Consider the following 143,562-nt stretch of genomic DNA (forward strand, 5'->3'; position numbering starts at 1 on the left):
TCTAACATGTTTTTTTTTTTTTCTTTTTTTTTAACTGACATCTGTGTACTAGCTTGGCTATCATCCACACACTGCTGACAAGCATGGCTGGGCAAACTTTTAAAAACCTTTCAAGCAGGCCTGCTATCAAACCAGAGCGCTCTTCAAAACACTGTGAGTGTTGCAACTCCCCAGCAAGTCAACTGGCTGCAGATTTTATCTTGGGGAACTATGTTTTCAATCTTGGTCTTTCCGATCCAGTGCGCATTTCAGACAGATGAGCAGTTTGAAAAAAAAAAATTGGCTGGCGTTAAAAAAAAAACACAAAAAACTTTCTTTTGAACATCACTAAAAATAACAAGCGTGTTTCACCACAGGGGTTTACAGCTCAGAGTGGCTGTTGCTGTGCTTTCATTACAGGACATTAGAGGGCAGTGGCTTTACATAAAGCACCAAAGCTGCTTCCAGATCAACCAGAACCCTTTAAAACACATTGGAGAGATAGACAGCACACAGTAGTTAGTGTTAACTCTCTGTGCAGCCTGCTGTGTGTTTCACCTTCATGCTGCTTTGACCTTATTTGCTGCATAATTTTCACTTCTCAACATATGCTCACTTGCTGCGGAAGCTTTCAGGAACATGGAAAAGACAAATAGTCCTCTGGTGCACTGGGAGTGAAAGAGAAAAGGCAAGATGGACAAATTGTCTGTGCCTGTGCTGACTGTTCAAAGTCAAGTTGAGTAAAACATTTCCTGTCAGAGAATTTAGGACAGAGGGGAAGACAAGAGAGGGGGAGGAAACGGAGTGTGTAAACCCAAATAGAGGTGTAGGAATGTCAGCAGTGGACGACAGATCGTGTTTGGGTGTTAAGACAAATATTGCTTGAAACAGTACAACGTCCGCTCATAGAAAACACCGCACAAAGGTGACCGCATTAGCCAATGGTGTTGTTCACAAAGTACAGTAGGTAGTCACGCAGTCCACACTCAAATACCACAGTATTAAATGAAGGAATAATAGTGACTCTGTGTGAGACAAAAAAAAAAAAAAAAAACTGACTTGGGAATCTGTCTAGACACGCCTCACATTTTGATCAGTGACTCCTTTCAGTCAAACGGATTCTAAGTATCAGGATTAGGATGAATCCCACTGTTGCGCCTGCATTGTTATGCGCCCACACAATGCCGTGCCCAGGTTCTTGCTGAAACATGTGGCGGGATGACAGAACAAATATAAAAGCTACAAAAGAACATGAGCTGTGATGAAATCAATTCATTGCTACCACGAACAAAGCATATTTTGAATGCAGGGAAGTGGGAAGTTTCAAAAACAGTACTCTCATTGTTGTAACTGAACAGATTTTTCATATACTTTGATACTTTTAGCTTATCCTAAAATCAGTGATACGTGAAAAGGCAAGCATAATACTGTAGCCAACAGTTACTGTGCTGTTATGTCCAAATCTTTTGCCTGTCCTCTTGATTTTATACCCTTTCCTTTTAAGGTAATTTATAAAGCGGTTTCTTACAAGGCAATGGCACCCCAAAAGGGGACCATGGCCACCCTGATAGAATTGCTGGCCCCACCACTGGCCCCCGTGGCAAAAATGTATTGTCCCATCAATGTACCTTCAAATAAAAGCTGTATATTTGTCTTTTTAAGAAACAGGACAACCAGCCAATTTGAAGAACAATACATCTCATATCCTGTCGAGATACATAACAGATCAAAGAGGGTTTTTGTGCAACTTAGAATGTAACCAGTACTGATATTAGTCTATGCCAGGGGTATGGAACCAGGGGCTCTGGAGCCACTTAAGAGCCCTTAAGACCCTCTCCATTGGCTCCCTGTGGCTTTGGCATAAAATTATATGGAAATGAATAACGGTTATTTTTTAACATTCAGATTTTACATCGCCTATACATCGACTTAAAAAATGTCTTAACGTTTCATCAACTAAAATGTTCACCTTTTCCTCTAAATATTGCTGAACTTCAATAGTGGTGGCTAACCTGGAGTCTCCCTTGTAAGGATAGCTATAAACCTATTTGTTATGATAATGGGCTAATTTAGACTTAATAGCATGTTACCTTTATTCCAATCTGGAAATCCATCGTTAAAAAATAAATAAATAAATAAATAAAAATTTTGTTTTTTCTTCCTTTACCTCTGGAGGCCATGCCCAGTAGTTTTTCGTCTAACGGAAGTGCAGGGGCCTAGGGGATTGATCACCCCCTTCACTTCCGGCAGTGCCCCCAGTGTTACACTCCTACCTGCAACTCGAACCAAACGGCGGTAAAAACATTGCAGCTAATACCCTTTTTTTCCTGTTGTGAGGAGTGGAAGGTGTGCTGGTGGATGCACAACGCTTGTAAGTTGTGCTGTTGTCCATGTTTTTCACATTGATGAGACAACGTTTTGGGTGGAACGGTCGCCATGGTCGCCAGCTTGCTGTTTCTGTAGGTACACATTTCCTGGGGACACCTGCATGTCTCGGCCCCGCCCTGTCCATTGTGATTGGCTAAAGCGCAGCATCGTTTAACCTCAAAGCCCCGCCCTCCCCCCCAGTTGTCTTTCACACTACAATGTAAATTGCAGAATCTTGAGAGATTACCTTTATTCTAATATGTTATTTCCTTTTTTCGGTCAGTGTTGGCTCTTTTAATAGTAAAGGTTGTCAACTAGTCTACTGTATACACTATAACAGCATCCAATCCTACAAATTTAGCTACGGCTTTCTGTTTTGATGTGCCATCCCAAGATTGTCAGTGACCCTATCTGACCACCACTATTAAAATTTCCTAGAGGTGCCACTGGCAGAAGGTAAACACAGTGAACACTGTTGACAGCATTGCTGAACTGGAAAGACATTGGTGGACGTTCATAGTGAAATGGCAACAGTCAGAATGTCTTATTGATGGCTTATAACTAAACTATAGAGCACTATCCAGTGATTTATTAACCATCAATTAATTAATTTCTCACAATCTGTCAATGCTTTACAGTGGATGCATTATGAAAAAGTGGTATTGCTACTCTTTGACACAAGCAGTCTTTAATGAGTCAATGAATTCAGTACTACTTGATCAGATTAGTGTTCTCCACTGTTTGTAGAGCATTTCCACAGACACTGAGATGAGGGTTAAGTCACTAACAGACACACACCAACCTGTGTCATGTCATTGTGTACCAAGACAAACTGTACAGTGATGGGACAGACAGTGTAGTGGTTTATCAGTCTTTGAGAGCCTGGCACAAAAATGCCAGGGGGTGAGAGAACACACTCAGGAGAAGGCATGCTAAGTGGCTTTGACAGATGAGAGCTATCAGAGAGCATTCCTAGTTCAGATCATTTCAGACTGGCGTACACATACAAAAAGACAAACACAAAAACACACAAGAGGATACACACACTGATAAACAAACAATCAAACAAGCACTGATTTGTGAAATAATGCATGCGTAGTTGTTTAAAGGGCTCTGCTGATGACAACTAAGAGCCAGAGAGCTATTCAGCAAGTATGGCAGAGCCGGATAAATGCAACTTGAAACGACAAATTATTCATTGCAGAGCAGTCTTGTCCCTGGCACCGTGTGTAACCCTAAGCACATACTGTACTAGACTCTCAAAACTGGTAGAACTCAGTACAGGACAAATTATCACTCTGAGTCTGAGATCAGAGATCAAAGAATCAACTTGACCGGCTTGACCTCCAGCTGTCAGCATGTGAGGGTCTTTGGAGGGGCAGTGGTATGTGTGTTAAGAGTGTGTGAAAGTGAGAAATGGAGCAAACAAGGACACACACTATTATTGATGTGAAGCACCTGCCCATCCCATTTCATCCAACTACAGAGCGGCAATGTCAGAGCTGCATGTTCGGACCTGAAATTCCAAACGCAGGACATTTTGAAATTTGAAACAAAATGGCTTTAAAGTTGCATTAATTGGGTTTTTGGCCACTTACCGTCAGCAGAACAACATGGGATTGTTATTATGTTGTTACGACTTATGTGTAGCCGGTCCATGTTGCGATGCCATTGAGTTTTTAGTTTAGCCACTGCCCTACCCACTAACATAGAGGGGGCGGGGTTTATGACCTAAACTGAAGCCGGCCACCAAGGGGAGATCGAGTATTTGCCTTCACTGTTGGGGAGTTGTCATTTTGTCTATATTTATACACAGTCTATGGCACAGAGCAATGTTAGCATTCATTTGGAGTCATTTCTCTGGTCACCTGAAGTGCAACTGTTTTCATCTTCATCAGCGTCTGAAAAAAATCTGGCTTTTTAGCTGCTAAGTGCTTTACTATGTTTACCTGTTAGTTGCTAAGCTTGTCTATCTACTGTTTGGTGCTGGGCAGGTAGCACACACAGGATTTATCAGAGCTTTCTAGCAGGATTTTCTTATAAACAATGAATAGACTCATACAAAAGTAATCCCTTGACTCAGTAGAGGTGTGTGATGGTGTATTTATCTGCAGAGACTCTGCCCTCTGCCTGTATTTTCTTATTTTTCATTTCATTTTCTGTGTCTGGGACGTTTATGGAAGTGTACTCGCACAGTGTGCAGTTGAGGTCTGGATGAGGCAATGAGGTGCCAGACCATAAGCAGCAGACATTCTGTTTAATATTCTTTTAAAACAGCTGCACAGTGAGGCTTGGGATCAGGTTGATGAGAGTGCCGAGAGTGAACCACAAGACTAACGGCCATAGCACTAAAACAGTAAACTGTAAGATGCTAAAACTAAAACTAGAGTTGAGTGGATGATAATTCTCTGTGGTGACTCCTTTGACATTTTGTCCATTCATTGTTGAAAAAAATGGGTGGAATAAAATGTCCATATTCTGGATTAAACAGCAAAGTATGCATAATCTGGGTGCATACACATTACATGTGTAAGTAAATAAATCTATTGTTCTCAGCATCAGAGTGAATACAACATGTGCTGGCATGCATAAGATAAAAGGACTGTTAGGACAAACAAAGAGATATTTCAACAGAAGTGTGTGTGACACAGCACAATGATAATGATAAGGGCACTGCACTACCACTCATTTATGTGTTTAGTAAGTCTCAAAATATTTCCACCAGAATTTTTCTCAAAGTAGTATCATGCTTATTTTAAAGATATGCGTTTATTTGATCTACACAGGAGGCTCTTGAAACAGACCAGTCACTTGTCATTCCTTTCCACTTCGGCAGATTCCTAAAGATACCTACTCACTGTGGCAAAGCAAGTGCGGGCAAGTGAAGAGGATGGCGACTGATCAAAGGAAATGTCTCTTCAATTGTGCCTTTGTTCGTGACAGGTACTAAACTGATAATCATAAAAGCAATGATGCAGGTGAACACACGGGAAGATGCAGAGAAAAGAAAAAGAGATGTTTGTCCCACTTATGCATTTCAAACAAAATTGGAAAAACCTTGAGAGCATCATCACGAATAAAATCTCTGCATAAATAATATATACTAGGAAAGAATGTTTTCATGTACTTAGCACATTGTGGGGACCACAAGCAGCACAGTCACAATACAGGGACTCATCTCCCATGCTGGGGACAAAAAGCTTGTCCCCATGAGATTAACCATAAAATATAATGGTTAAACTTGTTTTTTCGTCAGGGTAATGGCTCTGAATAGACATGTGGTGGTTACTGGTCATGTAAATCCCCAGAGAATGAGGTAAATACAGTGTCCATGTAATATAACCACCTTTGTGTGTGCTCATGTCTGAACAGAGACCTTGTGATCATCCAGCCTTGCTTCAATTCTGCGAGTGCTTCCCATGTGTACCCTCAGCTAATGTTTTATCACACATTGTATTTCATACTCAGTCACATAAGTCACAGAAGTGAGTGCAAAGGACAGTACTACCAGTATCATGCAGTTGTGAAGAACAACAAAATAACATTTTTATCATAGTGGAATTATTTTCTCGGACACACTCAAAACATTATTTTCCTCCGTCCAATTCCTCAAAGATAACAAAAGCAAAAAAACCCCAAAAAACTCCCGAGCTGTCTGTGCCACTCTGGAAATATTGGGTAAGTTGGCACTTTTAACCATTTTCCTCTTCTTATCTCGCTGTCCGTCTTCCATGTTCCTCTTCTTGCTGCCTCATGACCAGCACAAGCCTACGTCTGAAAGCCCCTCTCTCTGAGTGACAGCAGTGGGCTTATTAATGTGTGTGTAGTCTATGTGAGTCCTTGCCTGGGTGGGTGTGTTTTCTGTGCTTCTGTACTTTGGAGTCAGATTGTGCGTGTATGTGTGTGTGTGTGTGTGTGTGTGTGTGTGTGTGTGTGTGTGTTTATGTGCACTGACAGCAGACTTTGAGCGGAACTGGACAGCCCGTCTGTTGCTGATAGGAGAGTTACTCCCCTGACAGTTCCTTGAGGAGAGGGTGCTGATAGAACAAGCCATCTGAGTGACCTTGATCCAACCAAAGAACCTGATGAAAAATAACTTCTTAGACTTGTGACAAACTTTCTGGTCTGTGTGATTCACAAGCATATGTAGACCAAATGCAGAACTGCTTATTAGTCATGCTGTATGCCTCCTTGAAAGACTGGTTCTCTGGCACACATGATTCATGTTCTGAAAGGTTCATATTAATTGATAGCAAAACCACAAGGACATCACCCAAAACTCTGATGTTGCATCATATCTAACAAACCACGCAGATGTTGGTTCTTCCTATTAACAATTAAAATAACACTGATGGCGTCAGAGAGGCATGGTCTGCATGTAAATGATACTGACCCAATGTGCATGTTGCTACTTGATATGTGTGTGTCAGTTGTGTTTGGCACTGGTTGGTTTCATTGAGAAAAACTAAAGAGTATTAGAGAGTGCATGTGAGTCCTTGTATCTGTTGGACACGTGCGCCTATTATTTTTTTTCAACAAAAGACTGTTTAATACCTGTGTCACCCTGGGCACAGTGCAATTAAAATCCAATACTCTCCAGGAGTCCATAACATGCTGGGTTTACTGACAGCGAACTGAGCTCAAATGGCCAACAGAGAAGCGGCGAGGGGTGTTATTTGAAGAGCATAGCAACAAAATGATGGAAAATATGATCACAGGGGTTGCGTTGCCTGCAAATGTGAACATCTTTTAGATCCACTGACAGGCAGCTGCTGTGAAAACTGCTGTCAGTTCAGCTTCGCAGATATTCAAAAGATATACACACAGATGGAAATTCCTCAGAGGGGAATCATGCTGTTCTTTATCAGAAGCAATAAAACATGGATGGGATGATGAGGTGACACTTAAATAGACTTGCATAAGCATTTATCTTTTAAGTTTAGGGTAGGTAATTGATAATGTTGCTGTAATGAGAGCCTATGAAGAGATGACGTCTGGGGGCCACGTGAAACGGTTTGGGGGTAATTAAAGATTAGAAAAATTACAGTTTCCCAATCATGTCAGTATTTTCCAATCATTAACTGTCATTAAAAATGTATTAGGAAACGAGCACTCCACCTCACTTGAAACAAAACTGTATGTATAAATTAAAACACTTGAGTTGCGAGGTGAAGCGAAACAAGAGCTCAACAACAGGCATCCTTATGAAGCAAGACCCAACTAACTCAGCAACATGAGGTAATGTCCGATGATGCTGTGTCACTCTTATTCATAGGAAACACAGTTATGTCATTAAGATACATTTCACAACTTCAGTTGTTACAAATGGCACATCAGCAAGAACACTGACTGCATGACTGTGATCAGCCATATGATGACTGGTGACTCATCTGGTGAATTTCCTAGCTTTCACTGAAAGCAGCTCATTTATTCTCTGCAGTGATGTGGTCTTTGCCGCCTTCTCACTTTAATGCTAACTTTAACTTTTGGACCCAACATCCCCATGTGTTTGCAGAGCTAATTGCTCTTACTGAAGTGACCCTTTGATGAACTTTGGTATTTAACACTGGAGCAGGAGACCATATGTAACTCAGCAGCAACTAAACACAGTGAATAGGTCAGAGTAAAAGTTTTTTTAAGGTGCTGGACAGCGAGCCATGTCACCATACTGTAAAAACATGTATAGGTTCAGGAACCACTCATGGTGTAGAGTTCAAAGATCACAGAGTAAGAAAGTAATAGAATCAAATATAATATATGGTGCTGGTGAGAGGTTTAATCTCTCAGCACGGAAGCACAATGGCAATTGTCTTGGTTCAACCTTTGTTGTAAATGACAGCATTCAGTAAATGTTCATAATTTAGACACTGCTTCGATAAATGTGCTGAAGCTAGCTGCTTTTGTGATTGACATGTTGCTGTGATAGGACGTTTGTGATCTGCAGTAGAGGAACCAAAAAGCATTGAGATTTGCCTGTCAGAAAACTGCATGTGTAAGGTCTGTAGGTTAAAACTAAGCTAAATTTGAAGCTTTCTGTTTCTGTTCAACAGATTTCAGGGTGAACCAGGTCCTGCCAATGTGTCGAAATGTTATTTGTTACCCACTCTGCACCATTACTACAAGCATTCTGTGAAATTCAACTCACATATTGGGGAAAGGGTTGTATTTAACACCACCAAGTGCAGCCTTTATTAATATTTTGTATAACCTTGTTTAGCCTCTCCAATCATGGTTACATTGGGATGAGTAGAGCTGCCCCCAGAATGATGAATATTCTAATCATCATGTGGAGGCCCCTCAGTCAACTGAGATGATTCAAGTCAAGCAGGTTTTTTTTTTTTTTTTTTTTCCCGTCAGTCAGCACACAGTGTACTTCTGGGGACGTTGAGGCTCCACATGTAGCTGCAGCCTGAGCGCTCCTCTCTTTTACGCTGCTCTGTGGTACAGGCAGCTGCACACCCAGACCCAGAGTGAGCTTGTGTGGAACAGAGGCAGCTGCCTGGAGAAGAGAGGCTCCGAGATAACTTCTGTTTTTGCTTAGAAGTTGTGATTTACTTATTTTTTTTAAATTCACAGTTCAAAGCAATGTCACACGATACAGTCTCTGGCTTTCGTTTGATATTCAGTGTCAGCAAAAAAAATACTGTTGCACATTTCCGATCAGCCTTTAGCATATTAGCCCACCTTAGCTCAAAGGACTAACTTGACTTATTTACCATGTTACACGAGTGTTGCTGTCACCCTGAACGTCCAACACATTCTCACTCCAACCTCGTCACATATTGATGTTTGGGGTGCGTTGGTTGTCGACACTCTGGGACGCCATGTCAAGTTCTGCCTGTTACATGAACTGTCTTCTTTCAGAATCAACTTCTGTTTTCACAAGAAATTTAACGTTAACATACAGTATCTTTCAAAATAAACTACACTGCTACAACACCCCGAATTGATTCTTGTTTTTTCTTCAACAACAAACACACGTGGTTGGGTTTAGGAAAAAAAAAGAACAGGGGTTGCCTCTAGAATCTTACGGGAGGCAAACACCGCTCTCTTGTGGGAAAGTTGGTGATTGTTGGATCCATCTGCCACCCCTTCCACTTTCTCTGTCGGGCTTTTGCCACCTTAACCTTTGTTCTTGTCCCGCTGCGTTTCCCCCTGATGGTGCCAAATGTCATTGAACTATAACGGCAACCGGCCATTGCTTTCTGATGCCGCAAGTCACTGCCCAAGCACCAGATTTCGATGACTTCTGAGTGAGACCGGGCTTGAATGTCTCCTTAGACCCTGTTCAAATTCTCAAACTCTATATGGAAAAAAATAATGTTTTGTCAAATATTCTTATTGAACAGCCGAATCTGATTTACTGACATAATTCTCACAGCCCGGAAATGACAGCATGCAGCACAGTTGGACCTGACAGTCAAATAAATGCTTTGGTCCAGGGTTTAAATTGTTTGGTTTTATGTGACAGGAGTGGTTCCTAAAGTGGGGTCTAGGGAGACTCAGGCGATCCCTCCCCTATCTTGCATTGTGTGGACATGAACATGACTGAGTACCTGATTATACTTCAAAATGCTGTTTCAGATACTATTTATTATTCTATATGACTGGAGCCAGTAATTAAAGCAGTTGGTCACTATTAATTCAGCACGGTGATTCTCAGTGATTACAGCAGGGATTTTGTTGTATGGACCCTCTCACCATGAAGTGCTTTGGATCAAAAGGCAGCCCTGCGTGTAAGTACATGAGAATATACAAGTCATCACTTCATCACACTCTTCACCTGAACCTGCGCCCGGGAGCTATTTAGGGTGCCACTGGCAGCACGTGCCGCTGACAGGGTCACTTCTGAACGCCGCCCTGACGGAGGAGGAAACAGACAGGGAACTTCAGAGGGCTGCCTCACTGCCTCACTATATGTCATAGGCTGTATAAATATGGGATCCCCGTGGATCACACACTTGACCAATTGCGCCGCGAGTCTGATGGGTCATTTGAATTCAGCGATCCTCTGTGGGTAGATGTGGTACAGTACAGTGGGTAGTTGGACTGAAGGGTCTGTGCGTGAGTGTGCGCGCGTGTGTGTGTTTGTGTGAATGTGCACTCCTAGAATAGAAAGCCAAAGGAAGAAGAAGAAGAAGGAGAAGAGAGGCGGGATCGGTGTGTGCCTTGTTGAAATCCAGGGTGAAGCCAATAGATAGCCTGTAACAGATCGATCAGCACTTTGCGCTCCCTTTGTGGATTTGATGGATGTTTGATCAGTGGATGTGATGCCCATATATATCATCGACCGAAAATTTCCCGACACATCTGGTAAGTCGTTCACGCACCCCGAGCGCTTCTTATAACGCGGTGCCATTTGTGTGCGTCTCCATCTCTGTGTGTGTGTGAGTGTGTGTGTGTGTGTGTGTGTGTGCGCGCGCGCCATTGAGTGCATTATTTTTTAATTTTTTTTTTTTTTTTTGCGTGTGCCGGCTGGGTGACACGGGGCAGCGTGCACCAGTTGATCATGCCACCCCCCTTGGAATTCCCGACGTGCAACAGGAGATGAGGATCTGGCACGCATTTAACTGCGTCTTGCTCACCGTGTGTGCTGCAGCTGAATATTTTTATCACAGGAGTTTTAACACCTAGTTGCATTTGCTCGTTGGAGAAAACACTTTGATCCACTGTCATAGCATTAAAGCTGGGTATCCTAACCTCACTTTGTGCTTGTAGTTCACTGTATACGAGTTGCAAGGGCGCTGGTGATGTTTTAAGTTTGGTGTTATATCCCTTTAAAAGTTATTTCCCCTATTTCATTCATTCAGCTACCAGATATAAACATCAGGAAAGCAATTTAAGAGGTGGACTTCATTTCAGCTACATCATAGCACCTTTGGGCATCAAGTCACCTCCTCCAAAAAATGATTTTAAAGTGATTTTACTCTTCAGTGTGCAGCTACAGGCCCAGTGCTGAGAATCCTATCCCAGAGAAGGTGTTATTTTAAGTTAAAGTAGGCCACATTCCTGCACTTATTCAAACTCAATTAGGTACATGACATGTTCATGACTCTCATGGATGGAGGTTGTAAAAAAAAGTGACTTTGTGCAAGTAGTCTTGTGTATACCTGTGTGTATGTGTGTGTGCAGACGCATGGGTGTTTTCAGGCGTCTCAGTGAATGATGGGTTTAATTTTGAGTGAGTTTGTGAGGTCTCGCAAGACATGGGGACTGTTTATGTTTCAGATATATCATGACGGGCAAAAAGAGAGAGAGAGAGAGAGAGAGAGAGAGAGAGAGAGAGATTTGACACATACCATCCAAAACACACTCAAGAAAAAAAGAATGATGAAAAGTAAAACCAGTAACTGCGTCCTAAAACAGGAGCAGCCACACCAGCAACAGAAATGACAGCTTACAAATAACTCACACGCATATTAGACCTTCCTCCCTCACAAAGAAAACATCCTTTAAGGCATCAGCGTCATGCATGTACCGTGCCAACAGTTAATCCACCCACAAGCAATGTTGGGAGGGAAGGAGAATTACCTGGATTTTATACATGCACAATATCTACTTCCTCTGGAGTCATGTAGGGAAACACAACAGTAAGCATTGTGTGTGAAGTAAGTGCATGAGACAGACATACAGTAAGTGCTCCTTAAGATCCATATCTAACATGCTTCAGCACAATGAGAGGAAATCACTTAAACATGATTTAGGGCCTCTCAGGGTCCAGAGTCCCTCCTTGTTTTTTCACTCTCGTGCTGCACATCACACATTCCTTCACCCCATCTTTATGTCCCTTTTCCTTTTTAATACATTTCACTGGCGATTTTTTTTCTTGGCATGCACAGTGTCAGGATTAGAGTAGAGTATTAGAGTAAATGAATATAATAGATAGCCTCTTCAAGCCTGACGTGCACACATGGTGTTATTGGAGCTGTGGGACTGCTGTCACGATGATGTGTTTGCTTGCACAAAAGGGAGAAAAAAAGTTGATGCAAAGTTTCTACCCCCTCCTGCAGCCAGCCAGAGGGAGGTTGACAGGAAGCTCTTATTAACACATCAACTCATGTCATTTAACTGTCTCGTCCCCTGTTTTTAGGCCTTCAGTCACTCATTTTCGGCCCATGTTTTCAGCTGCCATCGTGCCCATCGTAGAATCACATCCTTCAAACACAAACACTGCAAAAGGAAAGATATCCATTACATGCAGGGCCACGACTGTCCTGTAATAAATCTCATGACCCGTGGTGAAGTCATGCATGCTGCAGTGCCGGCGTGGGAGTTGTGGTTAGTATGTACAGTAATGGCCAATTACCAGCCTGGATAATGACGGTAACCGGGGGAGTTTACTTTACGTTGGACTATTGTTTAGTCATGAAGAAGAATGATGGGGGCTTTGACATTCACTAAGACTGCGGTTATGTGTGAGAGTGATGCATGTGGATGTTTCTGTGGCTGCACACTCGTTCAAAGAGACTTTGTCCTTTGGTCGGGCGGTGCTCTCATCTCAGCTAGCACGCAGAGAGACCCACCCATCTGCACAGACGCCTCATGACACCAGCTTGTAAAAGTGTGTGTGAGAGCGTGGCTGGGGACGTGTGTGTGTATGTGTGTGCATGCTCATGTTTCATGATTTCATGAGTGTGTGTGTGTGCGTGCCTTTCGGTGAGGGATTAAGGATTAATTGCCTTCAGAGATAGACTTAACTGCTTGTTACATGAACTTTGTAAAGTTCTCACTTGGCCCCGGAGAAGAAAACAACACAGTGTAGTGAGGAGCAGAGGAAAGGTCCCTCTTGTTTTCTGTTCTTCTGAAGTGTGTGTTTCTTGATTTTTTCTTCTGTTTTTTTTTTTTTTTTTTTGGTCTGGAGTGTACTGCCACTAGAGGGTAAGAACTTCCATTGTTCTCACCTTTTGCTTGAGGACTGGTTAAAAAAAATATTGTTTGTCTTTTTTTCTCATTTGCTTTCTTATCACTGTCAGGTGTCTTTTATCTCCCTTTCACTCCTTTTCTTTCTTCAGCATGTGTCCAAAAAGAGATTTCACAAAAATGTTCGCTTTATTAATATCAAAATGTATATATTGTGACTGAAATTGTATGTTGCCAAAGTGACAAAATAATCAAGTACAAGCATTTGAGAGGCTGCAGTCAGCAAGTGTTTAGCCTGATGACTTCAAAGATGAACTGATTACAAGGATTGGAATTTTAACTGACGCTGACATGATGAAATGCATGTGGTCATGACAGATTTGTTAGACCATTTGAACAGATTTATTCCAATCAATGTATAAGGTAATACCTCAATTAATCCATGAAGTAATAAGTAAAATATCAGGAAATTTCGGTGACATCTAACCATTACTTGTGTTGTCTGACCTTTAGTCCAAAATAATATAAAACCAGAGAAAAGTAGCACATTCTCATATTTAAAAAGCTGCACCCAGTAAACGTTTGGCATGTTTGCCTGCTAAGTGACGATTAATTGATAATCTGAAGTGTTGCTGATTGATTTCCTGTCTTTGTCCTAATAGTTACTGATCTACCTTTGTGGTTCTCTGTCTTTCCTCAGGTGAGTTGATACAGCCGGCAGCTGAAGGAGGAGAGCTGAGAATGACAGAGACCAACCCCCCCAAGTCGGCTAAGAAGCCCCGTTGGACCTCCCTGGAGGTCGGCCTCATTACTATTGTCTCCTTGCTTTTCATCGTCATCGTTGCCCTCATCATCCTCTTTGCCACACAGAAGACTGGTGAGTGCTGAAGAACCCAGACAGCAAACAGAATGAGAGTGAGAAATGTATAAAAACTTGAGTGACTCACAGAAAAATTGAAAATTTGGTAAACCTTAATATAAAACCAGAGTGATAAAAAAGTGCATTATGTAATTAAAAAGTTTTTTCGGGGAGCCATTCTTCTCAGAGGACATTTGTTGTTTTCGTTCTGGTAACCGTGACATTAATGGAGCTTTTAGGAACTTTTAAAGCTTGCCTCCATTAAACTGTGTTCATGCACTGACCGTCACTTCCAGCTGAGTTCTTCGTTAATGGCAAGCATGAAGGAGCACGCTAAAGAGCAGCATTTTGCTCAGGTGAACAGAAGACACTTGAGCTGTGTGGTTTTAAAGCATAGTGCAAAAGTACAACCACTGAGCCAGAAAGAAGAATGCAATGTGCAAAGGTCCTTTTTTCGAGTTTCCTTTGCATTCTCAGGGATTTTTACACAACACTCTGCACCTCCAAACATTGTGCTATTTCACACTTCAGACTGTGAATTATGAAGAATTGTGTATCTTATATCTAGCTCTAAATGTCATCAGTTCACAGCATGAGAAATAGATCATTTAAAATGGACACAGTGAAATCGAACAGACACCGCCACCCCCCCCGTCCTCACCATGGGAACCCAATCAAAACTGCTTCACTCAGATCAATGTCACAATATGAGTGTGACATGGGTTTTTTAATCATTAATATCCTGACGTTGTTTGCTTTTTGTACTTGGATATCACATTTATTAAACTGATACTGACACAAAGTCCTTGTTACATGACATGCTGATTTATTAATCACAAGGAAGTCCAAGGATGACGGATCACTGCGATGTGGTACAAGCTATCTAAAAGTATGACATTAACATGGGTAATAAACAGCTTAACACATGAACTGATTAATTATTGACAAATGGAGCAACTTTAAAGTCCAGCAGGTCAAGAACACACAAAAACCTAATGAAAAAAGCCAATCTACTGCTGGTGCATTTAAAAAAATGTTGTGTGTGTTTTGGGCTATTATTATCTTCTGCAATCTGCAGTGAGAACGTTTAATTACTTTGTCGATGTTTGTATCTATGTGAGCACTCGAGTGTGTGCACATCCTGTGCATTCACACATTACACGTGAAGCAGTGTATTTATGGTCAAATGACAGCTCACTGGTGTGTGTGCGCCAGTATATGTCAGACTGAATTTGATTAACAGTTTAGCACCAAAATTATTCCTGACAGAGTGAAAGCAACACTTCTAAATAGTTTAGGGTTATTGAGACAGCTATGGAAATAGATAAAGGAAAATAGGCGAAGGGGAAGGAGAGACTGAGCATTTGACATAATGACTGATGACTGAAAAAAAAAAAATCAGACTGAATAATGTTTTGTTTTGCATTTTCTTATAGATGAAATCTGCACCACAGCTGACTGCACGCAGTCAGGTAAGCATTGTTTGTTTGTTTGTGCGCTCTTTTATTATCTCATTCTGAACGCTTTGATTTTTCTCAGAGGAGGACACAATGTGAAAAGTGAGACTGCTGCAGAAGCCCGGGGATTTCAGATATACTTAGAGAAAATGGCCACTTCAACTGTGAATATGTTGCCTCTAAGTCAAAACAATGATCAAACAAACAGAAACTGTCCTGATCAGCAGAGACATGCTGCAAAGAGTTATTGTTTTCAGATCACCCCTAAACAGCTGTACAAGAGAGGGTGAGAAACTGGTAATGGGTGTGAGCATGTATTTACAGCTTAAACATATCCATCAGGATATATATGCACAACATATTTCTGAGATGGACGTGTTTCAACATATCCAGGTTTGTTGTTCAGCTTTTGACTGTAAATGCTCATTGACTACATGCCTGCAGGAATGCTGCTAAGACATTTTGTACCACACAATCCCATTTACATATAGTCTCTTACTAACTCCTACTAACAAACATTGCAGCATAGACGGATGCCCTAACGTTTTTTTTATTCATCTTTTATGCAAGTACACCCCCCAAAGCCCCTTAAATATAACATTATACATTATGATTTATCTTCTTACTTTTGTAAAAAAAAAAAAAATTGTTCATAAGAGAACAGTTTATTCTTCTTGAAAAACACTGCCATAGTAAATTAAAGATTTATAGCTCTTCCTCTACTTTCCAGTAACAGACTGCCATTCATTTCCAATGCATTTTTGGGGAACCAATGTCCCAATTCAGTCAGATTTGACGGACAGCCTTGTCACAAGAGATCTCTCAGCTGCCTCATGTAATTTAATTGCAGCTCAAAAAAGTTCACACGTTTCCAGGACTGGTGCCGAACTTCACCTAATTAGTGCCATTACTGCTATTACTGTTTTATTTTAGCAGCGGAGGCATATTAAGTTTTTTTTTCCTCCACTGGTCTATGTGTATTTTAATGAAGTTAATTATCTTTTTAAATGTGTTTTTCAGTACAGTATGCTATGCCCTGCTGCCAGGCAAGCATGAAATGTTTTTGCAAGCATCCAAGGCTCAAGGTGGTCCATTATCTCAACTGGCCTTGCTAATAGTTAGATAAGAAGATCAATTCCACTCTTATATCAAAGGTTACCATATTGTAACCCTAGTTCTATTAGCATAGGTGGAGCCCTGGATTCTCTGGGTAATACTCTCCTCCAGTCATAAGCATACATTTGCCCACTGAAGGAATAAACGTGGCTTGCCAATCAGGACATTCCTGAATTGGTTGAAGACAAGGCCCCTAGGTAGAGGGCTCAACCTGTGCTGAAAGAACTAAGGTTTTCAGGTTTTAAGGTATTGTAACCTTTGCTCTATCTGACACAGGCTCCACCCTCTACTGGACTCTTTGGGTACAATGGGTGGAGCCCAATGACTGAACTCCCTTTCACAACATAACACCCACCCAGCCACACTGATCCTACTTGCTAAAGCCTGCCTACATCTTTATAACCTAGGCCACAGCAGCTGACAAATAGGGGGGCATAGCCAACCCGGGTGGTGAGCAACTTTGGCCTTACCTTGCAGGGGTCAAAAGATAATTAAAAGGCACTCTGCAAACCACATTTCAGGTCATCGAGGAGCACAGAAACATTTTAGTATATCATGCCCAGAGGGGAGTCAGGTGCAACACTATTTACACACATTCAACCCTTCTCACCAGTCCTGTGTCATTCCAGCGAACAAAGACCGTGAAAAAAGCCCAACATGTCCAAGAGATAGAACAGTATGAGCGGACAGGGTGCAGACCACAGTGCTGCTGTATGTATGTCCTCGACCCTCAACTCACTGAACAAGGCCGCCAACACTGTCAAACTGCATGTAGAGTGTCGTGGATAGGTACTACAAGACAGTTTCAAATAGATGTTGCAAATGAACAAATGTGGGCCTGAACATAAAAATGGAAGACAAAAACTGACACACTGTGGTTTTACAGAGGTTGTGTGCCGGAGTATTTTTAGGCTAGATGCAATGACGTTCTTGAGTCTCTGGTGATTGTCAAAGTGATGATTGCACTACTCCTGGCCAAGAAAAACTTCAGCAAATAGCCTCCTCTAATGCCACATCTAATATCAAAACTTCATTTTTCACATGCATAATGCCAAGGCTTTTGATAAAATTTGTGTTGGTAGATTTCATACCACAGACCTTTATCCTGCAGCATGTTGTGTCTTAAGGTGAGCTTTACCCTCAGGTCTCAGAGATTGTTTCCTCTCTGTCCATGCAGCATCTCGCCTAATTGAAAACATGGATGCCAGCGTTGACCCTTGTGACAACTTCTACCAGTATGCCTGTGGAGGCTGGCTAAAAAAGAACATCATCCCTGAGACCAGCTCCAGATACAGCACCTTCGACATCTTACGAGACGAACTGGAGGTCATTCTCAAAGGTCAGACACCTACACACACATCCACACAAAAAAAGATCTACAGTCTGAGAGACAGAAACAGACGGGCCGGGGTAACTAATTTGTCAAATATAGAAATAGAGTAATAATGCTGAATTTATCCATGATTAAAAGTTGCTACCGAGAATAGTAAGTCTTTTTCAGTACACTTGCTTTGTAAGAGGACAGAACAGCTTGATTCAGTTGCTTGAGAATACAAGCTAAAGAGGACTGTCCTTCGGGGACTGCAGCTCTATAGATATCACAGATGCCATGGGAGTTTGGCTTCTGTAATACCATGTGAGCAGAGTTTGTCAACAGAGTTGGCATTATCAGTGTGTGTATGTGTGTTTGGACATTGGTTTCAGGCTGTTTTCTAAGGATGTCAACACACAGTAGTGACAAAAAATCTTAAATGCAAGTTTGTATGTGCGTGCTTGTCTCAGGTGTTTTCCCAGCTTTTAGCAGGCATTGCAGTCTTGTATCCTTGTAGCATGGTGGATACGGAAAGGGTCAAGTTACACTGCGTATGTGTGAGCGCTTGTGGATTTGTGTGCATGTGTGTGGGTCCATACTTCACCTCATGTTGTCTGTAAGAAGGCCAGTCGAGTCCTGAGCAGTGGGTGCTAAATCTTCAAGGGGCACAAACTTTCCGCGGACAACCGAAACTCTTCATCTACCATAAATTTACAATTTATATGCCGGTTCCTTCCACTATAATAACGACAGAGCAGATTGGCTGGAGGAGAAACAGAGTGATTCAGAAGGGGGAGAAAGATTGATCCTCAGTGGAAAAGGAAAACCAGGGTTTAAAGTGCAGCCTGTCTTGTGGACTCAGATAATTTGCACCAGCCTCTGGTACTTTATCTGTCCAATCTTGATGGAAAAACACAGTCTCTTGTCTTGGGACGCCTTTTTTTCTTTTGCTCTCTGCCCTTGTGATGACATGCAGGTTATTTTTCATAAAAATAAACCTGAATATGGGTGGTAATAGTTTTTTATTCAATCCAATATAAAATAAGTTCTTTAGGATATTCTGAGCGCATCTATGATTCAGAGGTTGTCTGCACATGGCTCTCAACATGAAGGTGGCTAAGCCGACAGCTAGCAGCTAACGGTGCCAACAGTGCTAAAAGGAGTAACAGTGCTGACAGAGTGATTGGTTTTACCTGAGGGGACCTGGAGAGTGGGCACTACGCCTCCATGACAACGCTATCCCAATATCAGCGGTAACCACTGTATGAGCACAGTGCAAACGGCAGTGATAAGCTCACACTCAAAAGGACAAAAGCCCTGTTTCTACCGAGCAGTACAGTACAGTTCAGTCCAGTTCGGTACACCTTTTTTTCCGTTTCCACAGTGAAAAGTTGTGTATTGTACCACTGGCACTGTTCTGTACCGTTCCCATTTTTGATCACCCCTCTGTTGGGGTACCTAGCACACAGATCTGGTGTTAAAAGGTGGAGCTGTGAACACTGCAGTCTGTTGATTGGTCAATAGTGGATGGTTACACTGCTCAGGGCTGAGTTGTGGCCAGTTTCGAGGCTCATGTGACTACTGTTCATACTGTGGAGAGTTTTATTAGTAGACTCTAACTATAAAAATAAAGGTGGTAACTTTTAAGGTGGAACGTCAACTTGTAATGTTACTCAGTGCATGAGCTGGTGACGATCTGTGTCACTGCTAATGAGGAAATACAGTGAGTGCTAGACGGAGCAGTGAGTGACAACAACCTTGCCCACATTTAAGACTACTGTTTGCGTTGGAAAGGCTAGGGTCTAGGTACCATGTCTAAAGGGTTACTTTTGGTTCCAAAGGTACCATACTGAAAGTGTTTGGTGAAAATGGGGCTTTACATACACTAACATGCACAGGCAGCCGAAAAGTCTATCACAACAACGAAGAGAGATGCTCAGATCACAACTGACAGAGTTAGCTAAATTTCATTCTCTGCTCAGAACACTATGACTCCGCTACATCTTTACATAGCAAATAGTTGTTTGCCATTATAATAATGCTGTGAATATTGTATTGAGCTCCTTTAAATATGCATGACGTTTAGACTTTAACAATAATTGCTCATAACGCATTGTTTGAAAGGACATTGAACCTATGAGAGGTCTTTAGCTAACAAAATGGTAACTTTTTTCTTAAACCTTAGACATGACATTTGCTTCATGTACTGTCAGCTCTCGCTGTCCTCACTTTCCTTTTATTTTTTTGATTAAACACCCTTTTTCAGATCAATATAACTTTCATTAGGGCTCAGAGATTGCTTGTAATGTAGTCAGCATTCATTACTTTCTTTGCTCGTAGTTGTAAAAGTGCATCTTCATTCACACTGTGCAGTGTAATTATAAAACTGTGTTATTGAAATTCAAGCTCTTCTACCTTCATAATGATTTTCTTGAACATTAGGCTCTGTTTGATTCAGAGATTTATACTTAAATTTCTGACAAACAGGACATGTTGATATGAAAAAAATGGATGCAGGCATCTGTAGGAATTGTCAGAAAAATGATGCATGTCAACTTCTTGTTGCATTCTACATTGCAAAGAACTTATGGCCCATCTGTTCTGTTCTGCTTTCTTCCCCTCTCTTCTCCATGGGTTAACCCATAAAAATCACACACAGGGGGGAAAAAGGAAAATAAACATTGCTAAACAAGGGCTCATGGACATTTTGTTACTGCTTACGTATATAGCATGTCTGTGTGTAAGTGTGTGCCGTCACTTTACAATTTGCTGTATTTTTACTGCGGCTGAGCAGATTTATCAGAGATCTCACGGTGATATTTGCTGCCTGTCTGCAAGCAGAGATAGAAGAAAAATACACGTCTGCAACTGACGAAGAAATACTAGGCTAAAGTGCAAAGGTTGATGTTTTAGAATTGCTGGCTTAAGTGCTCTAAATGCTGCATTTATTGCATGAAGGAATGGAGCAGCCAAAGAAGTGGTCTTAATCGTTCAACAGCTTTAATCCCCACCAACTGTCAGTGTTATGCTCATTCCTTCAGGGTGTCAGGCTTACCAGTCAGAGTTGGAATGCCTCCGACTGTACTGTATACACACATCTTCAGGTTTACTTTGTGTGTGCACGTATGTGTGTTTTAGAAAGAGAAATAAAACAAGAATGCTGTGTATTTAAGATGATAGTTGATAGTCCAAACCAAGGCATGTGTGCATTCTGCTTTGGCAAACATTTGCAGTAGGAGCTAAGACCTACCAGCACACAGAATTTATTTCCTAATGACTTACGGCTCAGCGGTGTAAGGCCTCAGCAGAGGTGTGACCTCCACTGTGGAGTTGACATCAAACATGTGACCTCTGATGTTGGGACTGGCTGCTGCCACCTGCTTGGATACCGTCGCCTGCTGATGGACAGATCCTTTTTCCTGTCAACAGCTGCAGGGGCCTGGAAACACCTGGACACTGCAGCGCTCTAGGCTGCATGACAGCAATAAAACAGGCGATGTGCATGTGTATGTGTGTGAGTAGCTGTTTAGGTTTGTGGTTGCTTGTAAATACCTTGGATTATTCTCTGCTGCTGTAAAAGGCCATAAATGATTCATAATGAGGATCTGTACTCTGATTGTGACTGCAGCTTTATGTGTACAGACATGTACGCGTCTGTGTTAGTTTCTTCCTCCACCTCCCCCTGCTCAGGTGCGGCATACTGTGCAATAATTTGCTCAATTGACCGTGAGCATTTTAATTACTAACTAGTTTGTGTCAGTAAGAGGAAAGGGGAGAGGTACAACACACAGAAAATGATGAAAGAAAGGCTTTTCATGCAAACTAAACAAAAAAGTGAGTGCTGAAGGGCAACAGGAGAGCGATACAGGAAACGATAGGTGAGATACACATGAACTGGGGGCTTTGAGCTGAACTGAGGAAGAGCTCTGTAGCCAGAGGACGATGGTATAATGAGAGGAGCTTTGAGGATAGGTCAGGAAATGTGAACCAGCATGTGGTACTCATCTCCAAGCTGAGCTCTATGTGCGCACATCCATCTGTGCTTGAGCACGTGCGTGTGAGCACGCTGCTGCTCTCTGTATTACACAAGGTGCTTCTTGCATGTCTAAAGTCCTATAGATAAAGTGAGGGAATAGAAACACTAAGTTTCTTTTTTAGGATGTTTTTTTATTCATTCATATTTTTAAGAGGGACTATTGACAAGAATCACTAAGTACCTTTGACAAGAAATGCAAAGTTAATAACAGTGACTTCATGCAGAGGCTGTGGTTTAGGGGCCCCCTGAGCCCTTGGGCCCCTAGGCCTGGGCCCGGTAGGCCCGTCCAGTCTATGAGATAGCTGTGACGTGTTGAGATGTGAGGTGTTTGTCAGGCATGCTGCTAACAGTCAGAGACTGCATGTCTGTATTTTTCTTGCGATAACAATAACTGAAACAGAACTTATGTCAAACAATACTGACTGCAGTGAGACTTTTGAGATAAACGATTTGTTCACATGACCTCCGTGATATCAAAATTCCACTCAGAACCATTGCACAACACCATAAATACTGTGTTTCCCGTAAACATATCAAATAAAGATAGCAGACCAGAGGTTTGTGGCCAAGTAAAATAATATGAATATTAATGCAGTAATTCTCGGCCAACAAAAATATATTGAATAGAAGATCCTGAATCAAATATGTTTTTGCCAACTAGGATGCTTGTGAATAACAGGAAAGAGTTTAGACCTCCACCAAGGTAAGAATCTGCCCTGTTAGCTGTTTCACAGCCAACGCTGTGCTGGGTACATGACAGAACTTTAAGACTTGCCAAGGGGCATTACTTTGACTGACAGCATGGTACTGAGTCAATGACAGAATTGGTATATGTTATAAAAGGCCTGGCTTGACGGCAGGGTGAGTGGAAAAGTTAGGAGTTCACCAAAGTCAGTGGTTTCATACTTACTGTACATTTGTACATTAAAAGACAGTTTTTAGCTGGATAACTGATTTCAGCGACCACTGCAATGAATTTAGCTGATACCATAGGTATAGGATGTGGGATGAGCCACTGGTTGTGGAAGTATTTTCCTCAACAGCATTTGTCTCTAAGAAATTTGACAAATCATGTTTTTTTCCTGGCAGTTTGGTATGGCAGATGGCTCTAAGATACCCATGGGCCGTCAATGCTATGAAGCAGAAACCAGTCAAAGGTGCGGATAAGTACTGTGGCAAATTCAGATGGTCTGTCACTGCCATCGGGAACGATCCTCCATGACACAGTGGCCAAGTTCATCGAAAGTTAAACAGATTCTTACAATGGTAAAGGTATGGTTGCGTTTATGCACAAAGTAAAGTGTAGATTTTGGTTGCCTTTAGCGGCACCAGCATTAAAGTTCAAAATACAATGACTGGATGTTTCGTATCAAAATTAACCTTGATAGGTGCAGATTACTTCTCTCCTTTCATTTTTATGTAGACAGATCTTGGCTGACACCAAGACACCGTAACAGTTCCTTTAATTTCACAACTCCAATACATGGTGCATGTTCATACAATGGTCCATATGACATCATACAAATTAGCATCCCATGAATGATGTTATGTATTTAACATAAAGTCACATACTTAATGTAAAAGGTTTCGGCAAGTAAAGTTACTATGGTTAGGTTTAGGGAGAGACACATGGTGACGTTGTACCTTAAAATGACTCAAAGTTCACTCAAAGTTCACACCGGTCGAACGCCAGTCCCCTGAGGAAAGTCCTGTGTTTTGTGACCCGTCCATCACCCCAACCTGCATCCTTCTTTAGTCGCATCAGCACATTGATCACGTGATCGCAGCCTCTCTAAATACTTGGTTTAAACTTGAATTACTGGCTCATGAAGAATGCATGAGGACAGCCTGCAAAACAGCACCAAGACACACAATGACCTCAAAATACAGCAAAAGTCAACACCTGTGTTGCAAACGAAAAATGTGACAAAACTCAATATTAGAATCCATAAGTACCTTAATGAAGCTGTAAATTATTTACAGCTTCATTAAGATCGTTAAGGGAGTTTCTAATGGGCTGATGTACTGGTTTGAAGAGAATTTTAAACACGTTCTAAATTTTCCGTCAAATGTGTTTCCTTACAATGGGATTATTGCCACAGAGTAATGACTGTCGAGAAAAAGAAAGTCTTTTGTGTCTCTGCTCCTCGCCCAGAACAGTAAACACTTCTATTGTTGCTGATTGAGACTCTTCACTCTGATAAAGTGTCAGCTCAGTTCAGTTTCACCTTCATTTAGAGCTTCTGTGTGTAATATACCCTAAACATATCCTTCATAATGATGAATTGGAAGCAGAGTTCTAACTGAAAACACTGCAAGTGAAATGCCATGTGGAACAAGAGGCAGTTGAGGATAAAATGGCAATGCAGAGAGAAGAAACTCAAAATTCGGATTCTGTATCATGCTGAGTGGTTTGGCTCAAATTGACGTGATGTCTCAAACAAACATCAGGTGGCACAAAATCCATTCTCAAATAAATCCAAACACGCACACACATGGGGAGTGTGTGTGTGTGTGTGTGTGAGTGTGATATAGAGAGGGTAAGCCTTTGCTGTGGTTAAACATTAGCACCAGGCAGTCAGTAATCCAATCACACACACATGATCTGTGCCCTTTTGCAGGAAGCGCCCTGTGAAGGGTTCCTATCTCAGGACTTCATTAAGATTAAATGAGCACATAAATAGTGCACACATGCTAATGAGAAAATGGGAGGATTAGAAAAATGAAAGGGTAGAAAGAGGCTCAAGTGAAAGGCAGTCGCGCAAGGGGTAAAACAAGTAGAAATGAGGCAAAGAAATGACTCAAAGCACTGAGCAAATGAAAATAATTGCATAAGATTATGATTTAATGTTGAATTAAATTAAGAATATTAAGTCGCTGCTTAGTTAAATGAGAGTGGATTTTCCATAAATTATGCACTCAAAGAAGAGGCGTATTGAAGACACTGATCTGATGTGACATTAAATTAAATTGGAGATTAACGAAAGGATAAACCTTGTTTTAAATATGCTTTACGTGCTGTCTTTATTGTGATTGGCCCTGTTGGTAAGTCCCAAAAATTACGAAGCACAGAAAAAAAAAAAAAAATCTAATTTTCTTCATCTTCATCTTTTGATCCCAACTCACAGTGACATGAGTGATGGACTCTGGGGGGAGTTTCCTGTCAGTTGGCTGTGTAACTCAAGATCCATCCTCTTTCCTGTATTGATCTTGGCGTTGCATTGAGATATGCAGTATGTTGGTGTGTATCTGTTTATCCCGATGCAACATTTATAAGAGATAACTTTATGATTGACAATACTGAAGCCGTGATTTGATTTGTGTGATGGTTTGTCAAAGTCAAAAGTTTGTCCTGCTTGGATGATACCCTTTTAGAGGGGCTCCTTTTTATTTGGTAATGATATTTAAAGTTAAGCATTCTCTGAAATACTCTTTTCACGTTCTTGCCAAGGGTAAGACGAGGAGATTGATGATACAGAAACATTTGCCCACAAGCACCTCTAAAGCTCTGTAATTAATATGTTTCATCTAAACAATTAGATCTGGTCTCCGTCTTATGGGGGTTACGTGCTGGACTATTTCTTGGCTGGGAACAGTAATTTCTTGGAGTTTCTGCTGGTTGCCAAGAAATAGTCCAGCACATAACCCTTCAAAGTGGCAAATTGCCATTTTTAACATGTGGGTTAAATTAGATACAGTGTTAATAAATGAGCTTTAGAGGTGCTGGGAAGTGGAATTTGTTATCGTTAGACAGAGCCAGGTTTGCTGCTTCCTGTCTTTGTGCTAAGCTAAGCTAAGCTAAGCTAACCAGCTGCATACATATTGTATGTACAAACATGAGAGTGGTATCAATCTTCAACATGCTCTCTCACTCCCAGCTCATCAAGTTTGGTCAGTGGCTGTACACTTAAAGCTATGACACTCTAGGTACCTGTCTAGCATCAGTTTTGGATCTCAGGGACGGTGCTTCAATTTCAGCCTGAAACATTCATAGTGTCTTCTAAAATAAACTTCTCAGTTCGCAGAAAACCTAGGTCTCTTCAGGTTTAGGCAACAAAACTAGGCTACCTGGCGAGGTTTAGAAAACAGATCATAGTTTGGGTTAAATAAGTACATTTGTTACATAACATTACTTTGTAAGGTAGTTAAAAAGTGTTGATGTATGTAATGTTTGTCATGTGACATCCATGACAAGTGACATATGTGATGTACTCAACGTATTTAAAAAAAAAACTTGTGAAAGTCTTGTTCATTTGACCCATCCAACCCCCCTCCCTGCCACCCTACGTGGGCTTTCTCACTCTTCATGCCAGTGGTTCTCAACTGGTGGGTCACAGGTCCATTCTGAATGGACCACAAGTGACTTGTGAATGTATCAAGTTTGTAAAAAAACACACTTTACTTAAGAGTGAAGTGAATGTCAGGCACAGCTTTCATTTTAAAGTGCCATTTCCTGCTGTAAAGTGACTGACTAAAGGACAGCTACTTAACAGAGACAGTCAACTAGCTCAATGACATGGCCAAACGCAAGTATGAGGCAGAACAGATTACACTGTGTGGACCTTCAACCAATGGCTAAGGAAAAATCTGGACCTCATGGGTGGGAACTACTGCTTTATACTACATTTTTTTTTGCTGTGAATGAGTTTACACTGGGGTTGAAAGTGTGTCCCCTGTGCGTCAGAATCAGGCTCCAACAGCTGTTGACCAAGCTGCTGTATTTGAAGTTCTGGGAATGAGAAGAGGCTGCAATCTCCTTATTTTAGATAGAAAGCCAATGAGCCTGTTGCCTAATTCTCATTGGATTACTTTCATTTTGAAATTTAGTTTCAATGATGTGAACTGGGGCATGATTTATTTAAGCACACTATATTGCTATATATGTATATGTACATATATAAATTCTTTAAAGAATAAGGGTGCTTGAGCAGTTGATGCAGTCATCATGACTGATGTATGCATTATACTGAAGTACACGTGTGCACATCTTGACTTGGCTAGCGAACTTTGTGGATTTCAACAAGTGGCAGGTCTTTAAATGCACAAAAGAAGCACTATGCTAAACTAGATTTATCACATTTTCGAACTTGCATGAACCGGAAGTTCATCACACGTGCTTAGACTTAAAAGAGATTAGCATCATTCATTATCTATTATGCAGTCCTTATAACCCAGATAGACCCACCATAAAACCCATGTACACAACATAATAAGCCACATGCTTCTGGAAAATCAGTTGTAACATAACCTACATTTTCAGATAGAGAAAATTGTTGAACTCAGAAGCAGAAAAAATGACAAAACAATTGCCCAGAGCCAAGAAGAAACTGTCTTAGTGTGTACACATTGTTTTATTTGTCAGTTCAGTGTAGCCAAGTAGTGCTGTGCCACTTAACCATGACCGCGTGTTTCGGATGTCAAGGGATTTCATCAAAACCTCACTAAATCTCTGTGTATTCCCTGATGAGTAGCTGTTAGGTTTCTTTGTTTCCATGTTCAAAGGGCACAACATTTCTTACACTATCATAACAAACACTTTCATTCACCATGGTGGTTTTTAGTAAACACCAAAATTGCCACGTGGGTGTTAGGTTGAGTCTTGATGATTCCTCACTCTCATGTTAGATGCTGCTGAGAAGCGACAGCGCATCCTGAAGGAATGGTTAAACTTTAAAGCAACAATGTGCAACTTTGTGCCTTGAGGCAACACAGGAAAAGTGTATTGTTGGTCCCATTCTCCTCCCCCTCAGTTGAGCAAGTTTACACACCAACACTTATCACTCATTTTGATTAGCTGTCTACCTAGAAATGCTATCTAGCCTGAGGCTGAGCTAACTGGCGTCCATATGCCCACAACAGGTGTTGAAGAGGCAATGAACGCAGGCAATAAAACAAGCAATGGTGTTCACTCTTGTTTTCAAATGGCCTTTCACTGCCACACCTTCAGCTTTGCTGCTCCTTGATTTCTTTCCACCTTTTTTTTTGCTATGACTTCGCTGCTCTGAGGTCACTAGCCCTGCCTTGATTACCACCGCCATGCTGAAAATTCAATTTATAGCAACCAGAGATTAAAATATGCATTGCATTAATTTGTGGTCTGTATGACAGCGTTGACCTCTACAACAAATGACCCAAATAATCTTAATCACTTAAATGAAAAGATTAATTGCACTGCAACTAATAAACAGTTCATGTTTAATTATTCATTCAATCCTTCAAAGCAAAGTTTTACCATGCACAACAGGGGAACATTTTAGAATTATGTACTGGGGTACTAGCTATTGTTATGCATTCCTGGATCCTGATCTATTGATTAATCAATGCAACGTTCCAGTGCATCCAATGAGTAAACCTTTGATCTTTTCAAAGTTGTAGACTTGATTTTTCAGAATTACCAGAAGAGTGAAAACTGATTTAGGTCTGTTCAGTAGGGGAAAGTTTTTTTGTTCTCACTAGAATATTCCATTTAAATAATGCCCAGTGTTGACAATATGAACGAACTTTGTTTTTCAGGTAACTACTGTGCATATTGTGTAAAAATAGAAAACTGAGCATAGAGTTTTGATTGATGGATGGAAGTCAGCTGATAGATCACATGATTCCTTTCCATTGCAACCAATTGATGAATCTCATTCAGGGCACCCTATTGCTTATATATGCTGCTACTCTCCCTGCCGTAGGCTTTCCATGAAGACGCATGGAAGGGCAGGGAGGTTTGCTCTCTCTGCTTCAGGCTGTCCTCATTTGCACGTAGAAGGGCAGAGACGTGTGCTCTCTCTGCCTTAAGGCATTCTATGTAAACGTGTGGAAAGGTGGAGAGGTGTGTTGTCTCCGCCTTAGGCTTTGCATGTAGGTGCGTGGAAGAGGCTTTCTGTGTAGGTCCGAGGAAAGGCAGAGAGGCCCCAGAACAGGGCATATAATACTATAATATAATAATATAACACAGAACAAATAATACTGCCAATGGAAATAAAGTTTCTTTGACTGAAATGCTTGTTTTACGTTAGTTCCATTGCATTTCTTTGTGTATGATATATTGGTAGAAATGGTATATAATATTCAGAACTGTTCTCATTAGTGTATAATCACCTGAAAATAAGAATTGTTGTGTGTTTTTGTGACCTATAATAAGCCACTTATATCTACATATGAAACAGATCCTCTTCCATGGAGTCCAGCCTAGAATGAATGAACCAAACACTGGCTCCAGATAGGGCAATTTGCATTTTTGAGTCAGCCTCTGTAGTTCTCCTACACGCTTGACACACGAGAGAAGTTTCAGCTGGTTGCAATGTGCAACCTCACTACTGGATGACACTAAATCCTACACACTAGACCTTTAAATTCATTCATAACATGTCCCCCCATGGAATAATGTCATATTGTCTGCTTTTTCAGTGGTTGTTCCATTTTGCTACAGTTTGAAGTAATGACTGACTAATGACTATTTTTGTTGGCACTGTCCGACACAGGGACAGAAAGAATGCCTCAGTTAAAATGATTAAATACATCTGGGTGACAGCTGTATTCTATTTTGAATCCACAAAGATTAAAAAACAAATCTATATAGTACCGGAGGTTATTTACATCCCTCTCTCGTCTTTCCTTCTCTCTGTTCACATGAACGCTCATTCCTCCTTAATCTTTTTGTCTTTGTCTTTATGTCTTTCCTTCATGCTCGCTCTGTCTCTGCTCTATTTGTAGGTGTCCTTGAAAAAACAGTGGAGGGGGAAGCCACTGCACTCACCAAGGCTAAGACCCTTTACAAATCCTGTACCAATGAGAGTGAGTCAGCAGGCATCAGAGACTATTAATTTTTGTGTCTTCTATTTTCCTAAAATGGGTCTTTTTCTTGCAGTCATCAAAGGTTCTGTCTCTCATTCAGTTTATTGTATTGTCAAGCTACCATTAAAAAATGTATTAACAGTTGTTATCAATAATTATTTTTAAAAATAAGAATTACTGTCTTTCAGCTTTACATCATTTTGTGATGCAAATTAAAGGTTTCTTCAAAAGCATTTTGGCTTAGAAGTAACATCAATAAATTCCTCATAATGCCCTCAAATTTGCATAGATTAATTATGCTTGATAAGAAGTACAATATATGAAGAACAACAAGCTTTATTTTCTTTTTCTTTTCTGAATTTTGATTGACATATACTTAATTGCATTGTATTGTCAGAAACAGAGGTTTGCTTGTTTGTATCTACGCTTGATTTAAGGTTTAATTGAGCTCAGGGGAGGGACTCCTTTGCTGGACATGCTTCCTGATGTGTTTGACTGGCCCATAGCTGTGGACGACTGGGACATCAACTATGGTACAGTATTCTTTTCTATCGTCATGCACAGCAGAAGTCATGTACAGGCAATTTCTTCTTCCTCAGTTTTCCTCCCTTCTCTGTTATTTAGGTAAAACGTGGAGGTTGGAGCATGTCATCGCCAAGCTGAATGAGAAATATGGAACTCAACTCTTGGTTAACTTTTTTGTCGGCACTGATGACAGGGACTCCAATTCACACATCATTCATGTAGGTGTGCGACTGTAGCCAGAAAGCCCTGGTCTTTCTCTCTCTGTTTCACAGACCCATGTTTATACAGACACTCACACATTGTATCCATCCAGCTGGAAAATAACCACCCACCAATGTCATCAAATTTGTTTTCTTTGGCTAATACGAATAAATAAGTGTTTTCCTGTCCTGCTCTTTGCCAGTTTGACCAGCAGACAAACCTCGGCCTCTTGTCCAGAGATTACTACGCCTGCACTGGACCCTACGCAGAGGTAGGTCTAAAGTGTAAAGATAATACACATGCACGCACACTCATAACATAATTAAAGCTTTAAAGTGATGCACAATGAAAAGAGCTCCATGTGTTCATTTGGGCGAGTGCCACTGAGTCTGGGTTCTATGTCCCCAGGAGTTTGTTCTGGGAAACATGACGCCTGACAAATGATGAGGGCATCAGCTGAAATATCAGCAACTCAATTGACTGTGCTTATTTTTTGCTTACGTGCATTAACAAGCGTGTGCGTATGTGATAGATAAAACTGTGCTCCGAGGCGGTAAGTGATGATTAGAATCAAAGAGGCAAAACAGAACAGATTTGGTTGTGTCTCAATCCAGACCAGATGTGTGTGATTAGAGCAAACATCCTCTGCTCTGGTTTTACTTTACAGTTTACATGGACTTTTGATTGATATGCAGAAAGCAGCACTTAACTGCACTTAGCTTGAGGCACGCCAAATGTAAGTGTAGGTGTGTACTGTATGTGTGTGTCTGTATGTGTGTGTATCTGTGTGTGATTGTCAAAGTGACTTCAAGATACGAATATCATAAATAAGTGTGTGTCTGACAGGCATGTCGGGCCTACGAGCAGTTCATGATTGACCTGGCTAAGCTGATCCGCACTGACCGAGGACTGACCATCAATGAAACCCACATCAGAGAGGATGTGACACGTGTTATGGACCTGGAGAGGGACATCGCCAATGTAAGCATGCATTCACAATTATTACCACAGAAGCCAACCTGTCCTCACTCCCAACTTGTCAAATATCAATGCTTGGTCTTTGGCCCTCGATGTCAATTACAAACCAACATAATGGACATACCTACCATGCTGTGACCCATTGGTTTGTGGGCTGCCATTTGAAAGCCTTGAGTTCAGCATTCCAGCCATCTTGTATTTTTGAGCCAGAAGTGACCATATCTGGATGAGAGGGTAGAGCTATGGATGAGTGAGCAGTGGATCTGACTCATAGACTGTGCAAACACCTTGCAGACAGCCTGTCACTCAAAGCGGTGCCACCCTTAGATATGCGTAACTTCAAGCCTTAACAAAATGTAAACGGAAGAGTTACATAGAAATTCACACCCTGTACAGTTTTCATGAATGTTGAAATAAGCTAGAAAGACCAAAACTGTTTTGTTTTTTTTGTTAGTTTATTTTTTGCACCAGGCAGTAAACATGTTTATTTATACTGTTAAGTCGGGCATTTTAACATGGGGGTCTATTGTGATTGACTCGCTTCTGGAACCAACCCTCAGGTGGTCATTAGAGGAATTACAGTATCTGATACTTGCACGTTGGCTTCATTTTTCAGCTCAAGAAGTTGCCACTTGTTAACGACGCACCCTTTAGTATCTAAGTGCCACTCATCGGCCCATGCCATTATCTGACACTCTGAGCAACTGTCTAAGTCCGAGCAGAGCAGGTGGATTGGTCAAACAAATGTAGGACTTTCACCCTGGATGCTGCTGTTCAGGTCCTCTGTGAAACAAAAAATCAAGAGAGAGTTATTTCAACAATGTAGCATAGGACATATGTCATGTGACATACATGACATTACATTACGTCAGTAATATGAAACCATGATCACTTTTCTAAACCTAACCATGTACATTTGTTGCCTAAACCTTATGAAGTAAACCTATGTTGGAAGTTTACTCCAAAACAAGACTGTACTTAAGGAGTGTGAACTGTACATGTCATGTGAACACAGAAGTTGTTTTTTTTTTTTTTTGAAAAGACACAATGCATTTAATGAGCTGGGACTGATAAGCCACCCCTAAATGTTCAAAAGTAATAGAGAGGTGCCTACAGAGTCATAGTTTGATGTGTGGGGCCACTCACCAAGCTTGGGTATTTGAAGAGTTGGGATTTAGACGCTGTTGCAGACACTAAATAGTTCATCAGATCTGAGAATTTCCTCTAGAGTTATACAAGAGTGTTTTTTTTGTCTGGCAGCAATACATACCTTGTCTTCGATCTCAGCTTCACACAACAGGAGGATTTTGTGAGCAAACAAATTCTGACAGGATGACCTTCCTCGTTTCCATTTGTAGCCCACACCTCTCGCCTCTGCGTGTGTTTGTGGCTCCAGTCTGGAGCAGCTGCTGCGTTGAACAAGCCGTTAACCAGCCTGATCCTTACACAACAACGTTTCTCAGATATCAACAGGTTTCCACAGTCCACGTTTGTCATTTTGTGCTGGTTCTGTGCTTTCCTCACTGCCACGCTTCACTTCCCCTCCACTCGGCTGCTGGCTTTTACAAGGCAGTCACACCGTTCAAGCTCTGACATTTACAGACCTAAAGCCTCCTGGGAGTCCAAAGATGTTTGTTGCTGCTGGACCGGCACTGAAATTGTACGCATGTGTCAGGAAACAGGAGGGTTATGTTGTGACAGCATTCTTGATTTTCTACCTCTCTGTCTTACTCACTCCAAGGCTACTGATACTCCAGAGGATCGTAACAACCCAGTGTTGCTTTACAACAAGATGGAACTGGGTGATCTGAACGCCAACTTCACCCTTGAGGTTGAATCACAGGTAAAAATAGACTCTTTCTCTGTCAGAATTTGCTGTTTCTTTTTCACCTCTTGCTCTTTCTAATGTTTTTCTCCTCTTTGTCTGTGCTTTCGCATTTAAAGGTATTTGACTGGAGTTACTTCACAGCTAAGATAATGGATACAGTCAACATCAGTGTTCCTGACACAGAAAAGGTCATTAACTACTCCCCCAACTATTACAGAAGACTCAACCTCATCTTGGCCAAATACAACAAGAGGTGTGTGTGTGTTTGTATGAGTCTGTAATGGTGCTGAGTGTTTGTGTATGATAGCCTGTTTGTGGGGGCGGGAGTGAACTGCAGTGAAAACAGCTGCTAACCCATCGTAGCTTTGTGTATGTAAGACCGTTTCTTTCAACGCCCCTTGTCTCCTCACAGGGATCTACAGAACTATATGGTGTGGCGTTTTGCTATGAACATGGTGGTGGGCCTGAGCAGAAATTACAGGGACACCAGGAAAGCCTTCCGCAAGGTACACTGTCAAGACCTTGACACTAAACCTGTCAAACACAACTGACACTGAACTATAGAGTTGGATGTCAGTATTGAAATTTGAGTGTTAAAAAGAAAATGGACTGAACAAAATGCTAATGTTAGCACTGCAACATACAGTATGTATAGTGACAATGCTTACATACTGACGATTAGCAGGTTTGTTTACTGTGGTCACCATCTTATCGTAATGTGACATATTAGCATTTGCTAACTAGCACTAAACACAAAGTATGCCTGTGGCATACTTTGTGTTTAGTGCTAGTTAAACACAAAGTATGCCTGAGGCTAATGAGACCATCATTGCATTTGCAGGTACTATATTTTGTCATGAATCACAGAGCCAGTTGGCATTGGATGTCAATATGACATTAGAAAAATGTTGGACTCTTATGTTAGACAGATGTTAAATTTTGGTTGAAAGTGCATATCTTCCCACACAATGTTGTTACGTCATGATGTAGTTTGCAGGTGACATTTGGAAGACGTTGAATTTGGGTCACCTGACATCACAACCTAAATGTAACCAAACATCAATATCTAAGGATGATGGTGGCCAGCTGGGTAGTGATCAAGTCAAACTTTGTTTAGAATATAAAAGTAACACCCACCAAAAACTATAATGAGTTGCTGATCACCAGTAATAGACATGATTGTATAGAGCAGGTGTTGCACACTCTGCCTCCATATGCATTTCTTTTATTAAGATGACTTTTCAGCCTTTGGGCCTTCTTCAGGATCAAGAAGCAACAATAAGCTTGTTGATCTTTAAAGCTGCAGTAGGTAGAAAGCCTGAAAACGGTTGATTTTTGAGTCTCATCTGAGTTAGGTTTCGTTCGTCTCCGCCCTGAGCCCCTCCTACCAGATGAGCATGCGAGTATTTTATCCTACTTGGTTCTATTTCTCCCTCTCTGGGAGCCTTGGCTCTCCCTCACTGCGCAGCAGCCCGCCCCATCCCTCCCTCGCGGACCCACACATAATCCAGAGGCTCGGCTCTCGCTCTCCGCAGAGAGCCCTCAGCTCCGCTCCCACGGCCGACCCTTGCGCCCTCTGGCCAGGCCCGGCCCCACCTCGCCCTTCCCCTCCCCTCCCCCCGGGGCTCAGGGGAACCAAGTTCTGTCTTCCTTTTTTAGGGTTTAGCCATGTAGGCAGTTGTAGCCAATGCTGGAATAGTATTTTACCTGGTGCACTGTTCGCCATTGCCGCTTGCTCTCCCCTTCTGCCGGCTGCACGGGAACGCGCATATGCAGTAGAACAGCCAATAGGAATGCAGTGGTCTGAGCTGACCTTTGATTGGTTGATGCACATCGGTACAATACTGATTCTTTAGAGGCTGAACACAGAGCCATGATGAGGTGCAGAAACCTATTGTTTGTCTCAGACCACTTGCTTTACATTATGCTTAGAGGATATTATAAAATTTTTACTCAGTTATACCAAAACAATGTTGCCTACTGGAGCTTTAAGAAGGCCCAAAGGCTGAAACATCATCTATCTTTGCTTTCTACCATCAAGTCAAACTTTGACCTGCCGGTGCCACCTGATGAAAAGTCAACTTCACCAAATAACAAAAGTCACTACAATTAATTAGAGGTGGACATGAATGTCTTCACTGTAGCACTGGATGAAAAGTCAAGATATTGCCAAAGTGCAAGGATTCCTCTACTGTGGACCATGAAAGTCTATGCAAAACTATATGGTAATCCATCCATAAATCAAGATATTTCAATCTGGATCAAATGTGTACTATAAAGCCATGCTGCAAGAAAACTTGTTAGACTGTTTCTAAATAATCCTATACTGCCATTTCTTGCAACTTGCAATATCAGCTGACATTTACACCGATACTGAGGTATCACATGGGCAATAAATATACACTAGATGTCTACACTCAGCTCCATTCATATTCTTCTTCAGCATTTAGAAGTCTTCATCCTAGCCCTCTTTGTAATCTAAGCATTTCCCTTCTGCCCTATTTCTTATCTTCCTAAGTGTAACAGTGATGCATAATGGAGGCGCAAATAAAGAATCACCATGAGTCTCTTTAACTAACATGCTGACGGGTTTATCCTGAATCTCTAATTGATCGGTGCCTCATTACTTTCCCTACAGGCTCTGTCTGGCACTACATCAGAGGCAGCGGTGTGGCGACAGTGTGCACTCTATGTCAACAACAACATGGACAATGCTGTGGGACGACTGTATGTGCAGGAGGCCTTCTCTGAAAAGAGCAAAGAACTGGTCAGTGGGTGATTGGATTGAATGAAGGATAAAAAGCTCAAGCATTTCTTTAGTAGACAGAGTATTCATCTTCTAACCGCTTCATCATCTGTCTAAAACAAAATTGAAGGTTTTCTTGTTTAAATGAAGAAGGAGACATACTTTATTAATCCCTGAGGGGATACTGAATTTTTTCACTCTGTTGTTATTTACACATGCACATTAACTGACACTTGGAGCTGCTACCAAACACACACATTAATCTGCAAGGTATGAATTTTTACAAATACAGTGTAAGCGTTTGTTTATTTATTTATGTATTCATACATACAGTCTGAGTACATGTGTTTCAGGCCCATCCCTGCTGGGAGTATTTTTCTCTGACTCTTTTGTCACCATTGCATCATGTGTCTCTATCACAGTATTGTATTTTCTGCTTGCACCCATTCAAAGCAGCTGAATAAGGTGTCCTTGTTATCATGTCCACACCAGGCACACTGTAAACCTCAACTCGTTGGCTGCACGTGTGTGTATGAGTGTCACATTGTGAGTCAGATTGTGTGTATAACCATGTACATCTTTCGCAACACTGTGTGTCTCACACACCATAAAGATCTGTTATTTTCGGAACCTGTACCCACTCTAGCATGTGGGTTTCAGATTGCATCCTCGGTAAATGTGTTTGTGTGTGTGACAAGTCACACACAACTCGATAGACAGTATCAAGACCACTTTCCTTGAATACATATGCCGTGTGTAAGATTGCTGAGCTGAGCTGCAGCTGGCACGCTGCACCCTGCACGCTGCACTGCTCACATACCAACCTTCTCTCAGCCACAGATATTTCAGATATGATCATCAGTGGAATGTAACTAAGTACTTTTACACAAGTACTTTTAGAGTTTCTTACTTGAGGCGAGACACCCCAGGCGAAATGTATGCAAAACATGCAAAATTAATAATCATTTGCATATTTAAGCATAACACTTTGGAAAACTTGTATCACACATATTTATTAGTTAAAGATTTTAAGCTGTTTACCTGTATTGTCTGATTTTTTGCCTTAAAAAAGTATGCCATTTTACAAACACATAACTTTAAAGGCCGTTTTGCTCAAAATGCAATACATTCTTATTCCAACCTCGTCAGTATCAATGTTTGGTCATGGACTTTCCATGTCCAGATACGACATGAAAGGTACCCTGTTGACATTCTGGGACAAGTTCTGCCTCTTACACATCTTGCCTGCAGAACATTAAATACACTTCCGTTTGTACAGGAAATTTAACATTTACATACAGTCCCTCTCAAAATAAACACACTGTCAGTACAACAACGCAGATTTACTTTTTTGTTTCCTCTAGCAACTAACACACATGGTTGGGGTTATGCAACAAAAGCACGTGATTGGGTTTAGAAAAAAAGAAAGGGGTTTGGTTATAGAATTGTATGGGACGCGGACACCGCGGTGTTTGTTGGTCAAAGTCTGTGTTTGATGGACCCATCCACCATCCCTCACAACCACCCTACTCTGGCTTTCGCTGCCTTAAAGGATAACTTTGGTATTTTTCAACCTGGGCCCTATTTCCCCATGTGTATGTGTGCGTATGATTCATAGGTACAACTCGTTTTAAAATTGGTTGAGTATTGAGGGAGGTGGATGCAGCCGGGAGCCACGAAATGAGCTAAAATGGTAACGGGGCAAATACGTCCCATATAAGTTTGTGCATTAGAAGTGCTTTTTTTTGCCACTGACCGGTTCAGATCGCCAGTGTTATCTCTGTAAATAGCATACTAAGCTTTTCCCTTACCTCTGGGCTGTGTGTGACGTCATCTCGCGAAAGCTTTGCTCCACTGTGTCTGTAGCTCTCTCTACTCGTGGGACAGCCGTTTTCTCGAGGAAGAGGTGTTTTGGGATTGGATGTCTTCTCTTCTTCAGCTGACAGTAGTCATCTTGGGAGAAGTGAGCACTGCAGACCTGATGGTCTGCAAGGCGCAGTGTCTGGACAGGAGTGTTAGCATCCATTTGTAGCACAACTAGCCACACCTTCAGCATCTCGTCGTCCAACAAAGGCGGCCTATGAAAGCTGTACGGGGTGTTACGCGACATCCTGTTCTTGCAATTTGGATAAGCATGAACACAAACCATTGTTTTCAATCGATGCAGTAAAACTCTCAACTGTACTCCGGGACAACCAGCACCACTCTGAGCAGCGCACAGCATGGCTCCTCTGTTTTCTTCCGGCAACAAGCAAAGCTCTTGCGAGATGACATCACACAGCCCAGAGGTAAGGGAAAAGCTTAGTATGCTATTTACAGAGATAACACTGGCGATCTGAACCGGTCAGTGGCGAAAAAAAAGCACTTTTAATGCGCAAACTTATACGGGACACATTTGACCCCGTTACTGTTTTAGCTTGTTTCGCGGCTGCTGGCTGCATCCGCCTCCCTCAATACTCAACCAATTTTAGAAAGAGTTGTACCTATGAATCATACACACACATACACATGGGGAAATAGGGCCCAGGTTGAAAAATACCGAAGTTATCCATTAACTTTTGTTCATGTCCCTACACGTTTCCCTTCCGATGCCAAAGAGTGCTGTTAAACTATCACAGTGATCAGCCAGGTATCATGCTGGTGTTAAAGGGGCGGCTTTTTTCATCAGTGTCTGAGCCTCCAAGTCACTTTCCCAGCACTGGATTTCAACGACTTCAGATTGAAACAGTTTGCAAAATGAGTTTTTTTTTTACCCTCATACATCATACTTCAGTAGCACTTACACCAAACTTTCCAGTTTTATTCCTATGTATATTCTGAAGCCTTTTATGGAAGGGTTTGTGCATATATCTTTTATAGCCTGATTTAGATACTCTTCTTCTTCTTCTTCTTGTTTAATTTTTTTTTACAAGTGTTGAAAGAAGTGGGTTGATAAAAATAACATATATTCAAAATCCCCTCCCTCTGTAAAAACCTTTGACTCTAATATGTAAAGAAACTGAAGCAGGAATTTTGATCCTGACTTTATCCAATGTTCAGATTTTCTCTCTGGAAATATATGCAAATAAGTGCATATTTAATTTGATAAACCTCATTTGCATATTTAAAACAGTTTCAAAAAACGTGCATACAAAAATGACTGTCTTCATGTAAGTAATCAGCTGAAGAGGTTCCATGGTGATAGCTATATGTTAAAAAAATGTACCCTATTCACTAGCATTTATACTATTTATATGACCTTTTTCTGATTTAGAGCAAACATTCTTTCCCATTGCATTTATTTGCCTGCTATAGTTACTGGTTACTTTTCTGGTAAGTATTTCAAAAACAAATGTGATCAGCTTTTAAATGTGTTTTTCTTATAGATTAAACTACCATGACCAACTACAACAGTAAAATGCTAATTAAACTAATCAATAAAACTCAAATAATCTTCCAAAATATAATGTATATTGATCTAAATCTTTTTTTTCTGGATAATTAGTTTTTTGCTTTTGATTCTTACAGTATGATACGATTATACTAATTCTCTACATTGTCTGGATGATTCTGTATGCATGACTTACTCTTGGAGGCAGAGTGAATTAAATCAAATTGAATAGCAGTGGACTAGTGCCTATAATGGGGAATCATTACCTTTGAAAATACCACGATACATACAGATTTACTGGGATTACCACTGTATATGAACCCTGCTTTTGACCCATGTAGATTATGTAAAAGCATTTCACACGCAAACAGACATGCATGCATGTAACCACAAACATCTATTCATGCACCCAACACAAACTCACGTGCACACATAGGCGTGCGCTGTATGCTAAAAGGTTTTCAGAAAAGCCTCACCAGTATTGTCCCTGGTGATTTGTGGCGAACCACAGCGTGTTGTCCGAGCAATCATGGAGTGCGTTAGCGAGGGGTCTGCTGATGTGATGAGACACAGGAATGCGTCTGTTAGCTTGCTGCGGTCTCAGAGAACAACTGTGGTTTGAGGGATCTGGAAAGATGACCTTTGCTGTCACTGCAGTTTTTAATTTTTCCTCTTCCTATTTTGCTTTCATTCTTTTAGTGTTTCAGGTACTTTTTGTGGGACTGCTGTAGTTTGCTGTTGTAGAATTGGCTTTTACTGTCTGATGACCATGGTATACAGTACATGGTTTGCACAGCATTATACCATCATGGTGGCGTCAGTCAGTCTGTCTCTCTGTGTGCAGGCACATTCTTGTAAATACTGCAACTCAGGAGTAATACATTATAGAAACATTAAATGTACACCACAGGTTCCCACTGAAAGCTCAGTGTTGGATGTGGACTGTGGAGCATCTTACTGTGTGAATTTTATAAAAATCGAAAATATAATTATCTTGAGACCTGGGCAGTTATGCAAATATGTTGTGTGATGACAAGTTTGCTGACATGGAAGTATTTGTTCAGTCACACACATTTATTTGCTAATTAAGAATAGCATTTTAGGTTTAGCGTTAAACATTAAGCTCTAGTACATCATAGAATTATAAAGCTTGATTGAAATTGCTGGAGTCATCTTCAAGGAAATGTAAATATTTAAAGGCTTGAGATGCATTATGTAAATTGGTAGAATTATCAAATGCAAGGGCACTCAGAGAGTACAGACCTCCACTATCTCTCAATATTAACTAAAGTGAAAGATAAACCACTTTAATTGTTACTAAACATGTTGTAATTCTGACAGCCACTGCCTCACCTCTTTCTTCATACGTAATAAGTATTTCTTTTACTATTATTCCATCCGTCATATTAGTCTCAAAATAGATTATTACAGTACTTGTAATGTTATGCAGAGCTACCATGCTTCTGCACAAAGGGAGTGTTAGTGAGTGCTTCTGCATTGATATGTGACAGTGTAATAATGATGCCTGATTCAGGGAAGTGTATTTTTATGACTGTGTTGCGCAATATGTTGCAATTCTTCTTTTTTTTTTTCTGTGTGTGCGTGTGTTTGTGTGAGTGTGTACTTTCCACTAAACCCTCTCTGCAGACCTTATGAAAAAAACTCCCACACTATTCACAATTTGCACTGACTGACAGCTAATGTTTTTTCATGGTATACATTTGATTATGAAATATCACTGACATATTTGTGACTGTTGTCTCTTTCTCTTTGTATGTGCATATGTCTGTGTGTGTGTGTGTGTGTGTGTGTGTGGGCATCAGATGGAGGAGATGATTAAAGACATTCGGGAAGTGTTCATCAGTAACCTTGATGACCTGACTTGGATGGATGCGGAGACCAAGAAAGCAGCTGAGGAGAAGGTATTGGTTATAACGTACCATCTGTTGTACTGCATTGTATTCAGTTCTTTAGGATCTGTGACATTTATATTGTTTGTTTGTCAAATTGTCTTCTTTAATGTTCTGCAGGCCCGAGCTATTCGGGAACGGATTGGCTATTCTGACAACATCATGGATGACCAATACCTTAACAATGAGTACAAAGATGTGAGTGTTTGAAAGATGTGATCATGAATGTTTTTCATCTTTCACCGAATCAGAGTAACAGAACACAGACATGGTTCAGCGTAGCTCCGTATCAGTTCTGTGAAAACATCTCAGTGAATTCTTGGCTTTTATGAGTTTTTGCTGGAGAATATAGGACCAAGTGTTGATAGCTCTCATCAGGGCTAATCCTCCTGTTTCTCTGGCTGTGTGTTGGTGTTAGCTGGCCTACAGTGCAGAGGAGTACTTTGAAAACATCCTACAGAACCTGGAGTATGTGCAGAAGAAACGCCTGCGGAAACTCAGAGTCAAAGTCAACAAAGAAGAGTAAGATTTAATCGATGGAGTTCTCGGGCAGTACTAGATCTTTGCTCTGCAAACAGGCTTATCCCAGATGTGCAATAATTTTAAGTTACAATGTTAAGTGTTTACTGTAAATCACTAATAATAAATTTGCTTATGGTGCTTTTGGTGTGACACACCATCTTGCATTTAGCACAGTGCATTCACATTCTCCCACACGTACGCCCACTCACACATACAGTTCAGCCTTCCACTAAGCACAGCAGGAATGCTAATATTAGCTTGCTGTTATTAATCACAGGTTAATTTTAATATCTTTCATCAAGTCTGAATTGTGCTGCACTGTAGTGCTCCTTACTGTATAATTCTCCACTCTCCTTGTCTTCTGCAGGTGGGTAACTGGAGCTGCTGTTGTCAACGCCTTCTACTCATCCAGCAAAAACCAAATAGGTATTTTCACATGAGCACATGCAAAGACACGTGTGCGACTATTCAACATTAATTCTGTAAAGTTTTGTAAAAACAAACCTTTGTTTTGTTTATTTGTTTGTTTTGTTTTTCTGTGGTGTCAGTATTTCCTGCAGGTATCCTCCAGCCGCCTTTCTTCAGCAAAGGCCAGGCTAAATCTCTCAACTATGGTGGCATCGGCATGGTCATCGGTCATGAGATCACACATGGCTTTGATGACAATGGTATGATTTTCCACACTGCTGCTCTGTGTTTCTCCAAGAGGCTGTTTTGGTAGACTGAAATACTATTTTGAGAGAAATATTTCCCTTTTTGTTTCTGGCACCACCTCAGAAAAAAGGTCTTTTGAAATGCTTCTTCTTTGTGCCGCCTCTGATCATTTTTCACCACATTAATTCTCATTGGATTATGTGAAGTTGTTGTGTTCAATGTCATGATTCTTTTACACTGCTATCCACAACTGTGAGCCACTTAAAAACACAAGAGATTTCTTTTCAAATGCAGTGAAAATGTGTAATTAACATCACTCGCAGAATCTCAGAGAACTGTCAACAATCCAACAATTTTTTGTCTTGCTGATCTAATCCAACCGGCTAACCTTTCATGCCTCTGTTTTTTAGGTCGTAACTATGACAAGGATGGAGACCTGAAAGACTGGTGGACTCCGGACTCCACTCAAAGGTTCCTTGATCTGTCAAAGTGCATAGTCAATCAATATGGCAACTTTTCCTGGGACCTGGCCAATGGACTTCATGTAAGTCCTGGCAGAAAATCTGTTTATTTCATCATTTTCCCTCAAAGTTTTTATAGAATCTACATTTCATCAAATATTATCCCAAACATTTCTTATTTTCTCATGTATTTGCTTTGCTGTTACCTTTGCAAGCCTATCCATTTCCATCTTCCCCTCAGTTTTGCAGGCTCATCTCTTCTCTGCTTCAGGTGGCTTTAATATCTCGTGTTGACATATCAATCCCTATCCCTGTCTTTGTCTCTCCTCCTCTGTCCTGTTGCTTTGAACAATGCTTCTTTTATCCCCCTGGGAAAATTATTTCTTGTATCCCAAAAGTGTTATCTGTGATTTGCTGAAATACAGAGCGAAAATTACCATCTCCCTATGTCTTTTTTTCCTGCCAATCTTTATGTTTTCTCTCCTTATGTCCCCTCTCTAGTTAAATGGTAACAACACCCTCGGGGAGAACATTGCTGACAATGGAGGGATACGGCAGGCGTATCAGGTAATGAGCCTGAAAACAAAGGAGGAAACTCGGTTTAAGAATCCTGGTTTAAAGATGACAGAGGATGGGACTGAGAGTGTGGTTTGATATAGACAGAGTGCAATTATGTCTGGCCTATACTGGAGGGGAAAACAATTCATTGTTGTCCATTGACTTTGTATCGCATAAAGATGCCTCCTTGTCACTTCTGTCTGATGGTAAACAACCGACAAATGCCCATAACCTGTGTGAGATGTGATGCACTACCAACAGGGTAAAGGCTCAAAGTTTTTTGAGCCTGCAGTAGCAAAAATCTGAGCCCATGGATAAAGCACTTGAGGCATCAGCAGGAAAAATAGGAAAACTGTGGCATCCTGACACACAGTATGCCGTGAGAAGCAATACATTTTTCTACTTTTGCCAGATAAACTGCTGAGTTTGAGGCTACCTAAGCTATGCAAGACCTGCTTTTGATCTTTGTTAGGTAAAATGATCTTACCTGTTGATTCTATCGAATCGTTGTAAATATGAAAGCATAAGTAAGATAAGGAGAAGGGGCACTGAGATAGACTGACAATATCGAGCTCCTCTTGGTAGACATGGGGTGCAAGGATAATCCTTTGACACGCTAAAAACTAATATTTTAAGCTAGCTACAGACATTGTGTTAGTGTTTCAGCACTTGCATATTGCATTTAAAGTGCTGCAGGAAGAAGTCCTTAAATCTGGAAATGAGCATTTTATTACTCCTGCTTCCATCGTTTTAAAATCATTCGGTTTTTTGAATGGGTTTTGGTTAAACGTCTGAAATAAGGTCTGTAGTTAACGCAAGCTTAAGAGCTTTTGTTCTGTGACATAAAATACCTCTAAGCAAATACAACACTTGCACATTTTTAAGCTTTTACATGTCTTAAAAAAGATGGCTGCCAACAAGTGGCTAAATGAGACTAAAGAACGTCATCTTGCCAAACCTGTCTTTACAACCTTGTTGTGGTGGTTGACGTCATGTGACCATGGTGTCATTTGTTTAGGCTTTAGCCTAACATTAACTTTTAACTTACGTCAATGTCCGTGACTTTTTGTGGAGGCAACCAAGGTGACGTTGACTTCTGGGTTGGCCTACGCATAGAAGTCATTCTTGCATCACTCTGATGTGGTGCTGATTGTATTCCCCTCTGATGGGTGTGGTTTTAAGAGTATGGCATGTTGCACTCTGTCTTTATCATTGTTTGCTTGCTAACATTAATAGACGTGTCATTTTGTCAGGACATTAAAATGCTCATTAGCTTTTGTAAACAATGAAGGACATGATGTTGCTGCTGATTTTGTCAGTTTTTACCAGAGGTGAACACAGACTGGACATTAACAGATTTAAATTCAATACAAGATAATGCACAGTGCACATTGCTTGTATATCTGTTCTCAAACGTTGTCCATTTTGTTGCTCTTCTTATGCAAAGTGTCAATTTGATTGCCTTGATGAGTAACAACATCTCAGACAACATGCCTGTGTACTGTTGTTGAAGTGTCATGCTGAACAGGAAAGGTGACAGCAAAAATCAGAAAATGTATTTTTTTCTGTGACATGAATTAACATTAAAAGTACAATTTAAAATCTGAAAATACAGTTTAGATTAGCTGCTACAGCAGCTTATAATTTGTAGCAATAAATTAGTGAATTTAAAGCTGACCAGACTGTTTGCAGAATACATTTGTATTTTTTAGCATTCACATGATTCACCAGGCATGTGACACTACAGTGTAAGAAGGTTAAAGGCAGTGTTCTCAGAAATTATACTTTTATTTGAATAGGAAGCAGTAACAATTAGGTCATTCTGAGACATTTTAGATATGTCAGTGGTGAGATAAGATGAGAACATGTGTCCTATATTAAATTGCAGGCCTATAAGAACTATGTGGCAGAACATGGAGAGGAACCACCACTGCCGGGCATCTACCTTTCCCACGACCAACTCTTCTTCTTAAACTTTGCTCAGGTAGTTAATTGATTGATTGGTTGATTAATGGATGGATGGATGGATGGATGGATGGAAAGAAAGACTGGGTGAACACAAACATGTTTGATTCCATGGATGGATGAATAAGTTGGAAAGAGTGCAGTCTACTGTATACTATACTGGTTTAATGCGGTACATCATAATCTCTTCTCTTCTTCTTCAGGTGTGGTGTGGAACACACCGACCGGAGCAAGCTGTTAATTCCATTAAAGTAGATGTACACAGTCCAGGGAAATTCAGGTAAATTTACCATGGAGTTTTTCTTTTACAGTAATCAGCCACATGAGTCAAAGGGCAGGGAACACATCACAGTATTAGCTAACATTTTAAAGCCTTGATAAAATGACGTTTCAATTTCAAGTAACCTTCTAACACAGCAGCTTTGACCCCAACCAACAATCTCCTCTTTATACGTTACAGGGTACTGGGCTCCCTTCAGAATTTCCCAGAATTTGCCAAAGCATTCAACTGCAACAAGAGCAGCAACATGGTCCCTGACAACATCTGCCGTGTGTGGTGATCCACAGACCTCTGGGATGGGGACTGTTCTGAAGTGGGTCGTCCCTGTCTCCTTGCAGTACCTCTCCCCTCTGACTGTTGGAGCACTCGTGGGGGGCTACAGGGAAGTGGAAACTCCCCTTAGCTCTTTACTGGATGGACCAGGGCTGGTGGACTGACACTGCAGTATCCACTTCCTCCGAGGAAAACAGTGGACTGTACCCTCGCGGACAGACGGAGCACTGTCTCTCCAACTCTGATACTGTAGTTCATTCAATCAGCCAGATTATTCTGCTATTCACTGGATACAATCACTCCTAGTGTTTTTATTTTTTCCTCTCAATTTTCATCCTGTTTTACTCATCAGTTGTGAGTCTGCCAATGTATGTGTATGTGTGAGTGCGTGTGTGTTTGAGTGTGAGAGAGAAAGTGTGGTTCAGTCAAAATACTGTACAAGTTGTTGGCAAGAGAGGGGCAGACAGACAAATGTGCAAATCCACTGGCATATGAATACACCACCCACTCACACTCATACACATGTAACAGGGCTGAACCACTGTACTGTATGTGGGACTGAGCTGTATGCCTCTCATAAAACCTCAGCTGGTTTCAGCCTCCATCTACAGTATGTACTGATACACTCTACAATGTATTCATAATGTACTCTTTGTTAATACGTAGAAATTGATTAGGTAAATTATTACAGAAAATCAGAATTTATTTTGCTGAATAGACCAGTAAGTATTAAACTGTAATCACATATTACACAATACAGTTCTATCTTTAATAATAAAGACTTAACTGCAGTTGACAGGCAGCTGCCGCTCATTAGCAGTATGTCAAATAAACCAAAATATATATATTTTTTTGCCTTTAAGACGACAGCTGGTCATGAGTCATTGAGCTGACAATCGAGTCACCAGATCCTTTTTATACATTCACCGAGCCTCCTGTGTGTTTCTGCAAAGATGTTTGTCACTATGTGTTTTCCAGTCTTTTTAAAGGGAAACTTTGACTATTTTAAACCAGCTCTGTGTCATCACAGTGTGTGCAGATGAGTCCAGAGCACTATGCTGGTCAAAGCTGGTTGAACTTCAGCAAATTTCCCCTGATCGCTGCCTACTCTTTGTCAAGCAAATTAGTATGCCTTACATGATCTGTTGTGCTGCTGTGTCTGAGAGGATGATGTGTATTTGCAGGAGAACAAAGGATCAGAAAATGCATCATTAAAGCGATAGTCTGACTTTTTCAAAAATCACTTAATTACTTTCTTGCGGTGAGTTAGGTGAAAAGATCAATACCACTCTCTTGTCTTTATACAGCTGGCAGCAGGCTAGCTTAGCTTGGCATAAAGACTGGAAACAGCCAGCCTGGCTCTGTCCAAAGGTAAAAGAAAAAGTGCCTGCAAACATCTCTAAAGTTCACTAGTAACTTTGTTACTTCTCGTTTGTTTCATCAGTGCAAAAAACGAAGTGGAGGACATGTCTACCTGAATACATGTGGAGCCCACGGTATATAATGAGGCATTATGACACTGTCAGACATCCTACAAACTCTTGTGCAAGTGGCATAGGAGCAACAGGGCTCCTATGTAGGGGGCTCCACCTGTATTAAATAAAGAAGTGTTACAATACTGTAACCTTCACTCTGTCTCACACATCTCACATGTTGGGTACAGTGGGTGGAGCCCAATAAATGAACACCCTGCCGCGATATAACATCTGCCTAGCCACACTGATCCTAACCTGCTAAAGGTTAGTGGGCAAAAGGATGTCTGATGGCGTCACATGCCTCCTTATATGTGTATGCATGCTTATGATTGGAGGAGAGTACTGCTCATAGAGTACAGTAGATGGCGTGTGAGATACAATAACAAGCTGTGTTTCTGCATGGTGTTATGTGCCAGACGATTTCTTGGCTTGGAGCAGTAACTTTGTGGAGTCTCCGCCAGCTGCCTGGTAACCTAATTATGACAAGTCTTCAGGACTTGAAGTCTTTCCCCTTTCATTTCACTGTTGATTAAACAAACATATAACAGATTAATTAGTTAGCTTTAAATGTGCTGGTCGGCAGATTTTGTCTTTCCTTTGGACAAAGCCTGCCAGCCTGTTACCCCTGTTTCCTGTTTCTGTATACTAAGCCAAGTTGTATTCATAATTAACACACTGGTATGAGTGGAACCAATATTCTCAACAAACTCCCGGCAAGAAAGTGAATATTTAAGAAATTTAAGAATCTATTTAAGAAAGGTGCAGCGATTTCTCCATTTGATCTTGGTTTCGTCACATGAAGTGTGCCATATTACCCATCTTTTTTTTCTTTCTTTTTTTAATAACTTTTACACATTGAAGTCAGTTGACAGACAATATAACTGAGCTTTCGAAGGATTTTTCTATTTTAGACTGTGAGTCTTTGCTGGAACTTTTGAACTTTTCAACATTGCATGCATTTATCTGAATGCAGGGGGTATCACGTCAGTGGATAAAAGTATAATTTTCCTGGTTTTGAATGACTTTATTTTCTACTACAAAGTTTAGCTGAAGCTGTAACACAAGGTTGTTAATTGTGGAAATTTTGCCTTTGCCTATGCCAATGAATGACACGCCATGATCATGGAGACTACTTCTTCAGACAGTTCACAACACCCTCCATGTCCAGTCCACATTGCTGTTTCCCTGTACTCTGTTCTTCGCATTGTTTGTGCAAGTTTCCTGTCCCTCTGTCACTGTCGCTCACTCCCTCAGGCTTTCTTTCTCTCTGCCTCTCTCTCACACTCCACCTGTAGAAAGACAGATATACCTCAGTTGCCTGTATTTAGATACTTTATTATAATGACTGATAATCATCTTGAGGAGCATTTTTTCTTTCAAAATAAATCTTTAAATAACATGCTGAGCCTGCAGGTGACTTGTCCTACAAGGTTTGTTTGTGCATGTGTTGTGTTAGCATCTAAATCTGGTTCCTATTTCAATACAAGCTCTTAAATCTGACACAAAGACAAATAACACTACACCTTAAGCATTGGTGCTTATTTGTGGCTTATTTTTCCAAATGTGAAATGTTCTTTTAATGTCGGAGTTAAGCTATGCACTGCATAGCAAAGTGTACAGAACATCTTGGTACTGCTGACTTGACTTAATGCTTTTTCTTCTTTTTCTCTGGACCTCAGAGGCTTTACATATAGAAATCTCATACATCAAAGCAGAAATTCTGCAACATTTTTCCTTTAGTCCTTTACCTCAAGTGCTGTCTGCAATGTTCTTAAAGAAGGTTAAGCTATAGAGAGATATTTCCACATTCTGCTTCACTCATACAGTAGCAACTGACTTAAGGAGACTATTAGGAATATGGGGGTTTAGTTTTATTTTGTAATTTCCACAGAGACAGGAAAAAGAAGAGAGAAAAAAAAACCTAAAAGTTAATTTAAATGCAGCATTAGTGCAAACTCTTTCCCCACTAATTGGAGCTCTATGCATTAGGGGAGCAGGGGCTAATGTATGAAGTTAGTCAAAGCCACGATGCAAACAAATGAATGTGCAATATCTTTATGGCTGCTCCCAAGCTGCCTACTGGTAAATATACCCTGTACTGCAATGAACCAGCTAGCACATTTCCTGGCGCAGGAAAAGCTTGTACCTAAGGCTGAAACTGGAGAGGCAGTCAGGGATGTGCAGGGAATAAGAAAAAATACACATCAAGAAGTTCAGAGGTTACAGTGAGAGCCAAAGAGAATTATAACATATGGGATGCGTCCACCATATTCCTAGCCCCCATGATACCTTGCGTGAATTATGGGCATGACTTCTGGCGCTGCACCAAAACCTGTTTTCCAGTGGTAATGGTACCTAACGGTATGTCAATCCTCTTCTTCTCGAGCAACTGGGTAATAAAAGGTGAAACACACTATCTATCACACATCAGACAGGATAACATGATATTACCTCTGTCATCTCTGACAGCCATCTCAGAGCATTGGTTGTTTTCCTTTTTTAATAAACATGTTAGCAATTAGCTTGCCTTCCTATGTTCGCATATTGTTAAATTTACAGAGCCCCAGCTAGCTTATGCTAAACATCTACTCTTAAAAGATGACTTATGATTTCTTACCACTAAGAAACAGACATTAACACATTCGGCAAATATTTAACATAATTCTGTATTCATTTTAGCTCCATGTAAAGTACATAAAAGTGATGTTTACCAGCTAATACTCCGCTTGTCTCCTTAACAGCGGTGTGGTAAGATAAATAACTTTAGGCACCTATTTTATATGAAATGAAAGAGGTACAGTAAATTGATAACACATTTAGCGTAGATGACTAAACACATAATTTAAGGCAGTGGTTCTGAACTGGTCCAGCCACGGGGTCCATATTTCACCTTAGTCATAAGTTCAAGTTCCACAGAGAATGAACGAGTGAATAAAATCTGTACCATATCGTTGAGCTACTTTGCTGTCTCCGTTAAGTAGCTGTCTGTTATTCACTCACTCTACAGCAGGGAGCAACACTTCAAAATAAAAACTCTGTGCTGGAAAATTCACTGTACTTCAAAATGAAGTGTGTCTTTTACAAACGTGACACATTGGCGAATCACTTGCGGTCCATTCACTATGAAGCTGTGACCCACTTTTGGACTGCGACCCACCAGTTGGGAACCACTGATTTAAGGTATGCTTTTTAGTTTATTGTATAGTGTATTGTATTTCTAATTTAGGTTGAGAATGCAGTCAGACAGGGAGGGGTAGATGTCATGCACAGACATTGAGTGAGAGACCTGTCATAGTGTCATTCTCTTCTACAATTTCTGATTTAATTGTCCTCATTTCCCATACTGATTCAGTGTGGAATGGTGCACTTCATTTTTTTCATACGGGACAATCCGGTATTAACATTGTATAGTATGGGTGGCATCCAGAGAAATTTTTTGTGATCAATTTTTTTTTCCTTTATTCAAGAAATCTTTATACAAAAAGGAGAAGAGAAAATGAGAACAAACATGTCATAAAATTAAAAGCAGATACACTGGCAAGTAGCACATAAAATAATCAGCAAGATCAAATAAACAGAAAATAATAATGAAATCCTTGAAAATAATCAACAACTTAAACTAAATCTGAAATCATATAAATAAACCCTCCCACCCACCCACCCCCTACCTCAGGGACCTGGACGGCATCCAGAGAAATTTCAAAACAAGAACATTATTAGAAAAATTAAATATGTACTAATAAAAAAATCCCCTAGCTTTTTTTCTCCTGTTTTTTTTTAATAATAATTTTGTAAATCTATTGTTGTTGGGTTTGGTTTTTTTTTTGCAATTTTTGGGATATTCTTTCCAAGTTGCTCATTGCATTTTTTCCCATGTTTTTGAAAGAAGTCGCACCATTTTGGTCAAGATTCAAAAATGTACATACTTGAGAACTGTGTCTGAAGGCAGCACAAGAAAAATGATGTCGCTTCAAGTTTGAAAAAAAAAAAAATTGAAGGCAAATTCATTTAGAAAAGAACCACTGTTAGTCAACAAGATTAGCCACTGAGACTAACTACAGATAGTCAATGCAACAACTTCTAATTTCTCACCACAAGTTTTACCTTGAATAAGATGGATAGGGCAGGGGTGCTAAGTAGGAGCACCAGAAATATGGCCAAGCTTTGGCCAAAATATGGGCAACACATTCAAATTCACAAAATTAAATTCAAATTTATTCTTGTCTTCATTTTTAATACATTATGAAAACAATATAGAAATTCAAAACAATTTGGCTTATGCAATATAGTAAAAAAAAAAAAAAAGAGAAATGTAAATCCTCTAGCTTTGATTGTTGGAGCAGACCGAAAGCATTTTTTAGGTTTTACTCCACATTCCACAAAATGTCACCAACATGGCACGGGAAAGACTGGCTTTAAAATTAATCATCTGCAAACTGGCTTTCTCAAAACTTTCCCAAATGTTCATTTGGTCACTTATTCTGTATACTTTATTTCAAGTACTATAAGTATAAAAACAATCCAGTGTGACTGCATGTGAATGCATGTCTGCCTCTGAGACTCATTCAAGTATTGACTTCAGCTGAATATCAGTTTCAATTGCTTATTTATTTCCTGGCTTCCCCTTTTGCTTTTGGTGACTGGTAGCACTTAGATAACTGAAGTTTCACACCACCCACTTTCCTCGTGCTCTCACCCTCCCTGTCATTAGCAGCTAAGCTCGCTATCATCACAGCTAACATTACAACACCTCAGCATGTTCCTGGGAGGCCGAACAGAGTGTTTTGCACTTTGTACACTATAGACAGCTGGGGTTTTAACCTGAAGTAACATAGAGCAAAGGAGATGTTTGGATCTTTTAAACGCTAGAAGAATGATAAACACGACTTGACTGAAAAGATATTTGCCAGTGGAAAAAACTTAATTAACACCTTTGCACTTTGAGCCTTCAATCTCGAAGGCAGCTTTTAGAAAGTCACTCATGTCAGACCTTCTTTTGTTTTTGCTCTCAATACAATGTTCTGCTCCCCTCTGTTGCCCTCTGGTCATAAAACGACTCAGTTTTCCTTCATGTGCCCTTTGGGCGACCCTAACAGTGGGTCCAGTGGTATGTGTGTGTGTGTATGTGTGGGGGCGGGCATTCAGCCTCTGGAATGCTTGTCAGTGTGTGTGTGGCAGTGCTTGGGGCAGTGTGTGGTGTCTGAGGTGTATGAAAGGGGAGTACGACACAGTTATATGCCTATGTGTGAACGCGCACCACATGCACGACTTAGAGAACAAAAGTAAACATGTGCTAACACACTCAGACACGAGCAAATAACGTATTAGGATCATAAGTGAGATAGTGACAAGGTAGGTAATTAGAGTGGGCACCGTGCGATCACACACTTGATTTGAAAAGAGCTCTTATTGTGAAGTGCACTCTCACTGTGCTGTCTTTGTTAAAGGCCACTGATATCCAACCATTCTGATTTTAGAGAGGCTGAATTTGCTGTGAAATGTTTTAATTGCCTTAGTACCAGCACACTTTCAGGCACTATTATGAAAGAAAAAGAACTGTTCTGCCCGAAGTCCATTTGAATATCTCACTATGTTTGGCACTCTTGATTTAATGCATAAATTTAGTAACATCTTCCATTTAAAAGCAAGTTGCTTTTACTTAGTGAGTGCACAGGCAGAAAAAGAAAACAGTGGCCTACACTCCTTAATGCGTCTTTGTTGAGCTGTTTCAAGAATTCATGTATCTGAAATAAGTGACATACTGTGCATTAAAATGTTGATATAACCTCAAGCACCACAGTGATCCTCAAATAATCAATATTTACAGTAAAAATGATGGAAATTGACAGTGAAACATCGGCTGATTCAAAATATAAATATTACAGTCATGACTAATGATGAATGACATCTAAAAATAACAAGTTACATTTGATCTTTCTCAGATTTTCTCAGATTACATAGCAAATATCTCCTGCTTGAGCCGTCACAAGGGTATATGCGCTCACTCCATAATTAATGTAAAACAGTGACATCCTGTGGTTGTTGAACATATCCTCGCATCCAGCTGAATCTGTGGTGATTAACTTAAGAGAAGAACAAAAGTTTACTTACATCAAAAAGACAGCATCCAATTTATTTCAAGTATCGCAGAATAATGTGTGTGTTCAAATAGCAAACAAATACCATCTGTTCATTTCTGCACTGACTCTAATTTCTTCTTACCAGGTCAAGCTGCATGCTGGCTTTCTACTGCACATTTCAAGACGCAGGTACAGACAGCTCACTGACACCATTAATAATTTAGCAACCTGGAGAAAGCCATTCATGCTTTTTCTTCTCCTCACGTTTTGACCAGGCTGCAGCAGTGCACTTACCTTTTCCTTTCCAACTTCTCCAACCCCCACAACAAAGAAACATTAATTCCTCAAACCCCAATAATTCAAGCTTTTATCTAAGAGTTTTATACGTTGTTAAGTAGCTTTAATGAATCAAAACATTTGTGTAGAAACCCAATCATGATTGAGGGTATTGTACAGTTACTGAGCCTGCTGCCACTGAAGTAACCATTGATCCTCTGTTAGCAGCAGACAGGTGAAAGATCAGTTTCATTACTTTTACATCTTAAAGCAGTCAGTGACACTGTAGACTATGCAATTCTAATTAACTGCTTCAAGTTCAGGACTGGCATGAAGGTCACAGCACTTAATTGGTTCGGCCGATTTAAGGCTTTTTTTTTTCTGTCACAATGGGAAATGCCACTTCGTCTTTGACATGCAGTACTCTGCAGAGCTACTTTGGGTTACAGGCTTATTTTTGCTCTCCATTTTGATGCTCTTGTTAGACCAAATAATCCATAAGCTCAACATCGGCAGCATCTTGCATCATTACACCCTGGTGATACACAGATACAGCTGGCTGAAATCATGACTCACTCTTAAAGCATATCATAGGGGCATAAACTGCCAGATGTTTGGGGTAAAAAAAAAAGTCTTCTTAAGACAGAGACAGGCAATCTTTCCTCTCCAGTTTTTAATGATCGGGGAAAAAAAAGCCTTTGGGACTTTAATCTCCTGACCTCTTCACTAGCTCACGTAGCCTTTTTGTGGTTACACAACAAATCACATCACTCAAATTGTGGCTTTTGGTATCTGGATTTATTTTAAGGTTTTATTGATTTCTTTTAAAGCGCAGTTGGATCTGGCCTTGAGCTACTGTTATAACCAACTTGAGAACTCCCTGTGAGTCAGGAAAGAGCATCACATTCACATGTGAGGCCCTTTTTGTGGTTCCGACAAGTTTAAGACCAAAGAAGGTCTCTCTTTACCCTCAACCCCCCTGGGATTTGAATCGACCTGCCGTAGGCCAAGTGGTTGCAATGCCAAGTCTACACCACTGGTATAGCTAATACAGGTACTGTTACCAAAATTATTTTAAAGGCAAATTATGCATTGTCAGTTACTATTTGTGAACATGCATGCTTTCCAGCAACAGTGAAAGTAAAAGCCAACCCCAGATTCACTCTTGTTTGGCATTTTGCCTCGCTATTTTTGCGTTTCTTTTATTTTATTTTTTTTCTTCTGCGCTGTGTCGGACGCCTGCTGCTTATGGTCTGGCACCTGGCTGCTACCTTTTTATAAAGAGGGGGGGATTAGATGGGTCTAACAAACACTAACCTTCACCTGGGAAGCAATTTTCGCATTCTGTAAGACTCTAAAGCCAAATTCTGGTCTTTTTTGTAAACCTAACCACGTGCTTTTGTTGCCTAAACCCAACCATGTGTTTGTTGTTGAAGGAAAAGAAAATGTCAAATGGCGTTGCTGTACCGATGTGCACACACAGTGTATTTTGAAAGAAGACAATGCATGTAACAAGCAGAACCTGACAACCAACGCACCCAAGGTATCTTTCACGTTGTATCTGGATGTGGAAGGTCCATGACTACACGTCGGTATGTGACAAGGTCGGAGTGAAAATGTAAAAATAAAAAATAAGAGAATACTGGAAGAGAGCAGAGTCTCTGCAGAGAGATATACAGCCACACACTTCTACTGGGTCATAAGTGACAACTGAGAGGGATTACTTCTGTGCGTTGTTTTAGAGGAAAATCCTGCTGATTACATCTTTAAACTTTCATGACTAAAACAGTTTAACGAGCAGTAATTGTGCACACATTCCATGTATAATTATTCATTAATTGTGTGGTTGTTTAGCACATAGTCTCATCTTAGTATAGAACATCTGTCACCTTTGGGTCCTAATCACATGTTTTCCATTACACCATTTCATTGTGTGAGCAGTTCGGATATAAACGTGACATTTAAATAGTAGACACAAAGTGTTAATGTACCACACCTGGAAGACATCTTATTCATCAGCATGTGGTGTGCCTGCATAATGATCTGTTCTGAGGACAGTAATGCCAGTTTGAGGCTGGGAGCGCGGGAGCTGGGAGGGGTGTGTGTCTTGACGAGTGGCAGCGAGAGAAACTGTTTTGCTGTTGTTGAAGTAAACAGATTGGGCATGTTAACAGCCCAAACACATAATTATTCTGCCAGTTACAAACAACCTGATGCTTCTGAATTACTAGTGTGTGTGGTTGTTTCATACAAGCTTTAGTGTGCATGTGTATGAGTGAGAGTGACTGTATCTGTTAACATGTTTGCCTGCATAGACATGAGTATGCAAGTGTTCTTCACATGTGTTTCTCCTAACCATGGCATTGCTGTGGTACAGAAAGTTTCCATCTCAACCTCATTACACTGTCGAACTGATGTTTGCATGTGGTGCACATGTTCAACATGACACCAAGTATACAGCATTATTTGGCCCGTGCAGCCTCATAAGGCTGACACCTCCGGCTTACTGGAAAGTGGATGTGGCTCAACCTGCAGTAACAACCAGACAATCTAATTCCCTGTTATTAAATGCAGACTTGAAAATGCTCTTTAAAGCTGACAACGCTACTATTTCAGATTTGGAGGCTCAGTTGTAATGGCAAGTTATGAGCTGATATGTCAGGCAAGCATTAGTTTGCTTTGAGCTGGAATCCAAGTACTGAAATGTTTGAGGCTGAGCTTAATTCGGCTTCAATCTTGAGTTCCTTAATGTGCCAAAAGTAAAACAGTTCATCAAGGGCTTACATTTGATAAAACAAATTATGAGCAAAAAGTCCCCCTGGGCCGTCTCTGCACATAACAATTAAAAGTGTTTAAGAAAGTGCAGCTCCCCACCTAATTTTCTTTCCATTGTTTTTCTCTTCACATCCTATGAGAGTGAGGGACTACTCCAAATAAAAAAAAGACAGACTTGTGGTAGCCATGGCAACGACATTGCCAGTCCTAACACCCAATATTTTTGATGCCCAGCAGTGTGACATGAATACACAGAGGACACAAATATGCAAACACACAGACACACACACACACTCAGGTAGAGCCATCCCTCATTGTACTACCCAGTAGTTACAAAACACTGTCGGCTTTTTCTACTTTATCTCTGAAAGGCTCTGCTGAGTGAAGTGCAGCAGTCTGAACACACAAAAACTGGAATGTATCACATCTGACATTGTTCATAGAAAACTGTGGGTGTTGTCACTATGACATCTATTTGAGGGTACAGTTAATGGATTTCAATCTGTGAGGTCTAAAAGAGTTATAAATGACAGTATGATGCATTAATTCAAAGGGGAGAAAACCACAGAAATGTGTTTATTTGATTAATCCATAACATGACAGACAATTATTCATATCAAAGGAAACTTCACCGCTAGATATCATTATCACTGGACCATGGCAGATATCCATTGCAATCCATTGCTCACTTTTATAACAGTATTCCCGCGTCTGTCAAAACAGCTGCCAGAATGTATCTTAAAGAAAATTAATATCAAAATATAGAGATGAACTTTTCGTCCCTGTGTCCCCTGGAAGAACTTAATTCAGTGGTGAATTCAATTTCTTCCTCGCGCTCCTTTTTTCTGCCAAAAAAAAACAAAATTAAAAATCATTAGTAAAACAAACACAAAGGCTGAAGCTGCAGTTAATTTAAAAAAATTAGCAGTTTCAGCATGCTAACATGCTCAAAAAGAGCTAACATGCTGACGTTTAGTAAGTACAATATTTACCATTTTCACCATCATAGTTTAGCCTGTTAGCATGCATTGCTGAGTAGCGCTAAACATAAAGTAAAGCTATGGCTAATGGGAATGTCATTTTGACTCGATGCTAAATGAAAAAGTAAGGGATTATCAAAGGTATTACAATTCATCCTGAGGGAGACGTAAATGCCTGTACCAATTTCATGGCAATCCATCCAGTTGTCAAAAAATTTACTCAGAACCACAACTATCAACCTTGTAGTAGCGCTAGAGGAAAAGTCAGGGGATTACCGAGAATCGGAGGAACATAAATGTCTATACTAATTTTCATGTCAATCCATCCATCTCTCCCTATTGTTAAAATATTTCAGTCTGGATCAATGTGGTGGACCAGCAGACAGTCTGACAGGCTGACATTGCCATCGCCAGAGCCACATGTAAAGGACACACCTATTGGTAAACTGATACATACATGCATATGATACTTTAAAGACAGAATCATGTACCCAAACAAAAATGAAGACAAAGTAGACAACTGCTGTGCAGCCAATGATCCATCCTACCATCAGCAGGACAGGGAAAAGTTTGTGGGACGAAGCTGAGAGACAAATATAGAAACAATAACAAGTTGTTGGTAGGGTATGGAAAGATATATTGAATTAAACTCTGCATCAGTTTTTGCCTCATATTGTGTGTGGAATATGCATTTCTTACCTCTCTTGGACATGGCACTTCTCTCTGCTCTAATCTCTTTGTTGTGATAGGTGCAACGCCAGGCTCCATGCTGTGAAGAGTTGACGTCGGCATCCGGCAGGGAAGGGTGGAACAAATCTGGGGGACTTGGATTTAAATCCATCTTTAGCCCTTCCTTGGTCCCATCTAACTCTAGCCTGTTCGCCTCTCCTCAAAATTCACAAAAAGCGTATTTTACTGACAGACACATTTTGCCCCTCATCTTTTGGAGGTGAGGCCATTCCCATCACATCCTCTGTGGACCTGGTCCCAGCTGTGCTGGGCCCTGTGCTCCTCTTCCTGTATCCCCCTGGAGGAGCTGCTGCAGCTGGGGCTAACAACTTTGTGTCCCGAGGGTAAACACTTCTTCAGATAGGTGAATACTATGGGTCAATATCAGGAGCTACAGCAAAAAACAAAGCCAAACAAAAATCTCCAACACATTAATGAACAGCATCTGCTCAAAATTCAGTTTTAAGAGGGCAATGCTTGTGTGAATTTTGACTTGGTTGTATTTATGAAAGCCCCTGTCCAGCTCTGTACTTACTGCAGTGGAAACTATGCACATGCTTTAAAGAAATAATTATTTGCTCATTTTTGCTAAGAGTTTGATAAGATCGATTACACTCTCATGTGTGTAGGATACAGCGAGATAGCTTAGCATAAAGACAGGGGGAAAACCAACACTTCTAAATTAATATGTTGCTGTATATCTTGTATAATACGTATTAAAAACAGTGCAAGTGTAAAAATGTCAACGGCTTTATTGGTTCTGGGCTGAGAGCTTTGACCTCTTGTCTTCTTTCCTTCCACTTTCTGCTGATTGCCTGGAAACTTGTTCATTCATTCATTTTCAGCAATCACTTATCCTGTTGGGGGTCGCAGGGTGCTGGATTCTATCCCAGCTGACATTGGGTGAGAGGCAGGGTACACCCTGGACAGGTCACCAGACTATCACAGGGCTGACACATAGAGACAGACAACCATTCACACTCACATTCACACCTACGGCAATGTTAGGGACATCAATTTACCTGAACGTCTTTGCATTGTGGGAGGAAGCTGGAGTACCCGGAGAAAACCCACGTTGACACCACGAGAACACGCAAACTCTGCAGAGAAGGTCTCCCCCACCCTGGGGTGAGGCGAATATGATAACCACTGCCCCACCATGCCACCCTGGAAACTTGTAATAGAGCTAAAACTTTGTTTTTTGTGCAGATTAAACAAATGAGATATGACATGTTAGTCAGTGAGGTTTAACAGTACTGGGAAAAGGATGTTGGTGCCTTAGAAAAGAGACAGGGTAGTTGTTTCCCCCTTTTAGGTTTTGTGCTAAGATGCATGTAAGATAAGCTGAATAGCTGTGAGCTGCAGCTTTAAAATTTCCAAAATGTCAAACTATTTCTTTAAAGGTGCAACATGTAATGCCTGGCCATTGTGTTATCACTAACGTCACTGAAGGTACATTCCGCTAAAAGGCCAATTTTACATGTTACCAGTCTAAAAGAAATGTTGCGAGTTCAGCATCAAACCTCATCTCTTTACTCGTCAAAAGCTGTGTCTAGGAAAGCCGCATCAATGTTTAATCTTGTTTTGCTTCTGTTTTTCTTTGCTGCTGGACGTGGTTTCCGACCAGAGTGGGTGGCTGAGATGGCGATAAAGGTCGCTTGGCAAGTGCTTCAGCTATCTTTGCGTTTACTGTGCTACTAACCAGGGGCAGTACCTTCAACCTATCAATGTGATTGACGAGCCCTTGGGGTAGCTCTAGTTCTTTGTTTTCTTATGTTGGACTGAGGGCAGACTGGATGCTACAGTGACTCACGCTCACCTCTCGGGGTACAAGTAATATCATATGTAAGGCTGATGCTAGCTAGTTAGGATGCTCATTTCAGTAAATATATCTGCAACACAATTCATAGATTCATTCATTCATTTCTGTAACTGCTTATCCTGGTAGGGGTTGCTGGTGAGCTAGAGACTATCTCAGCTGACGCTGGGCGAGAGGCAGGGTACACCCTAGACAGTTCACCAGACTGTCACAGGGCTGACAAGTAGAGACAGACAACCATTCACACTCACATTCACACTAGTGATGTGATGTTCGTGAACGAGCCGAATCTTTGAACTGGCTCTTTGAAGTGACTGAGTGAACCGGCTCTTTAGAGTGAACGAGCCAGTTCCTAATTTATTTGTTTTTTTTTGCTTTAATTTACTCTGTTTCCATTAATTTCAAATTATTTGATCCAGAACAAATTGAGAGAGAGACTAGTTTGTGAGGGAGAAAGACAGTGCAGCCGCTCACTCGTTTACGTCAAAGAGCCGATTCAAAGACTCGGCTCTTTCGCGAAAGTCACATCACTAGTCCAGGGTGACAGTTAAAAGACAAACATTAAACGGACTAGTACCAAACTTTATATCTGCGAAGTCTATTGTGGGTCCAAGTTACAATATCCAAATCATGTGATGCGATAAATCAGTAATGCGATTCATCGTTAAACCCACTAACACCCTCCGCCCCACACACACAGCAAAAAAAAAAACATAAAACAAACAAAAAAAAAACCGAACGAACAAACCGCATCTTTGAACTGGCTCTTCAAAGTGAATGATAGCCAAATAACCGGCTCTCACAAGTGAACGAGAAATCCCATCATTAATTCATACCTATTTAGACTCACCAATTAACCTGCATGTCTTTGGACTGTGGGAGGAAGCCGGAGTACCTGGAGAAAACCCACACTGACACGAGGAGAACATGCAAACTCCACATAGAAGGACTCCCACACCCTGGAGGTCAAACCAGGAACCCTCTTGCTGTGAGGCAACAATGCTAACCACTCCACTACTGTGCCACAATACTTTTTCAAAAATTTCTTCTTCACATTTTGTTGATAACGGCCATTTTTCAAATAAATATCTGGCCATATCTTACAAATTGAACTTTTAAAGGCAAAGGGGGGCATAGGAGAGGAGAGGAGAGGAGAGGAGAGGAGAGGAGAGGAGTGGAGCAATAATTACTGGAGACATTTTAAGAAGCAACAAAATCTGAAGGAGGAGAGCAGAGGAAGAGAGAGATCAGATGGTCTAGAGAATGCAGGAAGAATGAGAGGACAGGAAGAAAGAGAGAAGGGAGAAGAGAGGGCACTCATGGTGTAATTGGATGAACACTTGTCACTGACAGGGCCTACTCCTGAAAATGACAGCTCTCTCCCTCTAACCCCTCTCATCTTTTATAGACCACTCTAATCTATTCCTCCTGCTAATTGAACATCACACAAGCATACTCATATATAGCACCTCATTAGTATGGGGAAATTCAAGAAGATATGGGTGAAATTTATTACATGATCCCATGGAATTGCCCAACCTCTGCTATAACTGGAGCGTGCGGTTTTTGATCACCATCAAATATTCAACATTTACTCAGGTGGTTTGTATGATCTTCCAAGAATAATGACATTAATGAGGAAAAAGCTGTAGCTTATACCAAAAGCTACAGTATCTCACGTTACCAAATCCCATACCTTGCAATGTTAACAAAAGAGAAAAATAATTCATGTATTCACTCTGTGATTTGGATCTGCTCCAAAATTAAATGGGTTTTTCTTTGGCCTATGTCTCGCCTTTCAACAAGTTTCACGAAAATCAGGGGTTTTTTTCTGCTGTCCTTCTGACAAACACACAAACAAACAGAATTGAAAACATAACCTTCTTGGCGGACGTAATAAGGGAAAGTACAATTGCATCATCTATTTTGAAACTGTTATCCTGGGCAATCTGAATGAACACACCAGGGTTTTGCTCCATTACTGTGTTAGCTCCAAATTACTGTACCCTCTATTCTCTCCCTACAATAACAAACTAATTTTCTCCTACTGCTAAGACACAATCTGATCCACCTCCCATGTGGCGATGATTTCAGTATATCAAATGCATTGTCCTCCTCTTTCTTCCTTTGGTGTGGCAACAAATAACTTGTGAACACTGCTGCTCAAGTAAGCATCCATGCCTGTTACAGAGTTCTGGTTTGGTATTTTGAGGAGAAACTAGAATAAGACACTGAATTTGTTGTATGACTTTTAGACTGACCTCTGTTCCATCAACATCAGAAAGAATATTTGATATAAAGGTCACAAATTCTCTCCACAGGATGTCATGTTTTTTTGGCTCTCGATACACTCATCACTTTTCTCTGGCTGTATTAATATGCTGTGTCTCTTGTGTTAACTAATAAATGCTATTCATATTTATGTCCTTCATTTGGATTTCCCTTGCTGCTCTGCTATCTTCCAAGTGATGCATATCTGTGCGCTGCTCCTCTGCTGCCTCGTTGGGATTATCCATGGGGTTTATGGAGGGGAGCCCTGCCAGCTGATGGTAAAGTCTATTCTAGGTAGCGTTTATCAGGCAGGAGATGTAGTGATTGGGGGTCTGTTCCCTGTTCATGTGAAGGCACCGCAGCCTGAGCTGGATTTTCGAAGTGAGAAGGTTAATGCTTCCTGTGAAATGTAAGGTTCTGACAAATGAAATATTTTCTTTTCATGAAAAGCTGAACTAAGTCTGTGTTTAATACACTCTGTCATCATATCTCCCGATTTCTGATTTTCATCTTTCCTGCTGTTATTTTCCTGTGTCTCACCTGCTGCAGTTTTAACCAGCGAGCTTATCGCTGGCTTCAGGCTATGATTTTTGCTGTGGAGGAAATTAACAGTAACCCAGACCTCCTGCCGAACTTCACCCTCGGCTATCTGGCAGCTGATACTTGCCTTGCAGAGAGAACCACTCTGTTAGCAGCCATGGCTATGATAACTGGACAGGAAGTTCATTTGGCAAACTCAGAATGTGGATCTGTGCCTACAGTGCCAGTTATTGTTGGCGATGCACGCTCTTCAGCCTCGATTGTTGTGGCAAACACCCTTGGGGTGTTTGATGTACCCATGGTGAGGATAACTGATGTTCTGCAAACATAATGATGATTCATGTGCTTGTTGGTTCTGTTGCAAAGTATTTCTCATCCTGATTACAGTACCATATGTCTCTGTTCTTGTCTTGTATGTTTGTGTTTGGGCTGCACAGTGTTACACTGCTGCCTCACAGGCAAAACCTCATGAGTTCAAACCCCAATAGGTCTAACGTCAGCCCTCTGTGTTCAGTTTGCTAGTCCTCTCTGTGTTCACATGGGCTTCTTATGGTTGCTTCTGTTGTCTTCCAGATTGAAAACATGCATGTTAGGTATTAGATATGCTTCCACAATTCCCTTTGACAAAAGCACAGCCTTCAAAAATTGAAGCTGATTCATTATTCTTGCACAGTAGCTCCTAACTGCTCCTAAATAGTTAAGATGGGGTCAAATGCAGAGGATAATGTTCCTCTCTGGTACAACTTGAATATAACTCCACTCTTGTGCCTATTTCTTTCCTGTTTTTTTTTTTATATCTTTGTCCATCTGTTTGTTAAAATAACCACTCTTATTCTTCACAGGTGAGCTACTTAGCCTCCTGTGTGTGTTTGAGTGATAACAGAAGGTACCCGCTGTTCTTCCGCACAATGCCCAGCGATGCTGCACAAGCTTGGGCCATGGCTGAACTGCTGCACCTAATGGGGTGGACTTGGGTGGGGCTGGTGTCTGCGGATGATGATTATGGCAGATTTGGGATGCAAATGTTAATGGATGCACTCAGGGGAACTGAGGTGTGTGTTGCTTACCATGAAGTGATTCCAAAGGTACTGTAGTGCCTCATATTGAAAGTGTCAGTATACACCCCCCTCCTTTCTTTCTCATTCTCTGCCTTGCAGTAATGTCTCTTTCTTACCACCTGCAGCTCTTTGATACTTAATGTATCTCTTTTTCATTCCAAGGACTATCCAAAGATGACAATGCAGAGGATTGTTGAAACCATCCAGAAATCCACTGCCAGAGCCGTGGTAACATTTCTCATAGACCAGGATGCCAAGGTATTTTATTCACTAAAGATCAAACCTTTTATGTTCATAGTATTTAGACAGACAAATATTATGGAGACTAGATGCATCCACCTAGGTATGTGACACACCTTTGCTTCCTATCTCTTTGTCAGGCTTTGTTTGAGGAAGTAGTCCACCAGAATGTGACGGATAAGCAGTGGATTGCTAATGAGGCTTGGGTTACGTATAGCACTGTCTCCATCCCTCGCAACATTCCTTCATTGGCTGGGACCATAGGATTTGCTCTGCGAAAGGCCGATATCCCTGGAGTGGGAGCCTTTCTGGCTCGCTTAAATCCCAGCCTGAGTTCACCTGAGTCTGACCCTTTTATGAAGGAGCTCTGGGAAACACTGTTTGGATGCTCTCTTAGTGCTGGCCTGGGAGAGACTTTATGTTCAGGCTCAGAGGTCATAGGTGAACACATAATTTGATGGATGGAAACAAAGGGGAAGATCTTTTTAATCGCTGGAAACTGAATTCTTGAAAAACTTCAATAGCTTTGTTTAATTACATTTGCAATGTCAGTGACATTATTGTTGATTTATTGACTTATCTATTCTCTGTCATGAGTCACTTATAGGCATTGGGGAGAGCTTGTACACAGATGTGTCCCAGCTACGAATCACATATAATGTCTACAAGGCTGTGTACGCTATTGCTCACGCAATAAAAAATATGCTGGCCTGTGAACCTGGAGGAGGTCCCTTCCTGCAAGGCCAGTGTCCTGACATCCGGAGGCTGCAGCCTGTACAAGTAGATAAAATTCTACTATCTCTAGATGCCAAAAATGTTACCATTATCAGCGATCATGTGAAACATCCCTTTTTTTCTCTCTCAGATAGCCCACTACCTACGAGAAGTGAACTTCACAACACCTTTGAAAGAATGGATGAACTTTGACGAGAACGGGGACCCACCTGCCTCATATGACATTATCAACTGGCATGTGACACCTCAGGGAACAATAGAGTTCGTCACTGTTGGCCATTTTGTGTCAACCCAAGGATCAGATGGTCAGTTTCACATTGACATGGACAAATTAATGTGGGGAGGACACAGCAGACATAAGGTGTCTGTTTTTGCTGCTCTTTCTTTTATGATAATCTCTGTTTTAATCACTCAAAAACCATCTCTGTGGCTGAATTCTCAGAATATGATGAAATATTATTATTGATTGCCTGATTCTAGGTTCCTGTGTCTGTGTGCAGCAATCCGTGTCTTCCTGGTACAAGAAAAGCTGTGCAGAAAGGGAAACCTGTGTGCTGCTTTGACTGTCTGCCATGTGCTGAGGGAGAAATCAGCAACCAGACAGGTCATTTTCAGGGTTCATTTTATAATGTATTTGTTTGTAAAAAAAAAAAAAATAACAAAAAAATCAATGAACATATTAGTTACTGAATAAATGACTTTTCCCAGTGCATGTAAGCAATCAGGGAGGTTGCCTATTAATGACCCAAGCTTATTTAACTCTTAACTCTTAAATAAAAGCTATGACTCAACTTAAATGTACTATTCAGGATTAATTAAAGATAATGGCAATACCTTCAGATCACAGATGGATTACTGAATGGGTATATGGGGCACAGGCCCAGGGGCCCAAGGGCCCAAGGTCTCAGAGGAATCCTGAACCAGAGCCTCTGTTTGAAGTGATTTTAACATTTTTTTTTGTTGGTAAGACAATCAAATGACTACAAAGCAATACAAAATGACAGCAAGGAGACAAGAGTTGCAAAGAGACACAAACAGTTACAGAGTTGCATAATGCACAAAGCGATGTTAGAAACTACAAAGTAATGCAAACAAGAACTAAGACACTCAAAACAACTACAAAATGATGCTAAACACACCCAAGGACATTCAAAATGACCACAAGGAGACACAAAACAACTACAAAGAGACACATAATAACTAGAAAGAGACACAAACTGGCTAAAGAGAGAAACAAAATTACAACAAAGAGACTCAAAACACCTACAAAGAGACACAAAATGACGATGAAATGAGGCTACAAAGATGCAAAACAAATATGAATAGGCTCAAAATGGCGACCACCAAGAGGGCTGTGGGGCTTTTACATGTCTGTGCTCTGGGGCTCATTGTGTCATAGTTCGTCTATGCATCAGATTTATCTGTGGAAAACAATTATAACACATCTGCTTTCTCTCTCTGTCTGTCTTAGGATCACTGGAGTGTATTAGGTGTCCTGATCGCTTTTGGTCCAACTCAAACCACACAGTGTGCATTCCCCAGCAGGTGGATTTCCTTTCGTACAATGACACCATGGGAATCGTCCTCTCCGTCATCTCAGCCGTCGGGGCAACACTGACAGCTGCCACATTTGCCACCTTCCTTTACTACCGACACACACCTTTGGTAAAGTATTGCACTGTCCCACATGATGCCGAATTGCATTTTAAGAGTATTACATTGTAGTTTCATCATACTGTGAGAATAATGCAGTAATGATATTGCAGCCTCCTGATCCATTAACATCAAAATAAAAAAAAGGCCATATCCAATACCATGGTGTAATTTATCCCTATGTCTCCTTACTTTAAAATCCCTCTCCTGCTTTAAGGTGCGAGCCAACAACTCAGAGGTGAGCTTCATGCTCCTGCTATCACTCAAGTTGTGCTTTTTATGTTCCCTGGCTTTCATTGGACGACCAGTGGCTTGGTCCTGCATGCTAAGACATACACTGTTTGGAATCAGCTTTGTTTTGTGTGTCTCCTGTCTGCTGAGCCGCACCGTGGTGGTCCTGGTGGCCTTTCGTTCCACGTTGCCGGGGGAGAACCTGATGCGTTATGTGGGTCCTGCTCAACAGCGGTTGGGCATCTCCATCTGCACCCTGGTACAGGTGATTCTGTGTTTAACTGATAACAGTTTTGTGAGTGGCTGCGGCTTAGGAGGTAAATTGGTTTGTCCACTAAATGGAAGATTGGGGTTTCGATCCCTAGCTCCTCCTAGTTCAGCAAGATATTGCAAGATCCCCAATTTGCCATCAGTGTTTGAGTGCGAGTGAATGGTTAACTGAGTACAAAGTAGCAGGTGGAACCTTGTACTGTAGCCCTGACCACCAGTGTGTAAATGGGTGCTTAGAGTGGTGGTTGGAAGACTGGAGAGGCACTTTACAAGTGAAAGTCAACTTTCCATGTTATTCACTGGGGAATTATGTGTGCCGCATACACATACATATATTTCTCACATATCATACCTCTCCGTATGAGGACAAGGTCAGTTATACAAATAGAGATTCAGTGTCCTGCAGGTTACAAACTGCTCTTTCCTAATACGATGTCTGCTTTAGTTTTCATTGTCTTTGCATTCTAAACAAATCTCCCTCTTCATTTCCCACCGAACCTCATTCTCCTAGGTGCTGATCTGTGTGCTGTGGCTGACCCTGGCTCCTCCTCAGCCTGCAGAAAGAGACATCATGGACCACTGGGGACCCAAGATCATTCTTGAATGTGCGATTGGCTCTGTGGTGGGCTTCTCATTGGTTCTGGGCTACATTGGCCTGCTGGCCTGTCTCAGCCTCCTCTTGGCCTTTCTAGCAAGAAAACTCCCAGACAACTTTAATGAGGCCAAATTGATCACCTTCAGCATGCTGATCTTCTGTACTGTCTGGGTGGCCTTTGTGCCCGCCTACATTAGCTCTCCTGGGAAGTACACTGTCGCAGTGGAGATTTTTGCCATCCTGGCTTCAAGTTATGGCCTTCTGTTCTGTATCTTTGCCCCAAAGTGTTTTATTATTCTTCTGAGGCCTGAGAGAAACACTAAAAAACAAGTGATGGCCAGATAGTACCAACGCCTCAGGGTCAAGAGATGTAGGCATAAAAGAAAAATGAAAATAAAAACAGAATTGGCATCAATTTTTGAAAACTGTATGGCATCTATTATGACTCATGCAACAACAACAACAAAAAGAAAGAAGCAATGAATAAATAAATATTCTTGAAATTAATAATCTTCATTGTTATTAATATTTAAATATTGTCTCTTTTTCTGTAGCCTACATAATTTAATCTAAGCTTTTAAACACTGCAGCTGGATGTTGTTGCAAAATATCTGCATTTGTATTTCTGCATAAACAGAAAGAAACATTTCATCATGCTATCATCTCATGACAGCCCATCAGAGGCATTAACTCATCAGACAGTGACTGTGTGAGTGTTTGTGTTGCACACTGTGATAATTGTTTGCTCTCACAGATACTATTCCTTGTGTGAAACTCTGCAGCGCTGTCTCGCGATTGCATTCTGTCAACACATTTCTTATCTGTCCTCCCATTTTAGAACACCCAAACATGGATCTGGCGCCTAATTAGATTAGCATAGTGACTCATACTATATCAAAAAGAAGCCATCATCACTCTGGCTACTTCAATTTCAGAGGAATTTTAAGACCTTCACATCATTTGTTGCCCTATATAATGTAGACAGCCACATGGACCCTGGTGAATGGTGCTATTGTGGCAGAGACCATTAGTTTTGGCTGCAGTTTCTATGGTGCCCATCTCCTCTGTGATACTGGCTCTCACTGCATAATAGGTAAAAGAAAACAGGAGAAAAAGCTATCTGAAAGAGTACGTTTAAAGAATGAAAAATTACTGAAACCTCAAATTCTGTTAAAAGACACGGCATCATAATGAAAGGACATTTTAGGTCGAGGTATAAATCTGTGCAAGACATGATTCATTCACTCAATTTTGCACCCTTACATAATGATTATGCAAAGTCACCTTACTCCTTCAAAACCATTTTCTGCCCTGCTGTGTCTATGCAGTCACTGGTGCATTTATATAAAGTAGAGAAGGTAGCAGAAATACTATGCCTCGTTATAAAATGCAATAGCCCTACATCTGCACTAAATGGCTCCAAATCAACTTTTTTGCAGGCAATTTGAGCTATTGATTCAACTGTATGGTAAGTTTTGAAGTCGTTTGAAGGGTTCACACAGATATTCAGTTATTTGTATGTTGCCTTAGTGGCCATTTTAAAATACCCAAGGCCACTTAGTCTGCAAAGTGTCCAAGTTTTGACTCGTGTTTCAGCTCCTGTATGTGAAGACCAGAAATAATCATGAGGCAAGAAAAACTTGAATATGGTTTATTTAAATTAGAGAAACGGTGGGTGAAGTCCTTCCAAGTTAACTCTTGTCCAGCCCACTATCAACTTGATGCCTTATTCCTATATGCTCTCACTTAAAACACAGAACTACAGACACTGCTAACACAGAAATAATAGTAACTATAAACATATCCATGGCATAGTCCACTACTATACACTATTCAAATACAAGGAGAATGTTGTGTAAACTTAGATAACATCAAATCCAATATAATATGTCATAATATATTATGATGATAATGTCATATGCCTAATATTGGTATTGGTCTAGCTGTGCATATGTTTCTCTTTTGCTGATAAGTTTCCATTTTATTTTGCATGTCTTGTCATACTTTTAAGACCTTTCCTCTTGTCATAATGAATCTTTTTTCAGTGTTAATGACTGTGATGAATCAGCAATCTATGCAAGAGACATCTTTATACGTTGCCTTGAAAAGTTATAAAAATGGTGCTTGTCAAACTGAAACTAAATGCTGCAATTGTAATTTACCCCCTGGATTTCTGGTGTTAGGTGCAAACACTTAAAAACTAGGTGGGAGGAAAAAAGTCTCAAGTAGTTGTCAAGTAGAAGTCAAGTGGATTGTCAATAGAGCTATTTGAAAGACACTCAACAGAATATTTGCTTGACAACTCTACAAACTACTTTCTCAATACTGAGTGTTAACTTAAGTAACACTTTTCACCCCGGGATATCATTACTTAATGTTCATGACACAGTGTTAAGTATTACTTCTCTAATCTCTGTCTTGGATGAGGTAAACCCCCATGTGTCCACACATATGGTCAGCATTTGCCCTAGTATAAAAACTCAGTAATGACAAGACTGAGTAGAAGGCTGCATGTAAGTACTGTAGAAGTTATGCTGTTATTACATCTTTCAACTTCCCTGCTGTGTTTACCTCTACGCTGTCAACAAATCTATGTTATCATGTGTCAAGTTATCTTTTTTCCAGTATTTCAAGGAATGGATTTCTATGAATTCTGGACTTCCTCCGCACTCACTCACATTTTTAATACATTTTTTCACAGCCGGGCACACTTCATTTTACGTCTGTGTGCCTGTAATTTGAAGGCGCAGTCATTTTATTGAAGAAATGATCACACAGTATTTTCTCATTCAGATGATCTAACCCCTGAATGGCAGTGATCTATTCTGGTTTCCTTAATTAAATCAGGCAAATCGTGCTCCGATCTGAAGGATTACTGTTTGAAATGAAACAAAGACAGACTGTGCACTACGAGCAGAAATCAATCCGCTGTCTTATAGGCATTGAAATTTATGATGCAGAAGAGAGCACATATGAGAGTTAAAAATGCAAAGGCTAAGAAGAATGAAGGTTGGAAATAAATGTAAATCGAGGAATACAGTGTCAATAAAGCACTGCTTTCCATCTGCCCCTCCCTACACCTTTTCCTCATGTCTGTCCCTGATGGACGTTGGAGACCCGATGTCTCTCCATCTTCCAATTTATTCCTCTGCCTTGGGAGGAACAACAGATCAATCAGTGGTGGATAATCAATGTTAGCCTGAGAGCAGATGTGGAGAGCTGGAAAAAATGTCTGACGTTTTTAGTTTGTTATTGCAGGGAACAGCCAGGCGTGATGTTTATATGTAAAGGCCTCTGGAGTATGAGGGTTTAATTAACCAATGACAGCTGGGATTTCCACAGAGCATACCTCAGAGACCCTGGGCCTCATCACTCTATCTCGGGTCAAATCAGCATGGACACTGCTGCCAAATCCCATTCAGTGCTAGCAATGAGCTGTCCTTCACATTCCTACTGAGCATGTCAAAGGAGTGTCATAAAACTGGAGAAATAAAATCATTTGATTTGAGAATGCTTTTTTGTAAATGGTTGACTGTTTTTTCTTGAGGTCTTGAAACTGACTATAGAGGGTTTACAGGATAACATCACTTCTTAATGATGATGCACTGCTTTTTGTATTGTTTCTGTGATTGTACTGCCTACTTTTTTCTACACCACTGAGCAAAATAAAGTAAAAGATCTTTAACTAAACCATAGGTGAGAAAATAGAAGTGAAAAGAATGTACAGGGCAAGTTACGAAAACATTATGGAAAGTTCTTGGTTATGAAAATGGTGTGTGGTGGTGCATTTTCTGATGGGCCATGATGAATGACAGAAGGCAGCATTAACAGCACACTTCTACCATCTAGTGGTGAAATGTGAGTGTTGATATTCAAGGACAGGAGGTCTATAAACACTGTCTCTACCACCACTGTCATACTTTTTCCCCACAAAATCACACATTTCGAAGTAATGTTATTTTATTTATTGTATTAATCCCGGAAAAGCCAGAGATATAAGTCCATATGTGCCTGAAATAAAGATGATGTTCTAGAATTTGTCAGTGGCAGCTTTCGACATCAGGTGTTTCCATGTGTTCTTTTCTGGCCTTAGTAGGATAATGTAGCACTTTGGTGCAAAGATGCAGGCCAGTAGTCCATAACTGGAGGCCAGTATAGCAAACACCTCTGTGGCTGTGGAGTACTTCCCTGGAGAACTAATGTAGGCAGGAACAAAGGCTATCCACACTGCACAAAAAATGAGCATGCTGAAAGTGATGAGCCTTGCCTCGTTGAAGTTATCTGGCAGCTTCCTTGCCAGGAAGGCCAAGAGAAGGCAGAGGCAGGCCAGCAGGCCGATGTAGCCCAGGACGAGAGCGAATGCTACAGGTGAACCTTCATCACACAAGAGAATGACAATAACGCTTTCGCGTGGGATCAGTCGGTGTGGAGTGGGAGGAGCAACAACCAGCCACACTGTACAGATTATTACCTGCATAAGAAGAAATAAACCTCAACATTTGAAAGAACAAAACTGCTCCCCTAACTATTCAAAGGAAATGAAAGGTCAGCTGCCCTTACCTGGACCAGTGTACAAACGGTAATGATTGCCTTTTGCTGTGCAGGCCCAAACCATTTCATTACATTACTGCCTGGAAGTGTAGCCTTGAAGGCCATTAGCACCACTATAGTTTTCCCCAGAATACAAGACATGCAAAGGACAAAGGTGATGCCAAATGCCGTGTGTCGCAGCATGCAGGACCACTCAGAGGGCCGGCCGATGAAGGTCAGAGAACACAGGAAACACAGAGTCAAGGAGAAGAGCAGCAGGAAGCTCAGCTCAGAGTTGTTGGCCCTGACAATCGGGGTGGTTCTGTGACAAGAGAATATGACGACCACAACACAGGTGCAGAAGGAGCCAAGGAGAGAAATAGCCATCAGGGTGATGCCCATGGTGTCGCTAAAGGAGAGGAACTCCACCTGTTTGGGGATACAGGCTGTCCTTCCATCATTGGACCAGAACTCTGTCAGGCAGCGCACACACTCTATGGCATCTAATGGAAAGACAAGAAGGCTTTAGCTGCTATACTGTGGCTTTACAGCTGCAACTGTGGGTCAGACATAATGTAGGAGAGTAACCTTTTCTCACCAGTCTGATTGCTAATCTCCCCAGCTGTGCAAACCACACAATCATGGCAGCAGATAGGGAAGTTAGGTCTGATTGCCTTCCGGGTACCTGGGGGACAAATGCTGCTGCATACTGACAAGGGAATCTAAGCAAAAGAGGAAATGCATACTACACTGGTCACAAAACAGCCACATAGTGGAGATGTTATTGGACAAAATGCATTTCACAAAACATGATTTATTCTATTGAGATTCATACTTCGGTTTGATTGCCATTCCATACAATCATATCTTCCTCGATCTGGAGTTTTTGCTTTCCTACTGAGGTCGTCTCATCAAATTTGCCAATTGTGACAAACTCCATTTCTCCTTTGGGACTTAGCTGCCAGTTCACAAGGTCATACATGGCTGCAGGATCACCATTTTCATCAAACTTGGTTTCATCACCAAATGAGTTCAAGTATTCCACCTGCTTTATGTAATGAAGTAGCTAAGGGAAGAAAGTGCTTATCATCATCTTGTAATATTACCAGATTCTATCACTTATGTTCTAGCATCACTATAACTTTTATCTAAATTACCGAACATATGGAATGGTACCTGCCATGGCTGTATATTGTCTGTATCTGGGCAGGCCTGCAGATGAAATGGCCCTTTTCCTTTCACACAGCTTCTCATAGCCTTGAGTGCATGGACGATGGCATACACGGCCTTATAGACATTGTAGGAAATCCTTAGCTGTGACACATCTGAATAGATATTCTTTACACTCCTCAGGTCTTCTGCTCCAGAGCATGGAGGTTTACCCTCGTCATTATGTTCTTGACCTTCATCCTGCACACCCAGGCTGCACTGAAACACCTCTTCCCAGAAGGGTTTCAGGAAGGGATCTGCAAGGGCATCTGGGCTCGAGGGGTGCAAGCGAAGCAGAAAGTCCTGTAGTCTGGGGATGTGTGCTCGCCGAATGGCAAATCCCATAGAACCCTGGAGGATGTGGTGGTACTTTTTGGGGGTGGAGAGGACAGCTGCTGTGCTCCAGGCCTCACTGGCCAGCCACTGTATCCCAGTCAGCCCCTCTCTAAATTAAAGAGATATAGATTGCATTTTTGCAATGTTAAACATATCATAAATTTAAACTCAGTAAATCCACATCAACAAAAAACTAACAAAGTTAATTTTATCATATTATAAATACTATTGTGTTGTGGAAGATTCCAAACATAAGTGTCATGCCTGAGAGCTTCATCAAACAATGCGGCTGCATCTTGTTCCACAGCAAACACTAGAATCACCCGAGCCCCAGAGGAACGGATCTTTGATATGATAGACGAAATGGTGGTCTGTGCTCGGTTTTTAGGGATGACTTCATGAAGGGCAATGCAAGCACCCAGTTTTCTAACCTAAGAGAGCAACAGGGGGATACATGACAACTTATGTTCAATAAGTTACGCACTGAGAGTTACAAAATGTCATTTTATTATAATTAAATTGTTTATCTTTGTGTGTTACCCACCTCGTTGACAAAGATGTTTGCCCCACCACGGCCATAGGCATCATCTCCTGCTATGACACCCACCCAAGTCCAGCCAAAATGCTTGACAAGTTGTACTAGTGCATCTACCTAGAGAAAGAAAGGGGAAGAGCGAGATAATGAGAGAGTTTCTATTGCTTCTGAAGTGAAAATGTAGACATGTTTCTGTTTGTGTCTGGAAGTAATGCCACATCAGGTGTGTCTGCTGCCTCTAACCTGGAAAAAGTCACTGGGCATGGTCCTTAAAAAGGCAGGAAACTCATTTTTGTCACTGAGACAGGCACAGCTGGAGAAATAACTAACCTGAATGGAAGAAAACACCCATGATAATTTCATTTTACAATGTCCAACATTAAAACACCATGAAATCAGTAGGCTGGACTTAACTCACAGTTGCTAAAAGATTAAAGTCATGAATTATAATTAGGAATTTGAGACTGCTAACTGCTGACCCTCTCCAGTAGTAGTAACAACAGAAAAACACGGTGGCAAAAAGCAAAGTACGCCGCTGTCTCTCATACAGTACTGTCACACAGTTGTTGAGCAGCTATGACTGACTTACCTGTGGCACATGGAAGACTCCCAGGAAACGGGCCACAACAAGAGACTGAGTAGAGCCTCCATCTCCTATCACTGCTGGTACGGTCCCACGACAGGTGCCTTTACTTTGTGTTTCTTCTTCAATCTCTGAATCCTTGTCACTCCCCACTAACTCCATGGCAGCCTTCAGAGCCTGATGGGGTGTACTGCATGAATCATAGATCTTATAGCCCAGTGTGATGTTGGGAAGGAGCTTGCCATCTCTGTTGATCTCCTCAATGGCAAAGATCATAGTTTGCATCCAACGGAAAGTCCGAAAGTTAAATCTGGGAGAAGAGAGAAGATGTCTTGAGGCAAAGCTTGAAATTTTAATGTTCAACACAGTTATGAATGTAAAGCCCTGTTGAAAAAAATGTGTCAAATGCAGCCATGGTAGCAGAGATAACAGTTGCTTAATCAAAAGTTTGTGGCCACAGCAATTTAAGGATCAGCTTAAGACAGCTTACCTGGTGCACTGTGCTGGAAGAGGCTTAGAAGTAAAGGACAGACTGGGCTCCACCACCATGTCATGAAGGGAGAAGAGTCCCCCGAAGATGATGTCCCCCTTTTTCTCCAGCACAGGAAGGGACATGGACCCTGGTATTATTTGGCATTGTTGGTTGTGGTCTTGGTGGGAGTTGTAGGGAAAAGTCAAACACCATAGGAGACTCAAAAACACAACCCTGGTCCTTCTGCTTGAAAGACTGGGCTCTATGGATCTCATCCAAAAATGACTCATCCTCTCTTAAAGCTAAGTCACCCTTGACAGCCAGTGCATGTTTATTCCAGTTCAAGTAATATATATTTGGGTAATTGATATAAACATTGAATAGTGAGCCAAATAAGCACCCTGTAAGCTAACAAAGCACCAAATAATTTGTCAGTGGTTATTAAAAAGCAACCCCATTCAGATGACACAGTGTCTACACAAATTTAGAAATTTTAAATTTCTAGCAAAATCAGAAAACCATTATTAACTCAAATGTACTTGTTAAAAAATAACATCAACCTAGCTTGCTGTATTGCATTAATGCTGCACAGAGAAGATTTCCAGTCTCGTGCATCAAGTGGGAGATGCTGCCTCGTAGCCTATATATGCTACCTGCCTCATATCACAAATGTCAAATTAACCTCATTTCCCCTGGGCCTTCAATCAATGGAAAAGAGCCCCCTGTTTTGTTAGTAACAGCAATAACAAAACACTGGGATGAGCACTTGACCATAATGGAGAAGGACATGAGGTGTGTCATGTCACAGTGTCATGCCTGAATAGACCCTGCACTCATCCTTCAGTGATATGAAGAGGCAGGCAGAGGACCCATGTCACAAGAGGCTGCTAAACTAGTTACATACCTTTCAAACAAACACACACATACGTGTTTTCCTCCCTTGAGAGGTCCACATATTTTTTGAGCATTTGTGGGGTCCACTCACACACATGCGCGTACACACAAACCAATTTGAAACACAACAAACTACAGAGTGAGAAGAGACTATTAAAACCTTAAAAGCATTGTTAACAGTAATAAACCAAAAGCCATGCATTAGAAGCACTGTTTTATTGTTTAAAAAGCACATTTAATGTAAGGTTATTATATTATCTGACATACAGTTTAACTTTTAAGTAGTTACAGTATTATCTGCATGGTAACATCACCATCCATGATTTATATTTTTTTTTTTTACAAAATGTGTAACTACTTTTACGAATTTTCTGTCCTTTTTTTCACGACTTTTCTTACCCCTCTGTGGGGTTACACATGTTTAATACAGTGAAATCAATGAGTCATTAGCTTGTTGTGCGTATCATTATCAGGACAAACCCTGCAGGCTACAAAACAAAGCAGCAGAGTGTAGCAAAGAGAATTTTACATGCTCTATGTTTTGTTGCCTGAGGACATATATGTTTCCTTATTCACCTAATATGTCCCTGTGTGACGCTCAAAAGAGGAAGGACAGTGTTGCCCTAAGACAGAATGCTCAGTATTATGATACAGTTAATTCCTTTCCTTGTAAGTTAGCCTTAACAAGATTTCAGACTCAAAGGACTTCATGTACTCAGGGGAAATGGGGTCAACCTTATTGTTTCTGAAAACAAGCTGATTAGAAGTGAACAATAAAGAGACTGCAATTGTATCACAGTTGTCCTCACAGGGTGATTCAAGATAATTAAAGCCCCTGAGTATTGTATGTTTCACTGTATTCTATTATGCCCTTGAATGTGCAAAACAAGACAGAAATACAAACAGAAAGAAGAAAAAAAGCCAGACAGTAACTTTGATAGAATGGTGAGAACAAAACTGTCTAACAGAGAGATCAAAATAGTTGTGAGCAAGTCAAAAACAGATATGATGAGATGATGAGTTACAGCATATACTGATTAGCAGGGGGAGAGACAAAGATTGGGGAGAAATAAAGACACACAGTCAGCTGGACACAAGGGTGTTAAGTTTTGTTTCAACAGACACTTGAAGCAGGGGATTGGGGGTCCTACCCCAGACAATTTTGAATGTCCTAATTTCCTGTATTCTGGTGAATGTTTCTGCATCAATTTAAAGTACAAAAAGTGTTTAATTTTGTTAAATTCAAAGACCTCTTCTACTTTTTTTATGGGGTGTAATCAGTAAATATCAAGATGGGACGTGTTGACATGTCAATTCAAAACTATAAATAAAAGAAAGAAAGAAAGACATAAAAGGGTGTACCCTGCGTCCCCTCTGAAATCTATGCCTCTAATCAGACAGACAGAAGAGAGCATAAAGGAGGAAGAAAGAAACAAAAGGATGGTCCAAAAAATGGAGCTCAAAGACAGAATAAGGATTCATTTTAGTTAAAAACTTGGTGAATTTGAATGTTTAAGGTGTTATTTCTGAAAGAATTTATTGTTAAGTGTGCTCGACTTTGATTCCCCCATGTGTACACATGTACAAGTTATAAGCAAGTCTCATGTCATAACCTTCAAGTCTCAAGCAAGTCCCAAGTCACTGTGGTGAAAATCAAGCAAGTCGAGTCCTTGCTATAAGTCAAGCAAGCCGAGTCAAGTCAGTGGTCAGGTCAAGCAAGTCACAGTCAAGTCATACTCACAAACTCATCAAGATAATATAACAGAAACTTTACCCAGTGGTGGAATGTAACTAAATACATCTACTCAGGTGCTGGAAGTACAAATCTGAGTCTGTTCTTCTTATACCACTGTCCACCTCTACTACACGACATTTATCTGACAGATTTAGTTTCCAGTTACTTTACAAATTAGATTTTTCACTCAAGACGTACAATGGCATGGTGGTAGAGTGGTTAGTAGGGTGACCAGACGTCCCGCATTGCATGGGACTGCACAGCATTTCTGTCTCTTTTCACGCGTCACCCAAATTGAGACCATGTCCCGCATGATTGGTTGTCACCCGTGCTTGCATTTGCCCCCCGGCCAATTAGAAGAAGCTGCATGCAGCGGCCGGTCCATGTGGCTCTGTGCATTTAAGCGCTAGGGCTCGCCCCACTCGCCCCATATAGCAACTATTTCAACCTCCTTGAAAGCAACAGGTGACACTCGTTAGCTAATGACACTCGCGCCGGCTCGTTAGAGTTGAACTGCGCCTTGCCTGCAAAGTAGACGAGATGAGGTGGTCGCAGCGAAGGGGAGTGACAAAAAGCTGCGGTGAAGTCGAACAGTTTCCTGACAGTTTCCAGCAGCCTTCAATCCTTACAGGAAGTCACAGAAACACTCACATCCTGTCAGATATGATGATGATTTATTAAAATATAATCAGACTCATCTATCAGTTTGTTTTTAGTCTCCAGTTGTTTTAATTATGATAGATCGATTTATTAAAATGCTTTACAGGTGATCTGTAGTTTATGTTCATGGTTTATCCTCCATTTATATGAGTTCTCCTGTAAATCAACTGAACTGACCACAAGTCTCTGTGTTGCTAAATACTTCATTAATTAAAACAGTCCAGTGTTAATATACAGTAGACTCTGTATAGTTTATGATGAATGTCTTTAGTCTCTGATGACTAAACTTCACGCTGGGGGCGAGTGTCCCACATTGTCCCTCACAAACCTACTCCTTGTCCCACATTTGGTTTACTGGGACCTGGTCACCCTAGTGGTTAGCATTGTCACCTCAAAGCAAGAGAGTTCCTTCAGACATGCAAACATGGAGGTTACGTTAATTTTGCACATTAGTGTGAATGTGAGTGTGAATGGTTGTCTGTCTCTATGTATTAGCCCTGTGAAAGTCTGGGTACCTGTCCATGGTGTGCCCCACCTCTCGCCCAATGTCAGCTGTGGTAGGCTTTTGCTGTTTTTGCTTTTTATTATTTAATATTTCTTATGTTGAGGTTTGAACCTGGTTTGAACCTTGGTTGGACCAAACAAACACTGTGTAGGTGTCACATTGGGCTCTTCGTAAGTGTGACGCTATCTCTCACTATTTCCAGAATTCTTAGAAACCAAACCAATTAGTCGATTAATGGAGAAAATAATCAGCAGATAATCCCATAATGAAAATAATCATTAATTAATAGTTCAATGAGCTCATCCTCAACCAACTAACCCTGCTTTTACATGAATGCATGAGTCAGAGTCATCTAATAAGATCATATATAGCAGTAGACTACAACAGTAACAGGGGGCATTTTTACAGTACTTTTACTTGTGATACATTTTCCTGATAATACTCACATACTTTTACTTAAGTAACATTGGGATTGCAGGACTTTTACTTGTTACAGAGTATTTTTACAGGGTGGTATCAGTTACTTTTACTAGAATAAGGGAGTAAAGTATTTAAATACTTCCTCTCCTGCTTCAAAACCTTTGGGCGGGGTGAAAGACTCCACTTAGGGCTGGGCCGTATGACAAAATTTTCATATCACCGTTTTAAGAAAAAATCATATCGGTTTCACGGTATTTCACGGTATTTTGCTCAAGTTCGGCCAACTTGACATGCTGCTGTGTTGTGCTGTGGCCTATTCAAGTGCCGGAATTTGTTATTTACCTGACAACGCCTGAATGCAACACACGCTCCGCTCCATTCCTTTGGGCTCCACTGACTGCGTACTGAAGTGACATGTAGAGAAGCCACCGGGGTTGTTTACCGTTTGCCGAGCCGAGAGGCTGCATGTAGGCTGCATGAAATGTTAAAGCATTTTCCACCTAAGTTATTACATATATTTGAGTTATCTACAAGTTTACTGTACTGTTTGTTATCTACTCACTTTCAAATGTCCGCCACGGACATTTACACAATGTCACAAATAAACATGGGTAAATGCATGAAAAAAATCATCACATATCACGTCTGATAATGGTTTATTCATTTAAAAACACATTGTGCTCGTATAGCACACTATTTCATGTAGTTTTTATCTGCTGGAGGGTCACGTAGGGGAGCGTAGCTCGACAAAAATAGAAGAGCCGCCTAAAATAAAGAGTTGTCACGCGACAGACAGGGGTTGTTGCGCCACTCCCGTTGCCGGTGGAGCCTCTGTAATTGATTAACGGTGGCGAGCTGCTACGGGACTCATGCTGCAGACGTGTCGTGCCGCTAACGTGCTCGGTGGGGCCCAGCCATAACTGTCTCGGACTCGGGACGGGTCAGGAAAATGTGGTCCGAGCCGTGCTCTAGTGTGCGCTTTGTCTGTGTGTGTGTGCGCTTTGTGTGTGTGTGTGTGTGTGTGTGTGTGTCTGCTACAGAGAGCAGAGGAGAATTGTAAACGGCGGTGCGCCGCTGCTAGTTGCATATAGGGGAAACACTGCTCTTTTTGGTATGAGTTCTTCTGGGTCATCGTGTAGGCTACAGTTGCTTTGCTTTCAGGACTCTCTCCAGCAGCCATTCTTGCCTCTAAACTTTTCTATGCTCTCACTCTCACCCACTCAAGTGTGCCTGTGGTGTGCAGCAGTGAAATGGGTCCCCGCTGAAACACTTTCCTGCCGTGCACATTCCGGATGTTGTTTGGGCTATTCACCGGTATTGCGGTATATGAAAAATTCCTATCATAGCAAAAATAAATACCGGTTTTCCGTACAAACCGGTATACCGCCGAGCCCTAACTCCACTCACATAACATACCTGCTGCTGTCAGAGAACAGGTGACATAATTGTTTAAATCCCCAAATGTGAGCTGAGCAGGAACAGGAGCACTGGGTAAACTATCTCATGGCATGTGGACTTGCATAGCAAGCTCACATATACACACTCACAGATAGTGAACTTATATTGGGGAGCCTGAGCGTACAGTACATGTATCAGCTCTCACAGTGGTGACTCTGTATGTGTAATGGCCCGGCACTTACAGTGTGTCACTGGTCGCAAAGCACATTCAATACTGAATGAGTTATTGACAGTTTGATTCACATGTATATAGAGAAAGAACTGAATAAAAGCACACTGGAAATCTCATGATGCTGCTATACATACTGCCATTCTTCTGAGGAGAGGTGCGGGCAGAGGGACAGAGCTGCAATAGCGTAGGCACGCATATGCGTCATATTTTAAAAACAAAATGTAACTTCTTAATACCCAGCAAAATACAAATGTTGAATAAAAAGTCAAGTCCTTTCAAGTCATCTGTCTCAGGTCAAGTCTCAAGTCATGAATACCAAGTCAAAGTCAAGTCGAGTCTTTCATCAGTGTTAGTCAGGCAAGTCTCAAGTCCTCAAATTTGCGACACGAGCTGGACTCGAGTCAAGTCATGTGACTTGAGTCCCCCACCTCTGCCTCTGTCTCAGTATCTTGGAAAAATGTGCATACTACTGAACAAAACAGTTGACTTTTTTTTTCAGCCAGAACCCAATGTTTAAACTCTCTCTTTAGTACAAAAAATATATAAATAAAAAATAGGAACTTTCCAAAATTTCCCAATACAGAAATTGTAACAGCATTTTTAATCTGAAACATCTTCACACTGACACTCAGGACTCAGGGGGAGTCTGCACACGTGGAATCTGACATGACCTTAAGGTCATCTGTTCCTGTTGTGGTGGCAACTAAATAATCCACTAGTGTACACATGTGGTTGAGGAGGCCACCAACCTGAATAAGGGGCCTTTAGGAGTTAGTGGGCCCAGGCGACTCCTGAAGCAGCATGTATACCGGGGGGCCAGAAGAGCTGCAGCCTCTGTGGTTTCTAATGAAAGTATGATTGAGCCAGCCATCTGAGCTCATTCACCTAAATGGTAACAGACTTCTTTTTGGTGCCATCTCAGTCCTTTTTAAAACATCTTTGTTGAGTTCTAGTTTTTTGTTTTTGGATCCTTTGTCTGATCCACACTCAGTTCTGGCACAGTCGAATTTAAAGAGATAATTTTAATTGCTTGTCAATTCTGTGTCTCTACATCAGCCAATAGATAAAGTTTAGTGGCTTTTACCAGGTTCAACAGGGGGCACACACATTTTGTCATTGGGCATATTTGTTTGAATAGTCCATGCCTTCAGCACTGGTTTACAAGTTCAGCAGTCTGAAAGTGGAAATTAGAGTAGACGTGTGACGTCACTCTCTTGCCATCTTTGGTTATGCTGAAATGCTGAGCCAACTGAACAGAGTGGGCCACAGACACTTACAGTGAAAAGAGGCTCTGTGCCTTAAGTGGACTGCAGCATATGACCAGCAGAGGAGTCTGTCCCACATGCTTGCTCATTACCATTTGTGTAAATGGTGCAAAGTGCTAGGTGCTGACCATTCTGGGAAGACCTCCATTCTGAGTGATCAGAATCTGACATTTGATTTCTCTCTTTTGTATTGGCTTCAGATCAATCTTTTAAAAGTACCATATTTCCTACTACAAAATTGCCTTTAGTGGGTTTTTTTGGTGGCCAAGTGGTCACTTTACGTAGCTACTATATCACTGCAAGACCCCCAATTTTATTCTGGTCAGAGACCCTTTTGTGTCTCTTATGTTGAACCCCTCTCTCCCCATGTTTCCTGTCTGTACCTCCACTGCCACTATTGAATAAGGCAAAAAGCCTCAAATTACTGATAAAGTGAGATGTTGCTGCTTCATTCATAGTGGCCATTCTTTGTCATACAACTGAGAGAGTGCATTGGAGTCCACAATATTTGAATATTACATAGAATATACTGAAGGGGATAACTGGCATTTAACTAAAAAATGGAAGCTTTGATTTATTTTATTCTCCTCCAGTGGCATGGCATATGCCTATCCTTACATCTACTATATCATGACGAAAACTCTGTGTGTGTGTGTGTGTGTGTGCGCGCGCGCGCGTGTGTGTGTCTGTTTGTCTGTTCCACGTTTTTCTCCTCACTGACTTGGTCAATCCATGTGAAATTTGGCACAGTGGTAGAGGGTCATGGGAGGATGCGAATGTAGCAATATTACATCAATTGGCCAAAGGGGGGCGCTATAGCAACCGACTGAAATTGCAAACTTTGAATGGGCATATCTCATACCCCATATGTCGTAGAGACATGAAACTTTGCACAGAGATGCCTCTCCTAATGATGAACAAATTTGCCTCAAGAACCCGTAATTTCCGGTTTATAGATTTTCCGACATTTTGAATTTTTTGAAAAACACTTCAAATCAATCTCTTCCTAGGAAGTTTGACCAATCTGCATGAAACTCGGTGAACATAATCTAGGGACCAAGATCTAAAGTTCCCTCTTGGCAAAAGTTGGAAAACTTACTAAAACTGAGCTTCTATAAGGCAATGAATATTGCGGAGGGCGTGGCTCATCACATAAAGGTGTATAACATCTCAAGGGTTTCACTGATCACCACGCAACTTTGTAGACATATGACCACACATAATCTGAGGGGACCTCTCCATTATTGACCCGATCAAACAAAATGGGGGCGCTAGAGAGCTAATTTCTTATCTAGGCCTAACCGTCATATTGATTTTTACTACACTTGGTAGATATGTGGAACAGGACGCCTCAAGGTGACTGGAGAAATTTAACTCTAATTGGCAACTGGGTGGCGCTATAACAACAGAAAAATGCTTAAAAATGAGAGTCATTCTGTCAGTCAGTCATTCTGTCTGCCCCACGTTTTTCTCCTCACTGACGTGGTCAATCTATGTGACACTGCACATAGGCATTGAGGATTGGCATTGGTAGAAGGTGACAAAGCTACCAATGGGTATGGACTAGTATCTACTAATCTAGGAGAAAAAAACAAAACAAATCAGAATCTGCTTGTTTTATAAAACTTGCCTGGCCACTTAAGGGTTGTGCTTTTGTTTTGTTCAGTAATACAACTATGCATTCATTCATTCATGCTATGTGTGCTCTGTGGAAGAAAGAAGGTCCCCAAAACACATTAGCAACGGTTTCTTGAGGGACTAATGTCACCATTCTAAGTCTAAACCTGGATTTTCTATGAGCATGTTTTAAAATACAATATATTTTTTTAAACAGCGTGTTTAAACAACTTACATCAAACAACTTGTTTCAACATTGTGTGAGTTTCACAATGTGGGCTTTTGTATCCTGATGAAAACTGTTAAACAATTAAGCATGTCATACACAGTAGTTGACGGTACAAACGTAGGCAGTAAAGGACGGCCTATACATATCCTCACATTATACAGACGCACCATTCAAAGCTCAAGTGCCTGTTTGGTTCCCTAAAGTGTGTCAGTTCAAAATAAGCCACATTATAAAGCATCCCCATCAAGAAATGTTGGTTTAGTTTCTGAAATGAAAGTGTTGTGACTATTTCCTGTGCAGGTGTAGGAATGTAACTGATGTTCTATCTTTGAAATTACAACTTTTACAAAATGCTTAATTGAGATCTTGTCACTGTCAAAACATTTGCCTCTGCAGCCTTTAATCTTTATTGAGTAATTGCAGTCTAAGGCTATTATTGATTTTGTTTTGGGCAGAAAAATAAAAGAGAATTTAGAGAAATTGAGGATAAGCAAGAATAAATGTGCCCTTGTGATAGCCTAGACTAATATCACTTCATACATAAAACCTTATGGCAAAAGTGAACTTCCATGTCTTATCTGGGAAGTAGTCTCACAATCACTCAAAGGAGCAGATATGTTCTTAAATATCTTTTAGAAAATGAATATTTGCCAGAACATAACTGATGGTCATAATCTAAGCCTACTTTTATTTTATTTTCATTTTTTCAAATTGAAGTAGCCACAAAAAAAAAAGACCTGATTTAATGTTTGGGATGTGCACCAGATAGAAAGGAAGCATGACTGTGTGTGTGTGTGTGTGTGTGTGTGTGTGTGTGTGTGTGTGTGTGTGTGTGTGTGTGTGTGTGTGTGTGTGTGTGTGTGTGAGTGACATTGTGTTTGGTGTGTTCCTTGGAGGGATGGGGAGGGACTTGTTTATGAACTTGTACATCCATAACAGCGTGCACTGAAGCGTAAAACACACTTGGAAAACACTTAAGGTTGTTATTGTGTATATTCTGTAAGGGACGTGACATCATTGCATCATCCTGAACCTGCCAATTTACCTTTTTCCCAGGGGGCAATACAGGGAGCAAGGGGCCAGCTGGGCAAGCAAAGACAAGCAAGTGTTTCCGACAAGACTGATGACATCTGGCCCCGAGGCTATGAAACTCACCAGGTGTTATGTTGGAAATTAATTAATTTTGAGTTTTAATGGATGGTGATCTCAACTCTTTCAAAACAAGCTGCTTACATTAATTAACAAGACTACAGCTGAATCATTATTCACTATCAGCTGGTTTAACACTGAAGAGAATAAAATCTTTAGGATCTTTAAATGAGACAAATCTGGCATGTCAAAACCTGACTCTAACACAACAACATGCTTAATGACATGATGCTTGTTGAAAACACCAATGGTTTTCCCCAGAGTTTCCTCAAAAGTAAACTTATCATGTAGCTCTTAAACAATTATTTTAACTGTAAGCCAAATAAATGTAACTGGAAAAAATGCTATGACAAATGTGAACTATGTGTCATAATTGTCATAATATTACACAATTATAATAAAAAAGAAAGCACAAGCCCATATACAGGAAATAATTCATTCAAATTGCAGTTTGAATTTGAATAACATTATATTTTGGGGGAAGTAATCTTCATTCTTTATTAAAGTTTTAATTTATTTTGTTCTGCTCTCCAACCTTCCCTCATAGAATTAAAAAAAAAAAAAAACTTGTTTACTGAGGTCTAACTATAATGTCCACTAGATAATATTCATTTTTAATGGTATTTACAGTACATGGGTTGACCAAGCAGGGTATGGATGTTCCTCCAGCCACAGTTTGGATCTTATTTAATCCAGCTGTATAACATACATAATTATCCTATTGTAACACTTGGTCATCAGGTGCCTACAGCAGTTTTGCCCTTTGAGGCCCTTTTGAGGGTTTTCTGCAGGCAGCCCACAGTTGGGTTTGCCTGTCAGTGGGTTGGGGCACTAGGTAAGGGTTATGGGGCTAGGGACAGGCTGGAGGTTGGCCTGTGGTTGCAGAGTTAAAGGAATACCTCACCCACAAAATGTCCATTTGTAAATCAATATGTCATGCTGTATTTGTGGGGCAACTGTGGCTCAGGAGGTAGAGCGTGTTGTCCACCAGTCAGACGGTCGGTGAGGTGATCCCTGGCTTCTCCAGTCCACATGCTGAAGTATACTTGGGCAAGATAATGAATCCCAAACTGCAACCGATGGCTGTGCCAATGGTGTGTGAGTGTGTTGAATGGTTAAAAACTGAATAGCAGGTGACACCTCGTATGGTATTCTCAGCGACCCATGTATGAATGTATGTGGGAATGGGTAATTGTGACAATTTGTTTAAATGGAAACTATATCAAAACATCCATTAACAAACCTTCACACAACTTGTGTAATGTAATCCAAGTCTCACTTAACCACTTGTATGCTCAGTACTTCCAAACATGTATTTTCACTAAGAACGTTAGTGTTGGAGATTAGGTTTAAAGACAACATAGATAAGTTTCACTTTAGTTCATTTTAAAATAGTAAGTTTAGTAAAAAAGTATGTGTTCGGGAGGTGCCATTCTCGGAACCCATCGGCTGTATTCAGCGTCTGACTTCCGGCAGACAGCGATACAGCCTCTGGGGGCAAACCTCCGATTTTTTGGCATTCCAGTTTGATTTGGCCGGAGAAGGCGAATTTCCGTTTCCGACGTCCGTTTATATATAAGTAAATATGCTGAACCATTGCGTTGGATTCAGAGTTTGCAGTGACGCCAATTATGTTCCGCCTCATTAGTTCACCGCACGGAGTGTTTAACCTGGCAACAACTGCAGCCGGCTCAAACGTGATTGGTCAATATTGGTCTATACGCGGACTACAAACAGCCTACAACCGGAAACCAGGGCTCTTCCGCTCTTCTTCCGGCGGCAAGATCTCCGGGGTTTGCCTACAGACTCTACATTCACTGAATGTAGAGTCTGTATGTAGAGACTAGGGAGGTGCTGACCATGTGACTGAATCAATAGGACTTGGGTTATACTATGTAAGAGTTTGTAAATGGATGTTTTGATATACTTTTGCTGTTGTACTATGTGGACCCAAATCAGTAAATGAATCAATATCTTTGCCATTTGTGGTGGAGAAATGCAAGAAAAAAAACATGTTTTTTTCATGAATTCAAGGTAAAAGGCATGAATAATTGATCTACAACTGGTCAGCTGGGGGGTTGTTAAATCCACCAAGCGTCCGCACCAGGAACTTGAAACCCTCTGCATTATTTCTGGCGTGGGGCACAGTAAAGCGGGAGCAGCCCTACAAACATAAGAGTCTGTCCCTGAGCGAGTGATGAAGTTGCTAATTGGCTGGTTGAGTGTTGGAATTTCAACTGCATAGTGTTGGGCACAGTGAAAACACTCATTAAGATGGCCTTACCCAAGTCCTAATGGTTCTGCTGGTCATAGCTCTGTGCTTTTTAATATTTCAGCTCTCAGAAGTTAACCTAGCTCTTGTGCACAACTGCACATGCACCATACAGAAGCAAGGTTTTGAACTGACTGTGGTGTGCACATCAAATTAATTTGTTCCTGTTTAAGATTTGTTCAAAGAGAGCAATGTGTCCTTGAATCTAACATCACCACTGAGCAGCATGGCTCCTTACTGGTTTCCAAGAGATCACTAGAGATCACTACTACTACCCTTTTATCTTTTATATTTTATATCATATCACATTTCTTATGTTTTTATTGCCTTAGTAATAATAACCAACACCATCATCAACAACATTACCATCATTTTTTATCATGATTGCTGCTTTTCAGCAAGTACACAATATTGCCACAAGATGGCAACATTGTCCATGCTATAAGGGTGCCTCACAAGGCAAAGGCCATTGTGTGATTGTGTGTGTATACTATTTACCAGAATGTGGGGACAAGTGAGTCCACAAGTTTAACCATTAGATTTTGTACTTTTTAAAATAATTTTGGTCAAGATTATAGTCATACTATTAATGGTGGCAAAAGCTGGTATTTTCAACTATTTATTATACCTTGCATGGATTGCCAGTGGTGTGGCAAGGAATGACAAGGTGTTGCCTTGCGTCATCAGCCTGTTGTAACTGCAAGGTTCATGGTTATTGTGTTCATATGCTAAAACACACTTTTTAAATATCCCAGCACATGTTGATTTTCCACTTTAACTCATTCTGTGGGTGCATTTACTGTAATCTAAATATCTTTCCATGTACCCCCCAGAAACTACAGTAGTGTCCCATGACAAAGTACTTGTACCCCTGGTTAGGAAACATTGTTTTAGACAATAATGTACTTCCAACTTTGTGGCAACAGTTTGATGAAGGCCCTTCCCTCCTCGAACATGACAATATTGTCCTGCACAAATCCAGGTCCATGAAAATGGGAAGTTCGTATGGATAAACCTGACTTTCGAAAACAAAGCACTGACCTCAACCTCATGAAACGACTTTGGGTTGAACTGGAGCACAGACTGTAGGCCAGCACATATCACCCAACGTCAGTGCCTAACCTTACTGATATACTTATGGCTGAGTGGGAGGAAATCCTGCATGGTTTTTTAACAATGATGATGATGAGCAGATATTCAGGGATGCAATGTTTGGGTAACCGCATGAAAAGCAAAGATTGAAAATAGGAACATGTGGAATAGGCAAAGGCCACAGGGTTGGTTCCTTTTGTTCTCTTCATGTTCTTGTTTTGATTTTCTTGATGTGAGCCAACCCCCATAATACATGGATATTTTTGATTTTAAGTAGTCATAAGTACTAGCAATCCTTGTTTGCACACTTTTTGTACCTCAAAATGCAACAACATGTCCTTTCTTTCAGAGTGGAAGTGGAAGTAATAGTCACATATTTTGATTCTTGGCTTAAATTACTAAACAATGTGAACTGTTTTATGACATACATTTTTCATTTGTTATTCATTGTGAAGTTATAGACAAAACTAAACTGTATGGTCTATTTTAGGAATTTATCTAACTGAACATCAACTAGATGTTTTCTGTCAACAATTCAGCTCATCACAGGGAGGGTGAATTCCCCTTCCTACTTTTGAAAAACAAAAGCAAATAAACTTGGCAAGGTCATGGTCAATAAACATATCAGATGCCAGACTCCAGGGTAGAGTCTTAAGACCTCAAGTTCTCCAGCAGAGATCTTAAGGGGATCATGATGCAACAGTCTTGAGTTTCCTGTATAACCTGAGAGGACATGTGTTGAGGCAGGCTGGAGACACTGTGAACTCTAGAGGGAGTTTATTAGTTTGTTAGAGCACTTGTGAGTGGGAAGAGTCTGAGGTGTAAGTCATAGTCTGACCTGAGGCATCTGCTTTTCACCACATGTGTTCCCACTAAATCAGCCCCCAGTAGACATGGCCTCTGGAGAGGTGCAAAGTGTTTCATAAACTAACAGGCATCTCTACAAACATACAAACAACAATTTCTTTCTTAATTAAAGAGGGCCTGAGGGGCACATCAGCTGACTATTAAACATCCCTTTGGCTGTGAAATAACAATAACATCAAATTAAATGTCACATGGTTCAATGCCTTGCCAAAACAGATGTGTTGATTTGTTTATTTTGATCAGTTGTCAAAAGTGTAACTTTAATTCCTCTATCCAAATGCAGAACTCCCCAAAAAATGATGTAACATGTAGGCAACTCACCTGCATGACAAGACTTGTGTGCACGAGCAAATAAAATATAGAAACTTTTGTAACTCACTAAGATTTTCTGAATGAGTCTCACTTGGCTTAAGTTTATAATCTTTATCTCAGATACTTTATAAAGTTCTCCATAGATTAACGTGACAGACCTTAAGTGTTTTAGATGTTTATGTTAAATTAAGAATTTATGATTTCCTCATACACCGAATCAGTGTAATTATCTGATTTTAGCCTGATATTAAGCCTCCAATGTGGACCACAAAACAATACTGTGTTATATAGGTGTAGTATGTAGCTATAGTATGTAGTATGAATGGATTTATACTGTAATGTTAAACTAGTATGGAGTTACTAGTTTAACATCACAGTTGTTTTTCTCCTGGTTGTGAAAAACAACACACAAAGAGTACAAATTTCATGCAATATTTTAAATTTATTTCCACTTTGTTGATACATAATCATACATACATACATACATTGTACAAATGCAAAAATGTTTTCTTATTCAAAAATTGAAGGGGGGAGGGGGCACTTACACATAATATAAGCAGCTGGAAAGGTTTAATTAATATTTTTGTAGCCTATTACATGTAAAACCTTCCAAATTACAGGGTTTGTTTGGATTCATCAGTGTTTGTGCACAACTGACTCGATAGCGGGAAGTGGAGTACCTGTGATGTGTCAGATATCTCTTCACCACCCCACAGTAAAAGTATGGTAGTGTATTGCAAGTCCTCAATAATAATAATCTGGTTAACAAATTATTATGTAAAAAATAATGATGGCACGAAAAAACCTTTGTCACCATAATGTCTTAGGGTTTCAAAATGATTTTGGTGCCCCCTTCCCCATCATGTTCTTTTTTGTATTCTTCTCTGGTTTCAGTAAGATAACATAACATTTTGGAGCAAATATACAAATGAGCAGTCCAAAACTGGAGGCCAGAATAGCAAATATCTCCACAGCAACACTGAACTTCCCAGGGGAGCTGACATATGCTGGAATAAAGGTGATCCATACTGCACAGAATATCAGCATGCTAAAAGTGATATATTTGGCTTCATTGAAATTATCAGGCAGTTTTCGGGCCAGAAACGCAAGAATAAAACAGAACATGGCCAGAAGTCCGATGTACCCAAGAACAGCCCAAAAGCCTACAGCTGAACCCAGAGCACACTCTAAAATAATTTTGTCCTTGAAGTCTTTAAAGTTATTAAATGGAAAAGGAGGTGAAATTGTTAACCAGAGGATACATATGATTACTTGTACAACAGTGAAACCCAGAACACTGAGCCTCTGCTGTGCAGGCCCAAACCATTTCATCACATTACTACCAGGAAGTGTTGCCCTGAAGGCCATTAACACCACTATAGTTTTCCCCAGAACACATGAGATACAGAGGACAAAGGTGATGCCAAATGCTGTGTGTCGCAGCATGCAGGACCACTCAGAGGGCCGGCCGATGAAGGTCAGAGAACACAGGAAACACAGAGTCAAGGAGAAGAGCAGCAGGAAGCTCAGCTCAGAGTTGTTGGCCCTAACAATAGGAGTTTTCCTGTATCTGAAGAAAATGAATGCCACAACAGCAGTGATGCATGTTCCCAGCAAGGACGCTGCAGTGAGCAGTGCTCCCATTATCTCTTCATATGATAGAAACTCTTTCTCCTTCTTTACACAGGCATCTCTTCTGTCATTTGACCAGAACTCAGGGTGGCATCTCAGACAGGTGACAGAATCTGAAACATGATATAAAAGCAGGTGTCGGACATAGGGCCGTAATATACTTGCTGCAAACAACGTGACTGCATCATGGCTGCCATGTGTGATCTACGTTTGTTTGATGCATCGGCCGCACATCTCAATGCTATGTACCGTGATGCGTGCTTGAGATGCAATATTGACATGACTGCTAGAGGCGCTCGTGCGAATGAACACTGTGACCGTGAGATCAGACTAGATGGAGTCGCTGTTGGAGCAATGGCGGAAACTTTTGAAGAGAGGCTGACAGACCTGGTGCGGAACTACTGCATCCCTATGATGTTTCCATGCCGTTACATAGTGACATAATTCTTCTTCCTCATCAAACATATCAAGGGCATCCATGTTTGTTTACAACACCCAACAGCCGAATTTTTGGCCAACGTCCATTTCCCAATTTCCTGGTTATGTTTCTGTTGTCTGCCCCAAGTGGAGACTGCCAGTGTTGTGCGTTTTGGCTGTGCAGTGCTGCAGCAAGTACATACACAGACACAGCGCATTGTGTAAGCGTACGCTCGATCAAGTGGCAAGTCTAATACGGCCCTTACTCAGTACATCTGATGTTTTGGTCTCCATGTTATATCTTTTTTATGCATACAAGACAGACACAACATGATTACAGATAACAAATGGATAGTCATCAGCTCCATGGCGTCATCATTTTATTTGAATCTTATGAATACAACGTACAGCATTTTTGTGTTTTTAAAACTGCAATGCTGATGTACTATATCACAAACACGGTCTCATTCAGTCTCAGTGAATTTATATCAGTTTCCAAGAGATAGATGTCAAAATTGTCTGCATGCTTAGTAGGATGAGGTGAGGAAATACTGTAGGCCTTTTTGTAAGTTGAGTGATCAGACCCTTTCACCACCTTTTTTATGACTTTACTGATGACTTATGTATCAGTATATGTTTATGATATTTGTGTAAAATAAAGTGATTCTTGAATGAATAACAATAATGATTTAAAAGGCTGTATAATAAATTAATGGACCCTTCAGGAACTTCATCAATGCTTTTGAAATCACATTACAAAGCAGTGTCTTAAAACTGACATGCTAACTTTTAAACTTTTGTTAAGTCATGCACTAAATTTTACAACACCTGTAATGTTGCTTATTTCTCCCTCTGCACATGTTAAACAGTCATAGCAGCAGACAGGCTTTCCTTTCTGGAGAACCTTGCGAGTTCCTGGACGACACTTCTCACTGCAAACTGACACAGGCACCTGAAAGGAAAAACGACAATGAACGGGCATTCACTTTGAACAGATGTTGTCTTTGCAAGTCTCTTTTATTAATGTTAACTGTGTTCACATGGTAGCTCACCTGTTGTGAGTTGTTTGCCCAAATTAAAGACTTATTTTGCAGATTCAGCTGTTTGTCTGCAGGTAAAGATGCATCATAAAGACCAACTGAGACAAAGTCCACAATGCCATTTTCTGTTGGCTGCCAGTTTATAATTTCATACTTTGCTGCTGGGTCTCCATTCTCATTAAAGTAAACCTCCTCTCCTTCCTTTGTTTTGAAATTAATCCTTTTTATGTGTTGTAAAATCTAAGAAGAATAGCCATTGATGTAGATCATTATGTGACACAGTTTTTAGGCCTATTGGCTCAACACCATGACAGCAGACTGCAACAATTGTTTTTTTTAACATTTAAAACATTTTCCGTGTTTATGTGACTTTATGTAATAACTATATTTTAAGTCCACTGTGCTCATCTCACCGTATATGGATCTAGCTGCATCTTGTTACATGTTTTATTACAGCTGAGCATACTGTGAAGTGCGTGAGCCACAGCATACACTCCTTTATAGACATTGATAAAAATCGGCATGAGCGACATATCAGTGAAGCTGTTCTGCACTCCAGTCAGATCCTCATGTCCAGTACATTCTCTCTGATTCTCTGTGGATGACTTTGACTGCTTGAACTTACAGCTGAATAACGTCTCCCACAGCTCTGTAAACATTTCATTACCAGATGTATTGAGAGGCTTCACATCCAATATAAACTCTCTCATGCCACTGACATGTGCTTTGGGGATGGACAGGCCTATGGCACCATCCAGAATGTGATGCTTATCCATGGCTGCAGTTTGGGAATCAGAGATCCAGGCCTCAGTCCCTACCCACTGGTACCCAGTCAAGTTGTGTTGAGACATCTCATGTATTAGCATATCAATATCCATGTGGGAGAGGAAAGTGACAATCACCTTGGAAGTGGAAGCTTTGATAATGTCAATTATCTTTTGTATTTTGTCTGGTGGATCTGTTCTAAACAAAGACACAGAGTATTCCAGACAGATGCCCAGCTGCTGGGCTGTTTCTGTAAATGTGGCCATGCCATTGTTCCCATAATCATCATTTGTTCTCACAGCCCCAACCCAAGTCCAACCAAAGTGCTTGACCAACTGTGCCAGGGCTCTGCTCTGGTAGTAGTCACTGGGTATTGTCCTGAGGAAGGATGGGTACTTGGTTTTATCACTGAGACAAGCACACGTGGCAAAGTGGCTGATCTAGAAGAAAAAAAGAAGTAGTAGCCCAAGATAAAGATGTTAAATATGAAGCATTTATACAGCACACTACAGTTTTTAAAATCAAACAAAAGAATTGTGATGACCAACTGGAGGAACAAAAATTAATTTTAATAAATAAAATCATGTCTTTACAAATGTTACCTACCAGTGGGATACTAAAGGGTCCGATTACAGTGGCTATAGCCATGCAAGGAGAGGAGGAGGTCTCTCCCATAATGGCCTGCACTTGGGCTGGCTTGGTACATGGTTCCTGGGAGGGTGCAGATAATTCCTCATTACCATTAGCCAAAGCCAGTGTAACCCTCACACCTCTGGCAATGGAGCCACAGACATCATAGATCTTATATCCCAAAGAGATGCCGGGCAGCAGGTCTGTACTGTTATTAATCTCCTCTATGGCAAAGAGCATAGCCTGGGCATACTGGAAACCTCTGGAATTGAAACTTGATGCAGACAGTTAATTGGAATCACAATGAATTTGTTCTTTAAACAAAAACAACAGCATAGTAAAATGAAGCATTTGATGGCATGAACACACTCAAGGGGATATATTTCTTGATCGAATGCTCAGTTTGATAACCCATTTTGTATCTGTATCCACTTCTTGTGAGATATTTGAAATCTAGATTTCATAATTCACCTGATGCATTGCAGTGGCAGTGGTTTCTGCATGTAGGTGTCCTTTCTTTCTTTCCAGCTGCTGTGGAAAGAGAAGATTCCCCCTAAGATAATGTCTCCGTCTTTAGACAGATGGGGGTTCTCAGGATCCCCTCTTCGCCTGCATACTGGTTCCTCACCCTGAGAAAAAGATGCCACCAGCAACAGCTGTAAGAGTGCCCATCCCTGCTCTGGCCACTTCTGTGTAGATGTCATACTGTCTCAGAGAGCCAAACCACTGGTTGACACATGCAGTTGAATGCAAATGAAAAGCTTGTACTGTTATTTATACATTTTGGAGCAGCATAAAAGATAATAATGGAACAATTAAACAAGACGGGGCGAGAGGAAGGAGGTGCCCAAACAGCTGAGAAAAAAAAAAGTTTTGTTTTCAGCCTTTGTGTATTTCAAATACTATGTAAATATATATTTAATAAAAACATAATTGTACATGTTATCCATTATTAATATTCAGTTATGCTGTAAAAAAGGTCTTTTTAACAATTACATTTTAACATTATGGAGGTAAGTTTAGACTTTTTATTTTCTCCTTGGAGAATCTTCTCACTATTGTGTTCAATATTGAGTGGGCCTTCCTAATCAGCCTGTAGGTATTTGTATTCAGGCTAAAGAAAATGGACAGTACATGTCATTGTGTGCTTTAATCTGGTTTCTGTAGACAGAGAAGTATTCAGTTGGATCTCTCGTGCTCTGTCATTTACATGACTTTCAACCCAAAACCCAGCCACAATCCACATCATTCATTATTTATCATTGCACAGGCCGTTTCAAGATGTTCAAAAGTAAGGCAGAGCAGTTAAACACATAATGTATAATGATAAAAGGCAAACAGCCAGTCCCTGGGTGAGAATATTCACAGTGGACAGGTTTAAATTAGTTTATTTATTATTTGCAATACTGTGTGTACAAGCATAGTTCATACTATTACTGACATTACCCCAACTAGCCCTGTGCATAGGCCTAGATTTATTCCAAGGGTGGGGGGTGGGTGCTGCAGTGGACAAGTCCCCCTTCATATTTAGAACATGTGCATTTGTCCCCTCCAATGAAATCCATGACAGTAGCAGAGGACTTTTGTGCTGATAACATTACATTTATACCAAAAATTGATGCAAAAAACGGTACATAATAAAAAATTCACCAGAATGCAGAAAATTAAATGTTTGACACCCAGAGGATCCCCAACCCCCCTGTGAAAAACAACACAAAGGAAAGTAAATATTTCATGTAATATTTTAATCTTATTTCTGTTTTGTTGATACATATTGTTTGAATGATGACAATTGTTATTTGTGATATCTTCATATTTTTTTCAAATATTGAATATTGAGGTTCATTCTTGATTTTGGCAACACATATATACAGTGATAAGAAATTAAAACACACGCTTGAAAAAAAACCTGACATATTAAAGGTTTTGTGTCAGGATAAACTTCAGAGATTAGGTCCAAAGTATACTGGAGCACACGGACTTGAGCTAACAAACTTTATCAAGTCATCTGAATTGTTAATATACTGACATCATAAGGGTATTTGTGATTTTTCATATGAACTAGAAAATCAGTTTTTCTATCTGTGAATTTACAGTGAGACCTGAAAGTTTGCATTTCCTCATAAATTACTATATTTTAAGTATATTAAATTAATCTATAAAATCATGTATGAACTGATTAAGGGCAGAAAATAAATAAATAAAAAAAAATATAAATAAATAAATCTACTGCTCTGATTTAACAAATAACTCAAAGGGTTCTTGGGGTCACTTTACCCATCAAATGTTTCTTTGTGTTGTTCTCAGGCTTTAATAAAATGATATAGCATTTGGGCAAAAAAATACAAAACAGCATTCCATAGCTTGAAGCCAGAATAGCAAATATCTCCACAGCCACTGTGAACTTCCCAGGAGAGCTGGCATATGCTGGAATAAAGGTGATCCATACTGCACAAAATATCAGCATGCTGAAGGTGATGAATTTAGCTTCATTGAAATTATCAGGGAGCTTTCTGGCCAAAAAAGCGAGCACAAAACATAACACAGCTAAGAGTCCTATGTATCCCAATACAGCCCAGAACCCAACAGGTGATCCCAGAGCACACTCAAGAATAATCTTCTCTTTATAGTGGTTCATATTTTTGAAGGGAAAGGGAGGGTTGATGGTCAGCCAGAGTATGCAAATTACAACCTGTGCGAGAGTGAAAGCCAGAACACTGAGCCTCTGCTGTGCAGGCCCAAACCATTTCATCACATTACTACCAGGAAGTGTTGCCCTGAAGGCCATTAACACCACTATAGTTTTCCCCAGAACACATGAGATACAGAGGACAAAGGTGATGCCAAATGCTGTGTGTCGCAGCATGCAGGACCACTCAGAGGGCCGGCCGATGAAGGTCAGAGAACACAGGAAACACAGAGTCAAGGAGAAGAGCAGCAGGAAGCTCAGCTCAGAGTTGTTGGCCCTGACAATAGGAGTCTGCCTGTAGTGGAAAAATATCAGGGCTATAGTCGTCGCCAGGCAGGCACCAAAGACAGAAAAGGTGACCAACAGTATACCCATCAATTCCCTGAAGGTGAGGAACTCAATAGCTTTCAGATCACAGTTATTCCTCTCTTTGTTGGACTTGTACTCGGGAAGGCATTTGTCACATTTCACAGCATCTGGAAGCATAAATATGTTTAGGCTGTAGAGTACACACATCTTCAGATAGACCAGTAAAGTGCTGGCAGTGATTTTGCCCAACAGAAACACGATGAGTGCTAGAGTAAAGGCGAGGAACCCTGCTGTCTCACTTGTACTGTTGCTGAACTCCCCGTCAGCACAGGTGATGCAATCAAAACAGCAGATAGGTTTGCCCTTGACAAAGGCCCGGCGGGTCCCTGGCAGACAGCTCTCACTGCATACAGACCTTGGCACCTGCATCACAGAGACAACATTAAAATTCAGGATAACTTCTGGATGACTCATAATCATGTTAGTATGGTAATGACTCACTTACTAACTGTTTATTGCTCACAATAAAAAGGAAGAATGTTGCGTTAAAAAAAAACAAACAAAGAGCTCATTACATTTACTTACTTTGAGATTCTCGCCTGCCCAGATGGCTCCCACACCTGGTTTCATCTCAAACTGCTGACCCTCAGGCTGGGAGGCATCATAGTAACCAATGGTCTCAAAGACTATGTAACCTGTCTCATCCATCTGCCAGTTTACGAGAGCATAACGTGCCACAGGGTCTCCCAACTCATCAAAGAACACATTTTCACCAATCTTGGTAGTGAAATTGACCTTTGTTAAGTAATGCAACACCTGCAAGATCACAATGATGTTGTTATTTAACTATGCACTTATTAACATTCACAGTAATTTTGATTTAGGCCCTGCATTTTGTTTTCATGTGTACCTGCCATGGTTGGACCTTTTCTCTATCAGCACAAGTATTGTTCTCAAAAGGCCCCTGTCCATCTTCACAAGTAAACAACATGTGTAATGCATGAGCGACAGCATATGTTGCCTTGTAAACATTATTCAGCAAACTGGCATCTGAAACATCTGTGAAGCGTGTGTTTGTGTCCCACAGTGACTCTTTCCCAGTGCAGGCTGCGACTGAACCCTGAGCTTCAGTCTCTGCTTGGGGAGTCAGGGTGCAGCCGAACACCATTTCCCACAACTCCACCAGTCCCTGGTTTCCCAGTGTGGTGGAGGGCCTGCTGTTAGCCAGGAACTCTTGCAGTCCGGGGATATGAGCATTTAGTGCTGCGAAGCCCACTGCCCCCTGGACCACAGCGTAGTTTACTTGAGAGGCAATATAGCGATAAGTGATCCAGCCCTCACTGCCCACCCACTGTAGGCCTGTAACATTCTGAGCATGAAGCTCCTTAATGAGTATGTCAAGGTCAGTGCCATCAGCAAATGCCACTATTACCTTAGAGGTGGATTTCTTTATAATGTCCACCACCTCTAAGAACCACTTCCTTGGATCAGTTCTGTAAATAGCCACGGAGTACTCAACACATACACCTTCTCCTTCTGCTGCTTCCAGGAAAGTGGCCATACCACCATTCCCATAGTCACTATTGGTTCTTATAGCCCCTACCCAGGTCCAGCCAAAGTGTTTCACAAGCTTTGCAAGGGCTTTGCTCTGGTAAATGTCATTAGGTATGGTTCTGAAGAAAGAGGGATAGTCTCTTCTGTTGCTAAGACATGCACAAGTGGCTGAATGACTGATCTGAAGGTAAAACAGAGTAACAGCTCATTTTTAGGTGTCTTCAGTGAATCACACATGAAATAAAACATTTTCACACATTACTTCATTTTCAACAGTATGAATTCGCCAGGCAGTTAATGCCTGCAGGGAGTGCACATGCTCCCAACACTCACCACAGGTATATGAAAGGGTCCCATGGTGCGTGCAATACCTATTGTAGAGGTGGATGTGGTTTCCCCTATGACAGCATGCACATTTGAGAGTTTGTTACAGCTGTCTTCCCCACTCTCATACCTATTCATCAGGTTTAGCGATGCCCTGATGGACAAAGGGATACTCGGGCAGGAGTCAAAGATCCTGTAACCCAGTGTAACTCCTGGCAGCAGCTCTGAGCTGTTGTTGATCTCCCCTATGGCAAAAATCATAGTGTATGCATACTGAAGCTCTCCTGGATCCAGTCTGAAAAAAGGAGAGTGACCAAATGTGAAAAGTAAAACATGTGAAACACACAAAAATGTACACGTAAAACACAAATAAACACACACGGTAATACGATTTACAGTGACATTTTTCCCATCCCTCTCTTACCCTTCACACTGGATCGTTCCTGGGTTGACCTGGAGAGCTGGATTGACACTGACTGGGTTCTGATGGAAGGAGAAAATGCCTCCAATGTTGATGTCTCCCTCCTTAGAAAACTGGGACAGTTCTTTTGTCCCATAAGTTTGACACTCAGGCTTCCCTTCTCTGACAGCCAGAAGGGAAAGAAGTAGCAGATCTGCTATCAGCAGCATAGTTGCTCACCTCGATATTTACCACCCGAGGCCCAAAGGTAAAAACTCTGAGCATTTTATAGGGTTTTTCTTCTAACTATCACAAAGCCACAGGGGCCTGGGTAAAACCTATGCGAATATTGTGTGTCTGTCCACCAATGACAGCACCTGTGATGTGACTGACAGATGGATTGGCCTATAAGAGGGCCTGCTACTTTTGTATGTCATCTTTGTTTTTAGCATAACCAATTCCTTCCAGTAATAATGTCCCAAATCTTTGCTCTTCGGTATATCTGAGCTGTTGTTATGGATTGAATATTCTACTTTAATTTAAAGCTTAATAATGAAAAAAGGCATCTTTTGACTCTGGGCCAACGTATATTCCCACCTAAAGTAGGCAAAACTATCCCACTCCTCCAAAGAAGCTAAAACCTAAAGAGCTTAATGTTATTTTGCGCTTCAAATTTGTCACAGAGAAATCATTCTGCTGAAAATATCCAAAGTCAAACAATATTTTAAATGGACAGATGTTGATTTTTGCATGCATGTGTGTTTCCCTTTAAATGTAGTGTATTGTAAATAGAATGCAATGTATTATCTTAACTTGTAATTTCAAGGCATTTGATATAAAGGTCCAGTGTGTAGGAATTAGTGGCATCAAATGGTGAGGTTGCAGAACTAAAACTCTTCTCGTGTGCCAAACATGTAGGAGAACTACGATGGCCGACATGGAAACATGAATGGCCTTATCTAGAGCTAGTGTCTGGTTTGTCCGCTCTGGGCTACTGTCGAATAACATGGCAGAACTTAGTGGAAAAGGACCTGCTCCGTAGGTTAATATCAACGGCTATTTCTAAGGTAATAAAAAAACAACAATTCTTAAGGCAATTATAAACAAATTAAAATATAGTAATGAATATTATATAATCCAAGAGATGCCCCTAAATCCTACACCCTGGACCTTTAATACACCTGAGGAGATTCAATATATAATGCAGCTTCAGGGAATGCCATGCACTGAAATTATATTTGCAATTATGGCCAGTCCCTTTGGCAATAACTGGATGCACTGATTCTATTTAGCAAATAACTACATATGAACAAGCAAGTACTCTGCATATTGCGCAATGTCAAAGGGGGCAGAAAAAACGGTCTTGGATGATTCTCTGTTCAGATATTTTAGTGTTACTATTCTGCATACTAATTTATAGTGACTTTGACTGGCTTCTCCCCATCATGTCCTTTTTTGTATTTTGCTCTGGTTTCAACAGTAAAATATAACATTTTGGAGCAAATATACAAAAGAGCAACCCAAAGCTAGAGGCCAGAATAGCAAATATCTCCACAGCTACAGTGAACTTCCCAGGAGAGCTGACATATGCTGGAATAAAAGTGAGCCAGACTGCACAAAATATCAGCATGCTGAAGGTAATGAACTTAGCTTCGTTGAAATTATCAGGCAGCTTTCGAGCCAGGAAAGCAAGGACAAAGCAAAGCACAGCCAGGAGTCCTATATACCCCAGCACAGCCCAGAATCCTACAGGTGAACCTAAATCACACTCCAGAATAATCCTTTCAGTGGCATGAGCTGTGTTTTTGTAAGGGAATGGCGGGGCAAGAGTTAACCACAGCACACAAACTAACACCTGCAGAAAGGTACAGCTGAAAACACTTGTTCTCTGAAGCGGAACAGAACACTGAGGAACTGTGTTTGCTGGCCTTTTAGCCTTAAAGGCCATCACCACTGCTATGGTTTTAGCTAAGATACAAGAAATGCACAGGGCAAATGTGATGCCAAATGCTGTGTGTCGCAGCATGCAGGACCACTCAGAGGGCCGGCAGATGAAGGTCAGAGAACACAGGAAACACAGACTCAAGGAGAAGAGCAGCAGGAAGCTCAGCTCAGAGTTGCTGGCTTTGACAAGAGGTGTGTGACGAAACCGAAAAAAGACACCTGACACCACCAGCGTTAAACTTGCTCCAAACACTGAGAATGCAGTGAGGAGGGCACCCATGGTTTCTCCATAAGATAGGAACTCGATCACCTTTGGTACACACTGGCTGTGATCTTTATTCGACCAGTATTCCAGTGGACAACGTGAACACTCGGCAGAATCTGAAGGGAAAACACGAAACACTGTAATGTTTTAATGCTGTAAGCTGCAAGTTATGAGAACAGCGCACATATTATGTAAAATAACTGGCTTTATTTAACTCTTTCCCTGCCACTGACAAGATTTTCCATCATTTATGACCCAATGCTTCCCCGCCACTGACGAGATATTCCGTCAATCCTTGTTTTCACTGTTATAAGATAGGGGGTGCTGTTACACATCTTATGAAATAGAACAGTAGCGCCGTCTCCAAAAACACGGCAGTTTTTTTTATGAAAATGCACAAATTAAAGTGTTGATAAAAAAGTAATGGAGTAAGATAGAATAAAATGTTTTTTTGTGTTTAAAAAAGAGGGTCTCTTCTTTAGTTTCATGTATATACTGTTTACATATTCAGGGAACAAATTATTCTGTGGGTCTTGAAAGATGGCTGAATGTGATCAAAAATGCTGGAGGTGGCCGGCTACTCAAAATAATACTCTGGCGGGGAAAGTGTTGAAATACTGGAAAGCATTGATTAATTCATTGATTTTGTTGAAATATTACATAATACAATACATGTAGAAGCTTACTCACTGCTGGAGTTGCTGATCTCTCCAGCAGCACAGGCGATGCATGAGAAACAGCAGATGGGTTTGCCTTTAATCACAGCCTGACGGAAACCTGGCAGACAACGCTCACTGCAGATAGACTGTGGCCTCTGTAGCAACACACAACCCATAGTTTATTGCTCCTGTAATCCAAATACTTATTCAATTTGGTTTATTTAATCATCATTGGAAGCTTTTATGGGTCTCTTAAATACACATCAATCTGCAGAAGTAAAACTCCTCGCACTTGGCATGATCTGCAAAATATGGACTACATACTGTAAATTATGTATTATGTTAATTTGAATTTTTAAAACTTCTATATGACTTCCTGAACAATTCCGAATGGATCTCATTTTAATGATGGAAATGGCTGAGGGAACAGTTTTTACTTTATAAGTCAACCTCAACAATGAATTTTTCAAACTTAACACATTTGATACCTTTTGGGATTCGGCAGCCCATGTAATGTTTATTCTGTTCATGGTAAAGGGCTTTCCTGTTGGTAGTGAGGCATCGTAGCTCCCTACAGTCACAAACACAGTATCTCCTGCTCGATTTCTCTGCCAGTTCACCAGCTCATAAACTGCCGCAGGGTCTCCATTTTCATCAAAATACACCCTTTCTCCTGACTGAAGGGTGAAATTCACATCTTGGAGGTGTTTCACAACCTACCAACAGAAAACAGTGGTGAATAAGTTAAATAAAAGGGACTTATTATTCAGATTGTCTACATAATTCATGAAGGCAAACTTTTACCTGTTTTGGCTCTAAATCATCTTTCCAGATACAAGACTGATTCCACACTCCACCATTTTGCCCACATTTTAACATGCTATGCATGCTGTGTGCCACAGCATACACAGCCTTATACACATTGTTAGATATCCTTAGCTCTGACACATCTGTGAAAGGATTGTTGATGTCCTGTAGTCTCTCAGAGCCAGAACACTGCGTCTGACCAGGCAGACTGGATTGAAAACTGCACCCAAATGTAGCTTCCCAGAACTCTCTCAGCAGATCATTTTGGGGGTCTTGACTTGGGTTAACCCGCCAAAGAAACTCTTGAAGGCCTGTGATCTTTGTTTTTCTAATGGTGAAGCCCAGAGACCCTGTCAGGATTCCCGAGTACCTCTTAGAGGCCAAATGACCTGCTGTAATCCAGGACTCACTGCCCACCCACTGCAGCTCGGTCAAGTTCTGCTTCAGAGCTTCCTCAAGCAGGATGTCCATCTCGCCCTGGGCAAGGAAGGCAACTAGAACCCTTGCACTGCCACTCTGGATCACGCTTACCACCCTGGCAACATGCTCACTAGGGTCAGTTCTTGAGATGGCCTCTGAATACTCAATACAGACCCCCTCCTGGCTTGCAGCTGCGATAAATGTTGCCATGCCATTGTTACCATAATCATTGTCACTTCTGACTGCCCCAACCCATGTCCAGCCAAAATGCTTAACCAGTTTTGCCAGGGCTCTGCTCTGATAGTGGTCACTAGGGATGGTTCGGAAAAAGTAGGGGTACTCCTTTATGTTACTCAGACAAGCACAAGTAGCAAAGTGGCTGATCTAATAAAAAAGGAAACAAAATGAGGGAAACAAAGAACATGTATAACATTTAAGTATTAGGGTACAAAACAGCCAAAATGTTGTTTGGCTCAGCATCTGGCTTTGACTCAATCTGCTGAATCTGTCCAAACCAAGAAAACCCTAAACCTCACCTTAGCATAGCCATAATATTACCAGATTTAGTGTTTGTTGATGGTCACTTAACAGTAAGTTGATAATTGTACAGATCCAGATTATTATATTTTGTATAAAGGAAATCAGTCAAAATATGCTCACAAATATTTACCACTGGTATTTGGAAAATCCCTGATATTTGTAGCATCACAATGGTTGAGGAGGACTCAGAAGCTCCGATGATGGCATGAACAGATGACTGTCTTGAGCAGGATTTTCCCAAAGTCCTTTCCTGCCCGTTCATGAGACCCATCACTGCACGTGTTGAAGGCAGTGTTGAACCACAGCTATCAAATATCTTATAACCAACTGAAATATTAGGCAACAGAGAGCTGCTATTGTTGATCTCCTGGATGGCAAAAATCATTGTTTGAGCAAATCGAAATTCTCTGAAATTGATCCTGAAAGGAATAAGAACAGTTTTCACTGACAGTTTTCCGATTTCATATTGCTTTTCTGTCATTATGAAACCAACAAATGCGAAAGTACCTGGAACATATGAGAGGTTCTGGAGTATCTGTGAAGGAGAGTGGAGGATTTGATATTTGGCTATGGATAGAGAAAGCTCCACCAATAATGATGTCTCCTTCTTTAGATAACAGAGGAAACTCTGGGCTACCCAGCATCTCGCAGAGCACAGTGTCTTTCTCTGCTCCAGAGACTCCCACAGAAAGCACAAATAGTAACACTATATAGACAAAGTCAGACATCTGGTACAAACAGGCACACGCATGTACACACAAACCTATACTCTGTGATGAGTCCTTCTATCGCCGATCAAAACGTGTTTCTTCGTTCACAGGCAGGGCTTTATACCTCAGCAGATGATGATGCTTGAGGTCCTCTTATTGAATTACTGAATAATGATGTCATATCGCTTTGCTCTACATTTGAGATGATATATTCTGTTTTCAAGTCCATCATGTCATTATTACTGTAGTTGTGAATAAAATTTTATGTAGATGCAATAAGGGGAAATAAACAGCATTTAAACATACTTTAGTTGCAAACTGAGGATAACACAAAGTTTTGATAAAAGCTGGAGTTATTTTTATTTGCAGCAATAAAATCAAATCTACGTTAAGGAAAAGGGGAAAATAGAAAAGGGAAAGCTGGAAATCAGTCTCAATAATCAGGAAAAGATTCTGAGAAACACTATAAAATAATTGTTCAATTTCATTTATATAGCCTAACTAGTCCATACCCATTGTTAGCTTTATCACCTTCCACCTATGCCAATCCTCAATGCCTATGTGCAGTTTCACATAAACTGACCACATCAGTGAGTAGAAAAATGTGGGACAGACAGAATGACTGACTGACAGAATGACACACTGACAGTTTCCGTGATTATGTACAGCATACCATACCATGACTTAGTCATACCAAAAATTAGAAAAACACTAGATACGAAATTAGCTCTCTAGCGCCCCCATTTTGTTTGATGGGGTCAATAATGGAGGGGTCCCCTCAGATTATGTGTGGTCATATGCCTACAAAGTTGCGTGGTGATCGGTGAAACCCTTGAGATGTTATACACCTTTATGTGATGAGCCACGCCCTCCGCAATATTCATTGCCTTATAGAAGCTCAGTTTTAGTAAGTTTTCCAACTTGTGCCAAGAGGGAACTTTAGATATTGGTCCCTAGGTTATGTTCACCGAGTTTCATGCAGATCGGTCAAACTTTTGTCAAAGTTTGCCATTTCAATCGGTTGCTATAGCGCCCCCCTTCTGCCAATTGATGTAATATTGCTTCATTCGCATCCTCCCATGACCCTCTACCACTGTGCCAAATTTCACATGGATTGACCAAGTCAGTGAGGAGAAAAACGTGGAACAGACACACAGACAGAGTTCTTACAGTAAGATAAGATGTCACAAATCACAATTTGCTTAGTGGGTCCTTACAACATACAATACTCTCTATCTTGGATCCTCACAATTATTACTTATATTTTTTTGAATACCTTTATAGTTACTGGAGTTTGGGTCCTCTTTACAGGAACAGAGTTCACATTTTTATCATCCTCATCCCCAGTGGTTTCCAAACTTAACCAAGTGTTTTAGTTCCTTAACCCTAACTGTAATTTAACCATAATTCACTTTTATAACCACAGTGTTTCCTTTATCTTATCATAGTTCTGCAAATCTTGTATAAAGAGAAAGCATTAAAGACACTGGGACTGAACCTAATCTGGAGCTTAGCAGAATTGTCTAACACAGTGGTTCCTAATTTGCTCAGCCACGGGGTCCAGATTTCTTCTTAGTCATTAGTTCAAGGTCCACAGAGTTAAATACGTTCAGTGCCATACTTTTGTTTGGCCACATCATCAAGCTAGTTTGCTGTCTTTGTCAAGTACTGTAGTTGTCCGTTAGTCACTCAATCTACAGCAGAAAACAGCACTTAAAAATGACAGCTCGGTGCCAGAAACTTACTGTACTTCAAAAAAAGTGTGTTTTCTGGAAACTTGACAAGTTTGAGAGTCATTTGTGGTCCATTCAGAATGGACCCACGACCTGCTTTGGACAGCGACCCACCAGTTGGGAACCACTGGTTTAACACTGTCATTCTTGTTATTTGATAGAGTTGCATTTGTATGCTCAGTACACAGTACATGTGCTGTATATCAGCATCTAAAGGCACAACAGATTCTGAGTACACTTGGGGTCCATTTCACAAAGCAGGTTTAGTGAAAACTCAGAGTCTGTTAACCCTGAAATGAGGGAAACTCTGAGTTTTCCATTTCAAAAAGGGAGGTAACTCAAACCAGAGAAAGAGGGGTAACTCTAGCCTGTTTCAGAGAGAGAGGTAACTTAAGCTCTCGGTCAGTTACCATACTAACAGACTCTATGAACCTAACCTGGTCAGGACCAGGTTTTTCTCAATGAACCTCGAGTTTCTCTCTGTCTCCGCCCTCTTTCAGAGCCACACACTCCATTTGATTTCCTCATTCATTCAGTCAGCAGGCGAGTTTTGGCGTAGCCTAGTTCTGCCGTCTGTCATTTTAAAAAATCAGAGTCAGTATATTAGAAGTCCATTAGGCACAGTAGGTGGCGACTTTTTTCACTAACATGGCATATCCTTTTGATAACAATCCCGTGGATGAAGGTGCAGCATTACTGCGCAGAGAATTAAATATTCATTGGGAGATATCAGACCGCGCATAGATGTTTTAGCATTTCCACACAATTATCTTTTTGAGCTGTACCGTTTCACGTCACAGTCCATCGTCTACATACACAACCTAATCCGTCCTTACATTTGCAACATTACCAATCGTAGTCATGCTCTCACATCCCAGCAGATATTGTGTGTTGCGCTGCGTTTCTTTGCAAATGGAAGTTTTTTGTACAGTGTCGGAGATGCTGAGCACTTGAGTAAGGCAACTGTGTGCAGGGTGGTCAGAAAAGTGTGCTCGTTTTTCAAGTCTGTGTTAGTTTAAATAGGCTTAATTATTTAACAGAACATGATATAGATGAGAAGACGTTTATGTGTGTGAAAACAGCATTATGTTGGGGATAAAACAACTGCACAGTCAAACAGCCACTTAATATTTACTTTACAATATAAAACATGATCAAAATGAGGTACCCCCATGAGATTATGCCGAGTTCTTACCTGTCTGAACAATGTTTTTATATTTCTAAGCTGCTGCCAAGTGCCCTTCTCCCCCGCAGGATTGCACCTAAATGAAATAAATTAATAGGCTACCATTCAAGCAGTTTTCCCCTGTAATATTATTGTGATTGCAAAGGACTACATTTAAACTTACGCATTGACCCGAGCAGCAATGTTCTCCCACGCCATCTCCCTCTCTTTTGCAGCTGCAGCGGTGTTGCACTTCTTTTTGAAAACGTGTGCAAACTCGCCGTATGAGCGCATTAAGATTTCTAATTCTAATGGGGTGAAAAACGCTGTCCTCCTCTTCCCCGTTGCCATGGTGACTTGTCGAAACTTTTTATAGTTGTGGTGCATGTGCTTAACTCCAGGTGAAACTACTCTGAGTTGATTAAACTGATTCAAATCAGCTGTTCTGGAACCGGACACTCAGAGTTTCCTATCTCAGAGTAGATCAACTCAGAGTTCAGGATTAGACTCAGAGTTTGTTGAACCTGCTTTGTGAAACGGACCCCTGAATCTAATTAAGTACTCCTAAGGCTTCCTAAAATACAGTTTAGACTACTGTGACCTATATCAAGTACAGAGGATACATCTGTGATTTCAGTAAGAACAACTAAACATTTCTCTCTATCCAACCATTATTATTATTATTAGTAGTAGTAGTAGTAGTAGTAGTATTCATTTATTTATTTTGTTGGGTTTTTTTATTATTCTTTCTTTCCTGGCATGCATCTAACATCTAACATCTAACATTACAGCCTTAATTCTTGCCCAACTATGTTGAAATGAAACCTTGAAAATATGCTAAGTTTTATGATATATCTTATGCTTGCTTTTGACCTTTGACCTTTGATTGCTGGTTCAATCCACAGAGCACTGATATACCCTTCAAACTTGCCACTGTGGATCTGTGCATTGGCAAGATTCAAGGTGTGAATGTTTGTAACTGGTTAAGTGTGAACAGGGCATTCCAGAAAAAGAGAACCTGGCTTGCAGAGAACAGTCCTGAATAAACTAAAGTTAAGATCCTTGTATTTCATTAGTTCTCAGTTATTGGTATTATACTATTTTATCTGGGGGAGCTAAAGACAGAACAGTCTGTGTGGGAGAGCTTAGTGTCAAGTTCAGGTTCCTGTAAAGTATTTTTGTAATGACAAAGCCCTTTCACCGACATGCTTTTGTAATAGGCCTTTATGTGCATATAATGGTTGTGTGACATCAGTGTTCAAGGAAAAGTCATGCACAATGAGTGTCCACTGTGCAGGCCCTCACTGTGCTAATTCAAATGAAGAGACAGAAGATAATGAATAGTTTTTTTATTAATGAAATACATATTTTTTACATAAGTGCTTTTAAACTGTCTGGATAGCTGGAAATGTAGAATTCACTACAAGTTCAAGTGCTTATCTATCTATCCATCTATCTATCTATGAAATAATTAAAGGAAATGATAGTCTTTGGTTTTGTTGTATATCTAGATTTAATCGGATCCTGTTTTTCCCATTAGATATTTCTTTGTATTTAGTTCAGGTTTGAGAACAATAATAAAACACTTTGGAGCAAATATACAGAGAAGAAGGCCATAACTGGAGACTAAAATGGCAAATATCTCTACAGCTACAGTGAACTTCCCAGGGGAGCTGGCATATGCTGGAATAAAGGTGATCCAGACTGCACAGAATATCAGCATGCTGAAAGTGATGAATTTAGCTTCATTGAAATTATCAGGTAACTTTCTGGCCAAAAAGGCAAGTACAAAACATAACACAGCTAAGAGTCCTATGTATCCCAATACAGCCCAGAACCCAACGGGAGATCCCAGGGCACACTCAAGAATAATCTTTTCTTTATAGTGGTTCATATTTTTGAAGGGAAAGGGAGGGTTGATGGTCAGCCAGAGTATGCAAATTAAAATCTGAATTGAAGTGAAGCCCAAAACACTAAGCCTCTGCTGTGCAGGCCCAAACCATTTCATCACATTACTACCAGGAAGTGTTGCCCTGAAGGCCATTAACACCACTATAGTTTTCCCCAGAACACATGAGATACAGAGGACAAAGGTGATGCCAAATGCTGTGTGTCGCAGCATGCAGGACCACTCAGAGGGCCGGCCGATGAAGGTCAGAGAACACAGGAAACACAGAGTCAAGGAGAAGAGCAGCAGGAAGCTCAGCTCAGAGTTGTTGGCCTTCACCAATGGAGTATCCTTATTGATCAAGAATAGAGCAGCCACAGTTAAAGTAAGGAGCACACCAAACAAAGTGAAAAATACAAGTATTATGCCCATAACCTCAGTGAAGAAGAGGAACTCGACATTTTTCAGTATACATGCATCTCTGTTTTGATTGGACCAATACTCTTCAGGACACTTTTTGCAGTCATTAGAATCTGTAATAGAAATATTGTCACTTTTATTGTTATTCATTCAGTTACATCCTTAAGACGCTAATAAGAGACCGAACTATAGCAAACTTGAACATGACACACAGAGTGTGGCAAGCAAACAAAGTCAGGTCTGTTGCACATATACCTGTACTGTTGCTGATTTCTCCCTCTGCACATGGTAAACAGTCATAGCAGCAGACTGGCTTTCCTTTCTGATGGACTTTATAAGTTCCTGGAGGACATCTGTCACTGCACACTGACACAGGAACCTTTAAATCAAAAGAAAAAAGACAGATATTAAGTTTTATTTATTTATCTATTTCAAACCATTCATAATGAAATAATGTAAAAAAACAACATGTTTAACTTTTGCATCATATAAATGTCAATATAATTATCAATTATGATATTTGCCTCTGTCTTCCCTCCAGGCCACATTATGGCTTCAGTCTTGAGTACAAACTTCTGTCCAGGAGGTAGGGAGGCATCATAATAGCCGACGGGTTTAAACTGGATTGAGTTATCTGATCCACGCTGCCAGTTCACCACCTCATACCGAGCCACAGCTGCTCCGGTGCTGTCAAACCACACCTGGTCCCCGTTCTTAATGGTAAAATTTACCTGCTTCAAAGACTCCACTACCTAAGAAGCAGTAAGACGACATGTTAATTTATAAATGAACACAGCTAAGAAACAACCAAACAAACAAACAAACAAACAAACAAACAACTTAGTAATCAGTTTGGTGACACTATCTATGAAGGCCATGCCTTTAATTCATTATCCGCACAATTATAAGACATCATAATATATTTATAAGGGTCACTTTCATATGGAGGTATCAAACCCTATAAATGCTGAACTTATAATACATTATGTCCACCACTTGTAGTACTTAATAATCCTTGTTATAAGTTGCCATGCATGATTATAAACATTTATAGAGTTTTATAAGGGCGTATTTAATTTTAATTTTATATAGTTTATTAATCCAAAATTCAATCTTTTCACTCCGCTGTCACATATACACAGGCCTGAAATACACACACATGCAGAACCTATACATGCATTAAATGGAAAGATGTCAGAGTAAGTGTGCTGCCCATGACAGGCGCCCCGAGCGGTTGGGGGTTCGGTGACTCGCTCAAGGGCACCTCAGCAGTGCCCAGGAGGTGAACTGGCACCTCTCCAGCTACCAGTCAACGCTCCATATTTGCACTTAAATTGGCGACCGTCCGGTTCCCAAGCCAAGCCCCTATGGACTGAGCTACTGCTATATATTATATACTGTATATATGTATTATAGATATGACTGTAATAGAGAGCGTTCCCATCAGTTCTTTTTTACCTTCTGGGGAGTAACCTTTACAGTCTTATCACAACCCTTGGAGCATTTTAAGATGCTGTGCAGAGAATGGGCCACAGCATAGATGGCTTTGTAGATGTTACTGGAGTATCTCAGCTCTGCCACATCATCGTAATAATCTTTAAAGTCAATTAGATCCTGGTTTTCTTTGCATTGTGCTGTTTCTGTTATAGTGTCCTTGTTTGCCTCTGTGCACTTAAATTCTGTCTCCCAGAAATCTTTGATTAAAAAGTCATCCATGCCACTGATATCTGCCTTCTGCACAGCAAAACCCAGTGAACCTCCCAGCACAGTAAAGCTGGTGGGAGTCACAAGGCTGTCAGCAGTGATCCAGGCCTCCACACCAATAAACTGCAGGCCTGTGATGTTGTGCAGACTCAACTGCTCTAGAAGGTTGTTCATCTCTACATGGGCCAGAAAACCAACAATGACCTGGGCAGTGCTCTTTTGGATCACTTCAACGACTTTCATGAGTTTTTCTGGGTCTGCCCTGTGAAACTTCTCTGTATACTCCACACACACTCCTTCCTCCTGGGCTGCAGCTAGAAAGATGGCCATGCCGTTGTTGCCATAGTCACTGTCGCTGTTGACTGCCCCGACCCAGGTCCAGCCAAAGTGCTTGACCAGCTGGGCAAGGGCTCGGCTTTGGTAGAGGTCGCTGGCAATGGTTCGAAAGAAAGAGGGATACTCTTTCCTGTTGCTCAGACACTCACAAGTAGCTGAATGACTTATCTGAGAATACACAAATAATACAGACAAATAATAAGGACAGTTTGGATGTAACATACACATATACAAACATTGATATTGCTCTTACCACTGGTATTTTGAATGGTCCTGTAGTGCGTGTCAGCACAATGGTTGATGAGGATTCTGACTCCCCAATAATAGCATGAACAGCTGATTGACCAGAGCAGCTCTTTCCCACAGTCCACTCATCACCATTCATTAAGGCCATTACTGCACGTATTGAGGACAATGTTGAGCCACAGTTGTCATAAATACGGTATCCAATCGAAACATTGGGAAGAGGAAATTCGCTTTTGTTTATTTCTTGAATTGTAAAGATCATGGTCTGGGCAAATCGAAACTCCCTGAGATTGACACTGAGACAAAAAGAGCAAAATACAAACTTGTATTCACTTTGACAGACCTCATCCAGAAGTGTTATTATTCAAAGCTCAAATTACCTGGAACATGTGAGACGTGTTGGTTTCTCTGTAGAGGAAAGTGGAGGTTGCGTGATTTTGCTGTGGATGGAAAAGGCTCCACCGATCATGACATCTCCCTCTTTAGACAGCAGAGGGAACTCTGGATCCCCCAGAATCTGACAGAAAGGAGCTTCTTCCTCCGCTGCTCCAAATGCTAAAAGGAGCCCAATGAAAACCAGCTCTGTTATTTCTTGTAGCATTTTCTACACTCAAGTGCTCTTAGGGCAGAGCTACCCAGCCACATCGGGTTTGCAGTGGACGTAAACGTGACATTTTATAATCATAGTTGATGGCAGGGCTCAGTGGCCTCTTACTAACCAATCAGCGATAAGTCAGATAAGACAGTCTTGATTGGTTCTTGCCATTAAATTATTGTATTACATTATTGTTCCATGACAACTGTAGTTACTTTGCAGATTAAGTTATGTGCACACGAAACATATTATAAGTTATCAAATATTATGTATAATAATAGAAAATTTGTCAAACTGTGTAGAGAATAGGAACAATAACAGCTCTACTATAACCAGATTTATATTTTATAAATGATATTAAATTGTATTCAATATAACATTCTAAAAGGGGCCATTTTTTGCATAACCAGTACTCCTGAGTAGATTATGCAATACTATGCAATACTACTACCAAAAATCCACTACAATGTTTAGCTTAGGCCCTAGAATACAGTAGAACAGAGGCACAGCAATGATGTCATTTAATAGAAAAAAATACAGTACAGAGAAAAGACAGTACTTAACAAAGTCAAACTATTGCTTTAAGAACAGACTTTCTGTTCAGCCTGTCCCATCTTTCAGAAAGTTAAAGTGAGTGAGTACTTTGTTAACATCTTATTTGGAAAGTCTGGCTAAGACCATGAGGTTTTGAACACAAGCAGGAACTCTATTGTGATAAATTTGTACTGCTAAATGGATTCTTAATACATTTGATCTGACAGACACAACATCAAAGAAACACAGCCAGTATTATACAAAGATTTAACTGAATGCACTGCACAAATGCATCTGGAATCCAAACAGCTGATATTTTTTATCTTCTGCTGAAATATCCTGAATCAGGACCTTAGTCCTTAATTTGACCTTGCAAGGTCAAATTACAAGATTGCTTTAAAAGCTTTAAAGTTGTTTTTTTCCATATCTGGGGAACACAGTCATTTGAACTGTTGTTCTATTACCTTCCCAAGACAGTATTTTACCTGAACAAAAGTTTGGCTCTTGCTACTGATTGTGTAATAAGAGGTAAAATCAACCAGCTTTTCAGCATCCACTAACTCAGTGGACTGTGCAAGGTGTGGGACCTCAACCTGATAAGCCATGACGTTCCTATCAAAGCAAATAGTTTGAAATGGTTCATACTCCAAACAATAAAGCTTATAATCAACAAAAAATGTTTTTGACCAGTCCAAATCCTGGCATATTACCATTCCCTACTTTAGCAAGGATCATGGACTTCTGAGTTATGTATTTATTACCATTTATCACATGCCATTTGACTGATACAGCATCAGTCTCTCAATTTTCCACATAATATGCAGGGTCAACATTTTGGCAGCTTTCATATATTTGGTTCTGATTATTCAAAGACCCATACACATATGTCTGATCACTGAACCTAATGAGTTCATCTGTGATGACAAATGTATCACATCATGCTGCTTAGATGTACCATTGAGGTCTGCAAAAAGTTCCCTCCGATGCTTCAGATGATTTCAATTAGTAACTTTAACCTAGACTCAGTTGCAATGGTAAGAACAGGTGCAAGCACTATTTACAAATTTAATTTCTGAAAATGCTTGCCTACTTCAGTTAAAGGTTGTCAGACTTCAAGTAAATCTTAGTTTTTATACTTTGTGAGACAAATCATACAGGTGAGTACAGAGAGTACAGACAAAAAGAAAAAAAAGAAAAAGCTGTTTTGCGCAATCTGTTCTTTACGTCATGGGTTTATCAACATGGGTTTAAAGGTTGCACTCCATGGCATTTGTTACCCACAGCACCTCAGTCAATGTATTTTTAAGGCAGTAAATGAACATATGATGTTTAATATGATTGCAAATATTAACACAAACAGTGATCAGGCGTCTTAAACATCTTACAAATATGGGCATATTTTTCTTTTTTTGTAATTCTCTTCCCTTTTTGAGTGATTTTAGTACATATACATTTTATTTTCTATTACTTTACCCTACATGTTACATAATTTGTAGGGATTTTTGCATTTGGATAGAGTAATTAAAGTTACACTTTTGATGGCTGATCAAAATAAACAAATCAACACACCTGTTTTGGCAAGGCATTGAACCGTGTGATATTTAATTTCATGTTATTGTTATTTCACAGCCAAAGGGATGTTTAATAGTAAGCTGTTGTGCCCCTCAGGCCCTCTTTAATTAAAAACAAAATTGTTGTTTGTATGTTTGTAGAGATACCTGTTAGTTTATGAAACACTTTGCACCTCTCCAGAGGCCATGTCTACTGGGGGCTGATTTAGTAGGAGCACATGTGGTGAAAGGCAGATGCCTCCGGCCTGACCATGACTTACACCTCAGGCTCTTCCCACTCACAAGTGTTCTAACAAACTAATAAACTCCCTCTAGAGTTCACAGTGTCTCCAGCGTACCTCCACACATGTCCTGTCAGGTTAAACAGGAAACTTTCTGTCAGGACTGTTGCATCATGATCCCCTTAAGATCTCTGCTGGAGAACTTGAGGTCTTTGTTAAAATTGTACCCTGGAGCCTGGCATCTGATATGTTTATTGACCATGACCTTGCCTTATAACTCAACAAACTTTAATAATGAATAACATAAAGAAAGATATAGAATTTAAGATCCTTTGCTTTTGTTTTTAAAAAATGGACAGGGAAATCAAAATTTACAAAATTCCACTTAAATTCATACAGAAAATATATTTCATTACATTTTGAAATACAACAAGTGTGCAAACAAGGATGTGGCTAATGGCTAATGAATAACTGTAGTAAAACAACACAATTTATGATAAGGGTTGGCACAATGGTTGAACGGTTAACTCAAAACTCAAAACTAGAACACAAAGGAAGAAATGACCAAACCCTGTAGCCTTTGCCTGTTCTCCCTGTGTTCAGCATATTAGCACATTGTCTATCTATCTACCACACATGGCCAAAATGATGTGGTTCCCCAAACATAACACCCTTGTAGACTGCTGAACATCTTTTTTTTTAAAAAAAAAAAAAATGCAATACGCTCTTCTTTGAAGACTCTGATGTTGGGTGATATGGCCTGGAATACAGTTTGTCTTCCAGTTCTATTCCAAGTTGTTTGATGGGGTTGGGGTCAGGACATTGTGTAGGCCAGGTCAAATTTTTCCACAATGTCCCATTTTCATGAACCTGGCTACATGAAGGACAACACTGTCATTTTGAAAGAGGGAAGAACCTTCACCAAACTGTTGTCACAAAGATGGAAATTAATTATTGTCTAAAGCACTGATTCCCAACCAGGAACTGAAAAAGCTCAGGTGGATGGCCTGTGTTTGACGGCTGGACATGGGTGGACCAGGTGAACTCAGGAAGATGGTTTGAGGACTAGGCAGAGGGTCCGGGATGCTCTGGAAGATGCCCTGAATGCGACCTGATGATCTAGCTGCGTGTCACTGAATATAGCTGACTGATTATCTGGTTGAGAATGGTACAAAACAGCCAGCTGATGATCTTAAACATCTGTATGGGCATTGGCGGAGATGATGTCAGAGGTTTCTGGCTAGTGGTCTGTGGTGCTGGGCAGTGAAGGTTCTGTGGCATTCGACTGCGGAGACGACAAGGAGCTGGGCAGCAAAATTGGGCGGCTGTGGCTCCGGAGGTACAGTGGCTCATACACTTATCAGAAAATTGGCAGTTTGACACCCAGCTATTCCTGCAAGCAAGATACTGATCCTTGAATTGCTCCAGGTGGCTGTGCTGCTGCTGTGTCAGTGTGTGTGACTGATTGACGGATGAGCAAGTGACACCTTGTATGGTAGCCTTGGCCACCATTGCATGAATGTGTGTGTGATGGGTGAATGTGGCATGTAGTATGAAGCACTTTCACTGGCTTGAAGACCAGAAAGGTGCTGGATAAATCCAAGTCCATTTGCCATGACACACCTTTGTCAAGCGATTCCATGGGGATGAGCAAAGTAAAAATAGGTCACCAGGTAGAGGTAAGAGTCATATTGCTGGGACAAGTGGGAGAATTATAATAAAGATAATAATAAACGGCCAAAATTCATGGGGCATGGACGCAATGCATCACTTAGGTGTGGCTAAGCGGAGCTTTTAACCTGCTGCAAAGACTCCATCTTTGTAGCATGCAGTTGTTGCCTCCTTCAGTTTAAATCAAATCAAATCATCAAATCAAATTTATTCATAAAGCACATTTAAAAACAACCTTGGTTGACCAAAGTGTTGTACAATAAAGGTAAAGTCACAGAATTAGAAAGTGCAGAGATCAAAATACGTAGCAATACAATCACATATACACAAGTCCAAAAGTAAAGGGACAAATTGGAGAGTGGAAATACAAAAGACTAAAAATGGGGGATAAGAGTTTAAGACCACTCAGAAGCTTTGGAGTAAAAGTGGGTCTTAAGTCTAGCCTTAAAAGTGTCCACAGATGGGGAATCCTTAATGGAGAGAGGTAGGCTCTTCCAAAGTTTGGGTGCAGCCACAGCGAATGCACGATCCCTTTTGCCCTTTAGCCTCGATCAAGGCAGAGCCAGAAGCTGCTGGTTTGAAGATCTGAGTGCTCTGGAATTTAAAAGGGGACATAAGAGCTCAGAAATATAATGGGGAGCCAGGCCATTAACAGCTTTAGAAACAAACAATAAAACCTTGAATTTGATCCTGTCATTTACTGTTAACCAGTGTAGGGATGCCAGCACAGGTGTTGTGCTGTCTCTTTTCTTTGTGCCAGTCATCAGTCTTGCAGCAGCATTCTGGACAAGCTGCAGGCATGACAAGGTAGATTTAGGGACACCCAGAAATAATGCATTGCCATAGTCCACTCGGGAGGTGATCAAGGCATTTGTGATGGTTTTTAAGTGGTTTGAAGAAAGGAAAGGTTTGATTTTGGAGATGTTTCAGAGCTGGAAAAAGCACCCTTTGACAACAGTATTGATTTGTCGGTCAAATTTTAAGGCAGAATCAAAGACAACACCAAGGAATAATTGAGTACTCTAACAGTGTATTATTACCTTGGCACTCACTGTGGAGGACCACAGTGAAGACAGAGTCACAGTGAGAGGAGAACGTGAATCTGTGAAATATCTTAGCAATCCTTTATAATTCCATCTTTAAACTTAACTGGTGGATGTTGTAACATTTTTGTACAAAGTAGGAAGTGAGATTTGGGACTGAAAGTATAATTTAAGAGTGATACTGGACCAAACACTAGCCTTAGCTATTGCAGCTGGGCTACCTCCAGGCCTCAAGGCTACCAGCTATCCCAGACTACCTCCAGGTCTCCAGGCTACCACCAGGCCTCCAGGCTACCACCAGGCCCGGGCTTCCACCAGGCCTCCAGGCTACCACCAGGCCTCCAGGCTACCACCAGGCCCAGGCTTCCATCAGTGGTGACTGTCAGTGGCCAGAGGAAGAATCCCCCCTCACTTCCGTCCCTCAATCTCACAAACCACTTTGCCATGCTACCACCTGATGTTGCAGTTCACCCTGCTGATGTCCCCATGGCTAAGGCTGTTCCTTTGGCTGATGTTGCTCCTTCTCCTCCCGTGGAACCAGACTGTGTTCCAGCAACAGCAGCAGTGACTTCCCCACCTCCAGCGGCCCTGTGGGCTCCACCTACAGCAGCTGCCGGGATGGTGCTCTCACCCCCGGCTGCTGGACCAAAATATGAGCCAAGCCTATCCCGTTCCTTAGCTCCACACCAAGCCGGTCTGCACACCCGCCGCTCTGGATGGATGTGGTTTGTGGCGAAATGATTCTGCCTGCCAAGGCGCCACCATCCGACCTGTCCTCCTTGCTGCCTGCGTCTGGTGCTGCTGCCTCCTCTCCGCTGGCCGTCTGCCCTCCTGCTGATGGTACCGATCGGTCAGCCATCCGGTCCTCCGTAGGGCAGAAAAGCAAACATCTGGGGAAGTCTTCCTCCTTTCGCTGCAAGGGAGGCTGTGATCAGGCACTCTAGCATCCCCCGCTCTCAGCCACAAGAGGAGCAGTCTCATCCACCCTCGACTCTGTTGCACCAATCTCCAGGGCTGGATCACATTCTCTCACCACAACTCTCCCCCGCCGAGTCTGCCCATCCACACCTGGTCTCTCAGACTGCCGTACCTGGAGCTGCTGTGGCCACCGCTGAGAACCAGGCTGCTCCATCGTCCTGCTCCTGGATCTCACCGCAGCTTTTGACACAGTAGATCACTCCATTCTCATAAACAGATTACACAGATGGGTGGGGGTCTCTGGTTCTGCCTTACACTGGTTTTCATCATACTTATCAAACAGATCCTTCAGTGTTTCCATCAGTGACTCACCCCCCCTCGGCCCCATATCACCGAACTCCTATCCCCTTATCACACTGCCAGAGCACTGAGGTCTTCTGACCAACAACTACTCTCTGTCCACAGAACAAGAACAAAGTGCTATGGGGACAGGGCCTTCTCAATAGCTGCCCCAAAGCTGTGGAATTCCCTTCCTCCCCTTCTGTTTCTCCCCCACTATAGACACTTTCAAGAGTAACCTTAAAACATATTTCTTTTCTTTAGCTTTTAACTGTATATGGTGTTTACTTGTTTGTTTATATGTTTTTCCTTGGTATGTGGTGTAAAGCACTTTGAATCAACCTTGTTGTGTGTAATGTGCTATATAAATGAAGTTGAACTTGAACTTGAACTTGCATTACATTATACCAATTTAAATTTAAATTTAAATAAAATATATTGATGAATATCATCTGTGAAACAGTGACCAAACTTAATTTTAAAATGACTTATCTGTCTGAGGGAAAGACGATAAAAGGCAAACATAAAGGTACCAAGGACCGGACCTTGGGGATCACCATAAGACCGATTTTCAGTTGAGGAGGCATAATTGCCAACGGCAACTGACAAACTTCAGTCATCCAGAAAAAAGGTGGATCTCTGCAGGGCTGACTCAAAGATACCTACGTTGGCGATCAGAATAATGTGGTCAACAAAAGCTTTATTTTAATAAGCAGGGACATACACAGATATCTGAGGGTTATCAATTACACAGAGCACACAAAGACCAACAAAGCTCATGAAATACTTAAACAGAGATGTAGGCAAAATGTCTTGGGCACTGGAAGAATTTTTAATGCAATAAATGTGTGTGCAAAGGCCTCAAACATTTTTTCTGTGTGGGAACCTCCTTCCTCTTGCCCCGCCTTGTAATTTTACAGAGAAAGAAAACATTGCGGCTCTATTCTTATTACACATGCTGCTCCAAAATGTATAAATACCAGTGCAAGCTCTGAATTTACATCAAAGTACATTTGATGCCACCCAGTGGTTTAGCTCTCTAAGATAGTATGACTCCCACACAGAGCTGGCCGGAGCATGGGTTGGGCACTTTTACAGCTGTTGCTGGTGGCATCGTTCTCTCAGGCTGAGGAGCTGGTGTGCAGGCGAAGAGGGGATCCTGAGAACCCCCAGTTATTTAAGAATGGGGAAATTATTTTGGGGGGAATCTTCTCTTTTCATGGCAGCTGGAAAGAAAGAAAAGACACCTACATGCACAAACCACCTCCACTGCAATGCACAGGGTAAATTATACTGTAAAAATGTATTTCGATTTTTAATATCTAAGGAAAACAAAGTATTATAATAACAAATATTCCGTTTTGTTTGTATTAATACCATGAACAACTTTAATTTGGCATGTAATTTATTCTATTTCAAGTATCATTTCAAAAATGTTAACTATAACTGTCTGCATGAAGTTTGAATTTCAGAGGTTTCCAGTATACCCAGGCTATGCTCTTTGCCATAGAGGAGATTAATAACAGTACAGAACTTCTGCCTGGAATCTCTCTGGGCTATCAGTTCTATGATGCCTGTGCCTCAATTGCCAGAAGTGTGAGATTTACCCTGGCTTTGGCTAATGGTAATGAGGTTTTATTTGGACCATCCCAGGCACCTTGTACCAGACCAGCCCAAGTGCAGGCCATTATGGGAGAGGCCCCTTCCTCTCTTTGCATGGCTATGGCTACTGTCATCGGACCTTTTCATATTCCAATGGTGGGTAAGACTCAGAAAAATTGATTTCTGTTTGTAAAAAAACAAATAAATATACAGTAATTATTCCAGTTTGCCATTGCAAAATGAGTTTTAAAATAATTTTAGTTCATTCTATAAACACTTTAAAAGTTACATCTTTATCCTGGGCTACCACTTCTTTTTTTCTGCTAGATCAGCCACTTTGCCACGTGTGCTTGTCTCAGTGATAAAACCAAGTACCCATCCTTCCTCAGGACAATACCCAGTGACTACTACCAGAGCAGAGCCCTGGCACAGTTGGTCAAGCACTTTGGTTGGACTTGGGTTGGGGCTGTGAGAACAAATGATGATTATGGGAACAAGGGCATGGCCACATTTACAGAAACAGCCCAGCAGCTGGGCATCTGTCTGGAGTACTCTGTGTCTTTCTTTAGAACAGATCCACCAGACAAAATACAAAAGATAATTGACATTATCAAAGCTTCCACTTCTAAGGTGATTGTTGCTTTCCTCTCAAACCTGGATTTTTATATTCTAATACACGAGATGTCTCACCACAACTTGACTAGGTACCAGTGGGTCGGCAGTGAGGGCTGGATCTTTGATCCCCGAACTGTAGCCATAGATAAGCATCACATTCTGGATGGTGCCATAGGCCTGTCCATCCCCAAAGCACATGTCAGTGGCATGAGAGAGTTTATGTTGGATGTGAAGCCTCTCAATTCACCTGGTAATGAACTATTTACAGAGTTTTGGGAGACATTATTCAGCTGTAAGTTCAAGCAGTCAAAGTTGTCCACAGAGAATCAGAGAGAATGTACTGGACACGAGGATCTGACTGGAGTACACAACAGCTTCACTGATATGTCGCTCATGCCTATCTTTAACAATGTCTATAAAGGAGTGTATGCTGTGGCCCATGCATTTCATAGTATGCTCAGCTGTAATAAAACATGTAACAAGATGCAGTTAGATCCATATACGGTGAGTTGAACAACAAAGACTTGAATTATAGCTTTTATATAAATTCATATTAACAGGGATACCATTTTAAACTCCAAATATTTTTTGCAGTCTGTCAGTCATACTGTTGAGCCAATATGCCTACAAAATTGTGTCAGATAATGATCTACATTGATGCACATCTTCGCAGATTTTACAACACATAAAAAGGGTTCACTTCAAAACAAAGGAAGGAGAGGAAGTTTACTTTAATGAGAATGGAGACCCAGCAGCAAAGTATGAAATTATAAACTGGCAGCCAACAGAAAATGGCATTGTGGACTTTGTCACAGTTGGTTTTTATGATGCATCTTTACCTGCAGACAAACAGCTGAATCTGCAAAATAAGTCTTTAATTTGGGCAAACAACTCACAACAGGTGAGCTATGATTTGATCACTGTCATGACTAGGTCCAGTCTATTTCATATTAATATTTTGCTATAACTTATTGTTATTAGATCATAATTTTGAATTTTAAATGAAGATTTTGATGCACCAAAGTTAATAGTGAAGGCTTACAAAAACATCTTGTCAAAGTGAATGTATGTATATTTTCTCATAATCAATTTGTGTTTGCAGGTGCCTGTGTCAGTTTGCAGTAAGAAGTGTCGTCCAGGAACTCGCAAGGTTCTCCAGAAAGGAAAGCCTGTCTGCTGCTATGACTGTTTAACATGTGTAGAGGGAGAAATAAGCAACAGTACAGGTGTTGCAAAATAATAATGTGTGCAAAAGTTATAGAAAAATGGCCAGTATGGGTCAGCTCACTCAAATTAAAAAAAAAAGGCCCATAGTATCTTTGTCCTTTTCCGAGTGGTACCTGACCATGCAGATATTTTCAAGTTTAGAATGAATAAATATATACATACATACATATATACATATATATATATATATATATATATATAGATAGATAGTTAGATAGATAGATAGATAGATATAGATAGATACATATATGGATATAATGCTCAGTTATTAAGAAGTAGAATATTAATGAAAAATACCTACTAACTACGATGCTTGAAATGAAACATCCAAATCATTAATGATGGTATCATGTAACTGTTACAAGGTTATACATTTATTATCTGGTAATCATGTAGTGTTGTTCTTGCACGCGTAAAACAGATGGAACCTTAAGACAAAACCAAAGGCAAACGCACTCAGCAAGCCTTACAACTACTTTTATATTCTTTTTCAGATTCTGTCACCTGTGTGCAATGCCACCCTGAGTTCTGGTCAAATGACAGAAGAGATGCCTGTGTAAAGAAGGAGGTAGAGTTTCTATCATATAAAGAGATAATGGGAGCACTGCTCACTGCAGCGTCCATACTGGGAACATGCATCACTGCTGTTGTGGCATTCATTTTCTTCAGATACAGGAAAACTCCTGTTGTCAGAGCCAACAACTCTGAGCTGAGCTTCCTGCTGCTCTTCTCCTTGACTCTGTGTTTCCTGTGTTCTCTGACCTTCATCGGCCGGCCCTCTGAGTGGTCCTGCATGCTGCGACACACAGCATTTGGCATCACCTTTGTCCTCTGTATCTCATGTGTTCTGGGGAAAACTATAGTGGTGTTAATGGCCTTCAGGGCAACACTTCCTGGTAGTAATGTGATGAAATGGTTTGGGCCTGCACAGCAGAGGCTCAGTGTTCTGGCTTTCACTCTTGTACAAGTTATCATATGTATCCTCTGGTTAACAATTTCACCTCCTTTTCCATTCAAGAACTTTAAACAGTTTAAGGACAGAATCATATTAGAGTGCGCTCTGGGTTCAGCTGTAGGCTTTTGGGCTGTTCTTGGGTATGTAGGTCTTCTGGCCATGTTATGTTTTATTCTTGCATTTCTGGCCCGAAAACTCCCTGATAATTTCAATGAGGCCAAATTTATCACTTTTAGCATGCTGATATTCTGTGCAGTATGGATCACCTTTATTCCAGCATATGTCAGCTCCCCTGGGAAGTTCAGTGTTGCTGTGGAGATATTTGCTATTCTGGCCTCCAGTTTTGGACTGCTCATTTGTATATTTGTTCCAAAATGTTATGTTATCTTACTGAAACCAGAGAAAAATACAAAAAAGAACATGATGGGGAAGAAAACACCACAATCCTTCTGAAAACTGAAAATTATATGATAGCAAAGACAACAAAGTGCTATTATTGTTAGTCAATAATAATTTGTTAATTAGAAAGTCTAATAGATATCTGTATTGAGTTGACTTAATTGAGGACTTGCATGGTATGGCTGTAGTACTTCCCCTGTGCGTATCATTTCATCTGCCACAGGGAATTCTGAGAAGGCAGCATTTAATATAACCGATGATACAGTTGCATTAAACAATATATAGTGTTAGGCCTATATATTTGAAATCATTTATGTGTATTTTGCACTTTATTTGAGACTTTCAAATAAAGATAGAAATTTTTTTCCTTCACGACTCCATTCTGTCTCTGTTACTATGTTTTCGCATTACATCCCACAATTTTACTGTTTTGGGCGGCACATTGGTGTGGTGGTTAGCACTGTCGCCTCACAGCAAGAGGGTTGCCGGTTTGATCCCGGGCGTGGGAGCCCTTCTGTGCGGAGTTTGCATGTTCTCCCCGTGTCAGCGTGGGTTCTCTCCAGGCACTCCGGCTTCCTCCCACAGTCCAAAGACATGCAGATTGGGGACTAGGTTAATTGATAACTCTAAATTGACCATAGGTGTGAATGTGAGCGTGAATGGTTGTTTGTCTCTATGTGTCAGCCCTGCGATAGTCTGGCGACCTGTCCAGGGTGTACCCTGCCTCTCGCCCGATGTCAGCTGGGATAGGCTCCAGCCCCCCCGCGACCCTCAAGAGGATGAAGCGGTTAGAAGATGAATGAATGAATGAATGAATTTTACTGTTTTTTCTCACTGAGGCTCTGCCCTCTACTGGACTCCATGGGAAATAGCTCTTCAAATCATGAGCATGTATTTTCCTACTGAAATTTCCATCAACATAGCAAGCTTAATTAGGATGTACCATCCAGAATATGTGTAGACTCAGTGGATGGAGGTGTCGTTTCATCATGGCCTTGGTGCACACCATGCAAGTTTAGACCCCAGCAGTGGTGGGATCAGTTCAGATGCTTCAATGTAATGCTTGGTTGCCATGAGAGTGAGCAGGAAGTCAAGATTGATGACACTGACCCCCGCTTTGACTGCCATCACTCTGCTGCCACCTCAGGACCTCCGTTTGTAGATGATGACAACAACGACTTAGTTTCTGGTACATCAGCATTCTGCAGGAGTCCACTGTCTACATCTCTCTGCCGGAACTTGTTCCCCTCTCCTCTTTACCTCCCTGGCTTCCCATGATGTCTCATTGAATTTGACTGGAAGGGTTGTTTTCATATGACCTTCCATGCCTGCCCAGTGCCAAACACACACACACACACACACACACACACACACACACACACACCACGCACACACACACACACACACACACACACACAGTACGGTTTTATTAAACTAACTACCTTAATTCAATAACTCCCACCGTAAAGGGTGTGTTCTTAACTGATTAAACAATGTCTCACTCAAGCTCGGACAACTCGATTGCTGCCTTCCATAAGTTTTATTTCACACATGCATTAACACATACACCGTGCATGCTATGCTAACTAAACTAGCACCTGTACAGTAACCATGTCTTTCGCCAGGTAATCAACTGAAACGACACAAATACAAAACAAAACACAACATTAATGACATGGACATATTATCTGCCATATAATCCGCATACATGAACATAATTGTGGTATTTAACACAGGTAGTAATCACTTTGTATAAACATCTCATAACTCACCAGCTCAGCTTCACCAGTCAAAACAGTGATATGCTAACACATGAAGATCCGGCAGGTTAATACATGCACAGATGGGACCACATCACGTATATGCACACCTATATGGATAACTCCACTCTATAACGTAATACAGAACAATATATGACCACACCACAAATAAAATAAATAAAATACACATTCATATTGCACAAATAATTTCGGTTCTACAAAACACAGAAAAGATGCAATAATTACCAAAATAAATACAGGGGTGATGAATTGTAGGTGACCACTACTACCACAACAAATGTTAAAGTGGTAGAAAATACACTAAATATTTGGAAAAATTGGAGAATTCCACACAACTCCCACTTGGGCTACTTGTCCTTGACCAAGTAGGCCACACAATAACCATATTAGTACAAAATGATGCACGGAACATGCAAAACCCACAGGTAACAAAATCAAAGAGACAGTATATAACTGAATACTGAAACAGTCTTGGCCTGAGTATCCGCATACAAGCGTCCACAGTTTTAGCACTTCTTAGGTACCCAGCGGAGCAAGCGAAGCCCCCTCCTGTTCATCTACTGGCAGCAACACCACCAGCCTCCTAACGTCCCTGTGGAGGATGGTGGAGGGACATGGTTCCTTGTCCCTCCTTGCCTGGGACAGGCCGATAGGAAGACTATGACAAGTCCTCACCTTGAAGTCCCGGACAACGCCCTTGTCATCTGGACAGGCCTCCTCAACACGACCCAGTCTGAATCAACCCAGGAGGGCGTTTTGGTCCGCCACCCAGACCAGGTCTCCAACAGAAACATTCCTGGCCGGGGCATGCCACTTTTGCCGAACGAACAGGTGAGGTCCTGCCAACTGGCTCCAACGTCTCCAGAACTTGTCCACCCCCACCCGGACTGCTCGTAGTTGACTGAACGGGTAAGCAGGGAATTCAAAACCCTGGATGTCACCTCTGGGCCCCATCCGACCCAACAGCAATGAGTTCGGTGTCACAACATCCACAGTCTCCTTCTGAACCTGAGGTCTGGCACCAATCGGCCTCTCATTGGAAAGGTTGGCAGTCAGGTAGAGGAAGGTCTGGAACTCCAGAGTGGTCAGGTCACCCTCCTCACCAACGCTGCTCAATGATCTCTTCAACACCCGGACAGCTGCTTCCGCTGCCCCATTTCGATGCAGCGAATCTGCTGGGCTAAACCCCCACGCCCAGTCAGTCCCAGCCACAGCCGCTTTCATCTGGACTTTCTCCTTGTTGATGATGCCCTCTAGGAAGCTGTAGAGGTCCTCCAGCGCTGGTCTTGCCCCCACGAAATTGGTCCTTATGTCAGACCAAAGCTTTTTGGGATGGCCCCTCAGGGCGGTGAATTGCTGATATGTTTTGAGAAAGCCCTCAGTCAATAGGTCTTCCACCAAGTCTGCATGGATAGCTCTTGAGGCCATACAACTAAACAAAAGGAGCTGCTGGCCTGGTGCGTACAAGGGGGAGACCGCTCATCACTTGAGTGCATAACCTGGCACTGCACCTCTGGCAATGTACACATGCGTCAATTACTTTACGGGCGACTCTAGGGCCTTGCACTACCCAGGCTCTTTTTCTCATCCAAAGAAGGGTGCCAGAAATGCCTTCATGGTTGGCAGGGTGGGCTTCTTCGGCGGGGAGGGTGCTGATCCGCTCCTTGTAGGGGATCAGCGGTACCCCAGGTCTCTCCTCATCAATGGACTGGATCCTGCCGTGGCACAACAAGAGGCCTATCGCATTGTCCTTGTTTACAACCAGACGGTTGAGTGTCGTCGTGGGGAAGGACACACCTGTTTGGGCAGCGAGGCATAAATCCTGGAATGCTTCCTTACACTCCTGGACTGTGAGCACTGCCTCCCACTGTTCTCCCTTGCCGGTTCGACTTCTGTCGAGTAACCAGGAGCGCACGGCTCTGCGGACATATCCCACAGCCCCACAGAGCTTGGTTAGTGTACTGAACCTCAAAAGATCCACCTGACCTACAAGAACCGAACCCCAAAGCGTCTTCGTGCTATGGACGTTAGATGCTGTCGAAGAAGTCCTCATAGCAGCACTTGGCGAGGATCCCATATTATCATCCGGAGAAGGCCCTGTAGTAGCACCATCCCCGACCATGGCACTGACACCGCTAGGACCTCCTGGGGTAGACAACCTCTTTGCCTGAGCTCTTGTAATGATGGCGGAGAAAGCTTTCCTCTGGAGCTTACTCACGACCTCCCTGGTACCGGAGGCCACCTCTGCCACAGACTTCATGGGCCACTCCATCAGCGATCTGGTCAGGAACTTGGGACCTCTCTGCCACAGGGAGTCACCGTCAAGCTGTTCAGGGGAACACTCTCTAGTGACTAGATCGGCCATGTTGTACTGACTGGGCACCCACCACCAGTCGGTCACAGGCCCGGCCTTCTGGATCTCACCAACACGGTTGGCAAAGAAGGTTTAGAACCCGTAGCTCTTCCTGTTGGATGGCACCCAACACAGTTTGGCTATTGACAAAGTGGTACCACCTTTCCACCTCCAACTGCCAAGCTTCAGTATGTACCCCTTCAAGCGGGCAGCAAAGACAGCTCCGCAGATCTCCACTTTAAGTGCGTTGCACTTCTGGTCGAGGGGAGTCAATTTAGCCTTTGACTCCACGAGCCGGTTTATGACACCTCCTGACGTCTCCCAACGCAGGTAGAGTACCGCCCCATAAGAGTCACAGCTTCTGTCGGAATATGTGATCCCCCAGGGTTTACCCACCCAGCCGGAGGGTGTAATACTCCTGGGGAAAGTGATGGTACTCAGCCGGGCATACTCTTTGAAGAGCTCAATCGCCTTCCCGCATAGCTCACCAGACAGTGGCTTGTCCCACGTATTCTTTGTCAATGTCCCGGCCTCCTGAATGGCCCTCCTGACAAGAATGACGCCCTTCTGTTTCAACGGTGTCACCAGACCAAGGGGGTCATAAAGGCCAACTACTTGGCTCAACAGCATACGGCGGGTAAGGGGATCCAGCGTCTTCTCCTCTATGTCCTCCACAGTGAGGTAGAGCTCGGTGCACATCTTTTTCTTCCTTGCGGAGAAGTTAACGGCCACCATAAGGAAAAGCTTGTTTTCCCCCATGTGGTAACCCACTCCCAGGGCCTTGTTGTCCCCTTCCTGTAGTTGGTTGGGCAACACAATAGTCTCCGGCGTAGTGGGAACGACGCCTTGCCTCCCACTTTGGCCAGACTGCACTCAAGGCTTGAGGTGAAACCCGCCGGTTGCAAGAATGGCCTCAACCCCCATAAGGATCTCGCTCAGTCTTTGGGGGTCACTGTGGGACACCAGGATGTCGTCTACGTAAGCGTTGTCTTCAGTGACATGTCTCTCTTCCACTTTGTTGGCGAACTGTGGTAGATGGGCGGTCTCCCTCATGGCCACCTGGGCGATACAACCGGTCAGCTTATCGCCCATGTTTACCCGTACCACGGCGTAGTCATCGATATCATCTGCCGGAGAGTCTCTCCACAGGAAGCGATGGACGTGCACCTCCTGATCCTCCAACCACAAAGAGTTATACATTTTGGACACATCTCCTATCGCCACATGCTCCCCCTCTCGGAAACGGAGCAGCACCACCTGGATGGGGTTCAAGACGTCTGGGCCCTTCAGCAGGATGCCATTCAGGCTGACACCCCTGAATTCCTGGCTGCTGTCCCAGACCAGTCTCACCGAAGTGGAGACAAAGTGTGGGTTGGGTGCTGTCAGATGGTTCACCCACCACACAGCTCAGTTCCAACTGTCCATGACAGCCCTGGAAAGCTTGACCGCGACCCCCCTGGCAACCATGTCATGCACCTGCCTCGCCCAGGCCTCCTTTCATATCGGATCCCTCTCGAGGCACTTCTCAACTTTCAAGAACGTTGCCTCAACAGCTTTGCGGTTGTTGGGCAGGGTAGCAGGGTCCTCCTTCCAGGGGTATCTGGCGTCCCAGTGGGGTTTGTCGCTGTGGTCGTTGCTCAACTTGAAGGTCAGTCCTCCCCTGATGATCTCTAGCTCTCTCTCATCAGCGAGAGACATCTCCTTCCCCCCAGGGGCGCACTTTCCACAACGGCATCCACCACACACAGGGTCGCAAGCGGCACCAATGCTGTCCCACTGCAGCCACTTGATGATCTCAGCATTGCACGCAGCCGTGGTTCCGACTTCCACGCTGCTCTTTAGCTCCGGGCAGTTATGGAGAACCTTGACTTTCCTGGATTCCGCCCTCATGGAGCAAGCAAAGTGTGTCGATGAGTGACGCGCAGTCACCTCAATGTCCTCGAACAGGTCTGGGTGCATGCCACTGACAGTTTTGCCAAGCGGGCTGTCCCACAAGACCAGATTGCCACACCTCATCATCCGCTGGGGAGCAAGGCGGCCTTTCCGGGTGCTGATAAGTAGCTCAACCTTCTTTGGGCGGATTAGCTCCCCCAGCTTGACAACACCTGGGAAGAACTTCTCCAGGCGCTCTGAGTCCACTGCGTGGTCCATTCTGGCAATCTCCTCCAGTCCACAGCAGATCATCTCATGGAGTCGCCAAGTCCCCTTCTTGGTGGCTACTTTTATGTTCATGAAGTACCTCTTCATCTTTACTCTCGCTTTCATACCAACCACACCATATATAACCAGCGTGATTGGTTCGCCCGTCAATCCAAGCTTCTCTGCTGCTTGGTGAGTGATATAGTTGCCGTCTGAGGCTAAATCAATTAGAGCTCCGACCCAGTCTCCCCTCCTGGTCGTGACGTCCACCAACATCATGAGGACCAGGTGGTCCTTCGGTCCACTCTTGTTCACCAGACCCTTGCCAGCACAAACTGTAGAAGACACCTTATTCGTGCAGGTCTTACGAACAGCTTCCAGCTGCTCCGGGGTCAGACCTAGACTGGCAAACAAAGCCTCTTGTTCTTTGGTCGGACCACAGGGTTCTCTCCTCTTCTCCCCCTTGGTCTCCCCTCTGGCAGTGTCCTTTTTGGTGGATGATTTAAGGCACAGGAAGAAATGGTGGTCTGGAGGGGCGTCACCTCTTTTGCATTCATCATTGCGACACAAAAAGTTTTTATTGCACGGACCGTCACTCCCATGGAGATCCTGGCATTTGGGGCAAGCTTTTGCCTTTTTTACTTGAGCCCTCCGCTCTGACGGGTTGGCCTTCTTAAATGTCTTGGAATGGTATAAACGTCCAGTATGTCCCTCTTCACCACATGTGCTGCAAGGCTCTCGCAGTGAATCTCCTCTCGCCTCGCTTGCCGTCGCCTTGGTAGATGAACGCTTCTCCTGCTTTCGGTCCCCCGGCCTTTCCTTTGGCTTCTCGTGGGGGCTCGGTTCACCTGCTCTGGCGCAGTTTGGCAGTCGGGTGGATTGTAACTGCTCCAGTTGCACCAGAACTGTCTTCTGATCTCTCAGGAACTGCCATAGTTTGTCAAACTTGTTACGGGGGTTGACGTTGATGCCTGCCTTGCACCGGTACAAAAGCCACCTCTCCTTCATACTGTCCGGAGCTTACTCTCAAGTGACTGGATCACCAACTGTTTTTTTATGGCGTCCTCACAACCCAGGTCTATAAGGTCCAGCAGCGCCCTTTCCACCACTTGGATCAACTGCAATGCCTCCCTTGGTTGGTTGTTGCGCACAGCTGGTAATTCCTGTAGCTCCAGTACGATGTCATCTGCTATTTGCGACATGTCCCCATAACAATCCTCCAAAACCAGGAAAACTTCGTCCACAGTACGGCAATGAGACAGCCTGAGGTTGCGTTTCACCGCATCATCAATACTGTCCAGCAGATGAAAGAGCCTACGCTTCGGGGAGCCCATGGGTTCTGCTAATGCCTAAAGGGTCCCCCAGTTACTCTTCCAGCGCCAATAGCTCCTCCTGTCCCCAGAGAATTTCGGTAGGCTTAGGGGTGCGAGCGCAATCCTAGGCCCGATTGTCCCCTGGGAGGTGGCAGATGCGCTCCGTCCTGCATCGCCGCTATCTGGTAGCACAGCATGCACTGCTGCTGCGGTGTGCTGGAGAAGCCGGGTTCGAACGTTAGGCTCATGGGCCAACGTGGTGGGTGTCTCCGTGGTGGCACTTGGGGACACCCCAACGGGGCGCCTGTGCCTTGTACTCCAGGTTGGAGTACAAGTCGGTCCACATCACCATCCGGTGCGCTGCCATTCACTGCACCGGTTTGGTTGGTGGCCGGGCCCGCCCCCGCACTTTGAGCACCATCATCATCGTGCCACTGTCCCCACCACCGTCAGAGGGTTTATCAGCGGTGGTCATTCCTCCACAGTCCACACTGCCTTTACCGTCGCCTCCGCTATCAAAGTCCCCCTCGTCCTCTTCACTGCTTGCCAGGATTCCGAGGTTGCCATCCGCTGACCTTCTACTTTTGAGCATGTGGTTAGTCAGTGCGACTATAGTCATTTTTTTCTTCTCCTTGTAGCCTTTGAGGCATGCCCGCATGACATTCACCTCCTTTTCTGGGACATAGCGGTCCCAGACCTGCACGAACTCCTCCAGTGCTTCTACTCTGCTTTCCAATGCAGTGCGCACCGAATCATACTGTTCATGGGTTATGTCACGCTTCTGGAGCTCCTCGGCCTGACTAAACACGTCCTTGAGATCATCCAATAGACCGTCAAACTGATCCGATGCACAGCGGGACCACAATGTCTTTTTGACCTTTACCTCTATGTCCTGATACTTTGTGCAGCAATCGTGCAGCCTTTTACTCACATCAGCTACATCTGCTGCGAATCCACCAGCATCCTCCTCTTCCATAGCAACAATGTAATCAAAACTGATATTACAGATCTCCTCATAACTGTCCTTGAGTGCCTTGGCATTGGCCTTCCTACTGAAAACCCCTTGTGCATAGGATCTCTTTTTCTTTAACTCCCCACAGTCTGCCATACTGACATTCCCGGCACCCCTCTTTGTTGCACTCGTTGGTTTGATGACGTACTTCCGGTAGTGCCGTCCCGACCCAAAATGGCGGTAGACTTACTTCCGGTTAGCCTAGTGGCTAGTTAACAAGCTAACACAGTTCATTTGCGGCGACCGGCTTATCCTTTGCCGTCACGCAAAACAGTCACAAACAAAATCACCCAAAGCACAGCCACTGACCAAACAATGACTTTGATGATGGCTTGATTTGAGTCCGAAGCGTTGTCGATTGGTCGGGACGCTCCGCTGGGCCTCGTCTCCACGCTAGCTTGTTGTGGTTGACACTGTCCGGCCTCCGCTTCTCCGTCACGTGGCTGACTTAGTGTTGATTACTGTACGGTTTTATTAAACTAACTACCTTAATTCAATAACTCCCACCGTAAAGGGTGTGTTCTTAACTGATTAAACAGTGTCTCACTCAAGCTCGGACAACTCGATTGCTGTCTTCCATAAGTTTTATTTCACACATGCATTAACACATACACCGTGCATGCTATGCTAACTAAACTAGCACCTGTACAGTAACCATGTCGTTCGCCAGGTAATCAACTGAAACGACACAAATACAAAACAAAATGTAACATTAATGACATGGACATATTATCCACTATATAATCCGCATACATGAACATAATTGTGGTATTTAACACAGGTAGTAATCACTTTGTATAAACATCTCGTAACTCACCAGCTCAGCTTCACCAGTCATAACAGTGATATGCTAACACATGAAGATCCGGCAGGTTAATACATGCACAGATGGGACCACATCACGTATATGCACACCTATATGGATAACTCCACTCTATAACGTAATACAGAACAATATATGACCACACCACAAATAAAATAAATAAAATACACATTCATATTGCACAAATAATTTCGGTTCTACAAAACACAGAAAAGATGCAATAATTACAAAAATAAACACAGGGGTGATGAATTGTAGGTGACCACTACCACCACAACAAATGATAAAGTGGTAGAAAATACACTAAATATTTGAAAAACTGGAGAATTCCGGTATGCAGTGTTAATTAAGAAAACACGTGTGAATTTTTCCCCTCCCAATCTTTTTAAGAGAAAAGGGGATTAAACACTGTGACACACTGTCAGGTGCTGATCAATATAGCAGCCCTTAATAACATTCAGAAAGAATAAACATATATATTTCTTCAATAATCATAAAAAGGGATTAAATAAAGTGACACACTTTTAGCTGCTTCATTTTTCATGGTCAGCTGGTGGTGTGTTTACCAACCTCACCACCTGCGTCCCTTCCCATGTTGGCCCTCTTTGAGCCAACCTGCCGTCATTAAGGGTGTTGTGGTGGAAAGGGTTAAGACAGGATTTCACAGCTTTTTAGCTGCTGCTCGTGGTGATGCAAGTGTGCATTGACAGAATGGATGGACAGGATGCTGAGAATGGGCTATTCTCTCCAGTTCTGCCATGTTCCTCGCCCATTCATGGACATCAAGGAAGTGAATCTATCCTCCCAGGAGGAGGTAGCTTACCTCTTAGCAGAGACTGAGGACCTGTTACATAAATGGACTGTAGTGTGTCTGTAGTCCCCACTCACAACAAACAGAAGGTTTTTGCTCAGCGTACTTCCTGGTTCCTAATAAGACTGGAGAGTTCAGACCCATTTTGGATTTCATTCTGGATCATCCTGAACCAGTGCATTGTCTTTAAGACGTTCCATAAGCCATCCATCCAGTGGTTACTGAAACTAGTTCAACCAGGCAATCTGTTCAGTGCTATCAATTAAAAAGACAATACTTTTGTGTTAAGGTGGCTCTGAAACACCGAAATTTATTGCATTTCACCTTCCAAGGAATAGCCTACAAGCACAACATATTGCAGTTCAACTATTCCCTGGTGCCCTAAATTGACAGAGATATTAAAATTCAAGAAAAGTACAGATAGTCCCAAAAAGAATTGAGTACTCTAACAGAGTATTGTTACCTTGCATTAAATTATACCACTGTTTAAATAAAATATATCGATGAATATCATCTGAGAAGCAGCGACAAAACTTAAATTTCAAATTACTTATATGTCGAAAGGAAATAAGATAAGAGGCAAATGGATTAGGACCAAGGACCGGACTTTGGGGATCACCATAAGACCAATTTTCAGTTGAGGAGGCATAATTGCCAATGGCAACTGACAAACTTCAGTCATCCGGAAAAAAGGTGGATCTCTGCAGGGCTGACTCAAAGATACCTATGTTGGCGATCAGAATAATGTGGTCAACAAAAGCTTTATTTTAATAAGCAGGGACATACACAGATATCTGAGGGTTATCAATTACACAGACCACACAAAGACCAACAAAGCTCATGAAGTGATTAAACAGAGATGTAGGCAAAATGTCAATAAATGTGTGTGCTAAGACCCCAAACATTTTTTCTGTGTGGGAACCTCCTTCCTCTTGCCCCGCCTTGCAATTTTACAGAGAAAGAAAACATTGCGGCTCTATTCTTATTACACATGCTGCTCCAAAATGTATAAATACCAGTGCAAGCTCTGAATTTACATCAAAGTACATTTGATGCCACCCAGTGGTTTAGCTCTCTAAGATAGTATGACTCCCACACAGAGCTGGCCAGAGCAGGATGGGCACTTTTACAGCTGTTGCTGGTGGCATCGTTCTCTCAGGCTGAGGAGCTGGTGTGCAGGCGAAGAGGGGATCCTGAGAACCCCCAGTTATTTAAGAATGGGGAAATTATTTTGGGGGGAATCTTCTCTTTTCATGGCAGCTGGAAAGAAAGAAAGGACACCTACATGCACAAACCACCTCCATTGCAATGCACAGGGTAAATTATACTGTAAAAATGTATTTCCATTTTTAATATCTAAGTAAAACAAAGTATTATAATAACAAATATTCCATTCTGTTTGTATTAATACCATGAACAACTTTAATTTGGCATGTAATTTATTCTATTTCAAGTATCATTTCAAAAATGTTAACTATAACTGTCTGCATGAAGTTTGAATTTCAGAGGTTTCCAGTATACCCAGGCTATGCTCTTTGCCATCGAGGAGATTAATAACAGTACAGACCTGCTGCCTGGAATCTCTCTGGGCTATCAATTCTATGATGCCTGTGCCTCAATTGCCAGAAGTGTGAGAGTAACACTGGCTTTGGCTAATGGTAATGAGGTTTTATTTGAACCATCCCAGGCACCTTGTACCAGACCAGCCCAAGTGCAGGCCATTATGGGAGAGGCCCCTTCCTCTCTTTGCATGGCTATGGCTACTGTCATCGGACCTTTTCATATCCCAATGGTGAGTAAGACTCAGAAAAATTAATTTCTGTTTGTAAAAAAACAAATAAATATACTGTAATTATTCCAGTTTGCCATTGCAAAATGAGTTTTAAAATACTTTTAGGACACTCTATAAACACTGTAAATTTGACATCTTTATCCTGGGCTACCACTTCTTTTTTTCTGCCAGATCAGCCACTTTGCCACTTGTGCTTGTCTCAGTGATAAAACCAAGTACCCATCCTTCCTCAGGACAATACCCAGTGACGCCTACCAGAGCAGAGCCCTGGCACAGTTGGTCAAGCACTTTGGTTGGTCTTGGGTTGGAGCTGTGAGAACTAATGATGATTATGGGAACAAGGGCATGGCCACATTTACAGAAACAGCCCAGCAGCTGGGCATCTGTCTGGAGTACTCTGTGTCTTTCTTTAGAACAGATCCACCAGACAAAATACAAAAGATAATTGACATTATCAAAGCTTCCACTTCCAAGGTGATTGTAGCTTTCCTCTCAAACCTGGATTTTGATATTCTAATACACGAGGTGTCTCACCACAACTTGACTGGGTACCAGTGGGTCGGTAGTGAGGGCTGGATCTTTGACTCCCAAACTGCAGCCATGGATAAGCATCACATTCTGGATGGTGCCGTAGGCCTGTCCATCCCCAAAGCACATGTCAGTGGCATGAGAGAGTTCATGTTGGATGTAAAGCCTCTCAATTCATCTGGTAATGAACTATTTACAGAGTTTTGGGAGACATTATTCAGCTGTAAGTTCAAGCAGTCAAAATTGTCCACAGAGAATCAGAGAGAATGTACTGGACACGAGGATCTGACTGGAGTGCACAACAGCTTCACTGATATGTCGCTCATGCCTATCTTTAACAATGTCTATAAAGGAGTGTATGCTGTGGCCCATGCATTTCATAGTATGCTCAGCTGTAATAAAACATGTAACAAGATGCAGCTGGATCCATATACGGTGAGTTGAACAACAAAGACTTAAATTATAGCGTTTATATAAATTCATATTAACAGGGATACCATTTTAAACTCCAAATATTTTTGCAGTCTGTCAGTCATACTGTTGAGCCAATAGGCCTAAAAGCTGTTTGTCAGATAATGATCTACATTGATGCACATCTTCGCAGATTTTACAACACATAAAAAGGGTTCATTTCAAAACAAAGGAAGGAGATGAGGTTTACTTTAATGAGAATGGAGACCCAGCAGCAAAGTATGAAATTATAAACTGGCAGCCAACAGAAAATGGCATTGTGGACTTTGTCACAGTTGGTTTTTATGATGCATCTTTACCTGCAGACAAACAGCTGAATCTGCAAAATAAGTCTTTAATTTGGGCAAACAACTCACAACAGGTGAGCTATGATTTGATCACTGTCATGACTAGGTCCAGCCTACTTCATATTAATATTTTGCTATAACTTTATGTTATTAGATCATAATGTTCGATTTTGATGCACCAAAGTTAATAGTGAAGGCTTACAAAAACATCTTGTCAAAGTGAATGTATGTATATTTTCTCATAATCAATTTGTGTTTGCAGGTGCCTGTGTCAGTTTGCAGTAAGAAGTGTCGTCCAGGAACTCGCAAGGTTCTCCAGAAAGGAAAGCCTGTCTGCTGCTATGACTGTTTAAGATGTGCAGAGGGAGAAATAAGCAACAGTACAGGTGTTGCAAAATAATAATGTGTGCAAAAGTTATAGAAAAATGGCCAGTATGGGTCAGCTCACTCAAATTAGAAAGAAAAAAAAGGCCCATAGTATCTTTGTCCTTTTCCTAGTGGTACCTGACCATGCAGATATTTTCAAGTTTAGAATGAATGAATATATATATACATATATTTATGTTGCTTGGTTAAGAAGTAGAATATTAATGAAAGATACCTACTAATATATATATATATATATATATATATATATATATATATGTGTGTGTATATATATATATATATAGAGAGAGAGAGAGAGAGAGAGAGATACATATATAGATATAATGCTCAGTTATTAAGAAGTAGAATATTAATGAAAAATACCTACTAACTACGATGCTTGAAATGAAACATCCAAATCATTAATGATGGTATCACGTAACTGTTACAAGGTTATACATTAATTATCTGGTAATCATATAGTGTTGTTCTTGCACGCGTAAAACAGATGGAACCTTAAGACAAAACCAAAGGCAAACGCACTCAGCAAGCCTTACAACTACTTTTATATTCTTTTTCAGATTCTATCACCTGTGTGCAATGTCACCCTGAGTTCTGGTCAAATGAGAGAAGAGATGCCTGTGTAAAGAAGGAGGTAGAGTTTCTATCATATGAAGAGATAATGGGAGCACTGCTCACTGCAGCGTCCTTGCTGGGAACATGCATCACTGCTGTTGTGGCATTCATTTTCTTCAGATACAGGAAAACTCCTGTTGTCAGAGCCAACAACTCTGAGCTGAGCTTCCTGCTGCTCTTCTCCTTGACTCTGTGTTTCCTGTGTTCTCTGACCTTCATCGGCCGGCCCTCTGAGTGGTCCTGCATGCTGCGACACACAGCATTTGGCATCACCTTTGTCCTCTGTATCTCATGTGTTCTGGGGAAAACTATAGTGGTGTTAATGGCCTTCAGGGCAACACTTCCTGGTAGTAATGTGATGAAATGGTTTGGGCCTGCACAGCAGAGGCTCAGTGTTCTGGGTTTTACTCTTATACAAGTTATCATATGTATCCTCTGGTTAACAATTTCACCTCCTTTCCCATTCAAGAACTTTAAACAGTTTAAGGACAGAATCATCTTAGAGTGCACTCTGGGTTCAGCTGTAGGCTTTTGGGCTGTTCTTGGGTACATCGGACTTCTGGCCGTGTTATGTTTTATTCTCGCTTTTCTGGCCCGAAAACTCCCTGATAATTTCAATGAAGCCAAATTTATCACTTTTAGCATGCTGATATTCTGTGCAGTATGGATCACCTTTATTCCAGCATATGTCAGCTCCCCTGGGAAGTTCAGTGTTGCTGTGGAGATATTTGCTATTCTGGCCTCCAGTTTTGGACTGCTCATTTGTATTTTTGTTCCGAAATGTTATGTTATCTTACTGAAACCAGAGAAAAATACAAAAAAGAACATGATGGGGAAGAAAACACCACAATCCTCCTGAAAACTGAAAATTATATGATGGCAAAGACAACAAAGTGCTATTATTGTTAGTCAATAATAATTTGTTAATTAGAAAGTCTAATAGATATCTGTATTGAGTTGACTTAATTGAGGACTTGCATGGTATGGCTGTAGTACTTCCCCTGTGCGTATCATTTCATCTGCCACAGGGAATTCTGAGAAGGCAGCATTTAATATAACCGATGATACAGTTGCATTAAACAATATATAGTGTCAGGCCTATATATTTGAAATCATTTATGTGTATTTTGCACTTTATTTGAGACTTTCAAATAAAGATAGAAATTTTTTTCCTTCACGACTCCATTCTGTCTCTGTTACTATGTTTTGGCGTTACATCCCACAATTTTACTGTTTTTTCTCACTGAGGCTCTGCCCTCTACTGGAAGTAGGTGTAACCAATTTTAGTGATATAAAAGTGAATTACAGTATAATAACACGTTGTACTAGTAATAAACCCTGGCAAGAATCAGAAGACACCAAATTTGTTAGGAGCCAATATGCTGAGCAGCAATAATGAATCAGGCACAAGAATAAACGTTGAGTAGCCACCCAAATGACAAGAAACAAAAAAAATGTGCACACAAATGAAATAAGAGTGTTCGTTGGGGCCCTTATAAAATAAGAAATTGTTGCAAGTGCACCTGTTTTTAAAGGTTCATGGAAGTGTAATGTGTATGTATCTGTGTATGTGTGAGTGTACGTGTGTATCTCCTTCGCTGTGATCCTTCCTCAAAGTTCTTAGCTCGCCTTCTGTCACAACCGGAATCTCGCCCTGGTCCTCGGATTTTCCCTGTCCTCTCAAAAAACCTGATCTATAAACAAGGTATATATATCTATTACACTCTATTCTCAGATGCATCATTAAAGGTTTCAATGTAAAGAATGCTAAATATTGCATCAAACCTCACACATAAATCTTCAATATAATCAAGTCTCAAAGCTTCAGTTTTGTTGTACAACATTCAGTGTTCAAGTATATCAAATATGAGAACTAAACATTCAAGTACTCACATATTTAGCTGTTGATGTGAACAGTATTTAAATAATACTTATGGTAAGTATCCATTAACATTCAAAATATCATATGTCATAACCATATAAAACAGGATAGCATGTACAAATAAAATCACAGTACACGAGTTTGTTTCAGAGGTATCAAAGAAGTGTGCTTAATTACTCCTACACTATAGGCCTACTAGTGAGAGAGAAACTGCATCAAAAATTACAATCCAGGTTACTTAAAACTCACAGTTGAAATTAATTAAATTCCTTCAATAATTTGCATGCAAAATAAAATGTTATTTTACTCCCATCATATGATATATCGAATTACTTATTTTTAAATTGGCAATAGGAAAACAAAACAGACTTCCCCTTTAAAATATACATCGGCATAAAATATTGAACACAATATACTCAGTATACACATGTAGTAAACATTGCACCATTATTTACCTCAGTTCACTTTAATACCACCCCTGCTTTCTTTAGCACACTGAGAAAGAGCAGAAAAATAGCATCAAAGCAGCTAAAGAGACACGTTTTTCACCGTTGCTCTGTGTTTCAAAGCCGAACTTGTCAATGTCGGAGCTTGAAGCGGCTCCCAGATGGAAGGCATAGATATACGTAGATGCCGCATTCAACGGTGCTCCTCATTGGAGCAATACGTCAACGCGGCCGCCATCTTGCCCAGGTGGAGCTGCGCTGCCTAATGCATGTATGTCTATTGAGGCAGGAGATTATTTATAATTAAAATCATCATTACTTGTTGAATTCTCAACTGATTTTCATGCGGTTTGGTTTGTTACAATTGTCAGACATGTAGTTATGATACAGGATACTTGGTTAAATAAAAAATGCAGCTTTTCATACCAAAATATTTGATCTTATGTAGATAAAGTAACAGTAATAGTTCCACAACACATTTAAACTAAACTTTCCCCATGTAATAAATATTCTTTTTTCTTACTAGATGTACAATACCCACCATGATGTCATTTAATTATTAATTTTGACTATAAATGTTTATTCACATTTCACACAATGTGCAAAAAATAGTGTATCAGCAGGGCTGTGCCGAGCTGCAGTGTAGATTCTGATTAACAAATGTTGGTTTTGTACAAGTGAAAATAAATGACTTAGAGCTGCATGTTTACAGAAAATTTTGCTTTAATCTCATATGTATAACGCCACAGTGCTCATGGGAGCCTGGACACAGAACTGTTTACATTATTAGGTCATATTTACAAAAAATACAGTGTACAGTAGCTAGTATTATTTTTAGGAGTCTGCCCAGTTGTGTCGAAGTCCTCAGGTTGAAGTGACAGCTACAGATGACTGAGGAGTCACTCGGGACAAAGTCCTTTCTCCTCACTGCTGCTACCCATGCCCGTCTCCTATCTGTGTTTTTTGGGAAACTACACACAAAATAAGTGTGTCAGAAAAACGCAGTTCCACATAATTTGTAGTTACAATTCAGGCCACAAGTTAACTACTAACGTTATGCTGCGTTATGTCACGTTGGTGCCATGAAACAGGTAGTTGACAATGTGGAATAACACATACACTGACATAGCTGTTTGACAAAGCATCATAATTTTATAAGTAATATTATATAAATGTTAACTTTTTTTCTTTAAGTTGTGTGACATAGCGTTAGCTTAATTTGGCATTAGGACCAGATCAGGGCAGTTACTTTTGACTGGCTTAAAAGAAGGATCACTTTTTGAGATATACAGTATATCTCATTAAACATGTTCGTAACAGTGAAATATTGTAAAACAACTTCTTACCTGTGGAATGTTATTCCCTTCTGCTTGGTTTTAACACTTCTTTCGTTCGTACACCCAAATGCAGAGCAAAAATGTGGCATTTTTGCCGAGTCTGACATGGGTCTGAACCGGTCAGAGCACCTAGGCAAGATGGCGGCGGTATTGACGCATCCCCTAAGCCAGGGTGCGGCATCTATGTACATATCTATGGATGGAAGGTACGTGGTTAGCCTGTGAGACACCGAGCTAGCATTAGCATGGCGACGACGATAAGTGCTAACGAGCATCTTTTTATCCAATAAACAACTCGCCTTATCAACATAACTCGTCTCCTTCGTGTAGTCACTCGGCTCTGAACTTCCAGCAGGTAAGTGTGCTCGCTTTCTCTTTCTCTTACCACCATTTATCTCAGGATTTTTCTCCTCTTTTCTCTGTCCTCTTAGCAGGTTACTCCTTCACTCCCGTGGCTGAGATGAGAAAACCAGAAAAACAACGCGCCTGCACTTCACCTCCGAGCTGACAGGCTGAACGTGGCCTGCGTAGCCCCTGATTAGCTGTTGAGGGCTAGGTACCCCCACGTGGGGTCATGTGAACTGAGCGGTGCATTCAAATGCAGTAGAATATTTAACACTTTGCCAGTGTAAACAAATAAAATAAATACTCTCTATCTAATTGTGTTATTTTCTACCTGGGCTACACAGGCAAGGGGCTCACAGTAGTGTAAGCAATCTTAGCTGGTGTCAATTCACAAACACCATGCTCAGGAGATGATATCAAAAAAACACACTTCACCCAGTAGCCTATGGCTTTGCTTTGGTTAATACATTTAACCCCCACTGTGGGCATCAGATTGGCGCCCAAACTCAACTTGCTTTTCAGGCTTCGATGTTAGTTTCTCCTTTTGACAACCACATGGGAGATGCGTGGAATGTAAGGCACACATCATCCGATATATAGTGGCATTAATTAATGAAACAAAAACACGTGAATTTTTCCCCTCCCAATCTCTTTAAGGGATAAGGGGATTAAACTCACCACCCGTGTTCCTTCCCATGTTGGCCCTCTATGAGCCAACCTGCCGTCATTAAGGGTGTTGTGGTGGAAAGGGTTAAGACAGGATTTCACAGCTTTTTAGCTGCTGCTCGTGGTGATGCAACCGTGCATTAACAGAATGGATGGACAGGATGCTGAGACTGGGCTATTCTCTCCAGTTCTGCCATGTTCCTCGC

At 41.4% G+C, this 143,562-nt stretch overlaps 9 protein-coding genes and 1 long non-coding RNA gene across 11 annotated transcripts; 4 read left to right on the plus strand and 6 right to left on the minus strand.

Moving 5' to 3' along the window:
• Positions 1-10,355: 10,355 nt before the first annotated feature.
• Positions 10,356-48,916, plus strand: LOC125889458 (neprilysin-like). Of its 2 annotated transcripts, none has more exons than XM_049577486.1 (23): positions 10,356-10,659; positions 13,907-14,083; positions 15,502-15,537; positions 17,816-17,977; positions 29,691-29,771; positions 30,209-30,304; positions 30,396-30,514; positions 30,700-30,768; positions 31,344-31,478; positions 33,217-33,318; positions 33,420-33,556; positions 33,716-33,809; positions 35,942-36,070; positions 41,243-41,341; positions 41,450-41,527; positions 41,748-41,851; positions 42,219-42,277; positions 42,400-42,519; positions 42,916-43,049; positions 43,468-43,533; positions 45,413-45,508; positions 45,693-45,769; positions 45,950-48,916. In XM_049577486.1, exons 1-23 carry the CDS (start codon positions 10,617-10,619, stop codon positions 46,047-46,049), a joined length of 2,313 nt encoding a protein of 770 aa, XP_049433443.1. In that variant the 5' UTR covers positions 10,356-10,616; the 3' UTR covers positions 46,050-48,916. The 2 variants fall into 2 exon arrangements, with proteins under 2 accessions (XP_049433443.1, XP_049433444.1); XM_049577487.1 differs by lacking the exon at positions 10,356-10,659 and adding an exon at positions 12,901-13,224.
• An 8,928-nt stretch (positions 48,917-57,844) lies between these two features.
• LOC125888561 (sarcoplasmic/endoplasmic reticulum calcium ATPase regulator DWORF-like) lies at positions 57,845-58,340 on the minus strand. The gene is made up of 3 exons (XM_049575964.1): positions 58,328-58,340; positions 58,120-58,211; positions 57,845-57,880 (listed from the first exon to the last, which is right to left on the minus strand). Exons 1-3 carry the CDS (start codon positions 58,338-58,340, stop codon positions 57,845-57,847), a joined length of 141 nt encoding a protein of 46 aa, XP_049431921.1.
• Positions 58,341-58,443: 103 nt separating this feature from the next.
• LOC125889463 (uncharacterized) lies at positions 58,444-59,945 on the minus strand. Its single transcript, XR_007449455.1, has 3 exons — positions 59,881-59,945; positions 59,380-59,480; positions 58,444-58,516 (listed from the first exon to the last, which is right to left on the minus strand). It is a non-coding gene; the product is annotated as an uncharacterized LOC125889463 (long non-coding RNA).
• Positions 59,946-62,719: 2,774 nt separating this feature from the next.
• LOC125889462 (extracellular calcium-sensing receptor-like) lies at positions 62,720-68,114 on the plus strand. Its single transcript, XM_049577491.1, has 11 exons — positions 62,720-62,856; positions 62,997-63,288; positions 63,830-64,072; positions 64,208-64,303; positions 64,426-64,726; positions 64,893-65,065; positions 65,151-65,381; positions 65,501-65,624; positions 66,492-66,685; positions 66,891-67,169; positions 67,686-68,114. The coding sequence occupies exons 1-11, from the start codon at positions 62,723-62,725 to the stop codon at positions 68,112-68,114; spliced, it is 2,496 nt and encodes an 831-aa protein (XP_049433448.1). The 5' UTR covers positions 62,720-62,722.
• Positions 68,115-71,799: 3,685 nt separating this feature from the next.
• Positions 71,800-94,805, minus strand: LOC125888562 (extracellular calcium-sensing receptor-like). The gene is made up of 15 exons (XM_049575965.1): positions 94,542-94,805; positions 93,584-94,375; positions 93,183-93,410; positions 92,959-93,082; positions 90,927-91,826; positions 75,453-75,612; positions 74,969-75,272; positions 74,623-74,709; positions 74,389-74,496; positions 74,096-74,275; positions 73,476-73,949; positions 73,135-73,365; positions 72,898-73,021; positions 72,330-72,802; positions 71,800-72,240 (listed from the first exon to the last, which is right to left on the minus strand). Exons 1-15 carry the CDS (start codon positions 94,803-94,805, stop codon positions 71,800-71,802), a joined length of 4,890 nt encoding a protein of 1,629 aa, XP_049431922.1.
• A 2,011-nt stretch (positions 94,806-96,816) lies between these two features.
• LOC125888563 (extracellular calcium-sensing receptor-like) lies at positions 96,817-100,071 on the minus strand. The gene is made up of 6 exons (XM_049575967.1): positions 99,866-100,071; positions 99,451-99,736; positions 98,474-99,298; positions 98,149-98,379; positions 97,863-97,986; positions 96,817-97,730 (listed from the first exon to the last, which is right to left on the minus strand). The coding sequence occupies exons 1-6, from the start codon at positions 100,069-100,071 to the stop codon at positions 96,817-96,819; spliced, it is 2,586 nt and encodes an 861-aa protein (XP_049431924.1).
• Positions 100,072-101,255: 1,184 nt separating this feature from the next.
• On the minus strand, positions 101,256-106,343 carry LOC125889460 (extracellular calcium-sensing receptor-like). Its single transcript, XM_049577489.1, has 7 exons — positions 106,334-106,343; positions 104,984-105,182; positions 104,607-104,895; positions 103,514-104,320; positions 103,198-103,425; positions 102,741-102,864; positions 101,256-102,166 (listed from the first exon to the last, which is right to left on the minus strand). The coding sequence occupies exons 2-7, from the start codon at positions 105,118-105,120 to the stop codon at positions 101,256-101,258; spliced, it is 2,496 nt and encodes an 831-aa protein (XP_049433446.1). The 5' UTR covers positions 105,121-105,182; positions 106,334-106,343.
• A 3,254-nt stretch (positions 106,344-109,597) lies between these two features.
• Positions 109,598-113,216, minus strand: LOC125889461 (extracellular calcium-sensing receptor-like). Its single transcript, XM_049577490.1, has 6 exons — positions 113,059-113,216; positions 112,686-112,974; positions 111,851-112,600; positions 110,917-111,144; positions 110,648-110,771; positions 109,598-110,505 (listed from the first exon to the last, which is right to left on the minus strand). The coding sequence occupies exons 1-6, from the start codon at positions 113,145-113,147 to the stop codon at positions 109,598-109,600; spliced, it is 2,388 nt and encodes a 795-aa protein (XP_049433447.1). The 5' UTR covers positions 113,148-113,216.
• Positions 113,217-120,647: 7,431 nt separating this feature from the next.
• On the plus strand, positions 120,648-124,422 carry LOC125888564 (extracellular calcium-sensing receptor-like). Its single transcript, XM_049575968.1, has 6 exons — positions 120,648-120,853; positions 121,031-121,328; positions 121,500-122,291; positions 122,461-122,688; positions 122,890-123,013; positions 123,509-124,422. The coding sequence occupies exons 1-6, from the start codon at positions 120,648-120,650 to the stop codon at positions 124,420-124,422; spliced, it is 2,562 nt and encodes an 853-aa protein (XP_049431925.1).
• A 10,078-nt stretch (positions 124,423-134,500) lies between these two features.
• Positions 134,501-139,539, plus strand: LOC125888565 (extracellular calcium-sensing receptor-like). The gene is made up of 7 exons (XM_049575969.1): positions 134,501-134,603; positions 135,701-135,917; positions 136,095-136,392; positions 136,564-137,355; positions 137,525-137,752; positions 137,941-138,064; positions 138,626-139,539. Exons 1-7 carry the CDS (start codon positions 134,501-134,503, stop codon positions 139,537-139,539), a joined length of 2,676 nt encoding a protein of 891 aa, XP_049431926.1.
• Positions 139,540-143,562: the final 4,023 nt, after the last annotated feature.

This window comes from Epinephelus fuscoguttatus, linkage group LG5, assembly GCF_011397635.1.
Source record: "Epinephelus fuscoguttatus linkage group LG5, E.fuscoguttatus.final_Chr_v1".
Taxonomy (NCBI): domain Eukaryota; kingdom Metazoa; phylum Chordata; class Actinopteri; order Perciformes; family Serranidae; genus Epinephelus; species Epinephelus fuscoguttatus.

Bases quoted from the DNA above. Each gene is read 5' to 3' on its own strand.
- LOC125889458 (XM_049577486.1), top strand. From the start codon at position 10,617: ATGCCCATATATATCATCGACCGAAAATTTCCCGACACATCTG. The intron at 36,071-41,242 runs GTCAGTGGGTGA...TGTGGGCATCAG, and splicing joins CTGAAAAGAGCAAAGAACTG to ATGGAGGAGATGATTAAAGA. The intron at 43,534-45,412 runs GTAATGAGCCTG...ATTAAATTGCAG, and splicing joins GGATACGGCAGGCGTATCAG to GCCTATAAGAACTATGTGGC.
- LOC125888561 (XM_049575964.1), bottom strand. The intron at 57,881-58,119 runs GTACATGATTCT...CTTTTCCTCTAG, and splicing joins TTGTCTTCATTTTTGTTTGG to CGCTACTACAAGGTTGATAG.
- LOC125889462 (XM_049577491.1), top strand. From the start codon at position 62,723: ATGGTAAAGTCTATTCTAGGTAGCGTTTATCAGGCAGGAGATGTAGTG. The intron at 63,289-63,829 runs GTGAGGATAACT...TATTCTTCACAG, and splicing joins GGGTGTTTGATGTACCCATG to GTGAGCTACTTAGCCTCCTG. The intron at 66,686-66,890 runs GTAAAGTATTGC...TCCTGCTTTAAG, and splicing joins ACTACCGACACACACCTTTG to GTGCGAGCCAACAACTCAGA.
- LOC125888562 (XM_049575965.1), bottom strand. From the start codon at position 94,805: ATGCTCTTTGCCATAGAGGAGATTAATAACAGTACAGACCTGCTGCCC. The intron at 74,497-74,622 runs GTTAGAGGCAGC...TTCTTTCTCTAG, and splicing joins TGCCCAGTGACTTTTTCCAG to GTAGATGCACTAGTACAACT. The intron at 74,276-74,388 runs GTGGGTAACACA...TTGCTCTCTTAG, and splicing joins CAAACATCTTTGTCAACGAG to GTTAGAAAACTGGGTGCTTG.
- LOC125888563 (XM_049575967.1), bottom strand. From the start codon at position 100,071: ATGCTGCTGATAGCAGATCTGCTACTTCTTTCCCTTCTGGCTGTCAGA. The intron at 99,737-99,865 runs GTAAGAGAGGGA...TCCTTTTTTCAG, and splicing joins GGAACGATCCAGTGTGAAGG to ACTGGATCCAGGAGAGCTTC. The intron at 97,731-97,862 runs GTGAGACAGCAG...TTATGCTTCCAG, and splicing joins GGAGTTCAGCAACAGTACAA to ATGCTGTGAAATGTGACAAA.
- LOC125889460 (XM_049577489.1), bottom strand. From the start codon at position 105,120: ATGCTGGGTAGCCCAGAGTTTCCTCTGTTATCTAAAGAAGGAGACATC. The intron at 104,896-104,983 runs GTACTTTCGCAT...TATTCCTTTCAG, and splicing joins GAACCTCTCATATGTTCCAG to GATCAATTTCAGAGAATTTC. The intron at 104,321-104,606 runs GTAAATATTTGT...CTTTTTTATTAG, and splicing joins GGATTTTCCAAATACCAGTG to ATCAGCCACTTTGCTACTTG.
- LOC125889461 (XM_049577490.1), bottom strand. From the start codon at position 113,147: ATGATCGGTGGAGCCTTTTCCATCCACAGCAAAATCACGCAACCTCCA. The intron at 112,601-112,685 runs GTAAGAGCAATA...GTGTATTCTCAG, and splicing joins GACCATTCAAAATACCAGTG to ATAAGTCATTCAGCTACTTG. The intron at 110,506-110,647 runs GTATATGTGCAA...TTTCTATTACAG, and splicing joins AGAAATCAGCAACAGTACAG to ATTCTAATGACTGCAAAAAG.
- LOC125888564 (XM_049575968.1), top strand. From the start codon at position 120,648: ATGGGTTGGGCACTTTTACAGCTGTTGCTGGTGGCATCGTTCTCTCAG. The intron at 120,854-121,030 runs GTAAATTATACT...GTCTGCATGAAG, and splicing joins CCTCCACTGCAATGCACAGG to TTTGAATTTCAGAGGTTTCC. The intron at 122,292-122,460 runs GTGAGTTGAACA...ACATCTTCGCAG, and splicing joins TGCAGTTAGATCCATATACG to ATTTTACAACACATAAAAAG.
- LOC125888565 (XM_049575969.1), top strand. From the start codon at position 134,501: ATGGATGGACAGGATGCTGAGAATGGGCTATTCTCTCCAGTTCTGCCA. The intron at 134,604-135,700 runs GTAGCTTACCTC...ACTCCCACACAG, and splicing joins ATCTATCCTCCCAGGAGGAG to AGCTGGCCAGAGCAGGATGG. The intron at 137,356-137,524 runs GTGAGTTGAACA...ACATCTTCGCAG, and splicing joins TGCAGCTGGATCCATATACG to ATTTTACAACACATAAAAAG.